At 39.3% G+C, this 109,897-nt stretch overlaps 1 long non-coding RNA gene across 1 annotated transcript; it reads right to left on the bottom strand.

Annotated features, from left to right (window-relative positions):
* Window positions 1-50,414: 50,414 nt before the first annotated feature.
* Window positions 50,415-103,980, bottom strand: LOC132374166 (uncharacterized). The gene is made up of 4 exons (XR_009505594.1): window positions 103,876-103,980; window positions 61,686-61,729; window positions 54,528-54,605; window positions 50,415-53,597 (listed from the first exon to the last, which is right to left on the bottom strand). It is a non-coding gene; the product is annotated as an uncharacterized LOC132374166 (long non-coding RNA).
* Window positions 103,981-109,897: the final 5,917 nt, after the last annotated feature.

The following is a 109,897-nucleotide window of genomic DNA, read 5'->3' as shown; positions in this document are numbered from 1 at the left end:
TGTTGTTTGTGCTTCTGATGTTGTATCTAAGAAGGCTTTGCCTAACATGGTCATAAGGATTTACTTCTATATTTTCTTCTGAAAGTTTTATAGTATACCTCTTAAATTTAGTTATATGATCCATTTTGAGTCAAATTTTCTATATGGTAGGGATTAAACCTCATAATTTTGTTTGTGAATATCCCAAAACCATTTGTTGAGAAGACCAGTATTTCCCCCATTGAATTGTCTTGGCACTCTTGTGGAAAATCAACTGACCACAAATCAACTGAGGTTATATTTCTGGATTTTTAAGTCTATTTCATTGATTTGCATATCTGTCCATCTACCACTGTCTTGATTACTGTAGCTGTGTAGTTAGTTTTGAAATTGAGAACTATGAGGCTTCCAAGTTTGCTCTCCTTTTTTCAAAGTTGTTTTGGCTATTCTGGGTCCCTTGCATTTCCATGTGAATTGTAGGATCAGCTTGTCAATTTCTGCAAAAAATCCCAGCTGAGATTTTGATATGCATTGTATTGAATCTGTTGATCAATTTAGAAAATATTGCTATCTTAACAATATTTAGTCTTCTAATACTTGAATATGGAATGTCTTTCCATTTATTTAGGTCTTAATTTGTTTCAAAAATGTTTTCTAGTTTTCAGAGTATACACTTTACACTTATTTTGTTAAGTTTATGCCTAAGTATTTTATTCTTTTTGATGCCACTGTGAATGGAATTGTTTTCTTAATTTTAACTTTGGATTATTCATTGCTAGTGTCTAGATATACCATTGATTTTTATATATTGATCTTGTATGCTGCAACCTTGCTGAACTTTTTCATGAGTTCTAATGTTTTTTTTAGTCCAGTTACCACCCAGAAGTCCTGAGTGGGAGCCGAGGTCTAGCTTCCATACTGTCCTGCCCAGCATATCTGTGCTATCACACAATCCAGCAGGCTTTTAACATCCAGGCTGGAGGGCTAGTCCTAAATATTGGGCTGCAGGGCTTTGGGTGAGATGCTGGTTGATTTATAACTTCTAAATATTTCAACATGCTATGTGGTCTCCATTTCCCTGGGTCCCACAAATAACAGAGGTGGGCTTATTTTCTATCTGTAACTCTACTGCCTCACCACTCTCACCACTACACACTTGCCTCTAGTTCAATGCATAATATTCTATTATTTAGATATCCATTTTCTTGAGTTAAAGCATTCCTGTAAGACTCCTCTTTATCAGAGAAAGATTGTTGAAATGAGGCTGGATGACTGACCGCTTGTCAGGCATGGTGTAAAGTAAATGTGATTAAACTAAGAATGTGTCTTTTGCAGGGGGTGGGGGGTGGTTTGCAGGGGATCATGATCACAGTAGCTATAACGCCTCTCCCTCTTTAAATGGAAGAAATAAAAGATAAACTTTGTTTCTTAACATCTTAATTTAGGAGGAAACTAGGCTTTCCTCCAAAATGATTTTTTCCTATCCATTTTATTTTCCTCTTTTTATTATTTTTATGATGTATTAAATTGAACCATTTACTTGCAGTATGCTAGTTAAGACAATTTCCTTAGCATTTGCTGAATGATTTGGCAAGCTAGACATCCTAGAGCTAAATTGTAAAATCCCATTAAAACCTAGTCATATAAAAATAAAAGATGCTGCCTGGTGCACTCTGTGACACACTATGGTGAGGTCTCATCACATTATGATAACAAATGCCAAAAAGAAGTGACTACTGTGTAATAGAATATGATGAAGACAGAGGAGTATATTAGTGATGCAGCCAACTGCATTTAATTAAATCCCATGTCCAAATTAGTTCTCTGATTGGCATGTTAAAAGAAAACATGTTTACTATGATAGTTCAAGTAGCACAGTTGTTGTTTTAGCAGACAGGCCTTTTAGCCTCTTTTTTTTTTTTGGTCTTCAAGTTTTTTGCCACCCTACAGATGAAGTAGATGTTACTGAAGTCTCTCATCTCTCAGGTGAAGAGACAGGTTCATATGGGGAAGTAGCTTGCCTGAGGCACCTGCTATTAAGGAGCAGAGCTGGAATACTAACCTAGGTCACAAAGATTCCAGAGTCTGTGCTCTTTCATGTATGCCAAGGGTTGGCCAGTATGGCCTGCAGGCCAAATATGGCCAACTGTCTGTTTTTGTACAGTCCAAGGGCAAAGAATGGTTATATTTTTTAATGACTGAAAAAATTTTTTAAAGAACAGTGTTTCATGACACTGACAGAAAATATGTGAATATTTTCTGAAATTCAAATTTCAGTGTCCACATATAATGTTTTATTGGAATATGGCCATGTCCGTTCATTTATCTGTTGTCTATGGCTACTTTCACACTAGAGTAGCAGAGTTGAGTAGCTGTAACACAGATATATGGCTGGCAAAGCCCCAAACACTTATATCTGGCTTTCTATAGAAAAAGTTTGTTTGCAACACCCCTCACATACGAACTTAAAAATTCACCTGGAGGCTGTGGCCCAGGGATTTTTAATAAATCCCCAATATCATTTTGAATACTTCTTAAAGCAATTCTTATTACTGTTTTACATCATTATTATTTGTGTATTTCCTCCCCTTTCCCATCAATTATTGAGGGCTGGGACCATGCTGAAGTATCTTTGAATGAACAAATGAGTGTGGAGTTCATGTATTAAATCATTAGGTGTATATTTTTGAGTTTCCACTATGTGTCAGGTACTCCTCAGGGATAAAACAGAATGCCTACAGTCTGAGGAGATAAGTAAAAGGCCTGTGATAAAGCTACATTATAAGAGGCCCACATTAATGAAAGAGAATAATACCTGCTATTCATAATGATAAATCATAAGACCCTTCCAGGTTTTTTTCTTAATTTTTAAAAAAAATAAATTTATTTACTTTATTTATTTATTTTTGGCTACATTGGGTCTCTGTTGCTGCGCGCAGGCTTTTTCTAGTTGCAGTGAGTGGGGTCTACTCTTCGTTGTGGTGCACGGACTTTACTCTTCGTTGTGGTGCGTGGGCTTATCATTGCAGTGGCTTCTCTTGTTGTGGAGCACGGGCTCTAGGTGCACGGGCTTCAGTAGTTGTGGCATGTGGGCTCACTAGTTGTGGCTTGCGGGCTCTAGAGCACAGGCTCAGTAGTTGTGGCACACGGGCTTAGTTGCTCCGCGACATGTGGGATCTTCCCGGACCAGGGATTGAACCCGTGTCCCTTGCATTGGCAGGTGGATTCTTAACCACTGCACCACCAGGGAAGTCCCCACCCTTCCAGTTTTAAAGATTAAATTATTTTGGTTTCATTGTAGTGTTAGATATATCTTACAGAATTTAAGGGTTTATACATTGGTAATGCAAAAGTAAGCTGTAATGTCTAGGTATCATCGGAATTTGGGGGCCAAACAACAGGGTGTTAACTATATTTAGAATGGAATGGTGAATTGGTGTGAATCCTTAGGGCTTATGTGTACAGCTGTTGTCTGGCTATGATAAAGAAGACAGACGGATGTCATTATACCATAGATGGAATCAGTTAGAGAGAACCCATTTTAACTTCAATAGGAAGGAGGCTGAAGATCAATTTTAACACAGTATTACTGTGATATGTAAAATGTTTTAATGAATAAACTTAATGGATTTTAAAGTAGATTTTAAACTTTGACTTAATTATAATTTTCCAGGAACTGTTTAAAGCTCCCTTTGTAAATATGCTAGGTTACCATATTAAAATGGGAAAATAGATGTTTAGTTGTAATACTACCCCCATCTTTCGGTCATGGAAGAAGCAGCTGTTACCACATTGCCAAAGCAGGGTCAATTTTTGAGAGACAGGAGTACAGTCCATGAAGAGCATTAAGTAGAAAATGACAATGCCTCAGGAAAATAAAATAACAACCAAAAACGTGACAACTTAAAAAAGCCACTTTTCTGTTGATTTATGTATTAGCTATCTATGGCTATATAATAAATTATGCAATCTTATCAGCTCAAAACAACAAATGCTTTTTATCTCATAGTTTCTGTGTGTTAGGAATCTAGGCATGGATTAGGCGGGTAACTCTGGCTCAGGGTCTCCCAAGATTACATGACCAGAGCTGCAGTCATCTCTAGACTCAACTGAGCCTGGAGAGTCTACTTCCAAGCTCACTTATGTAGTTGGTGGCAGGATCCAGTTCCCCATGGGCCATTAGACTGATGGCCTCACTTCCTCACTGGCTGTTGGCCAGGGGCCTCCTCAGTTCCTTGTCAGATGGACCCTTTCGTAGGGTGGCTCACAACATGGTGGCTGGCTTCCATCAGAGCAAGCAAGCCAAAGAGCAGTAGAGGGCAATACAGAAATCAGCGTCATTTTGTAACCTAACCTCAGAAGTGACATTCCATTACTTTCATTGTATTCTTATTTATTAGAAGTGAGCCAGTAGATCCAGCCCACCCTCAAGGAGAGGGACTTACACAAGCCCATGACTACCAAGAGGTAGTAAACCACAATTTAATTTTTTCTGTTTACAGAAGTGATACACATAAAAATTCAAGTACTGAAAAACGCCATTCATTGATAAAATATATATTGAGTTCCTACTATGTGCTAGGACTAAGGGATGCAATAATGTTCAAAACAAGCAAGTTTCCCTGCCTTCCTATAGCTTACATTCTGGAAGGACTAAAGCATTGAGAAGCTTACTGCAGTGCTTGGTACACAAGAAGGCTCTTGAAAGATGTTAGTTATTTTTATTTTTGCAGGGTAGACATCCTGTCACAGAAATAGAGCCAAGCTACTCAGCCTGTGGCATCTCTAATCCTATTGTAGACAAATATGATTTGCTTAACCAGAGCAGAAATGGCCTTTCTTTCACTTATGCTTGAAAGAGGCAATTCATAATGGTTTGCAACACTACACACTTGTAACGGACTTTCTCACATTTGTGTTTCTAAAGTGGCCTTTGCCAGAAAAAAATAAAAACACTACAGAGTCCCACAGAAGTAGCTGTCCTAGTAGTTTTCCTGGCATGCCCTGCTGACCACCATATCCTTTTGTATTACCCATGCCAAGGTGACCTAACATCTTCCAGTTCTGAATTATTTTAATTGCTTTCTTTTCTAGATGCATCTTTTCAGTCTCTCAAGTGCTCTTTAAAACATGGCTTCTTGAACCACAAACGAGATTTCAAATGTGTGCCTGGTTATGCCAGTATTCTGTTGTTTTTGCTAATTAATATTCCAAATCTCAAAAACTGTACCAAGATTTTAATTGACTTTTGTCACCCCCATCTCGTTCAAGTCCTGTGCTGGCTCTCCTTGTACATTATTATTAAACCATGCGTACTGTGCTTCCCCCCACCCCCACCTGATATTTAGTTCTTTCTTGAACTTTGTTTTGAATGACAGTTGAAGGATAATTTATTGTACTGGGCTTCTAACACTAGTATAGTCAGCTACAGTTTGCTATTCTAATTAGGAAAAAACAGTCAGTCAAGGCAGTTGCTCATTTGTGAGAAGAGACATAGCTTATTTGTCCTGTACATAAATTCCTTTGTATAGTATAGAACTAACCCCTCCCTCCCCACACACCGTTGAGAGAACTATAATAACAAACCTGAGTTATAAAATATTTTTATACATATGTTGATTTAGTCTCCCAGGTTTACAAATATATTTCCAAAATATAGTAAAAGGATAAGACTTTAGTTGAATACAGTAGTTGTTCATTAAAATGAGTTCTTTGAAAGCATTCTTTAAAATATTTCGCTTAAGTTCTGTCATTCATCATTCTTCATTGCTAACTTGACAGATTCTGTCGAATTAAACTTTCTTCCAGACCCTTTCCAAGACATTTCACGTGGATTGCCACCAGGTTAACCCCACTGATGCAGTGGTAGTTGTCAGTCTGTTGGTCAGTCTGTTGGTCTTCTCTGTGTTTTGATCTACTCATAGGACTTCTAGGTATGGAACATCTATTTGTTGACTTTTCCCTGTTCAAACAGATCATTTTCTAATACTCTTTTTAAGTTCATGTATCCATCTGGAAGTGGAACATAGCCAACTTCTACTCAGATCACCTAGGTGCATGGAAACTATTTACCATGCAGGCAGTTGCTTTTACTAATGAATGAAAAGAAAACACAATAACAAGAAATCTAGCCCAGTAAAGAAGAATTACTGAGTTGGGTACACCAATACCTTCGGGATTATTTTTCCCCAATTATCAGAACACCAGAGTCTAAAGATAGCACAGTCACAAGAATACATATTTGGGGTTATTATCTTTCAAGCTAGGAGGTTATAGCCAGAGGAAAGTGGATGGATTTTAAGGAAATTACCTGGATGTTTTAGGGTATGTTAGGCCCGTCTTCCTCCTATTCCAGGCACACACTGGGCCACCCAATAATGATACTTTAATGTGGCTTCTGACATATTTATTATGTTCTTGCCATTATCCCATACTTCTCTTAAGGATTCTTGACTCCAAATCCAAGGCAGCTCTAAAATAACTATTCAACTGTGTGCCAGTCATCTATTTTCCTTCATACCTGCTCCCTGCCTCTCCCTTTTCTACTCAGTGTCCAGATTGCTGACCCCCATACATGACATTTCCCTTGACCTGTGGCTTGCAGCTGTTTTGGCTACTGGGAGGCACTAGAAGGGGACTGAGGAAGAAATGAGGGGAGAAGCCAGTGTATTTTTTCCCCCCTCTCTCTACTTGTGGTGGGGCATGGGAGTCCATCATTGGCTTCAGCTCCTTCCTGGTTCAGGCTGTTTGTGGGATAGCCCCTCCCTCTTTGGTCCAGTCTCCCATTGGGCAGCTCCAGCTTTTAGGCTCTGGTAACACAACCTACTCTCTGTGTACCAACAGTTCTAGGAGAGAAGCCACTTTCTGCTATTGCAAATCTTCGGGTGGTCTCACTGCTCCCTGTTTAGCTTTTCAGTTCATCCAACCTTTTGAAACTAGTGCCCTGTATTAAATTTTCTTTTTCAAACTACCTGACCTGAAGACTTCTGCTTCAGTGAAGATGGAATAGACATACTTTGTCCTATTCCTTCTGCTAAGTATAACTAAAAACCCTAGAAGTAATATAACATTTATATAAATACAAATTACATATATTACAAATATAAATTCCATATATTTATATAATTATTATTATAGTATATTATATTACAAATATAAACCACACATAAGAAGACTGTGAAAGGTGGAGAGAAGGCAGACTGGCTAGAGACTTCTGGACCCAAATAATAACATGGCAGTGAGTCCCCTGGGTTTTGTTTGTTTGTTTTCTGCTTTGTCTCCTATATCCCAGACTGGCTACTGAAGAAACTGGCAACCCTAAATGACCAATGGGTGTAGGTAAAATGAGCCTCAACAAAACCCTGCTTTCTTTAACCAAACGTCTGGAAAACGGCAGCCTAGCAAGACAAAAACCTTTTAGAGGGAGGACCTTCAAGATAACGGAAGAGTAAGATGTGCAGATCCCCTACCTCTCCACAAATACATCAAAAATACATCTACATGTGGAACAACTCCTATAGAACACCGACTGAACACTGGCAGAAGACCTCAGACTTCCCAAAAGCCATGTGGTTGACAGGCTCTTGGTTCTCCAACTGGGTATCAGGCCTGAGACTCTGAGGTGGGAGAGCCAAGGTCAGGACATTGGACCACCAGAGGCCTCCCAGCCCAACGTAATATCAGTCGGTGAGAGCTCTACCACAGATCTCCGTCTTAACGCTAAGACCCAACTCCACTCAACGACCAGCAAGCTCCAATGCTGGACACCCCATGCCAAACAACTAGCAAGATAGGAACACAAACCCACCCATTAGCAGAGAGGCTGCCTAAAAATCATACTAAGTTCACAGACACCCCAAAACACACCACTGGACGCGGTCCTGCCCACCAGAAAGACAAGATCCAGCCTCATCCACCAGAACACAGGCACCAGTTTCCTCCACCAGGAAGCCTACACAATCCACTGAACCAACCTTACCCACTGGGGGCAGAAACCAAAAACAACGGGAACTATGAACCTGCAGCCTGTGTAAAGGGGACCCCAAACACAGTAAGTTAAGCAAAATGAGAAGACAGAGAAATATGCAGCAGATGAAGAAGCAAAGTAAAAATCCAGCAGATGAAACAAATGAAGAGGAAATAGGCAGTCTACCTGAAAAAGAATTCAGAGTAATGATAGTAAAGATGATCCAAAATCTGGGAAACAGAATGGAGAAAATACAAGAAACATTTAACAAGGACCTAGAAGAACTAAAGAGCAAACAAACAATGATGAACAACACAATAAATGAAATTAAAAATTCTCTAGAAGGAATCAGTAGCAGAATAACTGAGGCAGAAGAACGGGTAAGTGACCTGGAAGATAAAATAATGGAAGTAACTACCTCAGAGGAGAAAAAAGAAAAAATGAAAAGACTTGAGGACAGTCTCAGAGACCTCTGGGACAACATTAAACGCACCAACATTCGAATTATAGGGGTCCCAGAAGAAGAAGAGAAAAAGAAAGGGACTGAGAAAATATTTGAAGAGATTATAGTTGAAAACTTCCCTAATACGGGAAAGGAAATAGTCAATCAAGTCCAGGAAGCTCAGAGAGTCCCATACAGGATAAATCAAAGGAGAAACATGCCAAGACACATGTTAATCAAACTATCAAAAATTAAATACAAAGAAAAAATATTAAAAGAAGCAAGGGAAAAGCAACAAGGGAATCCCCATAAGGTTAACAGCTGGTCTTTCAGCAGAAACTCAGCAAGCCAGAAGGGAGTGGCAGGCCATATTTAAAGTGATGAAAGGGAAAAACCTACAACCAAGATTACTCTACCCAGCAAGGATCTCATTCAGATTCTACGGAGAAATTAAAACCTTTACAGACAAGCAAAAGTTAAGAGAATTTAGCACCACCAAACCAGCTTTACAACAAATGCTAAAGGAACTTCTCCAGGCAAGAAACACAAGAGAAGGAAAAGACCTACAATAACAAATCCAAAACAATTAAGAAAATGGTAATAGGAACATGCATATTGTTAATTACCTTAAATGTAAATGGATTAAATGCTCCACCCAAAAGACATAGACTGGCTGAATGGATACAAAAACAAGACCCGTACATATGCTGTCTACAAGAGACCCACTGCAGACCTAGGGACACATACAGACTGAAAGTGAGGGGATGGAAAAAGATATTCCATGCAAATGGAAATCAAAAGAAAGCTGGAGTAGCAATTCTCATATCAGACAAAATAGACTTTAAAATAAAGACTATTACAAGAGACAAAGAAGGACACTACATAATCATCAAGGGATCAATCCAAGAAGATATAACAGTGTTAAATATTTATGCACCGAACATAGGAGCACCTCAATACATAAGGCAAAGGCTAACAGCCATAAAAGGGGAAATCGACAGTAACACAATAATAGTAAGGGACTTTAACACCCCACTTTCACCAGTGGACAGATCATCCAAAATGAAAATAAATGAGGAAACACAAGCTTTAAATGGTACATTAAACAATATGAACTTAATTGATATTTATAGGACATTCCATCCAAAAACAACAGAATACACTTTCTTCCTAAGTGCTCATGGAAAATTCTCCAGGATACATCATATCTTGGGTCACAAATCAATTTATGAAAATTGAAATCGTATCAAGTATCTTTTCCGACCACAACGCTATGTGACTAGATTTCAATTACAGGAAGAAAACTGTAAAAAATACAAACACATGGAGGCTAAACAATACGCTACTAAATAACCAAGAGATCACTGAAGAAATCAAAGAGGAAATCCTCTAGAAGCAATACCTAGAAGCAAATGACAATGAGAACACGACGACCCAAAATCTATGGGATGCAGCAAAAGCAGTTCTAAGCAGGAAGTTTATAGCAATACAATCCTACCTCAAGAAACAAGAAAAATCTCAAATAAACAACGTAACCTTCCACTAAAGCAATGAGAGAAAGAAGAACAGAAAAACCTAAAGTTAGCAGCAGGAAAGAAATCATAAAGATCAGATCAGAAAAAAATGAAAAAGAAATGAAGGAAATGATAGCAAAGATCAATGAAGCTAAAAGCTGGTTCTTGGAGAAGGTAAACAAAATTGATAAAACATTAGTCAGACTCATCAAGAAAAAAAGGGAGAAGACTCAAATCAACAGAATTAGAAATGAAAAAGGAGAAGTAACAACTGACACTGCAGAAATACAAAGGATTATGAGAGATTACTACAAGCAGCTATGTGCCAATAAAATGGACAACCTGGAAGAAATGGACAAATTCTTAGAAAAGCACAACCTTCTGAGACTGAACCAGGAAGAAATAGAAAATATAAATAGACCAATCACAAGCACTGAAATTGAGACTGTGATTAAAAATCTTCCAAAAAACAAAAGCCCAGGACCAGATGGCTTCACAGGCAAATTCTATCAAACATTTAGAGGAGAGCTAACACCTACCCTTCTGAAACTCTTCCAAAATATAGCAGAGGGAGAAACACTCCCACACTCATTCTACGAGGCCACCATCACCCTGATACCAAAACCAGACAAAGATGTCACAAAAAAAGAAAACTACAGTCCAATAACACTGATGAACATAGGTGCAAAAATCCTCAACTAAATAGTAACAAACAGAATCCAGCAGCACATTAAAAGGATCATACACCATGATCAAGTGGGGTTTATCCCAGGAATGCAAGGATTCTTCAAAATACGCAAATCAATCAATGTGATACACCATATTAACAAATTGAAGGATAAAAACCATATGGTAATCTCAATAGATGCAGTAAAAGCTTTCGACAAAATTCAACACCCATTTATGATAAAAACTCTCCAGAAAGTAGGCACAGAGGGAACTTACCTCAACATAATAAAGGCCATATATGACAAACCCATAGCCAACATCGTTCTCAATGGGGAAAAACTGAAACCATTTCCTCTAAGATCAGGAACAAGACAAGGTTGCCCACTCTCCCTACTATTATTCAACATAGTTTTGGAAGTTTTAGCCACAGCAATCAGAGAAGAAAAAGAAATAAAAGGAATCCAAATCAGAGAAGAAGAAGTAAAGCTGTCACTGTTTGCAGATGACATGACACTATACATAGAGAATCCTAAAGATGGTACTAGGAAACTGCTAGAGCTAATCAATGAATTTGGTAAAGTAGCAGGATACAAAATTAATGCACAGAAATCTCTTGCATTCCTATACACTAATGATGAAAAATCTGAAAGAGAAATTAAGGAAACACTCCCATTTACCACTACAACAAAAAGAATAAAATACCTAGGAATAAACCTACCTAAGGAGACAAAAGACCTGTATGCAGAAAACTATAAGACCCTGATGAAAGAAATTAAAGATGATACAAACAGATGGAGAGATATACCATGTTGTCGGATTGGAAGAATCAACATTGTGAAAATGACTATACTACGCAAAGCAATCTACAGATTCAATGCAATACCTATCAAACTACCAATGGCATTTTTCACAGAACTAGAACAAAAAATTTCACAATTTGTATGGAGACACAAAAGACCCCGAATAGCCGAAGCCATCTTGAGAAAGAAAAACGGAGCTGGAGAAATCAGGCGCCCTGACTTTAGACTATACTACAAAGCTACAGTAATGAAGACAGTATGGTACTGGCACAAAAACAGAAATATAGATCAGTGGAAGAGAATAGAAAGCCCAGAGATAAACCCACACACATATGGTCACCTTATCTTTGATAAAGGAGGCAAGAATATAGAATGGAGAAAAGACAGCCTCTTCAATAAGTGGTGCTGGGAAAACTGGACAGCTACATGTAAAAGAATGAAATTAGAAAACTCCCTAACACCATACACAAAAATAAACTCAAAATGGGTTAAAGACCTAAATGTAAGGCCAGACACTATAAAACTCTTAGGGGAAAACATAGGCAGAGCACTCTATGACATAAATCACAGCAAGATCCTTTTTGACCCACCTCCTATAGAAATGGAAATAAAACCAAAAATAAACAAATGGGACCTAATGAAACTTAAAAGCCTTTGTACAGCAAAGGAAACCATAAACAAGATGAAAAGACAACCCTCAGAATGGGAAAAAATATTTGCAAATGAAGCAACGGAAAAAGGATTCATCTCCAAAATATACAAGTAGCTCATGCAGCTCAATATTAAAAAAACAAACAACCCAATCCAAAAATGGGCAGAAGACCTAAATAGACATTTCTCCAAAGAAGATATACAGATTGCCAACAAACGCATGAAAGGATGCTCAACATCACTAATCATTAGAGGAATGCAAATCAAAACTATAATGAGGAATCACCTCACACCAGTCAGAATGGCCATCATCAAAATATCTGCAAAAAATAAATGCTGGAGAAAAGGGTGTGGACAAAAGGGAACCCTCTTGCACTGTTGGTGGGAATGTAAATTGATACAGCCACTATGGAGAACAGTATGGAGGTTCCTTAAAAAAATAAAAATAGGGCTTCCCTCATGGCACAGTGGTTGAGAATCTGCCTACCAATGCAGGGGACACGGGTTCGAGCCCTGGTCTGGGAAGATCCCACATGCCGCGGAGCCACTAGGCCCGTGAGCCACAACTACTGAGCCTGGGCGTCTGGAGCTTGTGCTCCGCAACAAGAGAGGCTGCGATAGTGAGAGGCCCACTCACCGCGATGAAGAGTGGCCCCCACTTGCTGCAACTAGAGAAAGCCCTTGCACAGAAACGAAGACCCAACACAGCCAAAAATAAATAAATAAATATATAAATAAATAAAAATAAATAAAGGAATTCCTTTAAAAAAAAAAAAAGAAACTAAAAATAGAACTACCATATGACCCAGCAATCCCACCACTGGGTATATACCCTGAGAAAACCATAATTCAAAAAGAGTCATGTACCACAATGTTCATTGCAGCCCTATTTACAATAGCCAGGACATGGAAGCAACCTACGTGTCCATCGACAGATGAATGGATAAAGAAGATGTGGCACATATATACAATGGAATATTACTCAGCCATGAAAAGAAATGAAACTGAGTTATTTGTAGTGAAGTGGATGGACCTAGAGTCTGTCCTACAGAGTGAAGTAAGTCAGAAAAACAAACACTGTATGCTAACACATGTATATGGAATCTTAAAAAAAATGGTTCTGAAGAATCTAGGGGCATGACAGGAATAAAGATGCAGACATAGAGAATGGACTTGAGGATATGGAGAGGGGGAAGGGTAAGCTGAGACGAAGTGAGAGAGTGGCATTGACATATATACACTACCAAATGTAAAACAGATAGCTAGTGGGAAGCAGCTGCATAGCACAGGGAGATCAGCTTGGAGCTTTTGTGACCACCTAGAGCAGTGGGATAGGGAGGGTGGGAGGAAGACGCAAGAGGGAGGGAATATTGGGATATATGTATACGTGTAGCTGATTCACTTTGTTACACAGCAGCAATTAACACAACAATATAAAGCAATTATACTCCAATAAAGATGTTTAAAAAAAGAAAACTTTTAGAAAACAACTGCTGTACAGAAAAAAATTATTGCCTCACCCTTACTCCCACCTGCAAAAATGGACTTGGGGGCTGAGCCCCATCCTCACCAAGTGATAACTGAGGTGCCAAAACAACAGAGCTGCAAAATATGTGAAACAAAGATGATAGAGCTAAAACATGAAATGCACAAATCTATGATTATAATTGAAAATTGATAGAGCAACTAACAGAAAATCAGCAGGGATTCAGAAGAACTCATCAATGCCATAGACCAATAATGTAACTGACATTTGTAGAACACTCCCCCCAACAAGACCAGAATACACATTCTTTTGAGTGCACGGTACATATACCAGTGTACCTATGTATTGGGCCATAAAACAAACTTTAACAAATTCAAAGGAACTGAAACCATATAGAATGTGTTTGACCACACATGGAATAGAAAACCAGTATCAGAAAGATAACAGAAAAATCTCCCAACAGTTTTAAACTGCACACTTTTAAATAATCCGTGGTTCAAAAAAGATGTCTCAAGGGAAATAAAACAAACTAAACATTGAAGTGAATAAAATATTTCATATCAAATTTATGGGACACAGCAAAAGCAGTGCTGAGAGGAAAATTTATAGCATTAATGCTTATATTAGAAAAGAGGAAAGGTCTCAAATCAGTAATCTAAGCTCTCACTTCAAGAGCCTAGGTTGAAGGGCTGCTCTGGTGGTGCAGTGGTTAAGAATCCGCCTGCTGGTGCAGGGGACGGGTTCGAGCCCTGGTCCGGGAAGATCCCACATGCTGTGGAGCAATTAAGCCCGTGTGCCACAACTACTGAGCCTGGGCTCTAGAGCCCGCGAGTCACAACTACTGAGCCCACGTGCCACAACTACTGAAGCCCGCACACCTAGAGCCCGTGCTCCGCAACAAGAGAAGTCACTGCAATGAGAAGCCCACGCACCGCAACGAAGAGTAGCCCCTGCTCACTGCAACTAGAGAAAGCCTGTGCACAGCAGCTAAGACCCAATGCAGCCAAAAATAAAAAATAAATTAAAAATTTTAAAATATATATTAAAAAAAAAAGAGCCTAGGTTGAAAAGCACTCAATGAAGGGACTGTTGTTAAAGCTCAGGGCTGGGTTAAAGGAAACTAACAAGGGATGGTAAAGCACCCCAGGTTTAGCAGTGGTAGAAAGTACTACTACCCTTTAGGCCTGAAGGCACAAGAAGAGAAAGTTTTTGCTGAAATCTGGTGAGAACTGCAGCTCTAGGATAAAGTGGCCTGGAAGGTGCTTGGCATTTATTAGAGAAACACAGCTACTGCCAACTTGTGGGAATAAATACCCTGACTTCTCTTTCTGTCCTCTGATCTCCTATGGTGCTGCCCATTGACTGAACCCAAAAGGAAGCCAGAGGGGAAGAAAGGCCTCCCATAGCACAGAATAGGGTGGAAAATGATGGAAGGTGTGTCTGTAGGGATGAGTGGAGAATATTCAGCACAGTTTCTTTCAAGATTATCCAGTAACTTCAACTATAAGCCAAGTATTTTTTAGAAAAATCTGTAGACTGCTTTAGTAAGTAAGAGAGCTATTTGTAATCATCAAACATGTAGGGATTTGAATAGAGGTGTAAGGTTTTAAAGAGCTTGAGCTACTTGAAAATAATTGTCTTACTTATTTTAATACTGCCCTTTTCCCCATCCTATATATAATCAACATTTTATGAAGAAAATATTGCTAAGGAATGGTAGACGTTAGCTTGGACCTGGAAACATCATAAGCAGACTAGTGTTAGACTCTTGGCTCTGCCCTTTTCTCGCTGGGTGACCTTGGGCAAGTTACTTAACCTTTCTGAGCTTCTGTTTACTCATCTACAAAATAGGTGTGATAATGTCTACTTCCGAGAATGGTTGTATAGCTGAGAGAATTAAATGAAAGATGCATGTGACGGCACCTGGTAGGAACTCAATATATTCTGATTGAATTTGAATCAAAAATTCTAAATTAGTGGCTTCAAAATTCATGAGGTAAGGCCACATGTTAGAATTAAGAAGGAATTTTTAAAAAGAGAAGAAAATCTATGTTTAGACTGTTAATGTCATCTATCAGTCAATCAACAATTATGATAATATGATCAGCAAACTGTTCTCTATTGATGGATTTTCACCACATTTTGATTACAAATGTGAAATCTTACCAGGATTCAGCTCATATTAGGAATTCAATGAATTTCTTAATTATCTGATAATCTTCCCCCCAAAAAGCAAGTCCTTTGGCATAGGATGCTAGTTACTAAGAGTCTGTAGTTCACCCATTTAGGCAAAGATGAGCACTATTGGTGAGTATCAGCTGTATAGAAGCCTGAGGTGCATCTTCTTGCATCCCCTCTCAAACAGGTGGCCATGGTAATGTTGACAGTCACAAATTCTTAATAGAGACTACTAAGGGTGTGAGGAAAAAAGAAATATTGCAGGTAGAGTTTTGATTGCAGAAATATTTTAATTCCTGCAGTACTAGCCAGGTTTCCTTTTCAGTTGCAAGCTCAGATTTGGTTATTATAAACATTTATCAGTTTTAGCAATCTTTGTTTCTATTAATTATCCTTTTATTGGCATACTTGTTAAGAACAAGGCAGCTGTACAATTCTAATAGGCAGGTGTATTTTATACATGAGAATTACCCTGCTGGGTCAGAGCCATACTCTTTGTAACTATGACAGAGGGCCCTAGAATTATATCAATTGTTTTCCCTTCCGAAACAATTTTAAGACACCCAAGGCTCTGCTACTAGTAGATTTTTTTTTTTAAACAAAGGAATAAGATATAAGGGATCATCTGTATTTGGATAGTCAAAATTTTTAGCAGCAGAACATTGCTCCCCTGTTTGTGCGTGCCTGCACACACACACACACAAAATCTTGCAAAATCCATTATATAATTATAAGCACCATGAGAGCAGGGGTATCGTTAGTTTCATTTGCACTCCATCCCTAGTGCCTGGAATAGTGGCTGGCAAGTAGTAGGTGCAGTATAGTTTAAAGCAGGGTTCAGCAAACTCTTCCTATAAAGGACCAGGTAGTAAATATTTTAGGGTTTTTGGGTCATATGATCTCTGCCTTGACTACCCAACTCTGCTCTTGTAGCAAAAGCAGGCTTGGACAACATGTAAACCAATGAGCATGGCTGTTCCAATAAAACTTTATTTACAAAAAACAGGTAAAGGACCAGATTTGGCCCATGGGCTGTAGTTTACCAACCGTTATCTTCCAACCTCTAGTTTAGGGCATGGACTCTACAGCTGGACTACTTGGGTGTTTATCCTGAAACTACCACTTATAAGCTGTGTAACCTTGTTATTCAGTTATTAACAGGAGGAGTTAAGTTCTCTGTAGTTGTTTCTTCACCTGTGAGAAGGAGTGTAATAATAGAATCTTTCTGCTGTTTTCAGGTTATATGAGTGAATATGTGTGCAGCTTTAGGACAAGGACCTGCCTTGTGTGTTGGTATTGTTTGCTGAATCAATATTAAATAGATAAATCACTCTTTAAGAGTACAAAACACAAGTATGCCTTTAAATATATAGCATTTTACTTTATTTAAAAGTAGTCAGTGACAAGCTGGGGATCACCAAATGTGAAATTGTGGACTTTGGATAATAGCTACAGTTTTCTATCGGCCCCAGCATCCTATTTATTTTGTTCTGGTTGCACAGTATTAGGAAGCACCTAATAATGTGTTAAACAGTAATGGTGTTGTTAATCATCTCATTATGTAATCTTAGGAGACTCTTCAAATAAGCAGAGATGGCAAAGGAATTTTAAATCTCAGATTTATATACAAACATTAATTAATCCAGCTTCACAAATTAATAATTTGGATATAAATTTGGAATATATTTGTGTGTGCACATTGGTTTTTTTTACATTTTATTTAAAAATTTACATCTGTACTCACTTATAAAATGTGAATCAGTTATACGTGGATTCTCCAGATGCCTCATTAGTGTACACGTGTGTACTCACACACATGCATGCACATAAAATGTGAATCAGTTATGTGTAGATTCTCTGGAGCCCTTCATGAAATCCTCCCATTCTATCTAACTGGTTCTATTGGAAGCAGTGATGTGTGGTGGTGGGTTACAGTTGTGATTTACTCCTGAGTTTCTTGCCCTCCTCTAATCTGTTCTCTACACAATAGCCTGAGTGATCTTAAAATATGCATGAGCTCCTCTCAGGCCCTCGATTAATATGCTTCCTTGGCCTCTCAGTGCAGGAGCATCAAATCCAAGCTCCTAACCTTGTCCTAAAAGGCCCCAATGTGATCTGGTTTCTGCCTTATCCTTAACTTCACCTTGCACCTCTCCTCTCACTGTCTGTGCTTCAGCTCCCATCACACAGGTGAAGTACCTGAGGGCTCTTCCTGGACCTTCTCATGTCCCACTCCTGCCTCCTTTGACCCTTTGCCTTTGTTTGCACTCCCTTGGCCTGATCCTCTCTCTGGGTCCTGCCAGTTGGCCTCCTCCTCAGCCTCAGGTCTCATTAAGTGTAACCTGTTCAGAGGTGGCCACCCTATATAAAGTAGCGCCCTGCCCATCCACATTTACTTTATCTCACCACCCTATCTACTTTCTTCATAGCAGTCATCATCATCTGCCTTAATTGTCATCTTTCTCCCTCTGTGGAATGGCAGTTGCATGACAGCAGGGACTTGAACATCGTCACCCCCTCTGCCTAATACAGTGCCTGGGACGTACTATGTAGGTATTTGTAGGATAGATGCCTACAGGCAGGGCCTGCTACACTATTTGCAGGGCCTGGTGCAAAATAAAAATGCAGGTCTCCTCGTTCAGAGGTTATTAGGAATTTCAAGATGGCGACAGCAGAGCCTTGAACCAAGTGCTGGTCCCTTCTAAAGCTGCACGTCCAAGAAGCTGACCCTGCCTCCAGGCAAGTTACTTAATCTCTCTGGACTCAAGTTCCTCTTATGTAAATGGTAGAGACAGTAGGGCCCCCTTCTTTTTCTTTTTTTTAATGTAATTTTATTTTAAAATTTTATTTATTTTTGGCTGCATTGGGTCTTCGTTGCTGCGTGCAGGCTTTCTCTAGTTGTGGTGAGCGGGGTCTACTCTTCTTTGCAGTGCACGGGCTTCTCTTTACAGTGGCTTCTCTTGTTGCAGAGCACGGGCTCTAGGTGCATGGGCTTCAGTAGTCGTAGTGTGCAGGCTTCAGTAGTTGTGGCACGCAGGCTCAGTAGTTGTGGCTTATGGGCTCTAGAGTGCAGGCTCAGTAGTTGTGGCACACGGGCTTAGTTGCTCCACGGCATGTGGGATCTTCCCGGACCAGGGCTCAAACCCGTGTCCCCTGCATCGGCAGGTGGATTCTTAACCACTGCACCACCAGGGAAGTTCCAGTAGTACCCCTTTTTAGGGTGCTTGTGAGCATTAAGTTGAGATCACATGCGCACTTAGCCGAGGTGCCCTGCCCACAGTCATCTCCTGTACGCATCAGTATTATAATTATCAGCCTCGTACATGTGATGCACAGCCCCCGAAGTTCTAATTTTCTGGCATTCCTCCTTTCTGAATAACCTCCCTAGCAACTCTTCAAAGTGACTAACCCAGGTCTATCAAATGGGATGGGGATGTGGGTGTCGCTTGCAAATTATTTTGACACATTCAAGGTATGGACCGACAGCATATTTGGCTTGCTGAAAAGAATGTGTCAAACGGAGTTAGGCTGTTTTGAAAACTCGTTTGACAACAGGTAAATCATGTCACTCTCTGAGCCCACGAGTGACACCAGAATGATAAATAATATCTGCCACCCACCTTTCTGACAAGAGTGAGGCGAGAGCAAGAATTGGATTAAGGAGAAACCAGTCAAACGCTTTGATTTTCTTAGAGAGGGGATGTGCAGGCACTGCTTGCTGGAGTCTGTGCATATTGTCAGACACCCTGTTTACTTAGTCTGTGTGCCTCTGGTTACCATGTGCATTGTGTCACAAATCAATTGCACCTTGAATGGGAACTGTTCACAGACTCTCACATTTTGATTTATTTTTGTGGTACAGCCAGCGATTCAAGTTAGTTTAGAAATGCAGAGAGGAAAAGCAGCATGTCTTTTACATTTATATTGTGGTCTCTCTGGTGCTTTGGAACTGTGTGGAATGTGAGATGCAGGCTGACTCCCTGGGAGGGAGCCTTAGTTCATTTGCTGGGGGAGGCACCCTGTGTGGGGAAGATCTGGACACTCTGATTTTATCAGTGGTTTCTCTTTGCCAGTGGAGGCTAAAATGAAGAGGAAAAATAACATGTGAAGCATGTATTATGTATACAGCACTCTGCCTGGATTTTCACTTACTCTGAGAGATTACATGGTATACTGATTAAAAGTATATGCTCTGCTTTGGCAGGTATACCCCAGTAAAGCTGGAAAAAAGAAAAAAGTAAAAAAAGAATATATGCTCTGGACCAGACAATAACTTAACCTTTCCGGTCTCAGTTTCCTCATCTGTAAAATGGAATGGGTTAGATGTTTTCTCTCTGTCCCTCCAAATCTACCCTCCACCCTTTCTACCCTGATTTCTGCTCCAAGAGACTATCTGTAAGGATGTCATCAGCAGGCTGTGGCACCCTATGCTTTCTGTTCATGTTGGCCGACACAGAGCCCCTGCCATAGCTGGGAGGAAGAAGAATGAGGGTAGGGTATTTATTTCCTAGGTTCTCTTGCTGTGAAGTTGCCCTGGGTTAACTATGTTCTTAGCCAAATGCCATGGCTTCTATCAAGTTTCTGAGACCATCTCTTTACAACTCACTCTTTTTCAGCTTCCGGTAACTCTTCCCTCCCCTTGTCCCTGTAGGCCTAGGGGTGGTGACAGCTCTGCTGCTCCTAGTCTTAGGTCCCTGCACGCTCTCCCTCATAGTTTCTTACACCTTATCTACACCTTTGTAAATAGTCTCTGTGCAAATAAGCCCTCCTCAAAGTGCTTTTAGTGTGCTATTTGCTTTCTGTTAGGATTCTGATTGATACATGGAAATAATCAGAATAGCTACCTCCCGTGGTTGGAATTTACATGTATGTGGAGCTCCTAAGATAGTATCTAGCACATATCTGAGACTTGTGACCTAATGTCTCAAGGTGTGGTGAACATCTGGTGGTTGCTTCACCAGCATCTGTTCACCTTTCCCCATCTCACCCATTCCAGGTTTCAATTGGGAACTTTTAGGAGTCTGAGAAAGCTGATTCCATCTCTGCAATCACCCTATAACTTAAGCTAAGCCAGTCAGCACATATCATACTTTCACTGGCCACAACTGGTGTAGGTGTAGGTAGGTGACTTAATCTAGTCCAGTGAGTGTGGCTCTCTTGACTTTTGTTGGAAATTCTGGAGCACAGACGCACTGGGGTGCCAAGCATTGGGTGTGGTTGCAGTTGGCCTAGGTGGGATGAACATTTCATCACTGATCTTGTTTCAAAACGCCACTATACTGTAATGATAATAATAGATCCACTTTTGTTGGTTTTACTGCTGTTTTAAAATTGTCTACTGCTAATGTGTCTCCTAATGTCTGCACCTGGTGGACCCCTGCCCCACTCTCTGCCCTTTGTGCACCACTGTACAGATGCTGTGTGCTCTGGGTGGTGATATGCACTCACATAAGGCTGCTGTGGGAAACTAGTCTAAGAGTGAAGCTAAAAAGAGCAGAGGAGAAACTAGAAAGCAGCAGAAACAAAATTGGAGCCCTGCTGAAACCACACTCAAAAAGTTTTCCTTGCCACTGGACTTTTTCAATTGTGTTAACCAATAATTTTCTTTTTTTTTTCCCCAGCACCCCACACCCTGCCGCTTTCCCCCCTTGGTGTCCATACGTTTGTTCTCCACATCTGTGTCTCTATTTCTGCCCTGCAAACTGGTTCACCTGTACCATTTTTCTAGGTTCCACATACATGCGTTAATATACGATATTTGTTTTTCTCTTTCTGACTTACTTCACTCTGTATGACAGTCTCTAGATCCATCCATGTCTCTACAAATGACCCAATTTCGTTCCTTTTTCTGGCTGAGTAATACTCCATTGTATATATGTACCACTTCTTCTTTATCCATTCGTCTGTCGATGGGCATTTAGGTTGCTTCCATGACCTGGCTATTGTAAATAGTGCTGCAATGAACATTCGGGTGCATGTGTCTTTTTGAATTATGGTTTTCTCTGGGTATATGCCCAGTAGTGGGATTGCTGGGTCATACGGTAATTCTATTTTTAGTTTTCTAAGGAACCTCTATACTGTTCTCCATAGTGGCTGTATCAATTTACATTCCCACCAACAGTGCAAGAGGGTTCCCTTTTCTCCACACCCTCTCCAGCATTTGTTGTTTGTGGATATTCTGATGATGCCCATTCTAACTGGTGTGAGGTGATACCTCACGGTAGTTTTGATTTGCATTTCTCTAATAATTAGTGATGTTGAGCAGCTTTTCATGTGCTTCTTGGCCATCTGTATGCCTTCTTTGGAGAAATGTCTATTTAGGTCTTCTGCCCATTTTTGGATTGGGTTGTTTGTTTTTTTCATATTGAGCTGCATGAGCTGTTTATATATTTTGGAGACTAATCCTTAGTCTGTTGATTCGTTTGCAAATATTTTCTCCCATTCTGAGGAGTGTCTTTTCGTCTTGTTTATGGTTTCCTCTGCTGTGCAAAAGCTTTGAAGTTTCATTAGGTCCCATTTATTTTTATTTTTATTTCCATTACTCTAGGAGGTAGATCAAAAAAGATCTTGCTGTGATTTATGTCAAAGAGTGCTCTTCCTATGTTTTCCTCTAAGAGTTTTATAGTGTCTGGTCTTACATTTAGGCCTCTAATCCATTTTGAGTTTATTTTTGTGTATGGTGTTAGGGAGTGTTCTAATTTCATTCTTTTACATGTAGCTGTCCAGTTTTCCCAGCACCACTTATTGAAGAGACTGTCTTTTCTCCATTGTATATCCTTGCATCCTTTGTCATAGATTAGTTGACCATAGGTGCATGGGTTTATCTCTGGGCTTTCTATCTTGTTCCATTGATCTATATTTCTGTTTTTGTGCCAGTACCATATTGTCTTGATTACTGTAGCTTTGTAGTATACTCTGAAGTGAGGGAGTCTGATTCCTCCAGCTCTGCTTTTTTCCCTCAATACTGCTTTGGCTATTCAGGGTCTTTTGTGTCTCCATACAAATTTTAAGATTTTTTGTTCTAGTTCTGTAAAGAATGCCATTGGTAATTTGATAAGGATTGCATTGAATCTGTAGATTGCTTTGGGTAGTATAGTCATTTTCACAATATTGATTCTTCCAATCCAAGAACATGGTATATCTCTCCATCTGTTGGTATCATCTTTCATTTCTTTCATCAGTGTCTTATAGTTTTCTGCATACAGGTCATTTGTCTCCCTAGGCGGGTTTATTCCTAGGTATTTTATTCTTCTTGTTGCAGTGGTAAATGGGAGCGTTTCCTTAATTTCTCTTTCAGATTTTTCATCATTAGTATATAGGAATGCAAGAGATTTCTGTGCATTAATTTTGTATCCTGAAACTTTACCCAATTCATTGATTAGCTCTAGTAAGTTTTCTGGTGGCATATTTAGGATTCTCTATGTATAGTATCATGTCATCGGCAAACAGTGACAGTTTTACTTCTTCTTTTCCAATTTGTATTCCTTTTATTTCTTCTTCTCTGATTGCCGTGGCTAAGACTTCCAAAACTATGCTGAGTAATAGTGGTGAGAGTGGACATCCTTGTCTTGTTCCTGATCTTAGAGGAAATGCTTTCAGTTTTTCACCATTGAGAATGATGTTGGCTGGGGGTTTGTCATATATGGCCTTTATTATGTTGAGGTAGGTTTCCTCTATGCCCACTTTTTGGAGCATTTTTATCATAAATGGGTGTTGAATTTTGTCAAAAGCTTTTTCTGCATCTACTGAGATGATCATATGGTTTTTCTTCTTCAATTTGTTAATATGGTGTATCACATTGATTGATTTGCCTATATTGAAGAATCCTTGCATCCCTGGGATAAATCCCACTTGATCATGGTGTATGATCCTTTTAATGTGTTGTTAGATTCTGTTTGCTAGTATTTTGTTGAGGATTTTTGCATCTATATTCATTAGTGATATTGGTCTGTAATTTTCTTTTTGTATCTTTTTGTATCTTTGTCTGGTTTTGGTATCAGGGTGATGGTGGCCTCACAGAAGGAGTGTGGGAGTGTTCCTTCCTCTGCAATTTTTTGGAAGAGTTTGAGAAGGATGGGTGTTAGCTCTTCTCTAAATGTTTGATAGAATTCACCTGTGAAGCCAACTGGTCCTGGACTTTTGTTTGTTGGATGATTTTTAATCACAGCTTCAATTTCATTACTTGTGATTGGTCTGTTCATATTTTCTATTTCTTCCTGGTTCAGTCTTAGAAGGTTATACCTTTCTAAGAATTTGTCCATTTCTTCCAGGTTGTCCATTTTATTGGCATAGTGTTGCTTTTAGTAGTCTCTTAGGATGCTTTGTATTTCTGCGGTGTCTGTTGTAACTTCTCCTTTTTCATTTCTAATTTTATTGATTTGAGTCCTCTCCCTCTTTTTTCTTGATCAGTCTAGCTAAAGGTTTATCAATTTTGTTTATCTTCTCAAAGAACCAGCTATTAGTTTTATTGATCTTTGTTACTGTTTTCTCTGTTTCTAATTCATTTATTTCTGCTCTGGTCTTTATGATTTCTTTCCTTCTGCTAACTTTGGGTTTTGTTTGTTCTTCTTTCTCTAGTTCCTTTAGGTGTAAGGTTAGATTGTTTATTTGAGATTTTTCTTGTTTCTTGAGGTAGGCTTGTAGAGCTATAAACTTCCCTCTTAGAACTGCTTTTGCTGCATCCCATAGGTTTTGGATCATCGTGTTTTCATTGTCATTTTTCTCTAGGTATTTTTTGATTTCCTCTTTGATTTCTTCAGTGATCTCTTGGTTATTTAGTAACGTATTGTTTAGCGTCCATGTGTTTGTGTTTTTTACATTTTTTTCCCCTGTAATTGATTTCTAATCTCATAGCGTTGTGGTCAGAAAAGATGCTTGATATGATTTCAATTTTCTTAAATTTACTGAGGCTTGATTTATGACCCAAGATGTGATCTATCCTGAAGAATGTTCCGTGCGCACTTGAGAAGAAAGCTGTTTTTGGATGGAATGTCCTATAAATATCAATTAAATCTACCTGGTCTATTGTGTCATTTAAAGCTTGTGTTTCCTTATTAATTTTCTGTTTGGATGATCTGTCCATTGATGTAAGTGAGGTGTTAAAGTCCCCCACTATTATTGTGTTACTGTTGATTTCCTCTTTTATAGCTGTTAGCAGTTGCCTTAGGTATTGAGGTGCTCCTATGTTGGGTGCATATATATTTATAATTGTTATATCTTCTTCTTGGATTGATCCCTTGATCATTATGTAGTGTCCTTCCTTGTCTCTTGTAACATTCTTTATTTTAAAGTCTATTTTATCTGATGTGAGTATTGCTACTCCAGCTTCCTCTTGATTTCCATTTGCATGGCATATCTTTTTCCATCCCCTCACTTTCAGTCTGTATGTGTCCCTAGTCTGAAGTGGGTCTCTTGTAGACAGCATATATATGGGTCTTGTTTTTGTATCCATTCAGCAAGCCTGTGTCTCTTGGTTGGAGCATTTAATCCATTCACGTTTAAGGTAATTATCGATATGTATGTTCCTGTGACCATTTTCTTAATTGTTTTGGGTTTGTTTTTGTAGGTCCTCTTCTTCTTTTGTGTTTCCCACGTAGAGAAGTTCCTTTAGCATTTGTTGTAGAGCTGGTTCGGTGGTGCTGAATTCTCTTAGCTTTTGCTTGTCTGTAAAGCTTTTGATTTCTCCATCAAATCTGAATGAGATCCTTGCCGGGTAGAGTAATGTTGGTTGTAGGTTCTTCCCTTTCATCACTTTAAGTATATCATGCCACTCCCTTCTGGCTTGTAGAGTTTCTGCTGAGAAATCAGCTGTTAACCTTATGCGAGTTCCCTTGTGTGTTATCTGTCGTTTTTCCCTTGCTGCTTTCAATAATTTTTCTTTGTCTTTAATTTTTGCCACTTTGATTACTATGTGTCTCGGCGTGTTTCTCCTTGGGTTTATCCTGTATGGGACTCTCTGCGCTTCCTGGACTTGGGTGGCTATTTCCTTTCCCATGTTAGGGAAGTTTTCAACTATAATCTCTTCAAATATTGTCTCAGGTCCTTTCTCTCTCTCTTCTCCTTCTGGGACCCCTATAATGCGAATGTTTTTGCATTTAATGTTGTCCCAATGGTCTCTTAGCTTGTCTTCATTTCTCTTCATTCTTTTTTCTTTATTCTGTTCCGCAGCAGTGATTTCCACCATTTTTTCTTCCAGGTCACTTATCCGTTCTTCTGCCTCAGTTATTCTGCTATTGATTCCTTCTAGTGTAGCTTTCATTTCAGTTATTGTATTGTTCATCTCTGTTTGTTTGTTCTTTAATTCTTCTAGGTCTTTGTTAAACATTTCTTGCATCTTCTCAATCTCTGTCTCCATTCTTTTTCCGAGGTCCTGGATCATCTTCACTATCATTATTCTGAATTCTTTTTCTGGAAGGTTGCCTATCTCCACTTCATTTAGTTGTTTTTCTGGGGTTTTATCTTGTTCCTTCATGTGGTACATAGCCCTCTGCCTTTTCATCTTGTCTATCTTTCAGTGAACGTGGTTTTTGTTCCACAGGCTGCAGGATTGTAGTTTTTGCTTCTGCTGTCTGCCCTCTGGTGGATGAGGCTGTCTAAGAGGCTTGTGCAAGTTTCCTGATGGGAGGGACTGGTGGTCGGTACAGCTGGCCATTGCTCTGGTGGGCAGAGCTCAGTAAAACTTTAATCCGCTTGTCTGCTGATGGGTGGGGCTGGGTTCCCTCCCTGTTGGTTGTTTGGCCTGAGGCGACCCAACACTGGAAGCTACAGGCTCTTTGGTGGGGCTAGTGGCGGACTCTGGGAGGGCTCACGCCAAGGAGTGCCTCCCAGAACTTCCACTGCCAGTGTCCTTGTCCCCAAGGTGAGCCACAACCAACCCCCCACCTCTGCAGGACACCCTCCAACACTAGCAGGTAGGTCTGGTTCAGTCTCCCTTGGGGTCACTGCTCCTTCCCCTGGGTCCCAATGTGCACACTACTTTGTGTGTGCCCTCTAAGAGTGGAGTCTCTGTTTCCCCCAGTCCTGTCAAAGTCCTGCAATCAAATCCTGCTAACCTTCAAAGTCTGATTCTCTAGGAATTCCTCCTCCCGATGCTGGAACCCCAGGTTGGGAAGCCTGACGCGGGGTTCAGAAACTTCACTCCAGTGGGTGGACTTCTGTGGTGTAAGTGTTCTCCAGTTTGTGAGTCACCCACCCAGCAGTCACGGATTTGGTTTTATTGTGATTGTGCCCCTCCTACCGTCTCATTGTGGCTTCTCCTTTGTCTTTGGATGTGGGGGGTGTCTTTTTTGGTGAGTTCCAGGGTCTTCCTGTCGATGATTGTTCAGCAGTTAGCTGTGATTCTGGTGTTCTCACAAGAGGGAGTGAGAGCACGTCCTTCTACTCCACCATCTTGAACCAATAATTTTCTTACTGTTGTGATTTTTTTTTTTTAAACCAAAAGCATCCTTACAGATATGCCCCGATTACATTTTGGTTTGAAACCAGGTCTTTCTGCCTCTGGAGACTGACAATATTTTCATCTGGTCATTTTCCTCATCATTTGACTTTTATAGATCAAACCACACATCATTTTCCTTCAGATAAGGTTTTTCACAATTCACTTTCTTATATAAGTTTCAGGGTGCAGGCCGAGCCAGTGCTGGGATCTCATTTGGTCCTCTTACTGACTTTAGACAAGTCCTTCTCCTTCACAGTCTCTGCTTTTCCATCTGTAAGGGGAGGAGGTTGAACAGGGTGTGTCCTCTCCAGTTCTAACATTCTGTGAGCATCCACATGTGTGATGAAAACCAGTCTTTGAGTTGATACAGCCTGTTTAGTCAGAGGCTAATGCAGGTTTGTGATAATTAATAATATAAATGAAACAACCTTGCTCATTAGTATAGAATCATGGGCCATTTTTTCCACCTTACATTAATTTTCCCTAATTGAAGCCTCCTGAAATAGTTATGCTCCACATTTTGGCAATTTATTACATAGTGTCTCAGGTGTTCCTGAATCACCTCACATGTGAAAGCCTCATCCCTCTGGCCAAATATGAAGCAACTTGCAAGCAAGATCCACCCTAATGGCTTCAAGAGCTGCTACATCTGATCTCCATCCCAGACCTGTCACCTCCGTGTCCCTTAGGAACCTGCAAAACAACCTGTCTACAGCTGAACCGTTTTTTTTTTGCTCCCGATTCTGTCCTTCCTCTTGTGTTCCTCACCTCCGTGAAAGCACCACCATTTGCCTACTTGGCCAAACCAGAAAGCAGGGAATCTTTCCTCATGCCCACTCAGTGTTGTTGATTTGTTCTCCTTAATGTGCCTTTAAACCTTGTATTAGTTTTCTAGAGCTGCCATAATGAATTACAACAAACTGGGTGGCTCAGCCAACAGAACTTTATTGTCTCACATTTCAGGAATTCAGAAGTCCAAAATCAAGGTGTCAGCAAGGTTGGTTCCTCAGGAAGCTCTGAGGGAGAACTGTTCCATGCTTAAAGTTCTGGGGATCTTATGTACAACAGGGTGACTCTAGTTAACAATACTGTATTGTATATTTGAAATTTGCTAAGAGTGTAGATCTTAATTGTTCTAACCGAAAAGAAAAAACAAAAAACCAAGGTGACTGTGTGAGGTGATGAATATGTTATTTAGCTTGATTGTAGTGAACACTTTACAATATATATGTATAGCAAAACATCACATTGGTACACCTTAAATATAAATTATTTCTATTTGTCAATTGTATCTCAATAAAACTAGAAAAAATGAAAAATTAAATAAACAGAAAAATAGAATCTTTTATTTGTTTAAGACACTGTTTGGGCAGATGTTATTCACAGTCAGATACAGTTCCTTACTGATTTTGATACAGCTGTCTACCTAATACACCTGCAACACCATCTCCTACTGTTCCCAACTTCGAATCCTAAGTTCGGGCCATGCTCCTGTACCATAAAATGCACTGTGTTCTGTCATTCACCACTGGGCCTCTGTAGATGATGTTCCCTCAACCCTGCAATGCTACCCCTTTTCTTCTGGGTTTGGCCAACTTCTGCTTATCTTTCAGATTTAAGTGTCACTTTCTCGTGGGAGATTTCTAACCCTTTTAGGCTAGGCTTTGTTATCACTCTGTAGGTGTCTCCAACCTAGTTCTTTACTGTACCATGTTGTAATAATCTGTTTCTTTGTCTCTAAGGAAGGGGATCAGGCGTTTTGTTTTTTTTTTTTTATGCCCAGTGCCTTGCACAATGTTAGGCACATAGATATTAAATAAACGTGTGAATGTAGGATGGAAGGCTCATGTGTGAAACACAGTACCAAACACATAGGAGGTAGTAAAGAAATCCTGTTGTGGCCTGTGTACATCCTTTGTAATGTGTATGATTATGAAGACCTTATGTAATCAAAGCTTAATATGAGGCTTCAAAGCAGATTAGTCATTCATTATTTGACATTTATCAATTGACCATTATACAGTTTTCAACGGCTGGGTCCTTTTCTAATTCATATCTGCATTCCTAACGCAATGTCTGGTAGTTGAAAAATAATGGTAATATTATTTCCTCTAGTTAAGTGGGTAAAGGTACAACTCAGTGCTGTGAGTTTTCAGAGGAAGGAGAGTATTGAGAAAAGAATCACAGGAGATATACGTGTGTTGTTGTATTATTTTTATTTTTGCAATGTTTTGTAATTTTCAATTATTTTTAAAGAATGACATGAAAAAAAAAAAAGAATCACAGAAGTGGTTTTGGAGCTGGATGAATATGAATGGTGGGGGCTGGGACTCTAGCAGCAGTACCAGCAGAGGCAAAGGTATGAAGACGGAAAGGCAAAAAGAGTGGTGTCTATTCCTGTTCGATGGAATTAAAGGAAGGAGATAAAACTGAAAATGCCAGATGAGTCAGATCCTGGAAATCTTAGAATAACAAAACATCTGGTGCTTGCTGGTTACCTGTAGCAAAGGTTACTGCCTGCCTCCCCTTCCTTTTACTAACAGAACATTTTTGTTTAGCTGGGCACATTTCACTACCACCTCTGCAGATAGGCATGCCCACATGAATTAGTTCTGGTCACTAAGAAATAAAGAGGAGAGTCATCTGGGATTCTAGGAGGTCTGTTTGAAAGGATGAGTGTACTCTTCCTTCCCCTTTCCTCCCTCCTGTTGCTGAAATGATGATATACACGCAGAAATCAAATAGCCATGTTGGACTGGGAGGGTGGGGCTGCCCTCTCTCTAGGCATGTCCTCGAAGATGAATGGGAGGAGACTGGACCTGCATGACATCACTGAGCTGCTAGACCAGTCTTCAAATGACCTCCTCCTACGTGAGAATTCTCCTACGTAACAGAGAAGCAAACTCGTTTTCCTTTAAGTGTTACTTAAGAGGTTCCTGTTTTACATAGCTGAACCTAATCCTACTCGATACATCACCCAACTTCAGTGTGAAAGAGTACTGGGAAACCAGGATGAATTTTCCATAGAGTTAATTGTTATTCCTAGACACACTCCCCATGCCTTGCTGTCTTTCCTTTTCAAAGCTATGATGACATGTTCATCTTCTTGAGGGTCCTTTCTTCCCAGGACTGGCTGTGGAAATGGAACCAACCATCCTCAGGCCTCCTCACCCTTTTGTTGCCCCTGAAAATAAGCACATTGTCCCTTTCTATTGTAAGGATGTTTACAGATAATTACTATGGGGAAATTAGCCAGGAAGTAACAAACAGGGCAGTTGTAGGTGGTCCTATCCATTTTCATAGCTGCAACTCCTCTTTAGAGTCCTTGTTTCATTGGAAGTTATAAGGAAATGTATTAGTTATGTATTGCTGCATAACAAATTACCCTAAAACCTATCAGCTTAAAACAATAAATGTTTATTATTTCACAGTTTCTGTGGGTCAGGAATACAGGCATTAGCTGGATCCTTCTGACCCACAGAAACTGTGAAATAATAAACACTTATTCTTAGAGGTTGCCTACTGCAGGGAAATTCACTCATCTTCCTGCTCCATTCTTTAATTCCTGAAGGTAGTGTCTCTAGACACTCTCACCTCCTAAAAACGTTTCTTTTCTGAGTTAATGAACCCAATGTTATATTCATTCAACAAGTACTCATCAAACACTAATGTTCTAGGGACTGGGGATAGACTGGTCAGTATAATAGATGTGATCACTACCCTAAAGCCCAGGGAGATGCCTTGGGCACAGCAGTATATGGGAACTCATTATATTCCCCCACTGGATATGAGCAACTTGAGATAATCACACATTTTGTCTCTGTACCTCCAGCCTTAGTCGTCCATCTCTTCCAACCTGTCATTAGGTGTCTCTCGGACTCAAGTAAATGATTAGGAACTTTTCTTCCAGCCAGGACATCTTCCACCAGAAATGTGAATAGGGCTGGTAGGGAGGAAGCTTCTGGAACAGGCTTACATTCATCCCATCTTCACCTCTTGTTAATTAAATGCTGTTGTGCACTCCATTTCTCTAAACCTCATTTTACTTGTCAATGAAATGGGGTCAAAAGTAGTATCTATTCTTGGTTTGTTGTGAGAATTAAATGAGAAAATATATGCAAAGTACTTGGCAAAGAGTCTGGCACATGGTAGTCACTCAAAGGATATTAGTGATTCTGAATCATTACTTTGTTATTAGTTTTACTACTGTTATCCATTTGAAAGTAGGAATCAGCGTAGGAAAGGAATGCTTCCCCAGATAATCCAGTCCATCAAACTGTGTTTGAGCTACCTCACATCCTCTTGCCATAAGCAGGGCTGGATATAAATAAATTAACTAATGAAGAAAAAAGGCTATGTGTTTTGACCAAGTATAACTGTAATCCTTTTTGCAATTGGAAAATACTCTTTTGGCAAATACAGAAGGTAGAACATGTTCAGAGTAATAGCATTTAGTCAAAATGGTCAAATATTTAGCATACCTGATACCAATAGTCATTCAACCTTTAGAGCTCTCAGAGTATGCCCTCCCCTTATGGCATGCATTCTGGTTTCTAAAAGTACACACAGCCTTTCCAGTGCTTCCTGCTTTAAATGTATGCCGGGTTTTTTTACACATGCGCACACACCAGGAATGATGAACAGCAGTTTTAGGAACACATCATAGAAATGCCAATTTCCAGATGGCTTTGTTTTGCTATAAAGTTAGTTAACACTTGATTCATGAAATAGCGGGGGGGGGGGGGGGGAGAGGAGGTGTAGAGTGAGTACTTAGACCCAAATAAGGTGAGACCTGCCAAGGGATGAATGGCCAGAAAGAACTGAGAAAACTGAAGCAAGTACTCAAATTATTTTCATGAGATAACGCATCAAAGGTACAGAGAGAAAGGAAAGGTAAAAAACAAAAAGTAAGCAAGCTGGCGGGTAAATGTTAACCCTTTTTAATATTAAAGCTGTAAAATAAAGCTGTGAATTGGTTCTCTCTGAGACTGCCTCTTTTTTTTCCTGAATGGCTAAATGTATGCAATAAAACAAAAACCTTAAGTCTGTTAGATAGCCTCCTTTCCTTCCCTTTCCCTTTTTCCCTTTTTCTTCTTTTTTAAAAAGTAGCACCTCTTGGAAAAGGCACGACCCAAGAACCCAGGAAGGCAATAGAGGGAAGCCTTACCTAGTAGACTCTTTCTGTACTGAGACAGGCTCTAATTTAAACCCTGAAAATGTGGTTGTGCAGTTGCTCTTTCCACTTACTTGTAGGCTGACTTTCCCTATGAGATACTCAATAAGAAATGTTGAAATAATGAATGGATGATGCCTGGGAGTCAGCCTGGGTATCAGCTTGGGCTGTTGGACTTTGTGCTAATGCCATCTCTGCCTCCAACTGGACATATCAATATGATGTTGGAGGGATGATGGCCACTCTGAGTTTTATTTTCTTCATCTGTAAAACACATGCTTCATTGGGTTTCTGTAATGACTAGAGCATTCATTCATTCATTTTACAAGTATTTATTGAGCATCTACTATATGCCAGCCCTGATCCCAACATTGGACTTACAGAGATGACCAAAATAAAGTCCCTGCTCTCAGTGAAGCTTATAGTCCAGTGGGGAAGACAATCAACACAAAAATAAATGTCTATGCTGTGTAAGTATTTCTTTAGGATAAATGGCTAGGAGCAGAATTAATTGCTGTCATCTATTTAACTTGACTAAATCACTCTTCATAATATATACACCTGTCTACCCTCCCCCACCCCCAGCAAATGAAGACAACTTATACCTGTATCCCCACCAACCCTTACCACTATCCAACTTTGTGATTTTTCTGGGCTTATAGATTTAATTTGATTTTTTGAATTCAGTAATAATTTTGAGCATCTTTTTGTATCTTAGTAGTATTTCCTCTACTGTAAATTGCCTATTCATATCCTTTACCCATTTACCTATGGGGACTGACATTAGGGGTTACTATTATTGAGTTGAAGGAATTCCTTATGTATTTTACACCTGTACTATCCAACATGGTAACTACTAGCCACATGTAGTTGTGCAATTGTACAGGGTGCCATGTTCAAAAGGGCCCCATGGTTTAAGTGTCTGGTGTCATCATCCTGAAATTCTTAATAATTTTACCTTTGAACTTACATTTTGTAAGTGAAGTCTCTGGGACACTGGAGTGCACACATGAGCAGAGGAGATAGGTAGAATATACAGTCCTCAGTTTCTTTCCATTCATTTGCATATAGTGTCAGACGATGCCCCATGAACACAGAATTCTGATGGACCCAGGATGTGTGGCAGTTCAGTGAGGCTCAAAGCCATTACAAGGTAAATAGATTTACATAGATGACTAAGTAGAGGCTGAGGCCACATTTTTCATTCAAACTAGAACTTGCTTCTGACACAGAAAGAAGGCAGTGGCCCAGCTGACCAAGGAACCCTAACATATCCTTTCTTACTCTTGTTACTTCCCTGCATCAGCCAAGCACTTGCACTGAAAATGATAGAAAAAAAAGAAAGGGAAAGATGAAGCAGTGCATAGTTGCTTTTCTTAGCAGTCCTTCCTTAGTCATCTGTAAGTCATGGTAGAGAGTATTGGTAGAATATGTGCACATCAAGAAGTAAAACATAAAACATTTGAGTTGGTTTTATGCAGCTATTCCATTGTTCTTATAAGAAAATACGTATGCATGGATGAACTACAAAACATAAATTGTATAATTTCAGTGATTTTTGCACAAATGTTCTTATACTTGCACTTAAAACTACATTGTACAATATAAAGGTAAATGGTACAATTCATGCTAACAATTTAAATTTTATATTTTTCTTTACATAAAGTAACACTAAAAAGCAAAAAACACTATGACAAATCAAAAGAGAAACCAAAGAAGAAAGGAAAGAGTTTTATATTTTAATACTGTTGGGAGTAAAACTTTTCCTCTACCCTATTAGCTTCAGTACTTGGAGGCCTGCAAATTAAACTGATAAAAGACAGGTTAACCTAGCAAAAGAAAAGACAGATTTTATTCACATACATATGCAAGAGTGCACAGAAAACTGTGACAAGGAAATGGCTAGAATTTGGGGTGTATATACCATCTTTACAAGGGAAAGAGGTTAGGATTTCAAGGGACAGTAAATGGTAGGCAAAGACAGAGAAATATATGGGGGGAAACTAAGGTAAGGTTGTTTTCGTAAAGTCTGTCTATGCAGTTTCTTACCCCTATGCCAACTTCTCCCAGCTGGTGGCAGGATTGTAAACAAAGAAGAACAAAGAGCATTGCTCACCACCCAGTTCTACAAGGATTAAGTCATCAGGTAGTGCTGTCCCTAACCAACAGTATACCCTGAGAGGAATTTAGGATGAAGAATAGGATGAGGCACTCTGTGCTTTGGAAAACCGGCCCCTTAGATAGTTCGATGTATATCTCAGGAAGAATTTTAACGAGCCCACATTAGTGCATCTTCCCATACACAGAAAAGCACTAAAATTATTAACTTGAGATGTCTGTTCTCTGTGACTAGCAGTAATCTTTTACGGAGATGTATGCTTGACTGCATGTTTTCACTAGCCAAGAATCATATGTAAGCTGGTTTCTCCCCTGCCTCTTTGAAGCAGTCCCCTCAGAGCTACTGGGAGGCTGTTTCCCAGGTGATAGTTGTCAGTAAGGCCCCTAAATAAAACTTAAACTCACAACTCTTATATTGTGCATTTTTCTTTAAGTCGACAGGAGTCACTCTTTGCCCCTGGTACAGAAAGCCTCTCTTGGAGGCAGATTTATGGCAGCTGAGTTCTTTTGCAAGCCTCTGTTTTTGGCAGAAAAGGGGAGCAGAAACAGAACCTCTTCCTGAATCTGTTGATTCTCAAATGTCTTCAGCTCAAAATTATATTTATGCTACAGTGGTATATTCTGGGTCTCTTCAAATAACTTGCACTTTCCCCCTGCTTTTTGGACAAGGGTGGGAGTCTCACGTTTCAATTTGCACTGAACCCTGCAAACTATGTAGCTGGCCATGGAAGTAGGGCTGGAGGAGGCTAGTGCAGAATCCTACCTAGTAAGCCTATCTCTATCAGATGCCCATGAGGCATCTTGGTGTAATCCCAGCCTCTACTGATCTAGACCAATAAAGTGATTGGAATTTCCCTGGCTGGCTGGCTGGCTGGCTTTCTTTTGCTTTTCGTTTGTTTGTTTGTAAGAGCAAGGACCATAAGTTCTAAAATGAACTTATTTGCCCACAGGGCTATAGGTTGTACAACTCCAGGGGTATTTACATGCAGTGCAGCATAGATGGTGCCCCCTAAAAGTTGTGCAGCACAGTGGCCCTGCATACTTACTGCTATAGTAAGGCCACAAAGAGGGAATGGTTGGAAATTTGGTGAGAGAAATCAGCATTGGATATTTTACCTTCAGTTCTCTTTCTCCTCCATTGACTAACTCTAACGCCATGTCCTTCACTTTCACCCCCTGATTCCTAATACCTTCTCAACTTGTCACTGGCAAAGCCCCTTAACAATTCCCAGGAAATAAAAATAGAATCTGGGTAATAAAATAAAGTCTAACCTTTTTTCTTTCTTTTCCTTTGTGCTTAGTTGTTTTACTTGCTCATAGGGTGCCAAGTGCAGAGGCCTTGTACCCAGCACTTCAGGCCAGAGCTCCTAGAGTGAAAGGCTGTGCCCGACACTTCAACTTGGTGTGCTGTGTGTCACAACACTGCAATTCAAGATGGCGATGGCAGACCACGTGCAGAGATGCCGCACCTGGCACTTGGATCTGGAGCCCCGAGCAGCAGCATAGCTGTGCCCGACCCGCAAGAACTCCACCCCCTCTCCCCACTGACAAGAACCCTATAAAGCAGCCCCGCCAATGGCCTTTTAGGAAAAGCATGTACTCTAGAGCTCAAGCTTGCACTTCTCCATTCTTTGATCAAAGAATAAAACTTTACTTTGCTTCTGAACTGAACTCGGACTTATTCTATTGGCTGGAATGACACCAGACAGGAGGACCCTTGTTGGGACGTGACTCGAAAGGATCAGCAACACATGTTGGCAACCCAGATGGCTTTTTCACCTGCACCTGTCCACTAAGCTCGGGGTTCACCCTGGCTCCAGCGGGAGAACGGTGGAGGCTTTGGGAGGTTCACCTGGGAATGACTGCCTCTGGTCTCTGAGTACACTCTGACAGAGTAGAACGGCGGCAGCCTTTGGCCGAATTCAGAACAACTCTGCCCGGCAACCCGATATCCGGGTGTGGTGCTCACACAGCATAGTCCTCAGAGTCATCTGACTGCACCCCCTTGAGAGGATCATACTGTGGCATCGTGGGGGATCAGAGATTGAAACTCATGCATGTCTCCCCACTGCCTCTGGCTGGCCTTCCCAGATGCCTGGGGACTTTGGGGACCTGTGGACGTGAGGGAGCCATGGCAGTCTTGCCCCTGTCTTGCCAGTAGTGCTGTCCTCCTGACCCCTGTACAAGGCACTAGCGGCCACAACAGGGCTTTTGCCCTCCTCGCAGACCTCCAGGGGTCAACAGTAGCATCCTCCATAGCCACTTTTGGTTTGGTAAAGGAAAGCAGCCAGACCTGTGAGCCCGGAGACAAGACTTGGAAAATCCCAGGTAATAAGCACCACCTGACAAAACAGAAGAAGGACGCTGGCTTTGAGTTCAAGAAAAGGCACCGAGGACGCCTGAATGCGAAAGGTTCCCAAGGTAGGTCCGTGACCCATAACTTGACCTCTTCCGATCAGGCTAGTTTCTCTGAAGTAGCTGGGGAGCCCTGCAAGCTGCTTGCAGGACCAGGAACCCCATTATCAGGAAGCACTGTGAGCAGATGGCAAGAACAGGAAACACCCACTGCCTGACCTCTCCTCCCGCTCCGGGTCGTAAGGCGAATGTTGGGTGATTCTTTATTGACTGAGGTTCCACAGGCTCTCCTCCCGGTTTCAGCACAGAATACCAGCTGCCCCAGTGATCTGGTTGAGTACCGCATGGGAGTTCCTCGTGCTTTTAGCTCTCACCGGAGGGAAGTCCAGGAACTCCTCCTTATCGGCAGAAAGGAGGAAAGAGAAGACCCCCACCTCTGACACCTGTGCCACCCGCTAACGGACCAGCGTGGTCAGGAACTAACATGGCTAAGCTGCTCGGGCCCAGAGGCAGTCCTGTCTCACCTCCTGTGGGACACTGTGACTGGGGAGGGACTAACTATCTCAAGCACAGGCTGTTATAATTCAAGGGAGACCCCCAGTTCTATCAGAGTTCACGCCAGCTGGACGCCTCCATTAACAGTTTGGTGCTGGTTCCAAATTTCCTGAACCAGAAATCTTTTTTGGGTCAAATCTTGTGGCGTTTGCCTGCCAGCAGATCACTCCACACACCCTCCCCCACCACCACCAGTGGTTGCAAACATCCACAATAGAACATCTGAGGTATGGGGAGCCAAATGTCTACAGTACCAAAGGATAGCCCCTTGGGGTGTATCCTTAAGAACTCGAGTTTTTCAGGTATTACCCCGACCCTACAACGTTTTATCTTCCTGTGTATTACAGCCTGACCCCAATATCGGCTGGGAGATGGGGAAAGCTGGCTCATCAGTGGTTCTCTAAACTATAACACTGTTTTTCAATTGGACCTGCAATGCCAAAGACAAAAGAAATGGGATGAAATTCCCTATGTCCATTTTTTTATGGCCTTATATCAGAACAAAGGCCTTCAAAAGGGATGTGGGCTCTCCTCCACTGGGGTAATACCAGCTTGACCCTCCTCCTGAAGAACTTCTTGATCTCTTCCCTAATCCTCCTCCTACTGCTGCCTCCCTACCCCCTTCTTTCTTATGTCCCAACTTGGACCCCAAGCCCCAGAGACTCCCTCCATACAAGCTCCCTCCCCTATAACCCAGTTCAGCAACTACACAAAGTGGGACTAGTTACCAGCCAGGGTCCAACAACCTGCCAGGAAAAGTATGAAGTACTCCTTTTGAGGCAGGTCCCCAGTGGAGAAGGAGGGCTCATCCAGGTATACATTTACCACTCCTATATAACTGGAAAAGTATATACATGGCCCAATAGAAAACAGTATCCTCTCCGTCGGGAGACTTCGTTGGGCACTGCCCCTGTTAGGGCCTAATTGACTAGGGCCTTATTAGACCCTGCCAGTCAGCCTGTAATACCCCCATTCTTCCTGTAAATAAACCCAATGGGGAATACTGGATGGTGCAGGACCTTGGGGCAGTCAGTGAAGTCACCCAGGATATACATCCAATAGTCCCTAATCCCTACACCCTGCTGGGCACTCTGCTGTCCACAAGGACCTGGTATTCCATGTTAGATTTAAAAGATGCCTCCTTCTGTATTCCATTAGCCCCAGAGTGACAAGAAATTTTTGCTTTTGAGTGGCAGGACCCAAACACACAAAACAACAATACTGCTGGACAGTCCTGTCTCAAGGGTTCAAAAATCCCCCCATCATCTTTGGGGAAACTTTAACAAAAAACCTAAAAGATCAGTATGTGGATGACATTCTAAGCTCATATAAGGTAGGCCCATTCCCCAAGCCCAGGAGAAGGAACAACCCCCTTGAAATGGAACAACTCGTGTGCTCTTCGGGTAGGAGAAACCATGAAAGCTCTCACGGGATATGGTAACAGGTGCTCCCCACACCCACCGATCTGGCCCTGCACCCCTTCCGGCCGGGACACAGGGTGAACCTAAAAACCTGGCACACCAGCAGCCCGCAAGACCACCGCACTCCTGGATGGAATGGGCCCCACCTGGTGATCTCACTACCCATTCTTTCCTGAAGCCGCAGGGGATCACTCCGTGGGACGTCGAACTTGAGTGAAGGGGCCCCCGAGCCCCAAACTCCAGAGAGACAACCTGGGGCAATGGACCCCCTTGACTAACTGCTCCTGCGAACCTCTTTCTCATCTGAAGCTTCTCTTCCGTAAAGCAACCAAAATGTGACCAGGGAGACTGAGGCCCTGGCAGTGAGCATATCGTCAGGGCACTCTGCCTATAGGCTAAAGACCTAAATACCTGCATGTTTAGGAAAAATTTGACATATGACCATTATTCTCTTGCTAATATCTGGGCCATGTATCTGAAATCGTCTGGTGTCCTTGTCTCCAAAATGGTACACAAATGGTGGTCACTCAGGGACACGAACAGTCAGGGCCGAGACCTGGTGACCCTCAAACACATCTAAAGGCGGCTGGGAGAAGTTCCGCTCTTCTACCCAGGGTCATGACGACGCCCCAGATCAGCAGGAAACAGTTACAGAAGATGGACCGTCGCCCCTCAGAGCCCTTCAAGAATGAGGAGCAGGACAAAAGACACAGGAGGGATTTGTCACCGGCAAAGCCCATTAACAATACCCGGAGAATAAAAATAGAATCTGAGTAATAAAATAAAATCTGACCTTTTTCTCTCTCCCTTGTCCATTGTGCTTTGTCTAGTTTCGCTTGCTCATAGGGGGCCGCATGCAGAGGCCTCGCACCCAGCACTTCAGAGCAGAGCTCCTGGTGCAGAACGGCGGCGCTGACACCTCAGCTGAGGGCCGTGCGCAGAAGCCGCGCAGGACACTCAATTCAAGATGGCGGCAGCAGATCGTGCGCAGAGGTGCTGCGCTCGGCACTGTGATCTGGGGCCCCGAGCAGCACAGCTGCGCCTGCGTCTGTGCCCGTGTCTGCGCCCCGCCCCCGCAGGAAGTGAGCTCCCTCCCTGCGAACAGGAACCCTGTAAAGCAGCCCTACCGAAGGCCGTCAGGAGAGCAGAGCGTGTGCTCTGGAGCCCGAGCTCGCACCTCTTCATTCTTTGATCAAAGAATAAAACTTCCCTTTGCTTCTGGACTGGACTTGGGTCTCATTCTTCGGCTCAAGTGACACCCTCTAGGAGGACCCTTGTTGGGACTGGAACAAACTGGCGTTTTCTCCCTCTTGTAAATTTCTCTGTGTTGTGTTTCTGTCTTCCTTTTAAACTCTCATTTGAATTTTTTTTTCTTTTTTAGTTATCAAAAATAATGTATATTTATTGTGGAAAATATAGATGATTAAAAACAAGTAAAAAGAAAGTAAACAACCACTCCTAATGATACCACTAGAAGATAAACATTGTTAATATTTTGCTAAATTCTCATTTTAAGTTTTTTCTTTTGTTAGTTATCAAAAATGTATGTTTATTGTGGAAAATATAGGTGATTTTTTTAAAAAGTAAAAAGAAAGTAAACAGCCACTCCTAATGCTACCACCAGAAGATAAACATTGTTAATATTTTGCTAAATACTTGTTTCTCCCTTGTACAAAGAAACCAATGTAAAAATATTTTTTCTTTTCTTCTTTCAAAAATGGAGTACAGTGTACATAGTATTTGGTTAGCTTTTTTTTTTAAACAATATTTCATCAACAGTTTTACAAGTCCTTAAATATTTTTTCCAGCATCATTTTTAATGGTTGCAAACTATTCCATCATTATTACTAGGTACTTTTGAAAAAGTATCATTCTTAACTACTCCCTACTGAATACAGTTTTTCACTACAGTAATGCTTCCATGAAATCCTTGTAGGCAACTTTATTCACACATCGGTGATTATTTTCTGAATGGCTCCCTTGTTTAATCTTGTACACACACAAGTCATTTCTCCTATTAGCCAAGTCTTGAACTTCTTGAGATCAGCATTCAGGTCAATCCATCTCTGTTTTCCTCAGAGTGCTTTAAAATGAGGAGGCCTTCCAAAATGCTTATCAAATGAAATAATTTATTGGTATGCATTGTTCCTTTAACGGAATAAAAAGATAGCAAGAGAGGAAAAGAGGTCAAGTTAGCCAATTTATGGCTGACTTTAAAACTGCCTGTGCCTCAGTCTTCTGCCATGTGGGCTATCTGTGGATTCTCCCCTGCTCCCCCCCGCCCCCCATTCCATGTCCTTTCATTTTTGGAGTAAAAAACATCTGGCTGCATTTTAAATTGATTCACACAATTTATTTCACCAGCCTCTAGGCCCCAAACTGTTTCTAGATATGCATCAGTGTCTCTGCTGATACTCAATGGGGGCTGTGCCTGTGCATGGGAGAATGTAATCCACCCTTGAGTCACTGTGTTAAAATGATTCCCCAGTTGAATTGTTTAGTGTGAAATAGGATTGTTTGCATTCCATTTACTCTTTACTTTCTTAATTAGAGTGACCTCCAGCTTGAATCTACCAACTGTTGGATTTTATTATATCTTTCCAGGAATTCCTCCTGTAATAAGGTTAACTTTAAATACTGCATTTCCTCGAGGTTGACATAAAATTCATTCACCTTTAGAAAAAATAAGCCCAAGTCTTATTTTGAATGACTACAAACAGAACTCTAGGAAGAGCAGAGTTGTGTTATTTTGGATGCTATTTTCTCTGATGCTGCATATAAATAACATAAAGCAGCCCTGCCTACCTTCTAGGAGGCCCTGGGTTCTAGGGCCTGTCTCCAGGGGAAATAAGAACATCATTTACTTGATGAAACTTTACTTACTAAAAAGACTTTTTAAATGTTGTTTCTCTTGAGTCCAGAAATTAATGTGTGAATCTGCCTTTGTATATTCTTCCTATAAAAGAAAACCAAAATACAATGGTGGGTGAGATGTTTGTGAACCATATTACATGGCTTGAGAAATGCACTCGATCTTTGTATTCCTGCCTCTGGATTCAACTTTACCCGGCCCTTCCTCAGGATTCAAGCCCACTATAGGATGAAATTGTAAGGCCCTGGGATGAAGTGGCCAAAAAATTATTAGGACTCTTTTCTACCCTCCAACCCCCCAACCCTCCCTAGTTTCTGTAGGATCAGATTGTTTATACTTTCTAATTGCCGTCTGTAGCTACCATCAGGTCTTTGCTGTTGAATTGACTGTTTAATGCTTAATTTGATCTCCTGATTTTGGATGTCCCCTGTCAATTTTACTCTCAGTTTAACTTGAAATCTCTCTTTACTTGTCTGTAAGCACTAGTTTTTCCTCCCAGTCCCCGTCGTGGAGAATGATGATTCCAGTGGTAACACTCACAAATTCTGAATTCCTGTACAAACAGAAGCACTGCCATGTCTTGTGTGATGTGGCCCTTCTACCCTTCCTCCATCTGCTCTACTCACACTGGAGTATTTTAAGCTCTTAGGAGCCGTTTGTGTGTGCTCCTCCCTCTGCCCAGAATGTTCTTCCCCTCTTCTCCTAATGCTGGTTTTTCTTCATGCTTTTGGACTCAGCCTAAGTGTCATCTCCTTGGAGAGGCTTTTCTAGACAACCTAGTGTGATGTTCTACATATTTTAACCATCCTTAGGTACAGGTACCAACTAATTAGAACAGACTCCAGTATTAACAAATCGTATCCTCATACTGAGGCTTTCCAGGTGAATACCAACTTTCGCTGACCCATTATTTGAATAAGCAGTAATGACAAGCTGTAAATAATTATTTGTGCATTTGCTCCTTCTGTGTATATTACCTGGTAGAATGCAGTTTCCATGAGAGCAAGAATTTTTCTGTCTTAGTCACTGTCATGGAGAAAAAACTTTCCCTCTACCCTCTTAAATTCAGTGTTTGAGGGCCTGTGAATTAAACTGACAAAGATTAGCATTAGAAAAGACAGGTTTTTATTCACTTATAGATGTGGGAAATAACAGAAAAAATGTGACTCAACAAAGAGCCAAAGATAGGGGCTTATATATCCACTTAATAATGGGAAAGGGAGGGGAGACAAAAGGCTTTTATGGGAAGAACAAATGAGTTTCTTTAGGAAAGACAAGTGGGCTTTTAGGAAAACAAAATGGGAGACAGAAAATTTGTGACAATATTTGTTTCTGCAGGTGCAAGTACTCACCACCCACTTCTTTCTAGTTAGTAAAAACTGCCCCAAGAGAAGATTTGTGGCAATTTTACTCTCAGTTTCCTTCCTCAGAGTGAAGCTGCCTCAAAGAGGGGCATTTCCCGGAGTTTCTGCCTTTCATCAGATAAGGGAAGCTCCAAAAAGGCTTCTTTCTGGATCTATTGAATTTCAAATGTTTTTAGTTCAAAATAATCTTCATATCAACTCTGAGGGTCTGAGTTGGTCCGCACATCACCTAGCACATCATACTATGACTTAATTACAGTAGGTACTCAGTAAATACTTGTTAAAACATGAATAAATGAAGCAGTGAGTAGAGTGCTCACTATTTGCTTATGGTGACCAGTTCCAACTCATGTGGTTGCTTGACCAAGGTAGGGGTGTTTGTGTGTGTTATGTGTGAAAGCTCAGAAAAAAATATATTCACAATGACCTAGATTCCTTAATTTTATAATTTAAAATGTTTCCTTTGTTGAGGAGTTGGTAAGTCCCATGACATGAAGCAGATGTACCTTATAGGTAAGATTCTTGATGTGGACCTTCTCTGCCATTTTCTTTTTTTTTTGTATTACAAGATGAAGCACAGTTTTCTGTAGATGGTAGTCCACCAGAAAGAGCTACTTTTTATTTCTCCCAACCCTTGAGATCACCCAGGGTGGGCAGCTGCTGACAGTAAATGCCCTGAGAGTTCTCTACGGGACACTGAGGGTGAAATCCTTATTGGTGGGTAGTGGTGTATGTTCTCAGGAGCATCATGGAATGGGCTGAAAGGGGCTCCATGCCCCTGTCTCTATTTGAAGGGTTAATAAATACAATGGCAGCTACTGTCCCATTATCTACTGGGATGAGATTTTTAAAACTTCTTTTTCAAGGGAATTCCCTGATGGTCTAGTGGTTAGGACTCCATGCTTTCACTGCCAAGGGCACGGGTTCAATCCCTGGTCGGGAAACTAAGATCCCACAAGCTGCAAGGCAGGGCAAAATAGAATAGAATAGAATAAAATAAAATAAACTTTTTTTCTTTCATGGGAAACTTCAAGCATACACAAAGTAGAATACACATATCCATGTATACCATCACCTAGCATTAACAGCGATCCGTATTTGGACAATCTTATTTCAGCTCCCCATCCCCCACCCCACATTTCCCTTACATTTCTCAATCCCTCCGCTCACCACATTGTCCTAAAGCAATATATATTATTTCATCTATTAATGCATCATCTTATTTTCAACAGATGAGCACACATTTCAAAATTATTATGTTTATTTATTTTTGGTGGGTTTGTCGGTTTGCTGTTTATTAGGGTTTTTACTGGTACAATACATATAACATAAAATTTACCATTTTTACCATACTTATGAATATGATTCAGTAGCATTAAGCACATTCACAGTGTTGTGCAACCATTACCACCATCCATCTCAGAACTTCATCTTCCCAAAATCAAACTCTGTACCCGTTAAACAGTGACTCCCTACCCCTCCAACCCCTCAGCCCCTGCAAACACCATTCTACTTTTTGTTTATATGGATTTGACTACTCTAGTGCCTCATGTAAGTGGAATCATATAATATTTGTCCTTTCATGACTTTCTTATTAGTGTAATGTTTTCAAGGTTCATTCTGGTTGTAGCGTATGTCAGAATTTCCTTCCTTTTTAAGGCTGAATGATATTCCACTGTGTGTATATACCACATTTTATTTTTCCTTCATCCAACGATGAATACTTGGATTGTTTCCACCTTTTAGCCATTGTGAATAATGCTGCTATGAACATGGGTGTGCCACTATCTGTTCAAGCCCCTGCTTTCAATTCTTTTGGGTATATACCCAGAAGTGGAATTGCTGGATCATATGATAATTCTATGTTTAATTTATTTAGGGGAGCACACATTTTAAAAAACACTACCACAGTTCTATTTCACACCTAAAACTTTAACAATATTTCCTTAATGGCATAGGCTTTACAACTACCGAAGAGACCATACTGGAATGGCTAACAGCTGAGCCACCAAGCCTGGCTACCTGGGACCTTGGGCATGTCACTGAAATATCCTGTGCCTCCATTTCCTCATCTGTAAGATGGGGGAGATAGGTTGAATGAGCTAGTATACACAAAACACTGTAGGCAGTGTCTGCCCATTGTAAGTAGAGTCTGTAAGTGTTGGCTCTATTAACACTTGTCCTGTATCAGTGTTACCCATGAGAACCCAAGATTTGGAGGCCTAAAATAATAAAAATATCATAAAACTAGACACACACACACAAACTCATGCAAAATTTGCTATGAAATTTATTTAGAATCAGAGAAAAATATCACAACTAATAACCGGAGTCTAAGAGATTCAAGTCTTTCTTCAGAGACTTCTTTAGCCAGTTGATCTGAAATGCTTACAAGGGGTCCTTGATGATTTAAGCCTGGCTCCCCCTCCCACCTAGGGTTGTTGTAAGGTTTAAAATGTGTTGTTATATGTCATGTGCTTAGAACAGTGCCTGGCATAGAGTAAGTGCTCTATAAATGTTAATTACAATGGTTGGTAGGTCCATTCTCCAAGAGAGGAAATATTGGAAGAGGAGGAGTTTTGGGTGGAAGTTGGGGAAGAATAAGATCAGTCTAGTTTGGAGCAAGAGTTTGAGATGCCTTTGACAGATCTGAGAAGTCATGTCAGCGCTCAATAAATGTTTGATGATGGTGATGATACTGATGAAGGCAACAACATTGATGACGACCTCAACAATGACTACTGACTGTGGCCTGGGTAGGTCTCTGTACTGTTAGCCTTCAAATGGGCAGGCTGCCTGGGAGCTCTGGGGATGAGGGCAAGGATTACTGCCTAGCTGATTTCACTTCAGGGAGGGAATGAATTCGGCATTCATTAGAAGCGGATTCTAAGCAAGGTTCCCAAATACCAAAAGATACTTGTACTGTGGGAGAGCCTGCATCTACCCTAGCATTCCTTCCTCTCCAGGTAGTTACTCAGCTTCTTTAGATAAGATTCTCTGGTTTTTCAGCCTGGGGGTGAAATACTGGAGTTGGAAGGTGGTGGCAGGAGGGCAAGGCCTAGCTTTACTTGCTTGGGGTTGGGAGGACTCGCAGGGATGTGTGGGAGCCACAGGTGCCCCATCAACCAAGTGCTGCTCTGTTTGCAGCAGGACTGGGAAGGGGAAGGTGAGAGAGGGAGCTGATAGAAATAGTCCTTCCAAAAATAATTTCAGTTAAGCTCTTTCTCATTCCCAGCCTCTGCTGACACTGCCCATCTTGACTATAGTTTCTTTAGGGCTCCCCTAAGTCATTTGTCTCCTTTCTCCTATGGAGTCTCCTCCTACATACTCTGCAGCAACTTCCTTACTCCCTCTCCTTCATCCACCAATAACCTCCTACCCTCTACCCATCCATCAGAAATTTGTCGAGGTGCCTTATTCATTGATGGCCTCTCTGTGCTTGTCTTAGTTATGGGTTCATTTTTTTATTATCATTTATTGGGTCTTGGCAGGGAGAGATGATAAACACTATGGTCAACCCTTTGTTCCTAGTGGATGCATTTCTAGAGATGTCTAAAAATACCTTTCACTTGAATATTCCATTTCTAAGAAAACAATCTATTCTCTGGTGTCAGAAGTGAAGGGCAAGGCTGTACTGCTGGTAAAGAATTATCTACATCACATATGAGCAGTGACAGTTGTCCAGGGCATGTTTCTGTTATCATTAAATTCACTTTGCTGCCACCTTTGTTTATAGCTTCAGCAAACCTGGGCTCTAATCCTGGCCTAGCCCGGGCCACTGAAGATATTTCAGTTTGCTCTCTGCCTACTGAGCTCTGCCAGCTTAAGACCAATTTTTCTATCTTTCAAGTAAGTTGATTAAAAATGCCCACATTATCTGAATACACAGTTACCAGTTTTGCTTCCTACTTTTACCACTCAGTTTTAGAACAGTTGAGAACCTGAAATAGAGTCAAATCATTAATAGCCAACACAGGAACACTGTATGGAAGTCACACAACAGTTCCCCAGACTGTGACACAGACTACAAAAAGCTAGAAACCTTGGCCCCCAAAGTCACTTTACCTCTATTTGGCAGACAATGTGAACAGAGAACAGAAACTCTGTAGGAACGCAATGTAGGCTGATGGTCAGGGTTAACTGAAAATCATTGCTTTTATAAAATCATTTCCTCAGTCCTCTCTTAGCTTTAGTTAAACTTACTTGGGCTTATTTCTTCCTGGCTTTGGGTGATATTTTTGCATTTGTATTAAAGAGCAGAAAAAAGGGAGGGGGAAGCCTAATGAGGAATAAATAATGGAAAAGGGTAAAAAAAAAAATCTTTGTTTGTAAGTGTATTGGACCTTATAAACTTATATAATCCACGGATCATTTCTGTGGTAGACTGTTATGACTCCAAAGAGCCATTGTGCTAATGTAGCAGCTGATGATTTTATGCAGAGACTCTGCATAGTAAATGCCCTTATGAAATTGGGAATGAATTGTGGGAACCGAACATGGCCAATAACCATTTTTAAAAATAATGAAGTACTCTGCCACCTCACTCTTCCACCAGCCCCCACCAAAGTCATGAAGAGCTGAGTCAATGTAATGAACTAATTGCCTGGAAATGTAATTTTAAAAAAAAGAACTCTGTATGTGTAGTGGGAAAAAACCAAAACCAAAATAGGGCTCATATTTTGAAGCATAAAACATATTTTAGCACTCAGGGAAAATGAATGAGCCTGTGCCACATTTCATTTCAGCAGCTGCTGTTTAAGCCTTGGAAATTAAATCATAGACACCCTGGGTTTTAGAGAAGGGACGGAGGTGGGGTCCTGGCTTTGCCAAGGCACTTTGGGCCTAAGTAGCAACACCCTGCCTGGCCTTGCTGGAGAATAGACTGCCAATTGTGGCAAATTATATGATGCTTTTGAGATGTGCACAAATAGCCCATTACACTTTTCACAGCGTTCCTTCATTAAGCCCGCAGAATTGTTTCTTTATGTTTTCCTCATAATAGCTTCTGAAAGGTCAAGAATGGCTCACTTGACTTTCTGGTGCCCTTCGGGGAATAATGCCGTTAACCACTTGTGGCCTTTGCTCTTCTAAGCTGACATTTGCCCCAAGGTCTCCCATTGGTTGTCAGGACTGGGTCTCCTCCCTTCCCCAACACACACACACACACACACACACACACACACACACACACACACACACACCCTCAGGTGGGGATAGGGACTGGAAGGACAGTCTGGAATCCCCGCCAGTTGAGATTTTTTGACTTTCTGTTAGAAGTGATGTTGAGCTCTGGTAGCATTTGGAAAGCAGTAGAGGGTGCTGGTTTTAAGGATCAGATAGTCTTGAGTTCAAATCCAGATCTACTCCTCTGAGCTGGGTGACCTGGGGCAAGTCATCTCAGCTCTCAAGGCTCAGTTTCCAAATGTGTAAAATGGGGACAAGAGTAGTGCCACCTCAGAAGGTGCTTTCCTGGCATAGAGTAGGCATAAAAATGTTGCTTCAGAACAAAAACAGCCAGCCTTAGAAGCCTGCTAAGGGTAGGCCTTGGCTGGCAGCATCGCATATACACACCCTTTCATTACCAACCTGATAGCTCCCCCCCAGACTTCACTCACATCCATAAGGAGGCAGTAACATTTGTCAAATGCTGTCTGTGTGCCAAGGGCCTACATCTGTTTCTCATTTAATTCTTTACACATTACTGTAAAATAGGTATTATTATCGCTCTATTTTGCATGATGAAACTGATACCCAGGGCTAATGATAATGGCTATCATTTATTGAGTATTTACTATGTGCCAGACACTATGTTAGATACTTACTTTTATACGTTCTCTTCTCAGTGGGCAATTCAGTCATTTCCATTTTTTTGTTGTTATGAAGAGTTCTCCCGTGGACCTTCTTCAACACATCTTCATGGGCACATGAACAGGATTTTCTCTTAGGAGTACACACCCAGGAGTAGAACTGCTGGGTTGGAGGTATATGAATGTTCAGCTTTGTCAAACACTATGAAATTATTTTCCAAAGTGACTGTAATAATTTATACTCCCACCAGAATGTGTAAGCTTTCCTATTGAGCCACATCCTCCCTACACTTGGTATTCTTATTTTTCTTAAGCTATTAGGTATAAAATGGTATTTTGACCTTGATCTGTATTTTCTGATTACTAATAAGGTTGATAGCCTCTTTTTGTATTAATTGGCCATAAATGTCTCCTTTTCTGTGAAATGTCTGTTCGTGACTTTTGCTTGTTTTTCTATTGAATTGTTTGCTTTCAAGCAATTGATATTTTTTTAATTCTAATCTGTTGGTGGTTATGATAGTTAATTTTATGTGTCAACTTGATTGGGCCAAAGGATTCACAGACAGCTGATAAAATATTTCTGGGTGTGTCTGTGACTGCGTTTTTGGAAGAGATTAGCATTTGAATTTATAGACTGAGTAAAGAAGATCACCCTCATTGGGTGGGTGGACATCACATAGTCCTTTGAGGGACTAAATAGAACAAAAGGTAAAGGAAGGGCAAATTTGCTCTCTGTTTGAGTTGGGACATCCATCATTTCCTGCTCTCAGACATTTAGGTTCCTGGTACTCAGGTCTTAGGAATAGACTGAATTACATCACCAGCTTTCCTAAGTCTCCTGCTTGCAGAGGGCAGATTGTGGGACGTCTGAGCTGCCATAATTGTGTGAGCCAATTCCTATAATAAATCTCCTCATATAGATACATATTCCCTTTCTATTGGAGAACTCTAATACAGTGTTTGTATCCTTGCAGATATTTTCTCCCTGCTTATGACTCGCCTTTTCACTTTCTTTAGGGTATTCTTAGCATAAGTTCTTAGTTTTAATGGAGTTGGGCTTATCAGTCTTTTCTTTAATGATTAGCATTCTTTGTATCTTGTTTAAGAATATTTCTCAATCTTTTCTGTTTCCTTCTGGCATTTAAGTCCGTACTCTATCTGTAATTGACTTTTGAGTATGATTTGAGTTAGGGATCCAAAATCATATTTTTCTATTATGGGTAACTTTTTTTGCAGCTCAATTTATTGAATTAACTCCCCTCCTACCCCCATCCTACCCTGCTGCCATATTACCTCTCATATATCAAATTTCTATATGTATTTCTACACTTTGTATTCTGTTTCATTGGTCAATTTGTCTATTCCTGAGCCAGTACACATGGTTACGATGACTTTATAATAAATCTCATTATCTTGTGGAACAATTCCCACTCTTTGTCTTTTTATTTCAAAATTAATAAATATCCATTTTAGACAACTGAACAAGTATAGGAAATTCCAGAGAAATTAAAACTTATTTATAATTTCATCAGTCAGGTACAACAACAGTTAACATCTGGTATATAGTTTTCTACACTATACAAATACATATTCATATGAAAACATGCACACATATATGTATATAAATACACACACATTTATACTTTAACAAATTTAAAATCAATATCGATTGCTTCCTATATTCAAGGCTTATATGTCTAAAGCTTTATTGTTGCTAAAGCTGAGAAAGACTATTTAGGAAATATGATAATGTTTAAGATGCTAATAACGATGTTAGAAGGAAATTTGTTTTCAATTTGGCAGCTAATGATTCCTCTTTGGGTACCTTAGTCCAGGAAAGCATTTATCTTGAATCCCTAAGCTTTGCTACTGCCCTAAACTAAGAAAATAAATCTCTCTCCATCCCTAAAGTAACACACTTATCCTCCAAGCAAACTACTATTTACTTGTTTAATAAAACAAAAAACACGATGTGTTACATTTTTAAAGAATTATACCTTGACTTTAAAATTAGATTTGGGTTTGAGTCCTCAGTCTGCCCCTTATTACACTTTGATCCTGAACAAGTCACAGAACTTCTTGTAGTCTCAGTTTCTTCATCTTTAAAATGATGATGATATCTACCTTGCAGAGTTGCCGGGAGTATTAATGTATTTTTTAAAAGCCTCATAAAATGCTTGCCAATATTCACTTTTAAATTTTTAATTAGTTTTTATTTTATTATAAAGGTAATAGGAGCTTCTTGTAAAGTTTTTGAATAGTAGAGAATAATAATAATAATGAATAATAGTACAGAATACAGTGAAAACTAAAAGTTTCTTCCCTCCAAGTGTATGTTCTTCCCTCTAAATCAATTGCACTCTCCTGAAGAAGCAACAATAAATTCTCATGACACATGATTATTAACAACATTCCATGACAGCAAAAATCCTGGAAATCCTTTATAAACATCACATAACAGGTAAGCTAAAAATGTCCAGAATATTTCATTTCTTTAAGATAGCTTTCATTTTACAGTTTTTCTATTTTTTTAGAAAAAAAATTAACAAATGGAAATATTCAAATTAAGAAGAGGAGGCCATCTTCAAAAAGTCTACAAACAAATGCTGGAGAGGGTATGGAGAAATGGGAACCCTCCTACACTGTTGGTGGGAATGTAAATTGGTACAACCAGGACTTCCCTGGTGGTGCAGTGGTTGAGAGTCCGCCTGCCAATGCAGGAGACAGAGGTTTGATCCCTGGTCCAGGAGGATCCCACATGCCGCAGAGCAACTAAGCCTGTGTGCCACAACTACTGAGCCTGTGCTCTAGAGCCTGTGAGCCACAACTGCTGAGCCTGCACACCACAACTACTGAAGCCTGCGCGCTCTAGGGCCGTCACGCCACAACTATTGAGCCCACGTGCTGCAACTACTGAAGCCCACGCGCCTAGAGCCTGTGCTCTGCAACAACAGAAGCCACCGCAATGAGAAGCCCGTGCACCACAATGAAGAGTAGCCACCCCTCGCCACAACTAGAGAAAAGCCTATGCACAGCAACAAAGATCCAACGCAGCCAAAAAAAAAAAAAAATTGGTACAACCACTATGGAGAACATTATGGAAGTCTCTTAAAAAACTAAAAATAGAACTACCATATGATCCAGCAATCCCACTCCGGGCATATATCTGGAGAAAACCATAATCCAAAAAGATACATGCACCCCAGTGTTCACTGCAGCTCTATTTACAATAGCCAAGATATGGAAACAACCTAAATGTCCATTGACAGAGGAATGGATAAAGAAGATGTGGTACATATATACAGTGGAATATTACTCAGCCATACAAAAGAATGAAATAATGCCATTTGCAGCAACATGGATGGACCAAGAAATTATTATACTAAGTGTAGTAAGTCAGACAGAGAAAGACAGATCTCATATGATATCACTCATATGTGGAATCTAATTTAAAAAAATGATACAAGTGAACTTATTTACAAAACAGAAACAGACTTAGAGATATCAAAAACAAACTTATGGTAACCAAAGGGAAACGTGGCAGGGGGTGGGGGGTGAGGGATAAATCAGGAGCTCGGATGAACATCACACACTGCTATATATACCATAGAGAACCAACAAGGACCTACTGTACAGCACAGGGAACTCTACTCAATACTCTGTAATGACCTATATGGGAAAAGAAACTAAAAAAGAGTGGATATATGTATATGTATAACTGATTCACTTTGCTGTACACCTGAAACTAACACAACATTGTAAGTCAACTATACTCCAATAAAATTAAAATTAAAAAATAAATTAAGAACAGGGTTAGAGGTTATTTAAAAACTAACAGTAAACATTTGGTTATGGGCATTTATTATTTTTAAAAATTTTTGTTATAACGGTAATGCATTCTTATAGCAATATCAAACAATTGTTAGGTATATAAAGTAAAAAATGAAATTCCCTTTTTACACTCCCCTAATCACACTCCCCAGAAATAACCTCTGGAAGAGTTTTGATGTCTTAACTTTCATGTTCTTTACCTACCAGACTTGGAAATGTCTCAATTTAACTGCAAGGCTTTACTCCCTTTCATGACAGTATTAATTTTGTTTTGGTTTGGTTGGTGCTACACTTAATCATTCATTCATTCCTTTAATTAAGCATATACTAAGGTACCTGCTCTGGGCCAGGTGCCGAGCAAAGTGCTAGAGATTCTTGAAGTGTCAGTGGTAGTGCCCTCGTCCCTAACAGATAATAATATTGTTTCATAAGAGCTTCATTACAGTCAGTTAGTGCAGGATGCTGTGGGACCGACCATAAGGGAGGGACATCAAACCCAGGTGATCTGGGAAGGCTTCCCGGAGAAAGAGATCTCTAAGTTGAGAACTGAAAGCTGAATAGGCATTAGGCCTGTGCAATGGCCAGATCTGTGGGACGATAGTGCATTAGGGATGATGAGAAGCTGGAATGAAGAGCACAGCAGTACAGGAGGGAGGGCTGAGGATGTTGGAGAGAGATGGTTGAAGGCTTTGCAAGATACACTAAGACATGTGCACACAGTGGGTAGATGGGCCCCCTAAAAGGACTGCAAGTAGGGGAGTGACATCACCATGTTTGTATTTTAGAAACCTCAATCTGGCTGCAACTGAGAGAAAGAACTGGAGAAGGGCAAGCCAGGAGGCAGGAGTGATAGGAGGTGGTTGTAATAATCCAAGTGAGAAACAGTGTTGGACTCGATTAAGGAAGTGAAAGTGGAGGAGGAAGAAGGAGAGAAATTCAAGAGTAGAGGATGTCTTCTTTCTGCCAGGATAACTGATACCTGGAAAAGGCCACAAAAAGTAAAGCGAGTTAATACAGGGACCAATTTTTCAAGTAAATAGCGAGGGCAAAAGACTTGATTGAAATTCTAACTTGAAAAATTAAACTAAAATTCATTTTTAAATCCTTATTTTAATATTATAAATAATTTTAAAGTTTATAATCACAATTATGAACTAATGTTTATGGTGAAGAATGAATCAGAAATTTGGAAGGCATAATTTTCAACACAAATTTTATCACAGTATGATAATGACATCTTTCACATCATGTTTAGGTGTCGCAATAAGTTCATAATAGAGATCATTTGGGGGAAATATTTGGGCTTGTCAATTTCCCCAAGGGTATCTTCTTTTGCTGTTCAGATTATTTTTTTTTTGAAGTGCTATTATGTCATCCCCGTTATGGTCCCCTATCCCCCACCCCAGCTGGTCACCAGTTTAACTAGGCCAGTTTGTCATTTGCCAAAGGTTATGCCAGTACTTGGGAGCACTTCTCCCAGATCACTTTGATTGACTTTATGAAACTGTATGCTTTAAAAGATTTTGAGTTTGTCTTCACAGTTGATTTGCTTTGAATTTAAAGCGTAACATGGGTATTTGTAATTGGCAGGGCATATTTTAGTCAGGGGTATTATCATAAATGGTAAGTTTCTTAGTCAATATTTTTGTGTTATAATGACTTTTACTTTTCTATGCAACTTGTTGCCTATGGAGACTTGGGTAGTGGTTACTTGGATAATGAGAAAACCCTATAATTATCTGTCACCTACTCACCAGGATCATGCCCAACAGGGAAACACAGAACAAAGCTCTCCTCAGGAAGAAGAAAATGGATAAAGTCTTCATCTTCCAGGATTAAATCCGTTGTGTACATCAAAGACGCAACAAAGGAGAACATGAAATACCTTCTTCAAGTTTCTCTCCCATACCTGCTCAGTGGAAGGTATTTTCTGGGCAGTGCTCACATCAAAGACCTCAAGATTTGCTGGAAGGATCTCTGTCACTCTCTGGAAAGAAGCCCAAATCTCGTTACCAATAAGAGAGCATCCTCTTACCCACTGATGTTTTCTGAAGGAAAAAAATAACTTTTTCTGCTTTCTGCATGGGAACACAGAGTTTCTGCCACCTACTCCTCAGTCTCCCTATCTATCTCCAACCAAAGGATCCAAGGAGATCCTGAATTATGCTATTGTCTTCATCCTCATAAAGATTTAATTTCCTGGGTTCTGTGCATTGAGTTTACACCATTGTTAAAATCTTTTGATTGATGATGCATTGATTGTTTCTCTAACTACTAATTCTCTCCCTTCCTCCTTTTGTTCCCAACTGTCTTTCATAAACATATATTGAGTACCACTGTGTGCTAGGAACTATGCTGGATGTTGGCACGCCAATGCAGACATCATCTCAATACGATGGGAAGCATCATAGGGGAGTGACTGGATCCAATTTATGTTGATTGGGAATATTTCCCTCATGCTAAATCTTTATTCCAGCCCTGTAGGCCATGACTTGTAAATAAGCACTAGTTTTCATAGAAAAGCCTAAGAAATGCTAGCCCTAGCCAGACATTTTATTTCACCTTTGTTGTTTGATTTCTCATTCAATGTCCTTTGTTTGGTAGGGATCGTTGTGAGCAACAGCAGTTCCCACAGGCTCAGACTGGAGTCACAGAAGTGACTCTGAAACCATGGTCCTGTGTGCATGGTCCCAGCAGCTTGGGAGGCACACAGGGCCCAGACCATGCCTGGGAAAAACTCAGGGGATTTTATATCACACCACAACACTCCTTCTATCAAAAGCAATCCTCAATACCCAGATCTTTTCCACCCTCTCCTCTGCTCACTGTTTCCCCCTTTCCATTCTTCTATCTAGGCCATAGGTGTGCCAGCCCAGCCTTCTCTGCTCCTGGATCTTTCCCTTCCTCCCACACATACGTATCTATTTCTTTAGGAAAGCAATTCAGCTCTGACCTGGATGCTCCCGTCTTGCATTCCCACACCCAACACTTAACCACATGATCTTCAAGTAGGTTTAAACACACACACACACACACACACACACACACAAACCACTGCACTATAGACAGTGACCTTGGGGATAGGCAACAAAAGATGCTCCAGTTTGCAACCTTGGCCCTAGTGTCTCCTCTGCATTCACTAACTCATTCATCTGTTCATTCACTGTTACTGTGGTTGTATCAGCTCCCCTAAAAGCAGAGCCTGAAACAAAAGCTTGGGTGCAGGGAGTTTATTTGGGAGACGATCTTAGGAAGCAGAAGTGAGGGAGTGGGGAAAGTGAGCCTGGGAAGGAGAAAAAGCCAGTAAAGGTACATTATTGAGTTGAGTATTGCTGTGGACACCTGAGGCTCAATCTCCAGGGGACTCTCTGAGGCACTGCGTAGAACACACCTCAGAATTGTCCTTCTGAAGGATGGGAGGATGGGACATTTATCCACAAACTTGCATCCCCCTCTGGTTGAGGGTTGATCATCAGGGCGGTCACAGCTCTCTCTTCTAAGCGAGCTCCTGCACAGGAAGCCATCAGCAGGCATGGAGCTGTCCACCACAGCTGCGGCTGAAGTCAGAGGAGGGCTGACAGCATTCAGCTTGGGGCACCAACCACGGCTGCTACAAACAGCATGCATCACAGCTGTACTGTAATCATTCCTTCTTGCCTGGTTTCTCCCATGGAGTAATGAATTCCACAAGGACAAGGACAGTTCCTTCATCTTTGTTTCCACAGTGCCTAGCACAGTGCCAGACTCACAGGAGCCCTTCAGGTTTCATTTGTTGAATGAAGGAAGGAACTAGTGAAAGAACAATAGACTGAAACCAGAAACCTGAATTCTAGTCCCCGCTGGGTCACTAATTTCTGTGTGACCTTGACTATATCAAAACCTCACATACAGCAGTTTGGTTACCTATGAACTTACAAATTCATATTTTAAAAAAATCTCAACATCAAAATGTTATTTTAAAAGGAGAAAATTTCCCATCCGTGACTGATCTTAGAATAAAATATTGTCTCCAACTTGATGGCTCTCTCTAATTCTAGGTTTCCATCCCTCCAAGGTGTAAAGATGAACACTGCTGAAGAAGTAAGGGTATGTTACAAAGTTAGTTACCCGAAAAATATTCGTTTCCTGCCTGAAGCTTGGAAAACCTTCACTAACACTCTTATGTGAAGAGCGATAGAGTGCTAATTTCCCACAGATTCATTATCACCATGAAATGAAATTTTGGAACACATCAGAGGTAAATATAATGTGCAAATGTAGAATTCAACAATTCGAGTTTTAGCTGCCTTGTGTTTTTACACCTCTGTCAACAAGACCCTCATTAAAGACTTTTTCCCATTATTCTACTTGAAAAGAAGACTGGAGAATATTATAATATTCAAGATGGAGAGATGTTCTTTCCAGTTAACGCTTTATGAAGGGAACTCATCTGTGTATATATTCCTAATTTTTTTTATCAGATCACAAATATTGTGCTCAATACTGTGCTAGGTCTTGGGGATACAATCTTGAAAAAACTCCTACTCAGTCCCTCCTCTTGTGGGGCTTACAGTCTAGTAGGGAAGAACTATATTAATTATTTAAAATGAGTATTAAATTAACATTCCAAAATAAACACTTCTGGGAAGGGCACAATTTTATTAGTGCAAAATACACTGGGAATCATATGGCCTGAGAGGTTAAAAAGGTTTCCCCTCCCCAAAGTGGGATTTGAATAGAAAGCTGAAGAATGAATAAGTAAGTGAAAGGGAGGACAGCATGTGCAAAGGCCCAGTGTCAAGAATAACAGGATGCCTTGAAAGAACTGAAAGAAGGCCAGGGGAACTGGCTTACTCAGAGGAGGAGGAGTGGGGTGTGAGTGAGACTGAGAGGTAAGCACAGGCCATACTAGGCAGGCCTGCTAGGCAGGTTAAGCATTCTGGTCTAAGAGCAATGGGAAGTCATTGTTTGGTTTCAGCAGGACCTGCTGACATGATCAGATCTGCACATTTTTAACAGGGCCTTTTTTCCACATCCTTTTATATTTTTCATAATTATATGAGAATTCAAACAAAAACATTTGGTTTTGCCTGAGTTATGCTGATAATTGCAGACACACACACACACACACACACACACACACACACACTTTTCTTCTAAAAGATGTCAGTCCAGTTTGTTCCAGTATTATCTGTACGTCTCATTCTCACTTAGGTAATATTTACTTTGTATTTCTGGGTGCAGACTGCATTTACCCGATAACTAAATTCCATGCTGGGATGTCATGGGGAATAAATAGACAGTCCTATCCCCACATATTAAGTGTGCAAGTAAAATTGCCTTCCACTGCTGGAAAATGTGAGAACAACAGCCACTGCATCAACAAGATGGGTCCAAAATGAATCGTCTGGTGGTAACTGCAGCGCCTCCCTAAATGATGTCTGTAACATCCATTACCTTCCCCAAATTTCTTAGCATATCCAAAAATGGATTAAGTTGCTTTGACAGGCTCTATTTTTTATGAACCTCTTTGGCTATTACTTACTCTGTTATTTTCCTCAAGGTGCTCACGGCTGATTTATGATTTCATTTAAGGTTTTTGAGTGGTAGTTTGGATACGCTAACTAGCCCACCTTTTCCCGGATCTGCTTTTGGCTGCTTTATCTCCAACACTAAATCAGCCTGCTTAAATTCCCCTGGTCCATAAGTCTCCACGACAAACACTAGTAATGGAGGTACGTCCTGCCTTACCCGGTTTATTGAATATGTTCAAATGAATCCAATCCAGCTCTGCTGATTTATAAATATTTAAATAGTATAAGTATTCTTTTACCTGCCTATTATTAATTCTGTTTCTTGATATTCCCAGAGACTCATTAATATTTGTCTTACTGAGCTCCTACTTCCTTCATTCTTTCTGTTAAAGGCAGAGACAAAATAGTAGTTCCTTATTCACTGTTCTTTGCATCTTTCATAACATGTTCTCAACCCTGGTTTAGCAAAAGTGGCCTTTTTTCCTTGGGCATAACATCCTATTGTAGTTTTAGAAGGCTTTGCCATAATTTCTTGCTTCTTTTGCTTCTTTAATTCTGTCCTTTCAGCCATCTCCTGGAGTTATATTTTCTTCAATCTGTGTATTCTTTTCCCCAAACTCTACACAACTGGATTTTTGCTTTTTTTCCCCCCAAAAGGAAATATTTATCCTTTAAACCTTGTATATCAGAATATGCTTGCTGGTTATATAATAGCACCCAGCAGCCACTTGTGTGTTCTTTTTCTAGAGGAGGTACTTGAATGCCCATACCCATGTTTTTCCTTTCAATACAACAACACAAGTAGTAATCATTTAGTTGCTTAAAGATGGTTGGATGCAGTCCATTAATTTCATAGCATGTCCAGAAAATTGTTCTGAAACCAACAGCAAGTGAATATGAAACCAAGACAAGGGGTTTTCAATTACAAGTAAAAAATAATAACACAAAGGGGAAGAGCCCAGGAATATACCTCATCAAAAACACACTGGAAATTTTAATGTGTTTTCAAAAGAGTACATATTGTTTACCACAAAAAAACAAAAAAGTATACACACTGTACCATTACATTTATGTGTTTCAAGAATAGGAAAACTGGGCTTCCCTGGTGGCACAGTGGTTAAGAATCCACCTGTCAATGCAGGGGACATGGGTTCGAGCCCTGGTCTGGGAGGATCCCACATGCCACGGAGCAGCTGGGCCCGTGAGCCACAATTACTGAGCCTGCGCGTCTGGAGCCTGTGCTCCGCAACAAGAGAGGCCGCGATAATGAGAGGCCCGCGCACCACGATGAAGAGTGGCCCCCCCTTGCCGCAGCTAGAGGAAGCCCTCGCACAGAAACGAAGACCCAACACAGCCATAAATAAATAAATAAACCCAAAGTTAAAAAAAAAAAAAGAATACGAAAACTGAATTGTGGAGATAGAAGTCAGAGTAGTGGTTACCCCTGGGGATGAGTAATGGTTGGAAAGGTCCTGAAGATCCTGGAAATGTTCTATATCTTGATCTGGGTTTGGGTCCATGGATGTGTATGTATGTACTGTGTAAAAGGTGATCAAGCTGTATCTTTGTGAATAGTGCACTTAAAAAACTGGTACAAGGAAAGCAAAGCAATTAATGTGTTTACAAAGCCAGTTACTAAAAGCTGTAATAAATACTTGGAGTTGCTATGGACTATATCTGAAGCTACCTGAAATATTATTATTGTTAAAATTTGGTATATTTGTTATTGGACAAACTTTTCTGCTCAGTTGGCGGGTAGAATGAGAATGATCCTAGCTACTATTGCCTGAGTGCCTGCAGTGTGACAGGCATTGTACCTACAATTTGTCGTCTCAATATAGGGAAGGTGATATTATCCCATTTTCCAGATGAGGATATGGAACCAGAAATATCTTCAGTAGTTGCCAAAGAGCACATAGCTAAAGAGAAGAAATCAGAGATTTAAACTCAGGTTTCTAAAACTCCAAAGCCTATTTAGTTCCTCCCACTCTATATGGCATCCAGGTAGATGATTATGAGTTAGTATTCTTATTAGCTTTTTTTACTATAGGCAAGGAATTCTGCTCTGTGCAGCTTGTTGTTTTAGAAAATAAGTGAATGTAGCTATATTGAAATGAGTTATAAAAGATCTTAGCTGATGTTCATTGGTGGCTAGAACATGCCTGACTTTGTCCCAAAGCATCACTTTAAATTAGCACAGGAAGTCTGCGAGATTCCAAATATTTCTTTTTCCCATTTTACAGATGAGGATGAGAAGATTCAGGTTAAAAGATCTGATTGCTAGTCAATTTCAACCTCTGGTAGTCTGACTCTTCAGAGCTCGCACCCTTTACCAGTCTATTATACTGCCTATTAATGATTTTTGAAGAATGTAACTGAAAGAAGAAATAGACTGATCAATTTTTTTAAATCCAAAAACAATTTACAAGAACAGACATGAGTAAAAGGAGCATCTGTCAGATTTACATCCATTATTAAGATGAATTTGAGAAACAATATTGGTTTATTGGATTTTTTCTGCTGTTCAGAAAGCTTATGAGCTCATGAGTTCAGTGATTGCATGGGAGCAGGCATTTTTGCAAGAGGTTATGCAATTGATGTCAGTGCTCACACGAGTGGTTGAAAGCCAAGGTTCCCAGCTCTGCCAGTCCTCTGTCTACAGACTCGTCATCTAAGGAGACAGGTCCAAGATATCTATTCCTCTCTCTTGACTTGCTTTAATGACTATTTCTGGCACTTCCGTAGATGTCTTGGATTATTGCACTTTAGTCCTCTTATTTTAAAGGTATTTTCTTGTGCGTAATAAAATCTATTTATATATTTTGGGTCAAATATAGTCTCTGTGGAGACTCATCTTATGTGGATGCTTTCGGTCTCCCCAAATTTTTTGTATGATTTCATACACTATCAGATGATCATATTCTCCTGTTACCCAGTTATCACATCTTTATTTTTTGCCATTTCTCTCCCTACAGATTCGAAGCTTTTCACCGTAAAGGACTCCCCACCCTCACTTTTTGTTTCTAAGAGAAAATTCGCAAGAGTAGTACAACAATCAACTTTCTACTCTTCACCTAGATTCATCCGTTGTTAACACTTTGCCACATTTCCTTTCTTTATTTTTCTCTCCCTATATCTTTATGTAAATGTGTGCGCATATGTGTGTGTAATGTATATATGTATATATACATAATTTTTCTGAACCATTTGAGAATTGGTTGCAGACATTGTAACAGATCCTTCAACAGTCATCTCCTGAGAACAAGGAAATTCTCCTACACAACCAACAATATGCCATGACTATATATTTGGGGCATTTAACCTTAATTTAAGATCATCTAATATTCTGCACATATTCAGATTTCTCCAGTTGTCCCAATCATGTCCTTTATAACTTACCCCCACCAGCACCTTTTTTTTTTTCCAATCCAGGTTTTAACTGAGGATTCCACATTGTATTTAGTTATCATGTCTCTTTGGTTTCCTTTAATCTAGAACAAATCCTTAGGCTTTACTGTTTGATGAATAAAGGTCTTCCATTTTAAACATCTTACCTTCAGCATTCCTGATTTGTTTCATGAATTATTCTCCTGGAACCCTGCAAAAGTAAAATATTAAAATAATTCTTATGTACTCTGGAAAAGATGGAAATAATGTTAAAATACACCTTAGAATTTCATTGATTCTCTGTCGTTCATCCAGTAAACATGGTGGCTAGACTGAGGGACACAGAGAAGAGAGAGCTACCATCTCAGCCTTCGAGATACTCAGTTTCTAATCACAGATGGGCCTAAAATCCTTTTCCGGTTGCAGACAATTTTGGTGTTTTGTACCAGCCTGGCTTTTAGAAAAGGAAGTAAAATTCCAACCAGACCCTTTATTGCTGAAGGCAGCTGAGCTGTTGTAAGCCAAGGCCACCACAAGTGGCATGATGAAGAAGAAAACAAATTGAAATGCAAAGTGTGACTAATAATGAAATATTATTCTTCCAAAAGTTACTGTTGTGACCATTTCTATTACTATCATACACAGTTTTCTTGGTTACCAGGATGAGCCTTCTGGGAAAGCAACTCAGGCTTCCTTGCAAAGCAAGGAAATTAGCAATTGTTCAACAACTACAAGGACAGTTGTGTGAGAGGTTGCCATAACAACGTGATGAGGCTGTCTGTGTGGCTTAATTTCAGTCACATTGAATTGGGCTTGACGTCATGTTTTAAAATATGAGTCAATATTTAAGGGGTTTTGAAGAAAAGATGTAATTATGAATTGTTGGACTGAGTTTTATTCTGAATGCAAGTCTGCCAATAGGAGAGTTTCCAATTTACTCTCCTCATTTCTGCATCAAACAAAAGCATTTTTCTATGAAGCAGAGATTAAATGCTGTTTCTGGAAATCTACTTTCACTACAAAAAGAATTTGATAAACTATTAGGTTGCACATTGCCATTAAGCAAATCAATATTGGGTCTATCATCCATTAACAAATTAGTAGGAAATCTGAGTGTGTCTTCTCCGAACATTGAGGGCAATGTCAGCCATGAGCATTTTTGAAGATGCATCATTTCATTGGCTAAAATAGATAATCACCTTTACAACAAGATTTTTCTATTCTTATTGTTTTGAGGAAAATATAATAGCTAACATTTATTGAGAGCATTGGGTTACACTGTATGAGTGACACCTTTTCTGTGCATTCTTTCATTTAATCTCACAGCAAACCTCTGAAGTAGGATTTTATATTATTATCTTCATTCACAGATGGGGAATCTGAGGCTGAAAAAGGTTAAATAGCACATTTGCTAAGTGTTGGAGTTGGGATCCAATCCCTGCACTGTCTGTGTTGGAATCCAGGGCAGATTCTGATTCAGTAGATATGGGATGGAGCCCGAGTTCTACATATCTAATCATCCCCCTAGAGATGCCGATGCTGATGATCTAGGGACGACACTCTGAGTAGAAATTGTCTAAGCCACTACACAGTGGCTGTCATGCTTTAGTATTGTATAGATTCCGCTCAGGAAATAGTGGTGGACCATGCGCAGTACATCTAGGGATCCTAACTACAGAAACACCAATTGATAAACTAGAGTCTAATTCTATTAAACTGTCTTTAAACTAGGATACATCACAGCAATTTAGATTATAATTTAGGTGAAAATATGAAATACTTGGGCAACACATGAACTGCAATATAAAATCTATGAACTCTTGGGTTATCTATGAAACCCAAATTGAAAAATGGCACACTACGTGTTACATGGCAGTTTGTCAATCAGTTGCATTGAATAATCCACATTTATGAAGTAACTATTCTCCCAGTTTCTCCCGGTTGCTGCTACATTAGTAAGAGAAAGGCTATTATTTAGAAAACCTTCCATAGATCATGATCCCTTCCAAGCAGTTATATTGGATTATTTGCAAAACAAATTTGTATAATCTTCATCTTACATGCTTCCTTTCATCAGTATATAAATAGGTAACACTACAGACAGAACTAGAAGGCAAGCCTTTCCATATTTGATATTCTATTTAGAATGTGTTATTCACGGAAAATTCTAAGAGAAAAGTTCTTATGCCTTCACTGATTTGTTAGGTTAGAGACCATGGCATGCTCTAAATCAGGGGTCCCCAACCCCCTGGCCGTGCACCGGTACCGGTCTGCAGCCTGTTAGGAACCGGGCCGCACAGCAGGAGGTGAGCGGCGGGCGGGCGAGCGAGCGAAGCTTCATCTGCCGCTCCCCACCACGTGCGTTACCGCCTGAACCATCCCTCCCATCGTCCTTGGAAAAATTGTCTTCCACGAAACTGGTCCCTGGTGCCTAAAAGGCGGGGGACTGTTGCTCTAAATGAGGGATGTAGCTTTATCGTTGATAAGCAGGTTGGTACACTAACTTACTTCATTGATATTTTAACCTAAGTGACTGGTTCATTCGGAGAGAATGTTTACTTGAGGGAAAGAGCTGGGGCGGGGAGGGGCAGGGGAGAAAAGGGAAGGGGCCCCTGAGCTGGTGTAGCAGTGTGTGCACATCAATCTTTTTATTCATGCCCCCTCAAAGTGGTGTGGCATTTTGGTTAAAAGACTGATTCGGATGGTACTCAATTTGAATCTTGGCTCTGGCACCGATCAGCTGTGTGGCTTTGAGCAAGTCACACTGGCCTCACTGACCTCTGGAAAAGAAGGGACACCCCACCCCCAAGTCCCCTTGGATCTCTTGCCATCGTCATAAACACGAGCTGCCGGTGGGGTTTCTCTCCCACCACACATTCCCTGCACCCCAACCACTCAGCCCAGAACCAATGATTGACAGCTGTGGGGTGTAAACACTCTTGGCTCCCTTGCCTGATCAGGACAACTCTGAGTGTCCTACACCTACACTTTAGTGTGTGTCATAATCCCAGGAGGGCTTGTTAAAATCCAACACGCTGGGCCCACTCCAGAGTTTCTCATTCAGCAGGTCTGGGGTGGGGACCTGAGAATTTGCACTTCTAACAAATTCCCAGGCGATGCTGATGCTGCTGGTCTGGGGACCACACTTTGAGAATCACTGACCTACTGGATCTCCAGAGTTCCCCTGAGTCCCTCTCCTTCCTTTCCCTTCCCTTCCCTTCCCTACTCCACTTTCTCATTTCTCTCGCCATGCCTACTAGTCATAGAACACTTTAGCTTCCACAACCCAAACTAAGATAAGGACTTCCCTCACAGAGGTTTTAGTTCTTGTTATCAAAGCTTAGTCTCCTCATCTTTGAAAATCACTCATCTTGCATACCTTCCCACCACCCAAGAAGATTTCATGATCTTCCACATAGGGTATATTATAAAACAATATGTAATTTACACTTTTCCAAAAAAATTATATTTTTATAAATACATATTACAATTTTTATATTTTAATATAAAATATTATATTTTGTACTTCAAACTACCTCTTTCCTGCAGATGTGATGTCTCTTCCCAGGGGAGCTGACCCATACCCAGAGCCCAACCCCTCTTGGGAATCCCTAAAGCAGAGTGTCCTGGGTCATAGGAGGAAGAGTGCCCCCTTGGTTGCTGTGCTATGTGCCTGGATAGGGAATAGTGTTTAGTTCCTTTAGCTCAAAGGGTGTTTACCTGGAGGCAGGGAGATAAGGTGGGTAGTGGTTGCCTTCTCTCCAGCATTTCATGGGAACCTGGGGCATCAGGGGACATGGCAAAGCTTGGCCTGTCTGGATCTTTATGGTTTGCAAAGTATGTTACACTGAACCTGGGATCATCTCTGAACACTTAGAATTTATTTATTTGTTAATAATTGCATATTAAGACAATCTTCTGTGATAGCTAAAACCAGGAGCTCTGGAGTCAGATATCTGGATCACAATCCTGCCTTTACCATCTTGTTTGGGACCTTGGGTGAGTTTAAAGCCATTCTGAGCCATTCTAAGTCACCATTTCCTTATCTTTAAAGTGAGATAAAACTAATCCTCTCATCTGTAAAATGGTAAAATAAGAGATTTTTTGTTTTTCGTTTTTCACCTGACTGATCCATGTAAAGAGGTGAGTACATTCCCTGCAAGAGAGTAAGAACTCAGCAATGTTATCACTATTATTGTTTTTGTTATTTTCATCATTGTTATTGCCGGTTGTGTTGCTATTATTAGCACTAGTTAGGTGCCAATCATTAGGCAGTGGGATGGCTGTAATACTGAACCATAAATCCCAGCACCGAAATGAATGTCTAAATCCTGGGGAGCTGATATTAATTTGAGTAGTCAGGCAAGAAGGGGCTGAAGAAATTGCTGGATGTGGCCCCTTGTGGAGTATCCTGCCCTGAGGCGTCAAACTGGAACCCTGTGTGACTGAAGTCAGGACCCTCTGTCAGTCCTGTTCCACAGCAGGGTTGATGTTGGCTTCCCCATGACCTAGCACAACTTTGCATGGGTGCATTTCCTGCTAAGTGATATTTACCAACCCGCCTGGCTTCACCGAATGATAAATGCATCACCAGTTGAGGACTTTACACTTGTTTGAAATTTGGAAACCAAGTTGCTATAGTAGGCATGACTGGCCACCTACAATCCCACAAGTGGAAGAATGATTGCATTTCATTATTTTCTTAAATCTCTGCTTAAGTTTTCTCATCTTGCCAGGGTGGGTCCAATTTCAACCTCGGTCATTACTGGAACACTTTTCTTCCCCGTGTTCCCTCCCACCCTCTACCAAGGATGCTGTGCAAAGGTCTCACATGATCCCAAAGAAAGCATGGGGTACCATTCTATCACGCTGCAGGACCTTCTCAGGCTTGGGCACTGGAGTCAGGGCAGAGGTGGAGCCTGGGTGCCTGGCTTCCAGCCTGCTTAAGCACCCCAGAGTAGTACTCTCTGAGATTTTGATGCCCCCAGAGTGCTGCCATGGTTGGGCTTTATGTCCCAGCTAATCAAAGTTTCCCCAACATTTGTCCTCTTCCCCATCTTCTCTGAGAAATGCTTCCCTCTTGCCTCTTATGACCTTTAAAGGTACTCCTCCACCAGCTCCAGAAAACCCATAATAATCATTTCAGTGACTTTGGGTTTCCACACAAGACAGGAATTGCTGCTGCCTTCAGACCTCCCCTGAGATAAGGAAGCCCAAAGTCTGGCTCTCTGTTTGAAAAGAGAATCATAAAAATATATTAAGAACCTGCAGAAATGAATACCGTCCCAAAATTATCCTGCAATTTTTCATTGGATTGGGTAGCTTCATTCATTTGCTTGATTTATTGAGAGCCCACTGTATGCCAGGCAATGCATCGGGCACTGGGGCACAGGAGTGAGCCAGACAGATCCTGCCTTCATGGACCATCTAGAAGCACAGTGGCAGGATACCCTGGTCTGTATCCAAATCCCACAGGTGCTGGAGACCAGAGCCAACTGCCACTGCCAACTTGGCCATATTATTATTTAACATTGATGACACTCATGGTTGCTTTTATTTCCTTGGGTGCCACTTGTGAAGGTAAAGCTTGTGAAGATAATTTGGAAAGTCACAACAGGTTGTTCCCAGGGCTTTTTGAGCTGAAGGTTCTGGCTGAGGTATGCTACTTTTGAAAGGTGGCACTGACTGATTTTCATCACCTCTTTGCAGGAGTCCAGCTTTACTTGGAGTTTTCTTGGAGAAACTAGAAGACTGAGGCCAATTATTAGCCAAGGTTTTCTTTCTCACCCAGAGGCCCCTGAACACTTATTACTGATACTCAACTATGTTTGAATGATTTTTTTTTTTTTTTTTTTTTTTTTTTTTTTTGCCCTTACTGTTTCATCCGGGAGAGTTTTGTTTCTTCAAGAGTCTGAGCTTCTTGAGAGCACAAATGCATTATTTCCTTGATTTACTCTTCCATGAATACTTAAGGAGTAGAATGATTTGCATTTGTGTGCAAGTTAGACTTTGGGTGATTGCGTTTTTTTTACCCTCCCATGTGCAGTATTCCATGTTATACACATTACATTTAGCTCCCTTGATCAATATTGCCCTTTTGGGCTGTTTATACCTAAATTGCCTTTCTGGGCCTGAATGATGATTTCATTTTACTTTTCAGCAACCGTTCAAGTAAATATATGAGGAAGTGACAACACAATCGGCATGCAGTAGATGGCTTGGCTGGGTTTCTTAAGTGGGAAAGTAGAAGAGAGAGAGGTAGGGAATCGACCAGCAACAATCTTCAGCTTGTCATTTCCTATTTATTTGTAGCCCAAATAGCACAGAGTCTATTTGTAGTGCACAACTGATACCTACTTGAGAATTAATAAAGGAAAATAGAGATGCAGTTTAATACAGTGTATAAGAACGTGGGCTTTGGGATTCTATGGACCTATGTGTCACTATTCTGCCCCTTCCTTGATGAGTGAGCATAGGCTGGTCACTTTACCTCTCTGGTTCTTAATTTCCTCATATGTGAAATGACAACATATTACTATCTACTTCAGAGGGTTGTTAGGAAGATGGGGAAAGGTAATGCACAGAAAGTGTCTAGTTATTATTATCTGTTAGGATATCTTTCTACCACCTCCCAGACAGTTCACAAAGTTCCCAGAGCAAAGCTATGGAACATCACAACACTCACCATGGACCTGATGCTTTGGGGCTTGTAAGGAGATAATTATGAAACCAGCTGATTAAAAGAAAAAAACAAAAACAAAAACAAAAAACCTTGGCTAATATGCATAACATCAACCTTTCTGCCCCTCCTTTCTCTTGCCTTGACATATTAACGTAAAGTAGATGAGCTTGCCCTCTAGCTCTCTTCCACGTATTTTTCATTATTATGTTGAATATTTTGTGACTTCTTCAAGAATGATTCAATTCACCTGTGATGATTAACTTTATGTGTCAACTTGGCTAGGCCACAGTACCCAGACACAATTGTCCCTCAGTGTTCTTGGGGGATTGGTTCCAGGAACCCCTGGATATGCCAAAATCTATGGATGCTCAAGTCCCATAGTTGGTCCTCGGTATCTGTGGTCCCACATTCACAGATTCAGCCAATCTTGGATTGTGTAGTACTGTGCATATTTAATGAAAAAATTCTGCATAAAAGTGGACCCATGCAGTCCAAACCTGTGTTCAAGGATCAACTGTATTTGGTCAAACCCTAATCTAGATGTTACTGTGGAGGTATTTTTAGATGAGATTAACATTTAAATCAGTAGACGTTGAGCAAAGAAGATTACCCTCTGTAATGTGGGAGGGCCTTACCCAGTCAGTTGAAGGTCTTAAGAGAAAAAAGACTGACTCCCCCTGAGGGAATTCTGCCTCCAGACTGCCTTCAGACTCAAGCTGCAACATCAGGGGAATTCCCTGGCACTCCAGTGGTTAGGACTCGCTCTCACTGCCAAGGGCCTGGGTTCAATCTCTGGCTGGGAAACTAAGATCCCACAAGCTGTGTGGCATGGCCAAAAAACAAAAAACAAAAAACAAAAAACAACTCTTTAAAAAAGAAAAGAAAAGAAAAGCCGCAACAACATCTCTTCCCTGCGTCTCCAGCCTACCTTGTAGATTTTGGACTTGCTAGCCTCCAAAATTATGGGAGCCAATTTCTTAGAATAAATCTGTTGGTCTATTGGTTCTTTTTCTCTAGAGAACCCTGACTAATACATTATCATGTCCACCCCCATCTTTAGAAAATCTGATTGCAGACAGGTCAGGCAGACTTTTTATATCTCAATAAGGCGAGGGAGAAGATGGGACACAAGTTTGGTTTGCATCACCACCCCCTCAAATAGGGCCTGATAGCTGCACCCATGCAACTGAACCTTTGCTTCACTTTCAGAGCTGTGTGTGATGCTCAGTCATCCAAGATGACAGATTCTCAAAGGAAGATGAAGCTTAGTACACTTTCCTTAAAAAGGCATTTTAGTAGGAATTTCAACAATAAGGGTTGGAGTAGAAAGATTTTCTGGTTAATTAAGTTAACCAGAATATGGCATTCCTGAAGCAATCTGATTAATCCACCGTTAACATATTTTGAAAAATATTCACAAGAGACTTTGAGAATGTTTAAAGGAAATTCTAATTTTGAAAGCACAAAAGCTAAGCAACAAACACAGGTTTTTCCAATATGACCGTGTTTATTTAATCTTCCAAAAAATCTGGCCTATTTCTTCCATTTCAGATTTTACTCTAATAGCACTAATTTATCACTTGCTTTTAAGACTAATTTTCCAACTGGTTTTCTCCACAAATGACTCAAACTACACTGGAATGGCTTGCATTTCAAGGTGTGTAATTGTTTAATATTTTCTTCAGAGGCAACATTTGTGCTTAGGTAAGCGTGTCGAACTTTTATGCATTTTAACAATCCTACACCCACTTACTTGAGTTTCACACAGTGTGGTTAGCACTATGGCTAACATATTTCCTAGTTTCTTTAAAAAAGTATGTATTTTTGATGTCTAACATATCAAAATGGGATTCATTTTACACTGTTAATGTAGCTTAATAGGATATGATATTTGCTGAAGAAAAAAAAACCAAATCTTGCTCATCTTTTAATATCTTGTTGAGCTGTGCATGGCGTTTGAATAAAATACTTTGAAATTTACTTGGAGAAAAAAAAAAACACTCCCTTACAGCCTGCATTTATTTTCAGGAAGGTTACCAGAATATTGTTGAATTTAGTGGGCCATCGCAACTACCCTTACTTATTATTGACTTACATCAGTATTTTCTGCATGGGTTCTCCCGGGAATGTGTCTTCAGATTTTAGATGCAAATAGGATGACGCTAATATCTGCTTGACTGGTGGCTGTGTGTAGAGTTGAGAGAAACACTGACAGGTGTGTGTTATAATCACGGAGGCAGCAGTGGTGAAAAACAAGTGGAGGAGCGAGGAAGATTATGTCCCAGGTTGACTAGAAAGAGCTCAGTGAGGTGCTCCTCAAACGAATATAGCTTCTCCTAGGAAACTGCACTAAGATCAAGAAGCAACGGAAGAGGCTGCACTTCTGACAGAGCAAAGATACATGTTTTACATTCTGAGCCCTCTAGGATTACTTATTTTAAGATAACATGCTTTTTATGGAAGCCTTAGAGCTAAATATAGAACAAACTACATTTCCCATGCATCTCTGTTCCGGACAGCCCCTCCAGTCCCCCTTGGCGGCAAAAGCACTGATTTTCCCAAGCACCTGGCTCCATGTCGGAGGGAGGTAAAACTGGCGAGGACAAGAGAGATACTAAAATCCTGTGCCGCTGTGAAGGGTTATGGAGAGAAAAAGCTTATGTTCAGGTTTTCTAAGTCGTAAGGCATCAAGTATAAACAAGAAAAGAGTTAGCTCTTCCAACATACACTGAACTAGGCATACCATACGTGCTCTTGACAGACTCTACTTGCCTTCTCTTTAAAAACTAGGTTGAGCTGGAGAAACTAATTAATTAAAACACACAGGGAGACCTTTTACTTTGCTTCACATATTTGAATTTGTTTTCCTATCTTGTCAAGGAAATAAAAAATGATTTTTGGCTAAAGGAAAAAAATGCTTTGGGGGCTAAATGTGTTTGGTTATACCTCATTGTCTACTTTGCAAAAACACTGCAGTCATAATTTTCATATGTAATGAGTAGTCTGTTGTTAGGGAAACGTGTTACAACATTGGGAATGGAAAATTAAGAAAATCCTTGGCAAGCTGGAACTTAGTGTTCATATCATATTAGACAGGAGTTTTTTCCTCCTTATTTCTCCTCACTGCTTTCTTCTGTTAATTCTGAAACTAAGTTTCTAGCTCTACTTTCAGGATTGAGATGACAGGATGTGGAGTGTAAGACTTGCACCTTCCTCAAATCAATTTTAGTTTCTGTCCTTAAAAATTATTGTTCATTATTTTTTAAAATATTGCATTAAAACTCTATTCAAAGAAGACATACAGATGACAAACAAGTACGTGAAAAGATGCTCAACATTACTAACCATCAGGGAAATGCAAATCAAAACCACAATGAGATATCACTTCACACCTGTTAGAATGGCTATTCTCAAAAAGAAAAGAAATAACAACTGTTGGCAAGGATGTGGAGAAGAGGGAAAACCCTTGTGTACTATTGGTAGGATTGTAAATTGGCATAGCTACTATGGAAAACAATATGGAGGTTCCTCAAAAAATTAAAAATAGAACTACCATATGATACAGCAATTCCACTTCTGGGTGTTGGTCCAAAGAAAACAAAAACACTAACTTGTAAAGATATATACACCTCCATGTTCATTGCAGCATTATTTGCAAATACCCAAGACATGGAAACAACCTAAGTGTCCACCAGTGGGTGAATGGATAAAGAAATTGTGGTATATACACACAATGGAATATTATTCAGCCATTAAAAGATGAAATCTTGCCATTTGCGTCAATGAATGAACCTGAAAGGTATTATGCTAAATGAAATAAGTCAGACAGAGAAAGACAAATACCATATGATCTCACTTTTATGTAGAATCTAAACAACAACAACAAAACAAACAAACAAAAAATCAAGCTCATAGACACAGAGAACAGATTGTTGGTTGCCAGAGGCAGGCAGTGATGGGTGGGAGAAATGAGTGAAGGTGGGTCAAAAGGTACAAATTTCCGGTTATAAAATAAATAAGACATGGGACGTAATATACTGCATGGTGACTATAGCTAAAAATACTATATTGCATATTTGAAAGTTGTTAGGAGAGTAGGTCTTAAAAGTTCTCATCACAAGAAAAAAAATTTTATAACTATGTATGGTGAGGGATATTAACTAGACTTATAGTGCTGATCATTTTATGTATACAAATATTGAATCATTATGTTGTACATCTGAAACGAATATATGTCAATTATACCTCAATAAAAAAACAAAGAAAAACTCTATCTTGACACTGAGTTTTTTGGCACCCCCTTAAATTTTGTTCCTGAGACAGTGCCTCACTTGCCTCACGCAAGTCCTGCTGTGTCTCTGCTTGTCAACAGCCTTTGGGAAGAAAGCTCCATATAGTGAATGGCCTATTTATTCACCAACTAACTGTCCTCATTGGTTGAGGGTTCCCCTTGAAGGCATTAAATTCCTGGCGTTTCTTTTTTTTTTTCATTTTCAAAATTATTTTATTTGCAAAGTAAACCCAATACTATTCTATATAATACAATATAATGATAAATATTTGAATATAAATTGATCTTGATTTGAATTCTGGTTCTGTCATAATTTTCTCCATGATTCAGGCAAAATATATCATCTCTCCAAATCTCAGTATCTTTCTCAGTAAAATGGGGATAATAGTAATTACAAAGTATTTTATTACAAGGTTTAATTGATACAACATATGTTAAATTGCTAAATATGCCTACCACATCGTGTATATAATGATTTTAATAAGAACTGTGATCCATGCACTTTAAAGATTTAAAAATTCTTAGAAATATTTGCCCTGTTCCTTATTACATAAGTATTCTTATTAGAAAATGTGTGAATTGGTTTTAAAAAGCATTTTTTAAACATCTTTATTGGAGTATAATTGCTTTACAATGTTGTGTTAATTTCTGCTGTATAACAAAGTGAATCAGCTATACATATACATATATCCCCATATCTCCTCCCTCTTGTGTCTCCCTCCCACCCTCCCTATCCCACCCCTCTAGGTGGACACAAAGCACTGAGCTGTTCTCCCTGTGCTGTGCAGCTGCTTCCCACTAGCTATCTATTTTACATTTGGTAGTGTATATATGTCCATGCCACTCTCTCCCTTCGTCCCAGCTTACCCTTCCCCCTCCCCAATAAAGATGCAGATGTAGAGAATGGACTCCTGGCATTTCTGAATGCCTTACTCAAGGGCTACATAAGCTCCCCTGGTGTGGGAGAAAAGTCCCAGGCAGAGAAGGAGAGAGGCTGGGCCTCTGAGGTGGGAAGTGGTCAGCATGTGTGGACCCTGTGCACTGTAGTTGGGGTGGACCAAGAGGATCGGGAATGAGGGGGGATAGAGTGAGGTGTCACAGAGCAGCCATGGCCACTCTCTAGAGGCATTATCTCATTTAATCTTCCCAATAACACCATGAGGTGGGTATTAGTGACAGCTGGGTGTAGGGTCAGGTGAATGAGTGCCGAAAAACTCAGTAACTGAGATAAATTGTATTTTAAGGCAGCACTTTAAAAACTCAAAATTAAGGTCTGAAAATCATGCTAAACAAAATATCAACATTTTAAATAAAGACAGAACTGACCCTGGACTTGACCCTGACTCTCTTGCTTCACCCTAATGCTGGCCCTAGTTCCAATAAAATTTTATTTACAAAAAGAGGTGGCTATAGATTTCCAATTTGATTTCTTAAAATACTGCATTAAAATGTGATTTATCTTGACTACTGAGTTTTTGATGCCCTCTTAACTTTTGCTCCTGAGGCTAGTACTCCTGGCTTTGGCACTAACATTATTTCCGTTTTACAGATGAAGAGGCTGAGGCTCAGACACATGAAGCAGATTGCTCTAAGTCACTTGGGTGACCCCAGGTGACTCCAGGGTGAGCACTATCAACCAGCAATGCAGACCTCTCCCCACTTCAGGCCACCCCCCTAAACTTTCTCCTACTTTGGGTAAATTTGAGGTTAGTAGGTGCATAGCTTTGCTGGAAAAAGTACAGCAGAGTTAAACTGACAAAGCAGTTCTAGCTGACTGCTTGTCACATGACACATAGATGAAGCAAACTGAAAACCTGCCAGTTCTACAAAGGTTTATTGACCCGTCTCAGCTGCATGTGTTTATTTCAGAACCATAGAGTAAAACCTGGGAATATGTGTGTGCTATAAAAAGAAAAGTTGGACATTTTCTAATTTTTCAATATCTAATAATTGCACATAAATGCACCTGATTTTCCATTAGCTAAATGGGCTTGCCAAAAAGAGCTAATGAATATTGCATGGTTGAGTTCTGTCACTTTTTCAAGGAGGGACTGGACATGAAATCATTTCTTTTAATACAGAGACAAAGACAAGTGACTTTGGAATTTAATGAAAGGCACCAGATTGGAAAGCTTGCTTGAGCAGCCTTGCCTCCTCTTCACACGGACTTGCAGAGGCTCTCAATATGGGTTTATGGATTGATTGACAGACTAACTGATGGCCTGTTGGGCACAGAGCTTTAGGATACAAAGCAGGTAAACAGTACAGGTTGGTACAAAGCACCTATAACACACCCAGCTCTTTTGTGTTTGGGTCCTTACAAATGATAAAAGTGTGGGGCAGGTTTTTTTCCTACTGAAAACTGTCAGATATGTTGTTATGAAATTCCAACAGACTTGACAAGAACTATTCTGGAGTTTCTGGTTTGGCTATTTTCATGGCAAGACTTAACTAGTGGTGGTCACCAAGTCTCTTTTTCATTGCTGACCTTACCACGTCTTTGTTTTCCTGATGATTGGTGTGAAAACATTTCCCTCTTAATATTCAGACAGTGATATTTTTATGTTGCCCATTTGAATAGGCATTTATCTGCTCCTTTGCTTAAAATGATTCTAAGGTTCCTGAGATAGCTGCTTTTGTTATGTTTCTACCGGAGATGCCAAAGTGGACAAATGTCCACTGAATGACCAGAGGTTGTATTTAAGACCCAGCTTCTTAGACGTGGGATGGCCTACAGTAATTATACATTGAGTTTCTAAAGTTAATTTGAAACGTTGGCCATAAAGGGACAGAGAAGAAATGAGTTCTAATGCATTTCAGGAGCATAAAATTAGAATGGTGTAGTTTGATTGACAGCAGTCTAATGTTATTAGCAATTCTTATCTAGTTAAAAAAGGGAGGGGTCATGTTTCTTCGAAGTCACAATCTTCACTTTTGTACTTTGTAAATTATTAACCATTCTATTAGAAAAATAATGAGAAGCTGCAGATTAAATGGCAAAGGCATAGTTAGTAAAAAATGCCTTTTGATAATTTTGACCTTGGGAATGTGATGGGTATGGATTAGAAATAGACTGGTTGGTTCCTCATCTTAGTTCTTTACACTGTACCATCAGGTAGGCCTGGCACTAAAATCAAAATAAGAACAGTAAGCCTTTTCCATAGCTTAGAATTAAGGACATTATAAATGTATGGGAGGTGTCAGAATTAATTTAATTATCTGCTAAATGACTTCTGTGGGAAGAATATTGTGCTATGATTTTGAGAACAAAGGAAATAAAATATAAGAGCTGGTCTATGCCAATGGAGAGTTTACTGTCTGGCTAGGGAAACAAACAGAAGCATGTAGTAGATGTGCAATTCTATATAGCTGCAATATATATGGGTAAAATGAAGTGCTAAATTGTATACTGGAAATAATTTGAGAATAACTATTTTTTAAAGGTGCTAATTGTGATAATCATTAATTGAGTTTAAATGGAAAGAGTAACTGTAGTTAATCAAGAAATATGAAGTATGATATGATATGCTTGCAATGTGTAGGGGATGTGCTATTACCTTCTGGCAGTTCTTTCTCTATCCCCCTTTCCGCTCTTTTTATTTCTGGCCATTAAATGGTGAAAGTCCTCAAGACTCAGTCCTGAGTCATCTCCTTTTCTCTCTTTACTTTCTCTGTCTGGAAAATCTTATTCATGCCCATGGCTTCAACGACCTCTAATAAACAGATGTTTCACAATTTTACATTTTCAGCCCAGATCACTCCCCTAACTCCAAACCCATACACCCAACTGCTTCATAGACGATGTTTCTTGGATGTCTCAAAGGATAAAAAAGCATATGATTATAATTTAATTATTTTCCAAACTTAGTCTCCTTCCAGTGTTTTCTAGTTTGGGAAATGATCCCAACATCTATCGGACTTACCCAAGGCAGATGCAAGCCAGAAAACTGGAGGTCATCGCTGAAGCTGCTATCCTTCTTACTACACTGTCCGATTCATCAAGGCCTGTCAATTTTACCTCCGTATATCTTGCAAATCCAACCAATTCACTCCACCATTCTGCAGTCTATGTTCTGTTCCTTTGCTACTCTCATGACATCACGTTTTCTCCCGTCATGACACCTAGTCATAGTTAGTAGATAGTTGCATCAGGCACATCTAGTTGCCTAATCATCATTCATTTCCACATTTTTCCTTAGTAACAAAACCTGAATTTTGTTCTAGTTTTTATATCTGCCCTTCCCTATGTGACTCAGGGGAGGATGACCTTATTTCCATCTCACAGTAAATCTCCTTGCCAATGATTGGCTAAGAGATGGGTGCATGACCAAGTTTTGGACAATGAAACAGAAAGGTATGTGTACCAGGTGGCTGTGGGGATAGCGTTTCTTGCTGTTAAGAAGAGGACTCAGAAGCAAACAGTCCGTTTTCTGCCTCTGCTGACCAGAATGAGCTGCCTCCAACAGCTTCCGTCATCCTGCTGCCAGCTTAGGGATGGAGACCACAGAAAGAGGTGGGCAGCACTGGGACCCCTGCAAGCAAGTGGAGTCACCTATGAGAGGTGGCAAATGTCCATACTGTTTTTGCCAATTTCAGGTGAAGATTTTGTTACTTGAAGCTGGAGCTATCTTAAAGGACCCAATAATTTCTCAACTGTTTATTTGATGAATAAAAAAAAAAAAGGTCCCACCCCTCCTCCCCAACTAGACTATATGTATCTATACCTGATTTGCTCACTGTTGGATTCTCTGTATGAAGGACCACATCTGCACATAGTGGGAATTCAGGCAATATTTACTGAATGAATAAATGCCCTAGCCATGGAAATGACAGGTGAACATATAACAAGAAAAGTAGTGACACAAAATGATGTTTGATCAATGCCAGTGACTGGGAGGAGGAGCTTGAAAGAGAAATAAATCAGGGTTGTTTGGATGGTTGCAATGATCTTTGTAGGGGAGATAATCCCTGAGGTTATCTTTAAGCACTGGCTGGCTTTGTACAGACAGATAGATGGAAATAGTGGCAGTGGGGGAAAAGTACACAAGAAAGGGATCCAGGGGCAATAGAGTAGAGTAGGATTGAGAACATTTTGGTTAATGCCTCAGCTCACAATCTGAAAGACCTTGTGAATTGACAGACATCCCTGAAAGCTATTACATATAAAAAGTATGGACTAGTTCTTAGAGAAAGGGAGAATCCTTAAAGATTTTTGAACAGGAGTGTATCCGGATGTTATGTATCTTGCTGGTACTTAACTCCTGGGTGGGGGTGACCCTCACTTCACAATATCTAATTATTAGAGGAAGAGAAGGGCCCTGTGTCCATGATTGTACAATTATACATACAATGGGTAATGTAATTTAAAAAACCTTTCATTTTAAGCTTTTAAAAGCATGTCTCTCAAGTTGAAATTGAAAGAATAATTGCATACATGGTGTCTTACCTGTAGGCAGATTTCATAGTCATTCATTTTCAAATATCTGATGTCAGTAATTTAAGTAAGACTTCCAGAACATTATTTCTCCGTGCTACAATGTTGGGTACTCAATAATTTCAAATTGATTCATTGCTATACCTAATGAAAAAAATCATTTTAAGTACTCTACCTATTTTCCCTAAGGGAAAATGCTCGGGGAGCCCACTGTTCAATAGTTCTCCTAATGTCATGACTTGATTTTATATGTCTCTTCAATATGTTTTTAAGGGATTTGGAGTAGAGCTTTAAACATCTTCGAATGCTAGTTGGGAAAACCCATATCTTTGAAAGTTAAATTACTTTGTGCCTTAAAAACAGGAATTTCACAAATAATTTTTTTTGGAATGATGTGTTTGAAATAGTTATAAATGCCTGCTATTTTTTGCCAGTTTTAGGACTTTTTAATATTTGCAATATGGTGATACTCTTTTAGAAACACTATATATGTGTGTGTGTATATAATTATATTTGTAGCCATACTTCTTAATAAAAAATAGTTTGAAACATAGAAACTCTGCCCTGATTATTTTAACTATTTCTCAGACCTTTTTTAGTTGACTCTTTTAGTTGCAAGTAACAGAATGGGAATTTGGCTAAATGAAACCAAAAAATGAAAGAAGGGCGTCTCAGAATCCAGGGGAAAAGCTGAGGCCTAAGGAGGGGCCAGCAAGGGTATAGAAGGGCAGTAAGGGAGTGCAGGGGAAGTAGGGGGCAGAAAACAGTTCCGTGAGGACATCGCTGTAAGGGGTAAAGAGGCTCTATTTGTTTTCAGTTCATTTGTCCTTCGGCTCATGATTCAAATTCCAGGGAGAAAGAAAGGATGAGTATGATTAGCCTAGCTTGAGTCTTCTACTCACATCTTCTGACCAAGCCTGAAGTCAGTGGGGAAGGGTCTTCCCCAAGAAAAATTCAGCTGCTCTTGCCAAAGGAAGGTGTCCAATCATGGACAAAGCCCAGGTAAAAACACCAGATGTTATTTGTAGCACCTGATACCTGGGCTCTTAGATGTCACTTATCTCCAAATTTGTTTCTCAAATTCAGCCTCCATACTGGCTGCAGAGTGATCCCCATAAAACCCCAAACTGACTCTTTTTTTAAAAAAATTAGTTTTGGCTGTGTTGGGTCTTTGCTGCTGCGCACGGGCTTTCTCTAGTTGTGGCGAGTGAGGGCTACTCTTTGTTGCGGTGCACGAGCTTCTCTTTGCGTTGGCTTCTCTTTCTTGCGGGGCACGGGCTCTAGGTGTGCGGACTTCAGTAGTTGTGGCACGCAGCCTCCATAGTTCTGACTTGCAGGCTCTAGAGCACAGGCTCAGTAGTTGTGGTGCATGGGCTTAGTTGCTCCGCAGCATGTGGGATCGTCCCGGACCAGGGCTCGAACCCGCGTCCCCTGAATTGGCAGGTGGATTCTTAACCACTGCACCACCAGGGAAGGCCCCCCAAACTGACTCTTATCCTTCCTGGCTTAACACTCTTCAATGACTCCTTTTTTTTTTAATTAATTAATTAATTTTATTGGGGTATAGTTGTTTTACAATGTTGTGTTAGTTTCTGCTGTACAGTGAAGTGAATTAGCTATACGTATACATATATCCCATCTTTTTTGGATTTCCTTCCCATTTAGCTCACCACAGAGCATTAAGTAGAGTTCCCTGTGCTATACATCAGGTTCTTATTAGTTATCTATTTTATACATATTACTGTAATATGTCATTCCCAATCTCCCAATTCATTCCACCCCTCCGCCTTCCCCCCTTTGTGTCCATATGTTTGTTCTCTATGTCTGTGTCTCTATTTCTGCCTTGTAAACAGGTTCATCTGTACCATTTTTCTAGATTCCACATATATGCATTAATATACAATATTTGTTTTTCTTTTTTTGACTTACTTCACTCTGTATGACAGTCTCTAGGTCCTTCAGTGACTCCTTAAGGACCTGGTGATTTTTCAGTGTCACTTTTCACATCTCTCAGCCTAGACCTGCTGCTCCAGCCTCACAAACTGCTTAGAGCATCTCTTACCTTAGCTTTGTGCTGCTGTTTTCCTAGCATGAGGACTTTAAAGCTCTATTCCTGTCTGTATGTCCATCAGTGGGTTTACCACATGGCATTACAATGAGCAGCTTAAGGGTCTGTTTCTTGCAGATTTATATCTCATTCATTTTTGATCTCTAGGCATTGCACAACACCTGCCTTCATTATTATTATATTATTTCTCAGTAAGTTTTGCTGACCACATAAATGAATGAATGCAATGTATTTTTCCCTTACAGATAATGATGGCAAACCTGATGTCTGAAGTAACTATCATCTTTGTAGATGCTAACTAGCTTTTAATAGTGCTGTATTATTGTTCACCCAAATTCCTTAAACTAAAGGACAATTTTTTGGGGGAGCCCTATTTCCACTATGAAAAGAGTCCTGTTTATTTCCATTTGCTCAGGCTTATTTTTTTAAGTTTCCTTGCTATTTCAGGGATATAGAGATGAAGATATACATTTTCATAGTGAGGGATATATTGCTAGGTACTTTTTTTTTTTTTTGAATTTTCTTTTTTTTTTATACAGCAGGTTCTTACTAGTTATCTATTTTATACATAGTAGTGTATATATGTCAATCCCAATCTCCCAATTCCCCTCCCCACTCACCAGCTTTGCCCCCTTGGTGTCCATACATTTGTTCTCTACACTGTGTCTCTATTTCTGCCTTGCAAACTGGTTCATCTATAGGTAGGTACTTTTCTAAACCAGAAATTGGAAAATCATGGGATGACTTGGGATAACTTAGATTACTGCATGGTATTATTCTGTTCTCTCAGTTCCAGTAATTTCATATTGCTACTCTTCTAGAACATTTACCTCCCCTGCCTTTTTTTCTTGCTACTAGCAGCACATTGTAAGCTCTTGTGTATTTGTTATAAACTATCACCCCCAAATCCTCTTAAGCCTTTTTGCTCTTTAGAAGAATTCTCAGTTTATGTCTGTGCTTCATAGTATTTTCCCCAAAGTGTGTTGTTTTATGTTCTTGTAAATTGAACTCATCACACTTAAACTTGTGTGCCTCTCCAGGGTCTCTGGATTATTCTGTACTGTTGATCTATTTTTCACTGTTTATGATTTTCTGCAAATAAGAATAATGTACAATTTACTTTGTGCTTCAGACCACTAATCAAGGTATTAAAGAGCACATGCTTCAACTTTTGCCTTCTGGTTTCCTGCTTTTCCCAGTCTGACTCTGGCCTGTTAGCAGTTATTTTTTCATTCTGTCATTTTTTTTCTTGTTAAAATATTATATATATATATATATATATATATATATATATATATATATATGCAGAAAGTAGCTTGTAATTTTTCTTAATTTCGGCACCAAGGAGCAGATAACCAAGATAAATATTATGTCAAAAGACATCTTTTTCTTTTCCCCTGGAATATATGTGTTTGGGATTATTATAATATTTATTGAAAGTATACTATATTTATAATAGTAGCTAACACTTGTATAGTGCTTGCTGTGTTCCAGAACTATCCTAAGTATTATACATGGAATATCTCATTCAATACCCACAACAACTCTATGAGGTGGGTACAGGTATCTCCTCCATTTTGCAGATGAGGAAATCGAGGCACTGCAGGCCTTGTAAAGTACGTAAGTCACACAGCTAGTAATTTGCAGAGCTGGGACTCAAACACAGGCTGTTTGGCTTTGGAATCTGGGCTCTTAATCAACTCATTATATTGGATTCAAAAAAGGCCTCGCTAAGTGAGAGATACTGAAAAGAACCCCACATGGGTCCTACCCCAAGATGTTGACAACATAATTCAGGGTTTGCAAACAAGCAGCCTGTGTCTCCTTCTTCCTTCCCTCACTCCTCTCCTCAATCAGCAACCAGCTCTTACCTCCTTAACAGTTTTTCTTTCCTTCCCCATTATTGCAACCTTCGTTCAGTACATAATGATCACATGCTGAGATTTCTACAGCCATCTCCCCACCTGTCTCCTTTATTCTATCTTGGGCCCCTACAACTCATTCTCCATAAGGCAGACTGAGTTACTTTATAAAAACACAAACATGATCTCCTATCTTCCCTGTCTAAAGCCCTCAGATGGCTCCCAGAAAACATTCCAAACTCCTCAGCAGGCATCCAAGGCCGCTATGCCTCACCTTTCCCCACATCTTCCCCTGAATTCCACACTCCATGGAATTCATCCTGTGCTCACCTGTGTCTAGCCCTTTGAAGGAACTGTTTATTTATCAGTCACCACTTGTGATACCCTTACTCCCTTCCAGTATTCTGATTGGCAAGACCCGGATCATACATATGTCTACACTTGGAGATGGTAGGGGTGGGGTGGGGTCTACCTCATGCAAAATGCATGGCCTATGAATGAAGAAAGGGTAATTTTCTCCAGTGAAAATAAGGGTTCTGTTGCCAGAACAAGGGGAAGTAAACACGGGTCAGGAAAACACAGTATACGTCCACCTTTCATCAACTATCAAGGGCATACAATAGGCACCCAATAAATGACTTATTTTATTAAGGGTAATGAGCATGTAATAGATATCATATAGGGCTCTTTATTTGAAAGTTTCCGACTACCAAAACTGATTTATAATTTCGATTAACCTCTTCTTTTGAATAATTTTGAATTATCTCTTTAACCAATAACTTGAATTTCACATTATAGAGAAAGTGATCTAAGAAGCGGTTAGATGACTGGAAATCATTAAAATGTCTGGAAGGAAGAAATTTGAATTTTCTTTGCAACAGAACATCTTTGAAGCAGTGCATTTTATTCATATAGAATATTACAACTCAGGGAAGATTCTTAAAATCACTCTGTAGCCAAGACACAGATATGGCTCCTCTGCTTATCTGCTTGAAAATGTATCATGATGATGAGACAAGTGTCATGAGTGAACTGGACCCAGAACTGTGAAATTCAGTCAGTCTGTTTTTCCTGAGTTCATATTAACGCCATGTGGAGGTTATCTAAATGGATGCGGTCAAGGTGCTTTGTCATTTATCATTTAAAAATGCTCACTCATCTCTGGAAGTTCTTAGCTTCACTGGCAAATCAAGTGAGAAGTGAAGCTCACTGAATCTATCTAACCATCCCACTTATATGCAGGATAAGTTTAGGTTTGGGGCTTTAAATGTCCTGCAACAATCAGTTATATGGATGAACCATGGACCATTACCTAAGTTTTATCATAAACTCTGCCATTTCTATATGTGCCCTGTGTTATTAGTCTTAGAAATGGTTGTGCTTTGGGGCCAATAAAAAAAAAATCCCCAAACTTCATTCTGACCTTGAATAATATAGATAGAGAATGGAAAATGTTTAGGGATAAGAAAAGACGTGAGAATAATGTCTGTGCTCAAGTGAGGTATTTCTAGCTAGTCAATATTCTCAGACCCTTGAGCATATCCTGAATGATGGCTTCCTCTGTGCTGATTTCTCGCTAAAGTAGCATTCGTTCAGCTTTCATGAATAATCAATTTTATTGGCTGGTAAATGAGACCAACAATTGATCTTGAAGTTATTGGCATCTCAGCCCAATCTTTTCTAGCCCAGTCTAAACTCTAGATTTGAGTACCAATGGAATATTGAGAACTCAGGAGTATCAGAGCAGGTTGGAAAGATACAAGTGCTTTTTAGAGAATGAAGGTTGATTGCTGATCCTAGATTTTACAGACATTAAACGGCTGAACCATTATCTATCTATTATGTAGTAGTTCGTGTAAACTAGTGCTCTGATTATTATTGCTTTATAATAAATTTTCCCCAAAGTGAGTAGCTTAAAATAATCATTTTATTTTGCTCATTACTGAGTGGGTCAGGAAATAGGGAAGGGCTTAGTTGGGCAGCTATTATTTGGGGTCTCTCATGTGGGGTCTTACAGTCAGGTGTTAGCTGGGACAAAGATATCTGGGCAGGACATCCAAGATGGCTCACTCACCCAGCTGCAGTTGATGTTGACTATTGCCTAGGAGCTCAGTAAGGCTGTCTACCTGACTGCGTACACATGGCATCTGCCTGGTGGTTTCAGAAGTAGTCAGATTTCTTACATGGCACTTGGCTTTCCCCAGAGTGAGCATCCTAAGAGAACAAAGAAGAAGCCGCCTGGTCTTTTCTGACCTAGCCTCAGAATTATGCAGCATCACTTCCACAGCATTCTTGTGGGTACAATATCACTAAGACCAGCGCAGGTTCACAGGGAGGGGACATAGACCCTCATCCCTTAAGGGAAGAGTGTCAAAAAAGTTGTACACATGTTTTAAAACCATGACAAAGGGTCTTTGGTGGGCACTTGGAAACATCTTGTTGCCCAAGGTGATTTCTGGGAGTATCCACTGTCCAGATACTTCAACATTCTTTATAATACTTGGAGTTATGGAAACATGATTTTTGGCTCTGTTTTCCTCATGGAGGCCCAGAATCAAATACCAATGTATTATTTCTCTTTTGAAGCAGAGCCAAGAATTTTATCCCAATTGATGTAGGGGGAAAAGAAGAAGAACTGAGAAGCATTTGGATCTGACTCAAGAAATTGGGATGTTAAATCTACCTGTAATGTAAAACCAATCTTACCTCGTGGTCTGTAAATTCTCTACTGAGTTTGACAAGATTTTTTTTTTAACCCAGCAAATGAAAAACCCATTTGGACTACCTCGTTCTTGAATAGCTGCATATTAAAGATAAATATGAGGCCATGAATGATATGTTGTCTGCTTTGTAAAATCAAGAGAATACAAATTGCACAGGCTTCTCTCTCTCTCTCTTTCTCTCTCTTCTTTTTTTAATAAGCAATTTCCTTCTATAGACCTTTAATACTAGCAAACCTGTAAAGGTCTATTGCTGACCTAGATAATCCTATAGAAAAATGAAATCTTTTCAAAGTCAACATTAAAATTCACATAATTCAGAGCTTTCTTTTTCACGGTTTATCTTAGAGTATGCCTGTGGGAGCTGTTTTGCTTCACGTACAATAGTATCACTGCTGGCCCTGTGGTGCTATCTGTTATACAGAAGAGTTCGCTAGTTCATTAATGAATTGATAAGGGCTCAACTACCTGCCCTCAGTTTTATTTCTCTCCTCTGAGAGACAGTCTTTCAGATATGATACAGTTTGTTTATGCCATTTTACATACGATGGTAAGGCATCTCTTTCTTCTTAATTATAGTAGTGGACTATTATTAGCTCTAAGTAGACTAAATTTCAGAGTAGGCACATGTAGGCTTTATTTTAATGGCATCCTACTGAATGATGGTTTATATATTTTGAGCAAATGAATTAAGCTATGTTGTTGCATTTTTATCTGTTGAAAGAAAATGATTCTCCCTGACTGAGTACAAGTGGAATTCAAGATAACCATGAAAATTATTAAATATTACTTTTGTTTTCTGTTTCTCAGGCCAAAATATGGCTGGCAGGTTTTTCCTAAAGTACTTCTTTTAATGTACTTCCTGCTACCATTCTGATTAAAAAGCAAAGCAAAACAAAACAGTCCTCTTCTTATTGTCTGTATGTTCCTATTTTAAAATGACATAATATTTTTTAAATGTAGTGATTTTTCTAATTGCAAGGGTAATACTTTAAGTAAAAACAAGACAAGAATTTAAAAAACCTTCTTATCTCCCTGCCTTAAGATTACAGGCTTATATATTTCAATTAATTTCTAATATATGTAATATATTAGAAATATATGTATATACATGTACACATACATGTGGACTGTATTTGAATCAGTTTCATGGTTCAAAATTCAAAAGATAAAAACGTTAGAAAATTAAAAATCTTCCCCTTTCAGAACCTCAGTTGTCTAGTTCCTTTCCATGGAGTCCCCCAATGTTCTCTGTTCTCTCTTCTTGCAGAGATATTTTAAGCAGATTTAAATAAATTTATGTATATTTTTTCCTTTTTCCCCCTGAGCCAAATAGTAGCTTAACATTCAAATTGTCCTGTGACCTGTTTTTTCATTTTACAATCTATCTTAGAGATATTTCCATATTAGTACAAAATATCCTCTGTTAAAAATGATGTATAACATTCAATATATAAGTATATATAAATATAATACAGATATATAAATATATAAATAATTTATTTAATCAGTTAATAACCAATTAATGGTTATTTAGGTTGTTTCCAATCTTCTGTTTTTGTAATTCTACAATGAGTAATCTTGTGTATTAGTTTACCAAGGCTGCTGGGCCAAAGCACCACAGACTGGGTGGGTTGAACGATCGAAATTTATCGTTTCACAGTTCTGAGGCTAGAAATCTAAAATTGAAGTGCTAGCAGCATTTGTTCCTTCTGAGGGCTGGTAGGGAAGGATCTAGTTCCAGGCCTCTCTCCTTGGCTTGTAGATGACCATCTTTCCCTATGTCTCTGCACATAATCTTCCTTCTATGTGTGCCTCTGTGTTCAAATTTCCCCTTTTCACACCTGTCATAATGGATTAGGACCCACCTTAATGATCTCATTTTGACTTGATTACCTTGTAAGGACCCTATCTCCAAATAAGGTCACGTTCTGAGATACCTGGGGTTTAGGACTTTAATATATGAATTTTGAGGGGGACACAATTCAACCCATAATACCTGTTGTATATGTCACTTTGCACATAATAAAATGTGTTTATTTTTGCACATAATAAAATAATAAAGTGTATCTTGGGACAAATTTCTAGAATTTGGATAGCTGAATCAAAGGTTATATACATTTGTAATTTTTGTAGATATTGCCAAGTTATCCTCTATAAAAATTGCAGCAATTTATAGCTCTCATGAGCAATGGATGAGTATATCTTCTCCCTTAACCTCTTAAATGATGTGTTATTGAACTCTGGGTCTTTGGAAATCTAATAAATGAAAATTGTTCTTGATGTAGTTTTAATTTACATTTCTCATAAATGCATGAACTTGAGTATTTTTTCACATTTTAAATGTATGTTTTTAAAAAAATATGGAATCAAACTGCAAATAACATTTTATAGCTCTTTTTTTTTCCATTTAAGCAATATATAATGGGTATACTTACATATTATGCAACGTTTTTCTACAACAGGCTTTATACTATCCCATTATACATCTGTATCAAAATTTAATTAATTCCCTATTGTTGTACATTTATGTTGTTTCCAACATTTTTGCTTCTAAAATAATGTGGAGATAACTATAGAGATAAATCTTTGGGCACAGCTGGGATAGAAATGAACCCTTTCATTTTTGGAGATAGATTATTGAAGCTGAATTAATAATTAGATGGAGTCATATCAATGCCCATCTTTTAACTCTCCTATTTCCCTTACAAAATGTGTTTGCCTGTGATTTTAAGAAAGTTACTTCTCAGTAGTTGAGGTTGGACTTAGATTTTTTCTCCTGTATTACATCTCAATTTTCCTGTAATAAAATCCATTTGTCTCTGAAATCAACTGTGCCATGTACTACACCATATTGCGAGTATGAGTGGATGGTACTACTTGGGCAGAGCAGCAGACAACACACCTCTGCACATTTGGGGTCTGGTATCTCTCAATTTATAGCTTACATTCATATGTAGAGCTAGACAGAATGATAGCAAACAGTACTTACTGAGGGCTTGAAATATATTAACTCATTAATCTTTTCAACAAAGACATGAGAACTAATGGGAGGAGATAGTAATAGACAATTACTGCTGCAATAACACTGTGTAACAAACTATCCCAAATCTCAGTGCCTCACAATAGCAAGCATTTAATTTTGCTTTGCTCAGGGATTGACATTTGGCTAAGGTTCTACTGTGCTTGGTCAGCATTAGCTGACCTTGGTTCCAATCCACATATTGGGTCCAGATTTATTCTACATTTCTCTCATCCTGATTTGAAACAGAAGCTACCTGTAGAATGTTCCTCTCATGATGGATAACAAGAATATAAGAGGTAAGCCAACCTGTGTAAGCACATTTATGGTCCCCATTAATATTTCACTGGCCAAAGCAAGTATGCTAATGACCCAAATGTGATATCAGCAAGGCAGAGAAGTATGCTTCACTCATAATGGAAGAGAAATGTACAAAAGAGAAATGTACAATTATGTGGTTAATTCTATCAGAGAAGAGCGAAGAATTGGAACCAATAATTTAATCTACCGTAGAGACTTTTGAAGAATGGATGAGTAAGTGACAAATTTCAAAAGTTTCACATAGAGACCAATTCCATTGCTTTTTTTGTTAACACTGTGTCTGAAATCCTACAGGGGTAAAAGTCTCACAAAAGATCTTTTAAATTTGATAGATAATACCAGTTAGGAGCTAAAGAAGGTCCAAACTTCTGAAAGAACAGCCCTGCCTATATACTGATTATAAGGTACTGGGGAAGAAAACAGGTGTTTATATAAATAATTCCATAGCAAGATGTAAGATGGTAAGGGTCCTTCAAAGACCTGTTGCAAGTAAAATGGTAGAGGGATTTACAAAGCAATATTTGGGTTTTCCTGGTTTGATCTTCCAGTTGTTAAGGTTTTTTTGTACTGAAAAATGTAGAAGAAATTGCCTAATAGCTAAATTGGGAAAAATTTTTATTTCCCAGAAATACTGATGTACTTTTTATTATGCATGTTTTAGAAGGAGACTATAGGAGCTCCACAGTTTTAGAAAAACAGATCAATGTGTTTCTTAAGCCTTCTGTCCTTCAACAAATTGAACAGTCTGGAATGTCAAACTGAAAATATGAAAGGAAAAAAATCTGCTACTATGAAGAATCATATCAATATAAATGTAAGACAATGAGATCCATTGCTGAGAAATTTAAAAATCCCTTTAGTCTTTGACTGAATTAAGAAAATGTGAAGTTAGAGAAACAAACAGAGTAATATAGCTGTCTAGAAATAATTCATTTTGGGTCACTTCTTTTAGAAATTATAGAAAATCATTCACCTGTGAATGTAGGAAACCATTGCTAATTGTCAGTCTTGATATGAAAAGAAATACAGCAGTTTGAGAAAAAAAATATTATAGCAATCATCTCAACTTTTATTGTTATTTCGACCTAAATTAACTGAAGAATCATTTTGATGGTGAAAAAAACATCTATTGAGGCTAAGATTGAGTGTATTTCCACACAGCTTCTTTCAGAAATTGAGATAGATTTCTAAAGAAACATTATTTTATCTTCAATGATATAGATGTTTGAATTAATTTTTCCCAACAACTTTCTAAGATTTTTATAGCCTACGTGAGAGTAATAGAGAATGAAATTGATAAACAATGGTATCAGTAAGCTCATTAAAATGTAAAAGAATTTTCCCTCCTGCAAGATGAAAATTCGGGGGGCAGCTAAGAGGAACAGTCTCCACATCCATTTGATATGTTCTAACCCATTAACAAGGATGCAAAAATAATCTAACTGGTTGAAGACAATAATATAATAATTTAGGCTCTTGATTACTGTGTTATCGGAAGACTGTGAGTTACCTTGTCTGATAAGGTACATGTTTAAATTCAAAGTCCACATATACGTATTGGGTTATTCTTCCATCAGGTGAAAATTTTAAAATATGAATCTTTTGTGGTCATACAAAAAGAGCATAAAATTTAGTGTTCCAAGATATGGCTTTGAGTTCCAACTTTGCCATTTATTAATGAGTTACTCAACTTCTCTGAGTCTTAATTTTCTCCTCTATAAAATGGGGATGAAGATGTCAGTTGCAAAGGCTGTGAAAAGTGCGAAATGAAATAATTTTATAATATAATAAATATAATATATAACATAAAAATATAATTTAGTTTATAGTGTATAATTATATATTATATATGAATATAATTGCCTCACACATATTCATAGCCAATAAATTATAGTTACTATTATTATAAGTATTTTCTATCAGAGAGACAACACTTAAAAAATATTTTCTAATTTTAAAAATATACAGATTTGCATATATTTTTGAGTCAGTTAAATGTTGCACTGATATTCTGTGCCATAATCATCTGTCATGACTAGAGGGGCTCACAGAAATGTAAGTGTAAGATAACAGTTACCAATGTAAGATAAAATGGGGAAGAGGGTAATGCATCAGTGAAATAATCAGTATATTAGTTATCTATTGCTGCAAAACAAATTATCCAAAAGCTTATCAGCTTAAAACAATAAATATTTATCACCTTGCAGTTTCTGTGGGTTAGAGATTAGGGAGCAGCTTTACTGGGTGGCTCTGGCTCATGGTCTCTCATGATGGTGCAATGAAGACATTGGCCAGGGCCGCAGCTTTTCGAAAGCTTGACTAGGGCTGGAAGATGCACTTCCAAGATGGTTCATTTACATGGTTGTTGGCAAGAAGCCTCAGTTCCTTGTCATTTGGAATTCCCTTAAGGGCTGCTTGAGTGTCATTATGACGTGGCAGCTGGGTTCTTCCCAAGGAAGTAATCCAAGAGAGAGCAACGTGGAAGCTGCAATGACTTTTATGACCTGATCTTGAAAGTCACACACAGACACTTCTGCATATTTTCTTCGTTGGAAGTGAGTCACAAAGCCAGTGCATCGAAACATCGTGGACATGTTTAAAAACTACAACAGTCTGTGGAAAGTGTACTTTGATTCTGTGTTTTCTTTCTTAGTTTACTGTTATTTTGACATGCGACTAATACGTAAATTGAAACCCAGGGTTTAAATGGCAATGAGAGTTTAGTAGAGCTGATAAGAGTTACTCCTTAGGTAGCAGGAAAGTAAGAAGAGGGTAAGGATTAGAATCTCAATTTGTTAAAACCAGTAAGCCTTCAGTCTCTAAGATTAGAGAATCAGTAAGTTATTTATTCACTCACAAATATTTAATAAATCAATTTTGATGAGACAGGTATTCCTTCATTATCGACCTAAAAATAAAACCAAAAACAGTTAAGGGAGGACTAGTGAAGCCCTAGGAAAAAAAGACTTAGACCATCCATCCAGGAGAAATACCTGAGATTATCAGTCACACGGAGGGTAGTTTTGCAAAGTTATGTTGAGAGATCTCTAAAGCAGGGAAGGAAATCTATAGTTTAAATGTCTCAAAGAAATATAAATCAAATATTGATTAGCTGTGCTAATTGAGAGTATTTGGACTATCCCCAATTTTTTTCCATTTGGCCCTAGATATTATGATTTAGAGAATTCACAATTCTTTTCTTGTTTGAAATGTGTTCTGGAATTATTATTAGGAGATTGCTTTCCCTGGTTATGTGAATTAAGGGGGCTGGAGTGGAGATGGGTAGGTGCACTGTAGCACAAAGGGAAGCCAGCCTTTTGGATTTGCACTTGTCTTATTCTGTTTTCCATCAGTTACAATTGGTAGAGAAAGGTAGTGATATGTGTAGGATCTAAGTTGCATAATTTTTTGACATCAAGAAACAATATTCCATAAGTATACTGAAGAAATAAACACTAGGGGGAAATCTGGAAAGGGAAAAATAGATATTCTGAAGAAAAAAAGGTTTAATTGTATGATATTGAAGAAGGATGTAATTTCAAACCTTTTTTTCTCAGTTTGACTTGAGTGTGAAACATAAGAGAAGAAGAAAGAGAGAGAGAGAGAGCACAAAAATAGTAAGAAGACTGCCAATCTAGATCAATTGAGATTTGGTATTTGAAATGAAAAAGAAAACCCATGTATGTATATATATATATATATATATATATATATATATATATATATATAATATATATATATATATATATATATATATATATATATATATATATATATATATATATATATGGAGGTTATAATAAAATGGTGGGAAAGAAGTAGGTGGACTAAGACTGCTAAGAAAAAAAATGTAGACTCCATCCTACACTGGTAGGGCTAACCTCAGTCTACTGACTTTTCCTACAACTGTCTTCATCTGCAGGCAGGAGAACACTGCCCGGGACTTTGATAGTGGGTCTGTTAGCCACAAATTTAGTGCATAAAGGCATCCAGTAGGAGGTAAGATCTATTTTTGTGGTGGTAAAGCACTTGTGTTGGCATGCCCTAATTGTGTTTGCAGTAAAATTGAAGACGATTACCAGAGTGGGAAATCAGCTGAACGATCATAAATAACGGGTCAAATGAGTGGCAGTGCTGCCCAGTCAACAACATCATTTTTGTGGTCAATGGTGTTTACGGAGCACCCACTGGGTGTCTGGCATAAAGGAAGCAAAGGCCGTGATTCTGAGGGAATTACCAGGCCTGATTTCCGTGGGGCTCCACTGTGCTTTGCTCTGGGGGTGCCTGATTCTTTTGTGCCATTGTTACTGCAAAAATAGTCTTCTACACTCCTGGCCCACCCCTCTGCTTCCTTCTCTCCTCATCTGAGAGGCTTAATTCCCTCCCTGCTAGCTAAACTTCAGTGTGTGGGGCTGGTCCTGACCTTGGTTGGTGGGAATGGGAGGAACTCAAGGTCACTGCTGGGGCGTCTCAGTCTTTATGCTTTGACCTTGAGCCTCTATCAAGGCATATGAATCACTGTATGATACTGCCTCTAGCTCTGATATGCTGGGGAGACTTCCATTGCAAACCAGAGCCTCAAACCTAATAGTCATCCTCTGTGTCTCTCTTTCACACCCCACATCCAGTCCATCAGTGAGTCCTATTGCCCCTACCTTTCACAGATTCCAAATCTGCTACTTCTTCTCATCTCCAGGGTTACTCTCCCACCTTTTGCTTGGACTACTAGAATAACCTCTACTTTCACTCTTACTCTCTCACATAGTGGCCAGAATGAGCTTTAAAAAAAAAAGCTCTTGTTGGTAGGCTCTGACTCCCATCTACAGAATCTTTATACTCTAGTCACATGTGTTTACTGCTATACTGGGAAGAGCCAAGTGTATTCCACCTCACATCTTTACTTGGGCAGTTCCCTCTGCCTAGAATGCTCTTTTCCTAGCTCCTGCTTGGCTGGTCCATCTGACCACTCAGGTCTCTGTTCCCATGTCACCTCCTCAGAAAGTCCTTTTTTTACCATACTATCTACATAACATTTACCTGCTGTCGTTTTCTATACCTTTACTCTGTTTTAATTTCTTCATAGCACTCATCACTACCCAATGGTGTATTATATATTTGTTTATTATCTGTCTCTCCCACTAGACTATAATTACCATGAGGGCAGGGACTTGGTTTTGTTCACCACCATATCCCTAGAACCTAGAACAGTGCCTCACATATTGGAGGCACTAAAAAATATCAGTTGAAAGTATGAATGAACAAATAATAGCTACCATAAAGTTGCTATGTCATTCACAGGCTGATTGTCTCAGATTGCATTTTTTAAAAATGACCACTACATTCTTCCATCCCATATGATCCTTTTTGCACTGTGACTTTGACACTCCTCCCTTTGAGAGGTGGGGTTTATGTTCCCCCTCTTGAATTTGGGCAGGTTTGTGACTGTGGTGGAAGTGATGCTATTTGACATCTGAGACTAGGTCATAAAAAGGTGAAGCTTCCACCTGGTTCTCTTTGAATTGGTCTCTCTTGAAACCCAGCCACGATACAGTTAGGAAGCCCAATCAGACACATGGAGAAGCCACATGGAAGTATTCTGGCTAATGAACTCAGCTGAGGTCCTAGCTGGTAGCCAGCATCAACTGTCAGACATGTGAGTAAGGAAGCCCTAGAGATGGCTGTAGCCCTCAGCCACTGAGTCACCCCCAACATTTGATTCTCCCCAGAGGAGGCTCCTGACATTGTGGAACAGAGACAAGCCATCCTGGCTGTGCCCTTCATGAATTCCTGTGACACAGAAACCATGAGAGATGATTGCTGTTCTATGTCACTTTTTGTTTTGGTTTATTACACAAAAATATATAGCTACAGGGACTTCCCTGGTGGCGCAGCGGTTAAGAATCCGCCTGCCAATGCAGGGGACACGGGTTCGATCGCTGGTCCGGGAAGATCCCACATGCCGCGGAGCAACTAAGCCTGTGCTCTAGAGCCCACGAGCCACAACTACTGAGACCACATGCCACAAAAATTGAAACCCGTGTACCTAGAGCCTGTGCTCCACAACAAGAGAAGCCACCACAATAAGAATCATGCGCACCACAATGAAGAGTAGCCCCCGCTCGCCGCAACTAGAGAAAGCCCGCATGCAGCAACAAAGACCCAACGCAGCCAAAAATAAATAAATAAAATAAAATAATTTTATTAAAAAAAATACATATATAGCTAGAAAAATAAATGAACAAATAACTACCCAACCTCTTTTCACCTTCCCTTTGTGAGGTGTGGGTAGGATGGCAGAAGCTGGAGCAGCCGTCTTGGACTCGGAGATGGAAGCTACCACTTCATTACGCAAAACGACAAGATAAAACGAGCCTGGGTCTCTGGTGCCACAGAGTTTCTGTATCAGTGCTGAGTGACAAGAAATATAATTCTGCCTTGTTTATTTAAGCCTTTGTTATATTTGGGTCTTTGTTATTCATTGCAACAGCTGGAGCCTATATCCTGTCTCATGCAATAACCACCGCCACCACCATTTTGTTAAGGGCTTACTGTGTGCTCGGCACTGTGCTGTACATATGTTGTTTCATTTAATCCTCAATACAACTGTATGAGGTGGGTTGTCTCTTTATTCCCATTTTGCGAAAGGGTAAACTGAGCTCAGATTAAGTAACTTAGCCAGTTTCATAGTTGGAAGTAGCAGGGTTTGGATTTGAAGGCAAATCAAAGGGGCTTTAGAGCCTGAGCTGTTTTAGTTCACTCTTCTGCCTCACATGAGTTTAGCTCAAGCTTTCTTTCAGGGAAGTGGGAAATAAGCCTGTAAAGAGAAGAGGCAAAAGAATAAACTGTCTGCAATAGCTGCTTTGGCAGCAGAAAGGCAGCTCATAGGTGCTAAGATGAACCATTTTTTTTCTCAGCTATGACTGTATACAGGAATAACCATGTCTTCTTCAAACCAGAACAACAAAATATATAAATATACAAATAATCTACCTCAATATAAATATCTCTGTCTTTACCATATTCCGTTGTTGCTGTTTTGCATATATGCAAATGTGTATGTGTATATATATACACATGTACATAGTCATGCACGTGTGCATACATGTATATTCCTGCATGCCTCCTATCATGGTGTTGCCCACTGCATCTTGGGATGCTGCAACTCAGCAGCTGCTAATAACTCAAAATCTAAAAAGAATTTAACAGATGAAACGCTTTTATAATGCTTATTTTAGGTGATGAGGCACTAATGAAATAATATGAACTCCTTTTGAAAAAGGAAGTCCAAATAATTCTATTCATACTTGAGAGATATTACAAATAATACTACCTGTGTTGTAGGGAGAGAGTTACATAATCTCAATTAATCCTCACAACAATCCTAAGGATAGGAACCATTATCCTATTACAGATTAGGAAGCAAAGGCATAGAAAGGTTAAATGTTTTTCTAAAGGTCACACAGCCAGGAGTCCTTCTGTTTGACTGCAAGAGAAGCATGAAAAATACTCCGTTATTTGCTTTTCAGTATGAATGAATTTGTTGTATCAATTCATATTTTACTTATTGATTTACTAGAGGAAAACACTGGAGATGATATCTTAATTACAGTTAAGATATAAGGTCAAAGATATTCTTGCTATTTCTTTTTAAAAGAGGTAAAAGCTGCCAGACTACAATTTAGTTAAATGAAATGTACATGGTAATGCTATCTTCCAATGTTTGAAAGCTGCAAATTATATGGAAGTAGTACAAGGACTATCAAAGTGAATTATGAAATGATATAAAATAAAGAAAAACCAGTCATGTTCTGGAAGGGAAATTCTTATTTGCTGTACCTAATTAGGTAGTCTTTGAGGCAAGAGCTATGAGAGTTGGGTCGTTGAGGAGATGTCAAATGGAACTAGACTCTAGTAAATGACGGAGTTGCAAGATCCAATCCCTCCTCATATGGGCAGTGGATTAACTCATTGGCCTTCCTGCCTCTTCTTTCTCAGCTTTTGCGGTTTTATCCAGAGATAGAAATGTTTCTTGTGAACCTTTTGTGTAGTTTTGGCTAGGATGCGAGATTTTCATTTTTTAATTTTTAATAAAGTGATCTCTGAAGAGCACCCCAGACTTTGCTGATTTCCTTCTCATCAGGCATACGGTGTATTCCAGAAATTCACAAATTCCTTCTATTTTTCACTGAGCTTTGGGATGAAAAGAATATGAGTTGGTTTTGTAAAATCTGGTGGGGGGGGGCTGTTTGTGGGATTATTATGGGATTATTTTAGTATCAAACTAGAGACCAGACATCATGGTCTGTATACCCCGTTTTAATGGACTGATTCTCTTTATTACATCTTCTGTGTCTTAGTTCAGGCTGCTGTAACAAAGTATCATAAACTGGGTGGTTTATAAATAACAGAAATTTATTTCACACGATGCTGGAGGCTATAAGTCCGAGATCAGGGTGCCAGTATGATCGGGTTCTGTAAGGATTTTTTGCAGGTTGCAGACTACCAACTTCTCCTTGTATCCTCACATGATGGAAAGAGAGGGCTAGAGAGGTCTCTGGAGTCCCTTTATAAGGGCACTAATCCCATTCATGACAGTTCTACCATCATGTCCTAATTACCTCCCAAAGGCCCCACTTCCTGATAACATCACATTGAGAGCTAGGATTTCAATATATGAATTTTGGAGGAGCACAAATATTCAGTCCATTGCATTCTATTTCTCCTTGTTTCTGACAAGTGTCCAAGCATTAATGGGATCAATCAGTTGTTACACGTTTAGAGCTCTACAATTTGGAGTCATTTTGGATTTATGGACTTCTGAAGCACGTAAGATTATTAAAGTACATATACTTACAAGCAATACAAGTCCTTAAAGCAATATCAAGAAATAAAGTCATTACCACATTTTGTTTCAAACAAATCTTTATCCTGAATGGTTATATCTCATGACCCTTTATTGGGTCCCTACCAGGATGTGTCCAGACTACTTTGCCAGCTTCTCCAGTTTTCTTTCTACCTTTTCAGGTTGCAACATATTTGTTGAACACAGACCATGTGCTGCATGCAACAAGAGGCCTTAAATATTAAGACATGACTCCTGCCCTCAAGGAATATTCAGCTCTTTAGATCAGCAAATTAATCAAACCCCGTCATATTAGTTATCTGTTGCTATGTTACAAGTTACCTCAAAACTTAGCAGCTTAAAACAACAAACATTTATTATCTCACTGTTTTTGTGGGTCAGGAATCTAGGCAGAGCTTAGTGGGGTGGTTTGGCTCAGAGTTTCCCATGAGGTCACAGTCAAGTTGTCAGCTAGGGCTGCAGGCGACTGACGGCTTGACTGGGGCTAGAGGATCTGCTTCCAATCTCTCTCCTGTTGTCACTGCCAGACCTCGGTTCCTTGTTGGCTGTTGGCTGAATGCCTCAGTTCTTCAACATGTGGACCTCTGCATAGGCTGTTTTAGTGCCTTCACAACATGGCAGCTGGCTTCTCTGGGAGTGAGTGCTCATCTCTGAAGTGGTGTGCTCATTTCTGCAGTATTATACATGAGGTAGAATAATGACCAATCTGTACATGAGGAAGGGAAGTATTCACAGTTGTGAATACCAGCAGGTAGGGATTATTGGGGGCCATTTTACAGGCTAGCTCCCAAACAGGTTTTTCTGAATATTCCTTATCTTGAATAATACCATTGTCATCACCCAGTTTCTTAGTGTAAAAGATTTAGATTCATTTTCTAGATGTTCTCTCTTATTCACTCTATCAATCCTATCAATCACCAAGTTACAGATTCTACTATCTTAATATCCTTTTCATCTTTCATCCTTACTATTATTGCTTTAGTTCTGACCCTTAGCATCCATTTCGAGGGCATTTCCAATGACTATCTCTTGCTTGATTTCTCTTTTAAATAGGTTGAGTCATATGGAATTGCCATTTTTTTGGAGTCAGTTTCAGCAGTGTATTTGTCAACTTGAGCTGCCATAACGAAAATACCATAGACTAAGTGGCTTAAACAACAGCAATTCATTTTCTCACAGTTCTGAAGGCTAGAAGTCCATGATTAAGGTGCTAGAATGGTTGGGTTCTGGCAAGGATCTCTCCTTGGCTTGTAGATGGCCACAATCTCACTGTGCTCACATGACTCTTCTTTGGGTGTACACAGAGAGAGAGAGATAAAAGGAGCGAGATAGTATTGTGGTGTCTCTTCCTCTTCTTATAAGGGCACCAATCCCATCATGTGGGCCCCACCTTCATGAGCTCACCTAAACCTAATATTCTCTCAAAGACCTGATTTCCAATATCATCACATTGGGGATTAGGACCTCAACATATGAATGGGGCTGTGGCACAATTCAGTCCATAGAAGGCAATTTCACATGATTCAACCTAACATTTGTTTGCAAGAGTAATACATGTTCATGACAGTAAATCAAAGATACAAAATGACAGAAAGATGAATATAAAAATCATCAATAATTCCACCACCTGGGGATAAGTACAATTACATTTTTATGTGTTTCCCAGTTTTTAAATGTATATAATTTTCTGAAGAGTGAACTTATACCATATATTTAATTCTGTTCTCTGAACTTTCATTTAATATTATTTCTTGGGCAATTATCCGTATCATTCAACATTTTTAGAAACATTTTAAATGACAGTGACATATTTCATTTATTTAACCATTACTTTTTTGTTGAACATTAAAATAATTTCTAATTTTTCAGAAATAAGGCTGTGGGAAGAAATATCACTGATCATATACTTTTGTCTGCACACCTCTATTCTGTTACTGTTGATTCCTAGAAATAGCATGATTGGGTCAGAGGGTATGACCTTTTTGTTAATCCAAAAAAAAAAAGTTCTTACTTGATTTGCATAGCTTTTGGGAAATTTACCCACTTATTATGCTACTGGGGTGAGTATTATTATTAATTTTTATCATTATTATTTAGTAATTTGACAGGTCAAAAAAATTGTCTAATTGTTAACAGTGACCTCCTCACTGATCTTCCTGGAGCCATATCCCATTCCAGATAAGCCTCCACAGTGCTGCTAGAAAGATTTTTCTTTAAAATTCAAACTTGATCATACCACTTGCATACTAAAGCCAATCATTGGTTCCCCATTCCTTAGCAGGTCAAGCCCTTGGTCTAGGGAATTTTATCAGCCCTTTCATAACATGACTTTTGCTTATATTTCCAGTCTCATTTTTACCCTCTCTACCATATCTTCCTCTTGAGTAAAATTAAACCATTTACAGTTCTCTAAAATGCCTGTTTCGCATTTCTTTTCCTTTCCACGTGTTATTCTCTCTGTCTTGAATGCCTTTCCCCTCTTGGTTTGCAGCACTCACAAACCCTTTTCAGAGAGAAGGGAGGAGATGGATGGGGTGTTCCATTCCTGAAAATGGGAGTGCTACTGTGATCAGCACTATCCTGGACCTTCCTATCCTTGTTCCCATGGAGATTTGTTCCAGCCTTTCACATGGCAACTACACTTCTGCTCTCTGTAAAACCCCTTACATCATGATGTGCCTTCTCCCAATAATTTCTTCTAAGTAGCTTTCATAACATTTTTGTTGAATCTCCCTGGCTGCACTGGTGTTTACACTACCCTTCATATTGCCAAAGGATATCTTTCAGTCCCCATTTGCCTGATTCTGTCTTCTCAAACACTTCTTGAAGGCACCCTGAACTTCTATAATACTTGCATTTTAGCATGGTGTTGTCACTTAGTTATGTATTGTTAAGCACTGCATGTCAAAGATGCTTTTGAAGATACAAAATAAATTTCCAGTACTCAAAATACTAGTAAAAAGAGAAGCAAGAATACGTATTATAGAACACTCTCAACTCAAAGTTGAATGGTAGAGTGCAGTAATGGGGACTCATATTCATTGGCTGAGAGGGTCTAGAATACATTGCTGTGTTAATGCTTATTAGCTATATGCCTACAAATATACTCAAGACATGGGAAATTATTTATTTATAGTACTTTTAATATATCGTCATTATATATGTGTTTACATATTTTAAAATAAACTATTACAGTGACAAATAGTTTCTTAAAGAATCAGAGTTTTTCAACATGGTATGTGTGATATAAACCAAGTCCTATTTGTATTTAAAACTGTGCAAGTATCATCTCCTCTAGGAAATCTTGCCTGACACTTTCCTTCCTCTGTGCCTCCTTTTATATGATTGACTTGTATTGATTTGTGATTTGCTGAAAGGTTGAGGTGTTTTATGATAAATTACAGATATAATCATCATGACCAAACTTTGATTGAATCAAGGAATCACAAAGTTGGACAGGATTTTAGATGTCACTTTGTCCAACCTCTCATTTAGCAAAAGAAGAAGTGCTGTTGCTGGTTGATGGTCACATTATGTTTGCTATGATAGCTTTCATTGTTAGAAAAGTTATCCCTCATGTTGAATAGAAAACTTCTCTGAGTGACAAGCACTTGTGGGTCTGAGTTTTAACTCTACAGAATGAATCCAACTCCCTTTTCACAAAATAGACCTTCACATGGTTGAGCCCAGCAAGAACATCTTGAGCGTTCTCTTTATTTTTATTTATTTATTTTTTATTTAAACATTTTAAATTTAATTTATTTATTTTTGAGTCTTCTCTTTTTTAGGCTAAACATCTCCAGTTCTTGCACAGTTTTGGTGCGGGTAGAGCAGGGGCTGGTGTGTTTGGATTTCTTGCCTTCTAAAGCAACCTCATTATCTCTTTCATTTCACTTTCCTTTTCTGGGTATTTTAAGAGTTTATCTATAAGCTAAACTTTACGAATTAGCTATGACTCCTTTGGCTGCAAGTAACAAAAAACTAATTCAAACCAACTTAAATAAGACAAGTCTCATTCAACTGGCAAGTCTAAGGGGTGGCTTCAGGTAAAACTGGAATCTGGCATGCAATACCACCCGGGCTCCTTTCATCTCTCTTCACCTCTAAGCTCTGTTTACCCCTGTTTGACTTAATTCCTAAGTGGCCAAGATAACCAGCAGCCCCACACAGCTACCATTATAGCTTGTGATCATGGAAAAAGGGGGACTGTCTTTCATGGTCTCTCTGACAAACTGTCTGAAGGAATTGGCTCAGCTTGGGCCATGAGCACATCTCTGAACAAATCACGTGGCCAAATAGCTTGGAGTACTTTGGTCAAGCCTGTTTTCTCTGAACACCTTCTTCACCTGCCTCTTTGGGCAGGAACACATGTGGTTAGCCCCATCAGAGCCACCTGAATTGAGAAAGATTACTCTGTTACAAGGTCAGGGTTGGTTACCCAAAGGAGGCAATCCTGAGAAGACAAGCATACATCTACCAAGTTACTTAACAGGCTATTCTAGAAAGGCCATGGCTCAAACATTTGAAGTCCAAAATGCAGAAATGATATGGCTGGGCAAAAACAGATGCAGTGATCAGATGGAACACCTTTTTATAATATGCAAGCCATTTTCTACTCAAAGTTTCCCAAAGGTACTTCATACATTATCAGGACTCAAACCATATTTTATTGTAATATTGAGAAGCTGCCTACAATGTGCTTAGGTTAATATTTTTAAAAAGTCATTTTTCCTCAAGAGCACAGTATATTGGTTTATGGTCATAGTGCTCACTTGCTTATATGTCTGAGTTATACTTCATTGTTTGAAGCAAGGTCATACATCCTGTTCCATTTCTAAATCTATTCTGATTTGAAAGATTCCCTTTTGTGAGACTCTTCTTTATGATATTTAAAAACTACATGGAGAGATGGAGCCTGAGCTAGATTAAAGTTGTACAAATCTGATTAACATCATCTGCTCTGTTTCAAAGGTCAGGTGCACTCAACGAATTTGCTTTGAAATTATTTTGTTTATTTTGTGGGCATATACATCATGAGCTTTTTCTAAAGGTCAAAAGTAGAGTTTGTTCTTGGATTCTAAAGCAATCTGATTTCCATTTGCAGTGTGCTTTGGTGACCCTAAATGCAGAAGCAGGCCCAGTTAAGTCATACTTCCAGTTTGTGTTTGGTTTAATTTTCTCAAGAAGAAAATCCCTCCTAGATTAAGGCAGTGCTGAAATATCATTTTTTTTCTAAATTACTTTTATTTTCAACTAGGTTCATAAGAGAATGCTACTCATAAATGACACCTGAACTCTGAATGTCGGTTTCATGGACATTCTGTTTTCAAAGATGTAGAAGCATTTTAGTCAGCTAGTGTCTCATCTGGAAACTAGAGCAAAGGTCAGAAAAGTTAGGACTCCTGGGTTTTATTGACATTTACATGGTAGGGGTCCTGAAGCTTTATTAATTAGTGTATGCAAAGTCACTGTGTGCTTCATAAAGAAGAGGTTCCAATAAATTATACAGTCTTATTTACTATTCAAAAAAATCAAGGATCTAGTTATATACACCAAGTATTTTTTCATTAATTATTTTAAATGATTTTTTTCCCCTTACCATATGTACTTTGCAAAGATAAAAAGAAAATCTCTCAAAGTATTTTGTATTCATGTTCATTAACATTCCAGTGGAATAATAAACCTCAAAACGATTCATGTATGAATCAGTGAGGCATGGCTAATTACAGTTTTCAGCCACACAGCCAATAACATTCACCATGAAACACGGCGTCTGTTAAATACATCTCTCTGAATTTTTGTTGGGGGAGAGTGCTAGGAAATAGGGAGGTTGCAAACTGCAATTTAAAAATGTCTAAATATTTTAGGGGCTTGTATATTATAAATCTCTTTCAGGCAAGTATTTATCACAAGCATGACATCCTGTTATCAAAACAGACAAAACCCCCGCAGATTTGCTTTAAAAACAAAACAGAAACAACCACAAGTCCTGAGAATGGACCATGTTCTGTATGAAAACAGAAGAAACTTCTTGAAACATGAGGAAATATGATTTACCATACATTTAAAAAATACATTTAATACTGAATTTTAGAATTTTCCTACTCCTTACAAAATCATCTTGATACTATGGCTCTCTCCAGTCCACAAATATATTAAAAAGGTGAAAATCTGAAAAGCACATAGCGGACACAGTAAAAGTCGAATGTCATGACTAAAACACTCAAATTTAGAAGCAATTTTGTAATGCATATTCAAAATCTTTTCTATTACATTTGTGTTTAAAATATTTTCCCTTAATGTCATCCATATTGTTGACTACCCAAAGACTACATGAATAAAAACATTAGCATCCACATTTTATTTTTTAATTTAAATTAGTGTTACTTCAACGACATAACTAATATATGGTAAAAAAAAAAAGTTCAGAAGTCAAGAACAGTATAAAGTATTTAGAATAGAAGATACTTATGCCACCAATCCCATCTCATTGCTCCAACAATCTCATTGTTCACAATCATTTGGGATGCTCCCAGAAGTTTTCTACACAAGTGCAAGTACAAATCCACAATCTCTTATCTGCAATTCTGAAATCCAAAACGGTCTGAAAACCAAAAGGCTGACCTGATATGGGGGTATTTATACTTTGTTTAGCCAGTATGTGTTTCGTTGCAGAAATATTAACGTTTGATGACAGGGTGCTATCCCAAGACTGTTCCAGGAATGTTAGACACTAAATGGTATAAGCACATATTACCTTTCTAAAAACCAAAAAATTGTTAATTTCCAAAACTGACCTGTCCCCAAAATTCTGGATGAGTGATTACAGACCTTGATAATTATGTGTGTAACACACAATCCTTTCGTTTACACAAATAGATCATACCATATATACTGTCTGGCAAATACTTTTATGGAATAGTTTAACATTTTCCCTTAAGACCTTACCATGGCCTACATGGTCTGGTTTCTTGTGACCTTTAACCTCATCTCTCATGACTTTTCCTCTCATTCATTTTTCTCCAGCCAAATGGGCCTCCCTGTTCTTCTTCCACCATGCCAAGCTTATTCTTATTTAAGGCCTTTGCACTTACTTTTGCCTGTCTGGAATATTCTTCTGTAGATTTCCTCACGGTTGGCCTCCTCACTTCATTGAGATCTCTGTTCAAGTGACTCCTCTTCCAAGAGGCCTTCCTGACCACCCTATCCAAGAGAAGACCATCCATCACTTTTTTAGTCCCTCACTCTGCTTATTTTCATAGCATTTTAAAAAATCAATACCTGTGATATATCATGAATTTGTGTATTAGTGTATGGTCTATTTTTTCTACTATAAGTTCCACAAGGGTAGGAATTTTTTTGACTTATTTACTGTTGTACCCCTAGCACCTTGAACAATGCCTGACATTTAGTGGGTGCTCAATAAGTATTTGTGGAATGCATTTTTTCTTTTGCCTTCAAGTTAAGCAATTCATTCGATAGTTAATAAGGCTCTCGGTTGCTCTTATGGAAAATTAAGAAGGATGTCTACCAAACTCTCATGGGCTGACCCTTGGGACACTTCCAGCATCTTTCACCACTGCCCTACCTCCACTCTAGCTCAGGGACTGGTGAATCTACTCTGCCTGAGCTCTGGCACTTGCCATGTGCTTCCTCTGCCTCTGCCTAGAACCCCCTTTCTCCTCAACTGTAGGTAGAAAAATTGACTCATTCTGGTATTGATTTCTATGCATTACGTTGATTTGCTCACCTGTTTACGTGTTTATGGCCTCCATTACAGTACAATACCAGGGACTGTGTCTGATTCATTGGTGATTCCTGTCCCCTAGCACAGTGACTGGCCCAGAGTAACCCTCAATCCATGAAAAACTAAGTTGAATTGAAGTTGCACCCCATTCTGAAGTAAATTCTCTACTAAGGAAATATACTTTTTAATTTTTAGGAAATGCTTTTAGTCGGTTTTATCCTCTAGAATGAAGAAATGCCTTTAAAGCTGCAGTGAAACCAGGGCAATGTGTTTAGAGGCATAATTTCTTGAAGGAGAGTGATAAAAAATCATAGCTTAACTCTGAGCCACCCTAGTGAGATCACAGCTTGGACACTGAGCTTAGTTTTATGTACCTTATGTTCTAGGTAACTGGAAGATGATTGCAAAAGATGGCAGTAAGAAGGATTAAGTGTGATTATTTATGAGGCATAGTTAAAAGGAGACAGCATGCATATGTTCACTAACTATAGGGAATAGACTGGTCTCTAAATATCTGATGAACAAATCCACCCAAGGAATATATTTAACACAGAACAACAAAAGGATAAATAAGATGAGAGAATTTTTAAAAAGATAGGGGAAAAATTTAGAGAATTTTCAGCGTATCATGAGGTAGCTCTTACTAACAATCAGAATTCTCCAATAGCAGCCAAAAAGCTGAGTGATTATGGGGTGAGAAATTGTGAAGGAGGTGGGAACATTTGGGTACACCTGAGTTTCCCAACCTTTTTATACTTTGTATTATGACGCATCATTTTTTCTTTATTCTAGTACAGTATTTTTATATTGGATATGATTTTTTCCAATTAAATAAATACTGCCAAGACTCTTGTCCAAAAGTCTGGATTATAACCTGTAATATATGGCTGAGATGAATTATGTAAAGGGTTCAACTCTTTGACCTCTAGGCCTTTCCAGTTTTGAAATTCTGTTTCCATGGTAAAGATTTCTTTGTAGGTCCTGTGAGCTGTTGGGAGTGTTCGACTAAAGCAGAAGAGTATGTGACGACCAGGTTTTTACACATCAGGGTGGTCCTAAGCTTTGTGATAATGAGAGGTTATTGTGGGGTTACTTTTGTCTCTTTACTTTATGGCTTAGCTGAATGCAGTGAGTGGTACAAATATCAGGCCCTTGTAGTACCTACCCTGTTTGCTTTTGTGGCCATAACATAGTCATTCTTTTACCACATATTTATTGAGTACTTACTATTGAATAAGACAAAAACAAACTTCTTGCCTTCAGAGGCTTACATTCTATTTAGAGGTGAAAGATGATAAACAGAAAGACATAAATAGGGACTATAATTTCAAGTAAAGCTACTTGCTATGAAGAAGTGCTATTATGGCACAACCCACAGAAGTCTTTCACAAAACTGACTTCTACATTTCTCCAAAGGAGATATATGAAAGGCCAACAGGTACATGAATAGATGCTCAACATCATTAGTCATTAGGGAAATGGAAATCACAACCACAATGAGGTATCACCTCACACCTGTTAGAATGATCATCAACAAAAAGACAAGAGATAAAAAATGCTGGCAAGGATGTGATGAGAGAACCCTGTGCACTGTTGGTGGGACTGTAAACTGGTACAGCCATATGGAAAACAGTAAGGAGGATCCTCAAAAAATTAAAAATTGAACTACCAGATGATCCAGTGATTTCACTTCTGGGAATATATCCAAAGGAAATGAAAACACTAACTCAAAAAGATATATGCACTCCCATGTTCATAGGAGCATTATTTACAATAGGCAAGACATGGAAACAACCTAAGCGTCCATCAATGGAGGAATGGATAAAGAAGTTGTCAAATATATACAATATTATATGGAATGTCATAATAATGGAATATTATGCAGTCATAAAAAACAAGGAAATCCTGCTGCTTGTGACAACATGGATGGACCTTGAGGGCAGTAGGCTAAGTAAAATAAGTCAGGGAGAGAAAGACAAACTGTATGATCTCACTTATATGTGGAATCTAAAACAAAGAACAAAAAACAAAAAAACCCACACCAAATTCATAGAAAAAGATCAGATTTGTGGTTACCAGAGGCAGGGGCTTGGGGGAGAGGGAACTGAGGAAGGTGGTCAAAAGGTACAAACTTCCAGTTACAAGATAAATTAGTACTAGATGTGTAATGTAGAACATGACTACAGCTGCTGTACTAACACTGCTGTACGATATATAGCAAAGTTAAGACAGTACATCTTAAAGAGTTCTCATCACAAGGATAATTTTTTTCCAATTTTTTTCTTTCTTTTCATTTTATCTATATGAGAAGATGAATGTTAGCTGAATGTATTGTGGTAATCATTTCACAATATATGTAAGTCAAACCATTATGCTGTAAACCTTAAATTTATACAGTGATGTACGTTAATTGTATCTCAATAAAACTGGGAAAAAAACTGTCTTTTAGGTCTAAAGACACAGTTTATGCATTTAATGCTAATTTCTCAAAAATCTTTACTTATGTTTCTTCAATATCATGAAATGAACAACACATTGTCTCCAGCAATATTTCTTTAATTTCCCTTTTCCCCTTTTCTTGATCTCATTCCTCCCCTCTCTACTAAACCCCAGTTCGTCTGAAGCTTCTCCTTAAGTCCCCAAAGAGTTCCCAGTGTAAAAGAGGTTTTTGTTGTTGCTGTTTTTGTTCAGTTTGTTTGTTTTAGTGAGGATTTAGAAAGTGCTGTCTATTTTAACTGTTCACATGATGAGGTATACAAGGTGGTAGGCTGCTTGGTTTTTTTGTTCATTTGGTTGGTTCTTTTTGTATGTATTTATTTAATTTTGAATTATTCTTATTCTGCTAGTCTCAGTGATAAAAGCTTGTGGTGAACCAAAGCCACCTGTAGCAGATAGTACTGGTGCCCCACCAGTACATGGCAGCACCTGTATCTCTGGCTTCCTCAGGCCACTGAGCAACTCTGCCTTTCATACAGTATGATGAAGAGCCAGGGACTTAACAGCCCCTGAAAACAGCCCCCAATCATTGACTGATGGGAGATGGTGTTTAAACAATAGGGTTTTTTTGTCCCTTTGGTGGGATAGCTCAATCTAAGGCATGGGTTCCACATTGTTTCCTAGAGCTCCCCAGGAAGATTAAGCTCTGATCACCCCGAGCAGTAACATGCTTGATAGCGCACCTTCTTTGCCTGTCTTCCCTTCCCCATTTCACTTTCCTATTCTCCCACTGCAGTTTCCTGCAATTACCTCCTAAATAAACTACTTGCACTTGAATACTTGTCTCAGGATATATTTGTGGGAGAACACAAACTAAGATGTCATCTCCAGGTGATTACTAATGAAGCTGCAGATCAGACAGTTATCTCCCCACTGATTATCTCGGCACTTGGATGTCCTGGGTCCAAGGCAAGTGCCGTATCTTTTTTTTTTTTTTTAATTTTTGAATTTTTTTTTTTACACAGCAGGTTCTTATTAGTCATCCATTTTATACACATCAGTGTATACATGTCAATACCAATCTCCCAATTCATCACACCACCACCACCACCTGCCACCGCTTTCCCCCCTTGGTGTCCATACGTTTGTTCTCTACATCTGTGTCTCAATTTCTACCCTGCAAACCGGTTCAAGTGCCATATCTTAAAGCTCTCTGTGAAAGTATGTATTGCTGAAGGTCATGCCAATCAGACAGCGTCATTCACAGCTGAATATGCATATGTTCATAGTAGGTTGCCAGACAATGGTTTAATAATCATTAGATACCACTGTTTAGATCCTAAGTATGTTCATGATATTTACCTTTTGATTGCTAAGTAGGAGATGTAATGATTATAGGCTGATACTTTCTCAGGAGAAGAGTCTAGTTGTTGAGCTTTCCAGTTTCATATGGTTCAGTAATTTCTTCCACATTTAGTCTGGCTACTGACATCTGTGTTGAAATCTCTCATGCTAATCAGCCTGAGAAAAGCTGGGACTGCTTTTTTCTCATAAAAGCTAGAAAGAACTGCTGTATTATAGGAAACAACCCCAAATTAACGGAAGATTAGGGTAGGAAGCCTGGACAGGGGTTTTAATCCCTGTGCATGAAATTAGTCTGTACACATATTGATCACATTTCTGCTGTTTTAACTGCAATTGTTTTCAATTTCACCTAGTTATTCACAATTCTCTATTATTTTATGTGGCCACAGTGTCTGTGTGATGATCTGGAAACTGACCATAATCCACTGTGACATTCTCTGAGTCAAGCTTCCTAAGACATCAGTATTTCACACCAGGACATTTTGTAGGACACCTCGCTACTATCTGTGGGGTTCAAACATCAGAAAGGATGTGAGATCTAAGACTTGGTGTAATCGCCTGCATGTAATGAAGCAGGCCAAAGAAAAAAGTGAGAGAAAAAAAAACAAAAGGAAATGGTGTCAGGGAAAGTAGGGACATATCTAAGTGTTTGTCCAAGTGTAATTGCTCTTTGTTTCTCTCTTTTAAATGTAAAAGATGACTGGCAAATGTCTCTTTTTCCTTGGCACCAGGATTGGGAGGAAAGAAAAGGGAAGGAGGCAATCTTGAAGAAGAGAGGTAGCTATAAGAAGCAGCACGGTGTAGTAACAAGAGTCTGAAGGCCAGGATTCTAGTCCCTGTTTATGAGCTGTATGCCTTTGTGAAATTATTTAGCTGTTCTATAATTTTCAGTTGCATTTTTTGCAAAATCATGTTTGCTTCTCATCCTCCACTAGACCAGGAGCATCTTGAGGTTAGGAACTGAGAATGATTCAATTTCTCCAGCACCTACATGGCAATAGGCACAGAATATACTGAATGATTTTGAATTTAAAAAGGGAGCAAGCACGAGGGCCCCACGGTGGTCAGAGATGAACTGAATTGATCTGCACCAAAGAAAGGGAGACTAGAGAATAATTCATTTAATTATTCGAAATACATTTACTGAGTGCCTATTATATATATATATATATATACACATACTATATGTAATACATATAGTATGGGGGTATGTATATACTATATAAAATATTATAATAGAAATTTTATAGTATATAAATATATGGATTATATATAATAAATTTAAATTAAAATTTATAATATAAAATATACTATATATATTACAGATACTATTTATACTTTTAGGTGCTAGAAACACTGCAGTGACCAGAAAAAAACCCCATATCTACAACAGATCTTTCATTCTAAGGGGCAAGATAATAAAAAAGATAAATTATATACAATGCTTGGTTAAGGACAAGAGCTAAGGAGAAAAATAACACAAAAAAAGAAGAAAGGAATGGACAGGGGAGTCTGTGGTTCAATTTTAGTTAGGATGCCAGGGAAGGCGGAGTGCAGTCATACACCGG

The sequence above is a fragment of the Balaenoptera ricei genome, chromosome 11 (genome assembly GCF_028023285.1).
Source record: "Balaenoptera ricei isolate mBalRic1 chromosome 11, mBalRic1.hap2, whole genome shotgun sequence".
NCBI lineage: Eukaryota > Metazoa > Chordata > Mammalia > Artiodactyla > Balaenopteridae > Balaenoptera > Balaenoptera ricei.
This window is presented reverse-complemented; position numbering and strand designations above follow the sequence as displayed.